At 44.1% G+C, this 130,624-nt stretch overlaps 2 pseudogenes; both read right to left on the bottom strand.

The window, feature by feature from the left end:
- Positions 1-27,085: 27,085 nt before the first annotated feature.
- On the bottom strand, positions 27,086-85,723 carry LOC144373122 (E3 ubiquitin-protein ligase TRIM35-like; annotated as a pseudogene).
- On the bottom strand, positions 28,570-33,583 carry LOC144373123 (stathmin-4-like; annotated as a pseudogene).
- Positions 85,724-130,624: the final 44,901 nt, after the last annotated feature.

Below are 130,624 nucleotides of genomic sequence, written 5' to 3'. Positions count from 1 at the left end.
CTAATTGCCCTGATTTTATTATTACATATCATATGCATGGGTCAACTATGCATACAATATATGTATGTACAAATATTGTGACAATTTAAAAACCTGAGATCATGCCACTGTTCCTGTGCTGAGGGCCATTACCAAGTAGGAATGACGCATCGAAATTTCCTTGCCAAGCGTACCCCATGCTGCTTAGAGGACATTTGATGGGACATTGCATGCATGCTTTAATGAGGTGACCTTGCTCAAGGACCAAGGCAGATCCGGGTTTAGAACTGATCAGGTTTGAGGAAGTAACCGGCTCCTTGAGTTTAAGGCGTTGCCAGTTTAAGATAATGGGTTTTAAGGAAGTTGGAAGTTGAAGATTATTGCTGGGATTAGGGTGTTCCTGCTGCTTGTTCCCGTTGAGTTCTCGTGAGATTAAAATGGGTTTTGGAGATAGCCTCGTGGAGTAGGTGAATGATGCGGGAGACTGCAGAACGCGTTTGCCCCTGGACCTGTGTGGAGGTGGTGTGAGAGCTGGAATAAAGAATTGCTGTTTGAACCTACAAAGCTGTGAGTGCCTCGTGATTCTGGTGCCAAGCCGAGACATTGGCCTTGGCATTTTGGTGGCCCGTACGCGGAACGTCTGAAATTTGGAGGTGAGTAAAATCGCTCCCCTCTGAGGGAAGGCGAGAGAATGGGTGACCATTTCAAAAAACAATGTGTTCTTGTTTTGATTTATTTCATTTTTGTTTCAAGCTGCCTATCCCTAGAAATTTCTCAGGCAAACTGGGAAAAATGGTTGGCTCAAGGTTTGAAGTTTGTTAGCCCCGAGAAAGAGAAAATTGATACAGTGAATTTTTATTCAGTTTTTGTTTCATTCAGTTGTGGTTTTGTTTTGTGTTATCTTATTGGATTGCGTTATCTTTATAGAAGATTAGAAATTATTAAAAAAGAAGCCGAAAAAGTGTTAAGTAAATTGTTAGAGATTCAGACCATGGAGGAAGACATTTTAGGTCAAGCAAAAGAGAAGGTCTCTCGAGCTAGTCAGAGAAAAGGAGAAAATTTAAAGGAAAAGGGGTTATTAGAAAAAAGGCCACAACAAGAGGCTGTCACTAACTCCGTTTTACCAGAGGGTGTAATTCAACCAACAGCCCCACCGATGGAGACAGCTGAGTGGCCCTCAAACCCCGTAGTTGATAGATGGGATCCTGAGACAGGACCTCAAAGATTAGCATGCCCTGTATTTGAACAGGCAGGAGGGCGGCGAATTCACCGTATTTTAGAATTTAACACAGTGAAGCAGTTAAAGGAGGCTGTAACAACCTATGGTCCTCAAGCCCCCTTCACGGTAAGCATGGTGGAGTCCATTACTAACTTGGACATGACGCCAGCAGATTGGGCTAGCATGTGTAAATCTGTGCTAAATGGAGGACAATATTTGTTATGGAAGGTTGCCAATGAGGAATTTTGCATGGAGACAGCTAGGCGAAATGCAGCAGCCGGTTACCCTCAAAGAAGTCTTGAAATGTTATTAGGAAAGGGACCTTATGAGGGACAGCGGCAACAAATGGAATATGATCCTGCTGTATATGTACAGATTGCTGCAGACGCAGTTAGGGCATGGAAGACTTTACAAGGACATGGAGATTTACAAGGTCAGCTATCTAAGGTAATACAGAGACCTAATGAACCTTACGCTGACTTTGTAGATAGGCTTATTCAAACGGCTGCCAAAATTTTTGGTGACACAGAACAAGCAATGCCATTAATAAAACAACTGGCTTATGACCAAGCAAATCGTTGCTGCAGAGAGGTTATTAGACCATGGAGACATGAAGATTTAAACACATATATTAAATTATGTAGAGATGTTAATGAACAAGGGCAAGTCTTGGCAGCTGCAGTACAACAGGCTTTAGATGCCAGGCTAGAAACATGCTATAATTGTGAACAAACAGGACATTTTAAAAGGAGTTGCCCCATAAGAGGAGGGTTTAACAAAACTAGAAATCAAAGGAATAGAATACCGGGTATTTGCCCACGATGCCGTAGAGGGAGACATTGGGCTAATGAATGCCGTTCTCAAACCACCATAGAAGGTACTCCCTTATCAAAAAACGGACAAGGATCAGGTATTTACCCACGATATCGTGGAGAAAGGCACCAGGCTTCATTGCCAAAAAACGGACGGGGGGGCCCAATGCTCCGGGGCCCACAACCACAAATATACGGGGCAGTGGAGGAACCCAGAAACCCCATCAGGGTGGTGCCCAGGACACATTGTCCATTAAATCCCTCATCAGACAAACCCGAGGGAGCGCAGGGTTGGACATCTGCGCCTCTGCCAGAGCAGTATTAACTCCAGAGATGGGAGTTCAAATCATTCCCACAGGAGTAAAAGGACCTCTTCCCCAAGGAACAGTAGGCTTATTGTTGGGACGTAGTTCATCTACATTAAAAGGACTTATGATAAGTCCTGGGGTAATTGATCCCGATTATGTAGGTGAAATAAAAATTATAGCTAGTTCTCCAGGAGGTATATCAGTAATTTCACCTGGAGATAGAATAGCACAGTTGTTAATACTACCCAGCCTACATAATAAGTTCTCTAGTCTTAATGTAGAAAGAGGTTCCAAGGGATTAGGCTCCACAGGTGTAGATTGGGCTATGTTGTCTTTAAATTTAGATTCTCGCCCAATGTTAAAACTAAATATTCAGGGTCGTGACTTTAATGGACTGCTGGACACAGGTGCTGACCTTAGCATCATATCTCTTCAAGAATGGCCAAAACATTGGCCATTACAACAAGCCACTCAAACGCTTCGAGGCCTAGGAGTGGCGACTAATCCCCATAGAAGTGCTATGGTATTAGATTGGAAGGATCCTGAAGGATGTGAAGGAACTATACAGCCATATGTTTTGGATCACCTTCCTATTAATTTATGGGGACGAGATGTCCTAGATCAACTAGGTTTGATGTTAACAAATAACATCAATCCTAATGTGCCCACTACTAGGGCTAGACAAGGTATCAGGAAAGAAAAAAGATTAGGAAAACAAGAACAAGGTATAGCAGCGCCAATTCAAATAGATCAAGGAACAGACAGACATGGGTTGGATTTTCAGAAAGGGCCACTGAGACAATCAAAATTACTTGGAAATCAGAAAGACCAGTGTGGGTTCCTCAGTGGCCCCTGACTAAAGAAAAGATACAAGTAGCCCATGATCTGGTCAAACAACAATTAGCGGAAGGACATTTACAACCTTCCGTATCTCCCCATAATACTCCCATTTTTGTTATCAAAAAGAAATCGGGTAAATGGAGATTATTACAAGATTTAAGAGCAATTAATAATGAAATGGTCATTATGGGACCTGCTCAATCAGGGATTCCTCAGTTGTCTGCTTTACCAAAAACGTGGCATGTTTTAGCTATAGACATTAAAGATTGCTTTTTTTCGATTCCAATTCATTCCGAGGATAGTCCACGTTTTGCATTTACTATCCCTGCATTAAATCATGAAGGTCCTGATGAAAGATATGAATGGAAAGTACTCCCTCAAGGAATGGCTAACAGTCCAACTATGTGTCAAATATATGTTAATAAAGCAATCCAGCCACTTAGAAATCAAAATCCTGAACTAAAAATATTTCACTATATGGATGATGTATTATTGGCACATAAAGATAAAAACACATTGCTGGAATGTTATGCCACACTTACAAACTTATTAAAAAATTATAATCTAGAGATAGGAATAGACAAAGTACAATTAAATTTTCCAATTAATTATTTAGGAGTTCTATTATCCTCAACCATGGTCCGTCCACCTAAAATTCAAATACGAGTAGATCAACTCAAATCACTTAATGACTTTCAAAAGTTGTTGGGAGATATAAATTGGATAAGGCCTTATCTAGGCATACCAACAGGAGAGTTGGGACCTTTATTTGATATTCTAAAAGGTCCATCAGATCCAAATTCACCCCGAATGTTAACTCCTAAAGCTAGAAAGGCATTAAAAATTATTGAGACATATATGGAAAATATGCATTTAGATAGAATTGATATAAGTTTGCCTTTATTATTTATTGTACTACCAACAAAAAATATTCCTACAGGAGTATTTTGGCAGGAAGGTCCATTATTGTGGATACATTTATCTTATTCTCCTAACACTATTCTTACTAGGTATCCTGAGGCTGTAGGACAATTAATACTCAAAGGTATAAGAGCAGCAAAGACAGTGTTTGGAATTTCTCCCAATAAAATTATTACTCCATATACTATGGAGCAAATTGATGAGTTAGCTAATGAATTAAATACTTGGGCAATAATCATGTGTAAATCGAATGTTTCATTTGATAATCATTTACCATCTAATCCTTTGTTGTCTTTTTGGTCTAAGCATCCTGTAGTTTTTCCTAAAATGACAAGAAAAACACCTATCATGAATGCTCCAAATATATTCACTGATGGGTCTAATAATGGTACAGCTGCAGTAGTTACCCCTGATCAAACTTTTACATTTTTAGTTCCCAAACAGTCAGCTCAAAAGGTAGAGCTTAATGCAGTTCTACAAGCTTTTATGATGTTCAAAGATTCTGTATTTAATTTATTCTCTGATAGCCAGTATGTAGTTAATGCTATAACATCCCTTGAAGATGCTGGTAGGATTTCCCCTTCCTCTACTGTTTTCTCTTTGTTTTCCACTATACAAAGTCTAATCTGGGATAGAAAAGATCCATTCTTTATAGGACATATCAGGGCACATACAGGATTGCCTGGAGCCCTTAGTTTGGGCAATGATTTAGCAGATAAAACTACACATGATATACATATTTTTTCTACTGTAGAAGAAGCTACAAATTTTCATAAAAGGTTTCATGTTAATGCTAATACTTTACAAAAGCGTTTTAAAATAACTAAGGAACAAGCCAGGCATATAATAAAACAATGTCAAAATTGTGTGACCTTTTTACCCCAAGTTAATCTTGGAGTCAATCCTAGAGGACTGATACCTAACCATATTTGGCAGATGGACGTCACACACTTGCCAGAATTTGGAAAATTAAAATATTTACATGTTACAGTTGATACTTCTTCCGGATTTTTGATGGGCTCCCTTCATGCCGGAGAAAAAACTAAAGATGTTATAGCTCATTGCTTACAAAATTTTGCCACTGTGGGTGTTCCTAAACAGTTAAAAACTGATAACGGTCCTGGTTATACATCTAAGTCTTTTAAACAATTTTGCTCATCATTTGGTATTACTCATATAACAGGAATCCCATACAATCCACAGGGACAAGGCATAGTTGAAAGAGCTCATCAAACTATTAAAACGTACCTATTAAAGCAAAAAGAGGGAATTGGAAAGGGGTATATATCCCCCAAAGATAAACTTAAAATAACCCTTTTTACTCTAAACTTTCTAAATTTGGATTCATCAGGACTTAGTGCTGCGGAAAGACATATGTATCCGAAAAATGTACATAAGCCTAAGGTACTTTGGAAAGATATTCTAACAGGACAATGGAAAGGTCCCAACCCAGTTATTGTCTGGAGTCGGGGTTCCGTTTGTGTGTTCCCACAGGGAGAACAGCAGCCGATTTGGATTCCAGAGAGGTTAACCAAAACAATTTCTACAGAAAAAGAAGATGATTTGACTGAAATCCATAACAGCTGAAATCCAGAGCTCCAGCTTGGCTATTCTTACATCTGCGACAGTGATTAACCACGGTGCCTTTTTTTTCAATATCTATTTTATTATTGCTTTTTCCCCACATCATAAAGTTCTATTTTATTTTTTGAGCTCATACAAACCTAGGTTAATGTTTTTCTGATCAGTTTTGTTTTTTGACTGTGTTTTATTTTTTGACTGTGGAGTTTTTAAACATTGCAATGGAGAAACATTGCAATGGAGATTTTACCTAGGTAAAGCTACAAGGCCGTTATTATTTTACCTAGGTAAAGCTACAAGGCCGTTATTATTGTCTTATGTGTTGTATGTTATGTCTGCACTGTTTTGTGTTGCATGTCAGTATGTGTGTATGTCCATATTTTTATATGAGGAGCGCTCATGAAAAAATGGATCCGAATTTTTTTTTTATTCACGTGATTTAAGTGGTGTAATCTAATTAGGTAAACAGCTGTTAATGATTGTTTTCAAGGGTGGTTAATAGATCTGTTTGCTTACTATTGTTTTTAAAGGTGATTAACAGATCTGTTTGTTTACTTTCACTTTTCCTTTTCATTATATTTAATAATTCTGTTCAGGATAATGTCTCTTTAACATCATTACCAGAATTCCCATCTCCATCCCAGTGCCGGTGAAGACAAAGAAAACCAAACTACAGCTTCTATGATAGCTACCACAGTAAACTGTATAAACTGATGCATCAATGAATATAACTCAACAAGTAATGCTCAATCAAGGACTTGATTTACTTTGGGAGGAAATGGACATATTGATAGACTCCTCCGATTTGAACTGCCTGCAGAACTTGCCTGGACTATATATCAGATGCATGCATTGTGAACTATCGTCTGGTGCAGCGAATGGTGGTACTGCTGGCATATTTTTGCTGATGGTGTCACCAGTGATGCAATTTCCTTGCCAGCGCACCCCATGTTAATTGTGGTAATGCTGGCATCTTTGCTGATGGTGTCACCAGTGATGCAATTTTTCCAAAGGAGCCGTCAATTGGCTTGGTGTCGTGGCATTTCTGTATCTTCCTCCCTTCTACTAGTGATGGTCTAAAATTTGGGGGCCAACAGAGGTGAGGCAAGAACCTCACCCCCCCCACTGGCATCAAGGTTAAATTTGGGGGCCAACAGAGGTGAGGCAAGAACCTCACCCCCCCACTGGTGCTTAGGCCTATCCACAAGCATGGCTGAATGCTGGACCGGTAGTCAGCGACGGGTTGATCTGATTGCAGTGGATTCAACCTAAGACAGGGGACTGACGCCTAGAGGTCAGTTCATCCGATGACGGGTAAGAACCATATGTTGAATTGGACAACCTACCAGGCACGGTCCTAAGCCACATTGCTTGTTGTTTAATTAATCAGAAGGGGGGAGATGCTGAGGGCCATTACCAAGTAGGAATGACGCATCGAAATTTCCTTGCCAAGCGTACCCCATGCTGCTTAGAGGACATTTGATGGGACATTGCATGCATGCTTTAATGAGGTGACCTTGCTCAAGGACCAAGGCAGATCCGGGTTTAGAACTGATCAGGTTTGAGGAAGTAACCGGCTCCTTGAGTTTAAGGCGTTGCCAGTTTAAGATAATGGGTTTTAAGGAAGTTGGAAGTTGAAGATTATTGCTGGGATTAGGGTGTTCCTGCTGCTTGTTCCCGTTGAGTTCTCGTGAGATTAAAATGGGTTTTGGAGATAGCCTCGTGGAGTAGGTGAATGATGCGGGAGACTGCAGAACGCGTTTGCCCCTGGACCTGTGTGGAGGTGGTGTGAGAGCTGGAATAAAGAATTGCTGTTTGAACCTACAAAGCTGTGAGTGCCTCGTGATTCTGGTGCCAAGCCGAGACATTGGCCTTGGCATTCCTGCTCATAGCATTCTAAGGCCTTGTCTTCCTCAGAGCCAGATTTACAGGCTCTGATTCACCTGTTCTCCCACCTTTGCTCTAAATCATCTTTTATTACAACTTCTTTTCTAGGCTACTCAGTGAGACATCTGGTTTCCCTGATGCTTCTTGGACACACCAGATCTGCTATTAGCTCATGCATTTTGTTCTTCTAGGAAGGCCTCAAGTTATCATCAGATTTTCCCCCTCACTTTACTAAAGATTTCTGTTCAAATATATTTTCAAAGTGGCTTTGACGAACCACTCAATTTAAAGAGCAAGCTCTCTCCCTATATTGTTCTTTAATCAATAGTTAGGGTTCTTTTATTTTCTTTTAATTTTGGAACACTTATCACTACATATTTATTTGTTTATGCACTGTCAATCACATGCAATGCAATGTAAGCATAGTTTGATAATATAATATGTTTATATTATCAAATTCAGGAATAAAACTTAGCTATAAATAATGTAAGAGCATTGTGACAATCCTAAACACACAGGTAATGAATTGTTGGAGTCTGTAAACAAGTCAGGATGGTGCCTGGCATTTTGCCAGGGGGAGTGGTTTATGAGGTGGCGCCAGCGAGCCATTAAGTGTGGAGATTTCTTATTGGTTGACTGCTGTATCTAGTTTATGTTAATTAAGATAAGCTGTGTGGAATGTATAAATACCTCTGTTGTCCTACAATAAAGGGCTCCCACTCCTGCTGTATCAATCGACACAAGTTATTCGTCACCACCCAGTTATTTTGCTGCAGCCGGACTGCAGCAATGAATAATTGCTTGACTAAGCAAGTAGACATAGGAAAGAGGGACAAGAAGAAAAAGGTGAATATTAGTTGGTTAATTGATGTAATGGGAGGGATCATGGGTCTAATTTATTTTGGTAATGTGAGAGTCTAGACCACGGTATATGCTGATGCAAAACATTTATTAGTTGAATGAACAAATGATAAGTGTGGGATATATCTTCTTGGGCAGATTAGTGATATTATAAGCTAACAGCATTTTAAATAAAAAAAATACTAACTAAAACCTATGATTACTCAATGGAAGACACTTCTATTGGCCACCCTTTCCTTGAGTCTTCATTCTCAGAATTAAACATCTATGGAATTGATACAAAAATGCATTGGAATAGCAACTTTACATTCCCATGCTGGGTAGATTTGCAATACTTCATTTTTTTTATATCCCAATGCTGGCATACTACACCCATACAATTTTCAAAACAGGCAAGAGAGAAAAGGCTCTCAGAGTTATATAGATTAGAATACAATTCTGAGCAGAGATTCTTTTCTAGTTGGGTGCCCTTGCCCAAGTCAGTTAACTTATTTGAGCCTCAATTTGATAATAATCATCCTAAGAATGATAAGGTGGTAAATAAAAAATATATTCATTATTTTTGGTCACTTTATGTGAAGCACTGTGCTAAGCACTTCATAAAATACATTGCATGAAATTTGCTAAACGTCTGTAAAATGGATATACTAGTAATATTTTAATGTTGACCTCATATTCTGTAATAATTGCAGTCAACTGAATGAAGAGATCTTAGGGAAATCTACAATTGGACTGAAGTTCCCTTTAATTTCTTCTCTGCATAACTCATCCTTCAGCTGAGTTTCCCATCATATACATCACTTATCGAGCCAACGGATCTCGGGTGGATACTCTCCAGTTATGACTCAGTCCTGAATCTCTAACCAATTACTTTCTACCTTCATTCTGTCTTTCTTTTTAAACTCACCTGGAATACATTCTTCTGTTTTATTTCCACTTTCCAACTTGGTTTGCCTGTGATTTCTGTGTCCTCTTGCCCTCCTTGCCACAGCATTCTATTTATTTTAAACCTAAAATCAAAAACTTATTTCTTTTTACAGAAAAGCATGACACAGTCAAGAGAAAAGGTTTCTGTTAGAATTTGTGCATTTCAAAAATATTATTGTGTTTCCTATCACTATTTTTTTCTTCATAATGATATTTTTAAAAACTAGATTTTAGTTTTTGAAACGGATTTAAATTCACAGAAAAAAATGAGCAGAGATTACAAAGACGGCACACCTTCCCCCTGTATTTCTCATGCTTAGCCTCCCCTATTAGAAATATGCCCCATTAGAATGGTGTAGTTGTTATAATCACTGAATCCATATTAACACACAGTGATCACCTAAAGTTCAAGGTTTACCTTAGCGTTTTCTATTGCTCTGTATGTGCCTTGGGTCCGGGCAAATGTGCATGACCTACACCACCACTGCAGTATCATGTAGAGAAGAATCCCTGCCCTAAAAATCCCTCTGTGCTGGTCTTTTCATATAAAAATCCTTCTGTGCTGGGCTATTCATTTAATGTCATTTAAAAATGATTGCATACTATTCCACTAATGGGACAATTATAATTTACTTCATCTGTCTCATGTTAGAATCTATTTAGAAACTGTTTACAATGTTTGTTCTTACTATTAGTCCTGCTCCACTGTGGCTAAAACTTTGTGTCTATTGAGAGTTAAAAGCCTTAGGATAAATCACTGAGATGATCGAAACTTGGATACATTACTAAAAGTATTGAGATAATTAGATTTTATGTTTACACTTTCTCATATCCTAAGATTATACTAAATGTTTTAAAGAAATCTTTGCCAACTTCTTAGATGAAAAAAGCTTTAAATTATGTAATTTGCGTTTTTTGATTAAGACTGAACATTTTAATATATCTTTATCCATTTATGGTTGTTTTTTTTGTGTGTGTGTGATTTCTATTGGTATCACTCAATCCTTTATTCATTAGAGCATTATTTTTATAAGGACTTGAAGGAGATCTTCAAAAATTAAGGATATTGATCTTTCATGAGTCATAACTTAAAAATAACTTTCCACCTTGTTATCTTTCTTTTTTTCCAGTTTTATTTGAAGATTACTTTGGATTTATAGAAGATAGAAAAACAATCTAGAAAACTCCTGTCTACTGTATATCCAGCTTCTCATTGTGTTAACATCTTATATAACCCACAAAATAATGATGAAAACTAAAATATTAAATTTGTTGGAATTCTATTAAATAAATAGCAGTGCTTGAATTTTATTCATTTTCCATAAATGTCTTTTTTTTGTTTTAATACCAAATCCAGTTTAGGATAACACATGGCACTTAGACCTCATGTCTCCTTGGTCTATTAAAATCTGTGTGGTTCTCAGTCACTCCCTCTCACAAAGGTGACTTCTGACACCTTTGAAGATCATGCCTTTAACTTTTAAATGTTAGTTTTAGAGATATTTACATCGTATGCATTTTTATGCTAAACACATTAGTAATCTCCTTTATGGTTTCTGCCTTTGGTACCAGATATGCAACTCTTAAAAAGTATTGTCTTGCCACAGATCACACAAATATTTAATATTATATTATGGTAGGTTTGCTGTTTCATTTATTTATAATGAATTTTAATTTCTCTGGAATTTATTTTGGAATAAGCCATGAAATAGAAATATAAGTTACTCTTTTGTCCCCAGGTGATCAAACATTTGTTCCATTTTTTTGAATAACCTGACTTATAAAAGAACTTTCACATCCTTTGTGATTCTTATTATTCTTTTTAATCACCAATCCTATTCTGTTTTATTTATAAAACATGTTTTATTTGTAAATGTCTTATATTTATAATATGTTTTATTTATAAAATGTATTTATAGTAACATGTTTTAATATTGCTATTTTATTATTATTTTTTTTTTGGTAATTCCAAAGTTTTCTTCCCTTGAGGCACACAACACAGGTGAGGGGAGGACTCACACATTCACCCTAAAAAGACACAGACCTGAGCACCACCTCTTGGATGGCAGCATCCATTCACAGCACACACAGCCATAGCCGTGGGCACCAGGAGGGGCCAGCAAGCAGGGCATGGCCCCAGTCTGTGGCGGCTCTGGGTGCCCGTCAGCATAAAGCAATAAATACTAACACAGGACATGCAGAAGGGAAGCCTAGGCTATGAGGGAGACAGGGGTGGGGGTTTTCTCATACGTCTAAGCACAGTGGCGACATTTCAAATATTGCAAGGAAAACCACTCGTTTCGGTGCATGTGTGAAGTTTGTTTTATACTGCTCTACCATGAAAGTTACTAGCCAACAAACAGAGCTTTCAGTCACTGTTTTATGAACTCATTTTGAAATATGAATCTGTGGCCAAAAGTCAACACATCTGATGAGAATCTCTAACAGAGAAGTAAGGGAGCACAGCAAATCAAAAGAAAAAAAAAAGACACAATGAATGGGGAAAAAGATAACTTCAGAAAACCATAAATAATCTCCTGAAAGAGTTGGCAGGGTCAACATCAAAATATTATAAAAATAAAATGTAACATTTAGAAATAAGAAAGTATGAAAAAAGTGTTTTCCTTAACTTTTAAAGATATAATTACTGAAACAAAAATGTTACTTCAAAATGCAAACAATAAATTAAGGATATTATCCAGAAAGTAGGAGAAAAAGACAAAAAAAGTTGAAAGAGAATAAATGATAAAAAATAGATCAATTTAAGAAGCTCAACATCTGATTCATATGATTTCAAATTACAGAAGAAAAAATTGAAAGTAGGAACATACCACAGAAATAATATAAGAAAAAGAAAAATCAGGATTTGTCCCCAGATTAAAAGGTTTACATTAAACAGTGCCCTGCAAAATGAATTTTTTCCAAGTTCCACCCAAGACAAATGAAACTTCAGAACATCAGTAATAAAGAGATGACCCTAGAAACTTTCAGAGAGAAAACAAACAAAAATATATCTCAAAAGGGAATTCTTTAAAAACAACAGTATGTAAATAAATAACAATAAAGAAACGCCTTCAAAAGAGTGAAAATGACTAAAACTATATTCAATAAGACTACTACTGAGCTGTTAGCTTTATATCAAAGCATTTTCAGGCTGGTGAAGACTCAGAAATATTTCTCATGATTCCCTAGCAAAGTACACCATCAAGAGAGAAAGAAATCATAATACCAAGGAAGCAGGGTATTCAATACATTTTTTCCAGAAAAAAGCAAAGAATTTCAAGGTGAGAACAGCAGGGTGTGGTAATCCTGAAGAGAAACCCCTCCAGACAATTTCAAGAGCAATGCCAAGAGAGGGGAGGCACCCCAGACTCCCCGCAGAGCTGCCACCTGGAAAGCTATATTAAGAATGTTTAGCCAGTTTCTTGGGAGGGTTGTAAAGATTTGATCAAAGGATTGAAGAAAATGCAGCAAATAAAACAGGGCAAATATTAACCACATGAAAAAAATAAATCAATGTTTTTGTAGCCAAAGGGACATTAATAATATTTAGTTTGGAAAACCTACTCATTCTTTCATTCAATAAACATATTAAAATCCTAGCATACCCCGGGCTCTGTGACAAGGATGAGTGAGATGCAACCCTCATTCTCAGCAGTAGGGTTTTTGACCTTCAACCCTGCCACATATATACCAAGGAATTACAATCCATAACACCAGCCTACAACCTCACCTTTCATGATATGCACATGCTCCTATCCAAAACCCTCCTCACAGAGGAACAAAGATGAGTCTGGAAACAAGCCCTCAACTATGCTGATTAAGTCCACCAAACTACACCTGCCCATGAGCACTGAGTAGATCCCTAACCAAAATACCAATTGGGATTATAATTCTCCAGAGGGTCAGACAAGAAGGGACCAATTAATCACCTGCCTACTGACAGGGAACTCATAAAGCAATCAGTTATGATCATCTCTAAGAGGTAATTCAAGATAAAAATGAAAACACTTCCTCCTATTTAAACCACCTGACTGAAGCCTTACTCCAATATACCAACTTAGATCCCAAGTTACCTGATGGTCCAAACTTACTCATGACGTACTTCTCCTATAGCTTCCCTGACATTAAAACCAAACTTAAAAGCTGGAGCAAGATCCCCTCACCCCACAGGCTCAAGTACTTGAGGAAGCCTTCAATGGCAGAGATGGAAAGTCCCACAAAGTTGAATATCAAATGCTAACCAAAGCATTTCTGCAATCTCCTGCTGCTGATACTGCCCCTTCAACCCACAGAAAACACTCCAGAACATTCTATAGGTATGGTCAGCTGGGCAACTGGGCAAAATTTTGCTCTAATTCTCGCTAACTTCCCACTCCCTGTCCTAAATATCCCAGGTGGACCATTGTTGATTGCCCTCTTGCCCAGAGAGATAGGAGGTCACACAGCCCCACCTCACCACAGGCAGACCTTCTGAGACTGGCTACAGACAACTAACAGGGTCCAGGATCCCAGCACCCAAAGACTACCATCACAGGCACCCAGGGTAACCATTGTGGTAGCAGGTAGGCTCATCTCTTTCCTCTTGGACACCTGGGCTATATTCTCAGTACTTGTCCAATTTGGGGGACCCACTTCTACCTCCATAAACTCCACTGTTGGGGTAGAAGGAAAACCATATCAACTATTATTAACCCCACCTCTCACATGCTCCATTCACGAGATCCCTTTCTCCCACTCTTTCCTCATTATTCCCCAAGCCCCATTCCCTTTCTAGGTTGACATCTCCTAAGTAAATTTGGATCTTCCACTTTTCCCAGGAGGGGCTCTCTCCCAGACTCTCCTCCACTCCCACTCCTCCTCCTTCTAGCACCTACCACCACCCCCTCATCAATATCCTGGCCCCCATCCTTGATCAATCCCAGTTATGAGACATACACAACCCCTCTGTAGCCACACACCAAGATCCCATCCTCATCACACCCCAAAACCCTTCTCTTTTCTCATCCCAATCCCAATACCCCCTACCTCTAAAGAGGCTCAGGAGACTCAGATCCATCATTTATGACCTCCTAGCCAAAGGCCTATTGCTTTCACTTTGTACAGATGCCCCTTATAACACATCCATTCTCCATGTCAAGTAACCTCAGGCACCTTCTGTTCGGGCCAAGACCTCTGCCTCACCAACTCAGCAGTGGTCAGTTAAACCCCATTGCTCCAAGTCCATGTACTCTCTTGTCCTCCATCACCACCTGCACAGCACACTATTTAATTCTAGACCTTAAGGATGCCTCCTTCTCCATTCTCTTGCACAAAGATTCTCAAGACCCCTTTGTTCTTACCTGGCCTGACCCAGACATCCAGGTGTCCACTAAACTTGCATGGACAGTCCTTCCTCAGGGATTTAGAGATAATCCCACCTGCCTATACTTGTTACCATCATTCCTCCTCCAATATGTGGATGACCTTCTTCTCTGCAGTCCCTCCCTATATCAAAGTAAAACCCACACAGCCAAATTACTGAACTTCTTGGCCTTGCAAGGATATTGTGTCTCCGTCTCTAAGGTTCAGCTCTCTCTTACTGCAGTCATTTATTTGGGCTTCCAACTAATCCTGTCCCACAAGGCCATTACGATGGATTAAAAAAAACTCATTTCTCACCTTCCTGTTCCCACTACCAAGGCTGAAGATCTCTCATTCCTGGAATTAACAGAAGACTTTCAGGCATGGATACCCAATAACTCTTTGATGGCTCAACCCCTTTATGTCAGCACAAAGGGCCCCCTCGTGGAGCCTCTCATCACACCCATCAACACTCTCCTCGGCCTCCAGCAAGCCTTCCTGCAGGCCTCAGGCCTTCACTTGCCTGATCCGTCTCACCCCTTTTTCTGTATGTAACAGAAAACAAGGATTCGCCCAGGAGCTCGAGGCCACCAGGTGGGACCATCCTGTGCAGCAGTGACATTTCTCTCGGAGCGTCTTGACCCAGCAATATGGGGACGGGCACCTTACCTCTGGGTACTGGCCTCCTCAGACATCCTGATCCAGGAGTCAAAGAAACTAACATTTGGGTCACCTCTAACTGTCCTCTTCCCCACCCCTTAACTAGATTACTCTCCCGTAAGGGTCTTGAGACCCTGCCCCCTTCCCACATTCTTTCCCTTCAGATCTCAATGATTGAAGACCCCGCTCCAACCTTCAAAACTTGCCCATCCCTCAACTCTGATTCCTCCTCCTAGTGACTCCAATCCACATCAACCTCTCCATTCCTGTACAGAGACCTTAGAACAATTGCTCCCCATCCCTCCCATACTCAGGAAGGACTCTTGCCAACTCCCTCATATACCTGGTTCATGAATGGGAGTCCCTTTTTATATAAAGGCCTTAGAATAACAGGCCTTTATGTAAAAAAAAAATAGAAGTTATAGAGGCTAACCCCCTACCCTCTAACACCACCAATCAACAAGCAGATCTAATAGCTCCAACCTAAGCCTTTATCCTAGCAAAGAGTATGTCTCTAACATTTATACAGATGCTAAATATGCCTTTCATATATTATTAGCTCACACAGCAATATGGAAAGAACGGGGACCCATGACTACCAAAGACTCCTCTATCTCCAATGTTTCATACATCATTATCATCCTAAAGGCTCCCTTCTTCCTCTCCTATTGGCAGAGTACACTGCAAAGCATGTCAGACAGATAATTCTATTATGACAGCCGGCAACAGCCTGCCAGACCAAATGGTCCAGCAGGCAGCTCTATTCTACCTCCCCAACAAAGAATCCAACACCATTTTTCTTTCTACACCCCCAGACACTGTCCAAATGACATCTACATCCCCAAAACTACCCAAGGTACCCATTACATCCTCACTATCTACACCACTTATTTCCCCCTAACCTGTCTTCTCTAAGGGACTTTCCCATACAATCTCTAACCCTCACCCACTAACCATACCAAATTCCTCCAGGACCTCTCCCCTTCTTGTTACTATCAATTTCTTTTCATCCTATGGACAGATCTGGCCTCTGACCCAGGACTTCAAGTCCTCTCACTTCCAGCTCCTTCAGGACTTATATTTTCAGGGATCCTTCATTGACTTTATCCCAACTGAAACTAACCTCTTTCCTCACTCTCTCCTCTATGTCCTTTCCTTCTTCCATATGCCATGATCATCCTATTACACCTCCTTCTCTGCTTCCTTCTCATGGCTCCCAGAATCCTCCTGGCACTCGTTATGCTTGGCAGTTTAAGATATATGCAATGGGCAGAAAACCTCCACTTTCAATCATCACCACTTTCTGTCCCATTAAGGTCTGTCACATTCAACTTGCACAGATCTGCATCACCAAATGTTTTACTGGGCCAAATACACCCAAACAAGCTTTTCCTATCACCATTTCTATCTCTGGTTAACTTCTGATAACTCCAATACATGCAACTACATGGATTGGAAGGGATGTTCCAAATGGTCCTGCAATGACCATTATATGGATAGTAGATATGGCTCTTTCCAACAGACCTTTGCTTTTCAACAGACAAACCCCCTACTTCTCCAAACCCCTATGATAGGGTCCTGCCTTTACTTACTTTCAGGATTGATGATCCTTGAGACACAAAATGGGAAAAAGGAGTAACTGGCTCCATAGACCTTTATGTAAGAAACTCAAACCCTCATGGATCCATCCAGATAATCTGAACCTATGACCAAATACCACACACCCCATTAGATATAGGTCATTGATATTGTAAAGGACAGCTCCCATGAAATCTCCCAAAACTTACAAAAGAGACGCCCTCAAACTTCCTAGCTCTAAATCATGTATTATTCTCTCTCCGTCTTACACCATATAGTAAATCAGTCCCTTTATAAACAAGACTGCTTCATATGTGGCCCAATGGATGATCAACCTATATCAGCCATTCTCCTATCCAATGTGGCCCTACCCATCAACTCTTGTATCCCCATTTTACAAAAATTCACTGACAGCTGTCATTTCATACAGCAGGGCTAAACAGGTCTTGCTGGAACACCCCAACTAACACCCACACCAGCTCCCTTGCTCTCTACACCATATCATCATGGGGTCAGACTCTTCCATGAGCCCCCCAGGAACTCACTTCTTATGCCAAAATAGTTCCCTCACAATATGCATCAATACTTCCACCCCAGGCCTTTGCATCTTGATTGTCCTTTCTCCCAGCTCACTCTCTATACTTCAGCAGAGATGGCTGTATTCATTTTCCCCTCCATCGTGACAACACAATCTAAGTGGGCAGTCGTCCTTCCAGTCCTCATAGTCATCAGTCTAACATCCTCACTGGTAACCCTGGGGACAGAAGAGAGAGCTCTTGGACATAGCCTTAACTTGGCCTCCCAACTTGACCAACTTGGCGAGGAAGTAGTCTAATCCACAGACACTTCAACTGAGGCCATCTGCCTCCTACAGGCTCAGCTCCTCTCCCTGGCAGAAGTCACCCTACAAAACAGGAGGGCAATAGACCTAATAATAGCCGAAAATGGAGGCACTGGCCTTTTCCTTGGAGAACAATGTTGTTACTATGTCAACCAATCAGGAAAAGTGGAACAAAACATAGAAACCTTACAGAATCTAACAGCTATGCTCAAACTCACGTTCTCTGGCCACTCCCTGCTTCCTCTCTTCCCAGTCTAGGGAACCCATCCTTACTTGGGGCTTACACCTTCTGGGATCTCTCTCTGCCATTTCTCTGCCTGATGTTTTTGTTATCATGTGTTTTTAAGTGTTTACAGGAAGCCATCATGAAAAGAACTAAGACCTTGACCAACCAAGTGGTCAATGAGACACTTCTGAGGGAATATACTCTCTTGACAGAAGAAACCCCTCTAGGACCTGCCTCTGCCCCTGTCACCCACCCCCATGCCAGCAGGAAGTAGCCAAAGAAGAAGAAACCTCCATCCATAAGCCACCCTAAACCCCAATATTAAAACCAAAAGGAAGCTGTTGGCATGACTAAAGCCATCCTCCTTTCCCCACCCCCACTTTATGAATACTGTTCTTATCCTCAAGAAATAGAAATTTGCCCATACTTGAGGTAGAAACTTGCCAGTCTTTGGTCTTGTTCTCTCATTGAGAGATAAAGACTTGCCCATCTCTGTTCCCAAGAAACAGAAACTTGCCTTCCGCAAGAAGGCATTTAAAGATATCCGTTCCTCTCTAAGCATTTTTGGCTACATCCCGTAAATTTAGATACACTGCATTTTTATTCCAATTCATTTCAAAAGATTTATAACCATTAATGTGATCTATGCTTCATCTATGTATTATTTAGAGTGTATTATTTAATTCTCAAATATTTGGGATTTTTTCAGTTATCTTTCTGCTACTAATTTCTTAATTCCATCATGATCAAAGAACTTAATTTATATGATTTTCATCCTCTTAAACTTTTGACAGTGGTTTTATGGTCTACATTATGGTCTTTTCTAATGGCTATTCTATATTAATTTGAAAAATTATACAAACATTCTACTTTGTTAACTACTTCTCCTTTTAGTTCTATCAGGTTTGCTTCATGTATTTTAAATCTCTATAATTAATTGTTAATATATTAGAATTATGTTGTCTTGATGAATTCATTTTCATGATTAGATATAATCCTTCATTATCCTTGATAATAATTCTTGCTCTGAAATCTTTTGTCTAATATTAACGTGGCCACTAAGCTTTCTTTTCATTAGTGGTTACATGATACATCTTTGTTCATCCTGTTACTTTAAACAATCATCCTATTTATATGTAAAGTGTGTAACTTGAAATCTAGCAAATAGCTCAGTCTTGCTTCCTGACCCATTGAGATGGTCTATGTCTTTTAACTGGAGTATTTAGACTACTTAAATTTAATGAAATCATCATTAAATGTCAGCTTGCTTCCTGTTTCCTGCTTTTTACACTGTTCTTTATTCCTTTTCTCTTCTTCACTTGCCTTGTTTGGGGTTTGCCATATTTCTAGTATTCCATTTTATCTCAAGTTAAAATGGCTTGTTATCTGTACCTCTTTGTTTCTGTTGAAATCCTTCTCATTGTTGTTTTAGCTGTTGCTCTAAGTTTTGTAACATACATATTCAATTTATTTCAGTCAACCTACAAAAAATAAAATACCACTTCACCTATAGTGTGAAACTTTACAAGAGTATATCTAAAAAAGTTATATGCATGTGTGTACAGTAGACGGAAGTTCTACATCACTGGTTGCCCATCCCATCCTTTGTGCCTTACTGTAGTTCATTTTAGTTTTACATTGTAAATCCCACAGTGAACTTTTATTAATGTTGCTTTTAACACTTAAAAATGGAAAAAAATAATTCTTATGCATTTGTATTTGTATATTTATAATTTATGATTCTCTTTAGCTTTTTGTACAAATCTAATAGCATTTTTTCTTCTGCTTAAAAAACTTTTGTCATCATTTATTTTAGTTCAGGTCTGCTGGCAGTAAATTCTCTTAGATATTGATGCCTAAAAATATTTTTTAGAGTACTGTGGATTGAATTCTGGCTACTCTACAACTGAACTCCTTCCCCACTCCACTTTTTTTTTTTTTGAGAAAGAGTCAAACTAAGTTGCCCAGGTTGGCCTTGAACTTAGTACCACAACTCCAGCCTTGAAATGTCTTCACCTGCATTCTTGAAAGATATTTTTGTTGGAGATGGAGTTCAATATTGTCAGGATTTTTTTTCAGCCCTTTAAAGATTTTGCTCTATTATTACACAGAATTTTTCAGGTTGCCATACAAAGCTCCACAGAAATTTATCTTCTCACAGTTTTGGAGACGACAAGTTTCAGATCAAGGTGTTACTAGAGTGAGTTTCTTCTGAGATCTCTCCTTGGCTTGTGAAAGGCCATCGTCTCCCAGTCTCCATGTGGTATTCCCTCTGTGTTACTGGGTTCTATTCTCTTCCTATGAGGAGACTAGTCATATGGAGTAGGATCCAACCTAATGGCTTTATTTTAACTTAATTCCCTCTAAGGTCTCTATGCTTTCTTAAGTATTTTGTGTTTAGAACTTCAACACACGAATTTGGGAGGTATATATTCAGACATGAGAATCGTTTTGCAACAAGAAATGTACTATGATTAGCTTTGAGCCTATGTGTGTAATGTTTTGTTTGTTTGCTTTGTTTTGTTTTCCTGTATTGGGAATTGAACCCAGAGCTTTGTGCATGCTGGGCAGGTACTCTACCACCAAGCTACACCACCATAGTTTCTTTGAATATTTTGTTTGCCACTGTTTTTCAAGAATTTGCTCAAGATGTTTCTTCCAGAATTTTTATTCTGTATTTTTTCTTCTTAGAGCTTGTTGAAATTTTAAATCTGATACTTTTGCACTCTAGGAAATTATAAATATATAAGCCCTTACTTCTTCAAATATTTTTCTGTCTCCTTCCATTTTTCTTTCCTCTACTTTCTTCAACACAGGATGTATGTTTCTGGTGACTAGTTTAATGTGTGTCTACCAATTCCATTGGTTGTTTCTATGTTTACTTCCATGGATATTATATCCTAATAAGTACATGTAATTCTATCCTGCCTCCTTGTAAATTTGATAGATTTGTATTGGATGTCAGATATTTTGAATTTCACATTGGGGCCTGGGTTTTGTTATTTTGTTTTGACTTGTTTTGTTTTGTACTGGTGAGGAGCAGGTTGTGCCCCACTCTGTGTGATTCTGTGATACATAAAACAGTAATTTTCAGGCTGTGTTTAACCCTGAGTTATTCCATGTTAGAAGCACTTTGCTATAAGTTACTCTATTTTGAGTACAGGTGCCAAGATAGAAGAAATCCACACCTTGTTTATATAAGTAAACCACTGTAGTGGAGTAGGTCGCTCAGAAAACACCAAGTCCCTATTTTGTCCAAATTGAAGAGTTTTAATCCTGACCAGCTGGGACTGCTCCCTACCTGACCAAGTTGTTTCTGTGGGAAACAGCCTGGAACCTCAGTGTTTTAGGTTATTCAAAGGCAAAATCTGCAAAAACCACATCCAGGTTGAGGAAGCTGCAAGTACAGAACCTGAATTGAGACATTAGCAAAACAATGAAACGTCCTTAATCATATTTTCAGTCACATTCAGTTTTCTCATGGGATTTTCCATTATCATGATCAAAAGATAAGTTGATCAAAGTGACCCTAGCCAAATACAAGTTAAAGAATGGATACTGAAATTTAATCAATTATTCCCAATAAGGTATATTGCTGAAGAAAAATGGAGACTAAAGAGAACAGATGAGATAAAGAGATAAGACAAGGCACTAACATCACATGAATTATATATATAATGTATAAGACATATAATATGAAGTGTTTAAGATATTAAAAATTAAGATTGGGGTAATCCAAGATGGCAGGCCAGAGGAAGGCAGCATTCTGTGTCACTATGTGACCTGGGATTCAAGTAGTGAGAATACTGCTTTCTGCAAGCAATATTACTATTTCCTGTGCAGGAATCATGGCCACCCTGCCCATGCAGGGCCCCAGGCCTCAGTGTCTGAGTAGGTCTCCCAACTACTTGCTCATGCAGGACTAATGGGTGCCTGAGTGGGACCATTGGCATCAGCACCTGCCAGAACTTTTGGCCACCCACCCAAGCACAAATCCCAGATTCAGCCCCCCCTGCAGGACACCTGGCTGCTACCCATATGCAGGAACTCTGGCCTCCACTCCCATGTGGGCCCCCATATACCAACGTGGAGCCCCCCTGTCTCCTCCATCTGGGACTCTGCAGCAGCGAAGATAGTCCCCTATGTGTGGTAGCCTGCCTGTACCTGGGAACTTTATCCAGGCTCTGAAGACAGCTGATAGCCACACACTGGTATCTCTGCCCTCAGGATGGTGGAGCTAGTCTCTGAACTCATCGTTCAATGCCATCACCTGGCTCTCCCCATCCAACTGACACCCCATCACTGAAAGCAATCGCCTCCATCTTGGGTCACCTTCATCACCACCTTTAGTGGGGGCAACTCCCACATTGGAACTCAGGCTTGTCAGGTACCAGTTACTAACTCCCCCATCTCCCCAGCAGTCTCTAACCTGGCACAGTGACCGCCCAATGCAAAACAGCTCTTAGCATGGCAGGTACGCAGCATATAAGAGCCCCATAGACAAAGGACTCTTATTATAAAGCAGTAAGGGAGATGGTGAGTGTGATACAGTTTACAGGCGAACACAGAGACCAGGAACTAGAAGGTCTTCAGATGAGATAAAGATAAGACCAGGCACTCACATCACACGAGCATGCCCAAAATGAGATCCTTGAGGTGCAATCTCCCTTTGGGGACAGAGAGGTCCCATACCCCACTTCCAGGTACCCTCTACCCAGGACCAATCCTTCCTCCCTGGTTACCTTTGCCATCCTGAGGGCAGAGATACCAGCTAACAACGAGCGACCTCACCCATCGGATGAGAAGGGAAGCAGGAAAAATACTGATCTCCAACAGAAACAATCCTTGTTTCTTCCTTTGAGATTTTTTTAAAAATCAAGAATCAATAAATGGGATTGATTCAAAATAAAGAGCTTCTTTTCAGCAAATGAAACAATCTGTGAGGTGAATAGAGTGCTTATAGAATGGGAGAAAATTTTTACCACTTGCACATCAAATGGAGCTGTAGTCTCTAGGGTATATAAAGAACTCAAAAAGCCAAATGCCCCCCCCAAAAAAGAAGCCCCACCAATAAATGGGCCAAGGAATTGAACAGACATCTCTCAGAAGGAGATATACAATCAATCAACAAATATATGAAAAAATGCTCATCATCTCTAGCAATCAGAGAAATGTAAATCAAAACTACTCAAGATTTCATCTCACTCCTGTCAGAATGGCAGTTATTATGAAGACAAACAACAGTAAGTGTTGGTGAGAATGTGGGGAAAAAGGCACACTCATACATTGCTGGTGGGATTGCAAATTGGTGCAGCTAATATGGAAGCAGTATGGAGATGCCTTGGAAAACTGGTAATGGAACCCATTTGACCCAGCTATCCCACTCCTTGGTTTATACCCAAAGGACTTAAAAACAGCATACTACAGGGACACAGCCACATTAATCATAATTAATGATTATAGCAGCACAATTCACAATAGCTAAACTGTGGAACCAACCTAGATGCCTATCAGTAGATGAATGGATAAAGAAAATGTGGCATATATACACAATGGAATATTACTCAGCATTAAAAGAGAATAACATCATGACATTTGCAGGTAAATGGATGGAGTTGGAGAATGTAATGCTAAGTGAAGTTAGCCAATCCCCTCCTAAAATAAAAAAAAAAATGCTGAATGTTTTCTCTGATATAATGAGGCTGATTCATGGTGGGTTTGGGAGGGGAGCATGGGAGAATTAGAGGAAGTCTAGATAGGCAAAGAGGTGGTAGGCAAAGAGAGAAGGTATTGGGGTAAAAAAGATGGTGGAATGTTATGGTCATCATTACCCTAAATACATGTATGAAAACATGAATGGTGTGAATATACTTTGTATACAACAAAAGATATGAAACATTGTGTTATATATGTATAATATAAGTTGTAATGCATTCTGCTGTGATATTGCAGCACAACTTTTCATTTCTCTGGTTGTACAAGACATAGCATTGCACATTATGTGCATTCACACATGTGTATCTAGGGTAATGATATCCATCTCATTTCACCATCTTTTCTTTCCTTCCCTCACTTTCCTACCCTTTGCCCAATCAAAGCTCCTCCATTTTTCCCAAGCCTTCCTCCATTATGGACCGGCATTCACTTATCAGAGAGAACATTCAGGTTTGGGGGGATTGGCTTACTTCACTTAGCATGATATTCTTTAACACCATCCATTTCATCTCAGTCAGAATGGCAGTTATCAAGAATACAAACAACATAGCTAATCCCAAAGAAACAATGCTGAATGTTTTCTCTGATATAAGGTGACTGACTCATAGTGTAATAGGGAGGGAGAGCATAGGAGGAATAGAAGAACTCTAGATAGGGGAAAGGGGTGGGAGAGGAAGGGAGAGGGCAGAGGGTTAGCAATGATGGTGGAATATGATGGACATCATTATCCAAAGTACATGTAAGAAGACACAAATTGGTGTGAATACACTTCATATACAACCAGAGATATAAAAATTGTGCTCTATATGTGTAATATGAATTATAATGCATTCCACTGTCATTTATTTTTTAAAAATCAATAAAATAAAATAATGTTTTAAAGCAAAGTTTTCATGTTCAGAAAATTTTCAAAAAAGGATATAAAATGGGTTAGTTTGAGATGTTAGTGTTTCTTCAACTGCCTAGTTTAAAATTCCTTCTCCTTTATGAAGCAACAGCTGGGAGCAGTTGAAAAAAAAGAATACAAACAAAATAAGTGTTGGTGAGGAAGTAGGGAAAAGGCACACTCATACATTGCTGGTGGGACTGCAGATTGGAGCAACCAATTTGGAAAGCAGTATGGAGATTCCTTGGAAAACTTGGAATGGAACCACAATTTAACCCAGCTATCCCACTCCTCAATCTACACTCAAGGCCATTACCCCATCAGGGGAAAAACCCAGGATTAGCAGAGCTAGAAAGGCTAGGGTTTGGCACTGTTCTTATGCAGAACTAAGCTAGGTCCTGTAAGTCCTGGGCTTGGATCATCCTGAACAGGTCTCTCATTTACAATTTGAGGTCAAGGGAGACTGGAGACACTGTCTGGTGCTCACATGGAATCCCAGGCCTCCACCTGCACCTTCTCCTGTCCTAACCAAAATTGCTGCCACATTTCCAACCTTCCCCTGTCAGGAGTGCTATAGCTCCATCAAAGGTCATTGATTTAGGGCAGCAGGATTTAAAACACACCTCTGCTTCAGTCCTCCCTTTCTCAGCCCCAGTTCCTCCTTCTGCTGCATCATAATGGGGACCCCAGGCGCCCTTCTTGCACACACTCTTGCTGACTGATGATGGATGGGTTCCCTTCTAGGGGGTCAGCTCCTGCCCCAGTGCCCAGCACAGCACCCACTCTGCCCCAGCCGGCCTCTTCCGCTCTGCCTATTGGAAGTGTCCTTGTGCTCCCAGGCTCCCTCTTCTCTAGGAAGGCTTCTCCCACTCCAGTTGACAGAGACCCGTCATCCTCTTACCCTTGGATGCATTACCTATGGCTTAGTTTTCTGTTGTTCAGAATGGTTCAAACTGTGACCATCACATTGTTCATGAAGAATCATATAATTTTATCTGTTAATTAAAAATAAGTAAATACTGTACTTAGCAACCAATAAGAATAGATGGCAGCTGTCAGGCTTAAGTGACAGTCTTCAGAGGCCCCCTGCAGTGCCAAAACTCTTCAGCTCCTGGACTGTGGGGAGTCCCAGAGAATCCCAGGAAAGGGGCTGTGCAGCTGGAAGGGCCCCATATGCAGCCAAACAGAGGGACACTGGCAGATGAGGACAGGTAAAAGCTGTCAACAACGAGTTTGCCCATCTTGGTGAATACCAACTTAGTATAAATCCTGCCAATTACCAGAAAAAAAAAACTTAAAATAAGATTTAATCTTACTAAACCATTTTTTAAAAGGAAAAAAATGGAAATTGATTGCTAAATTGTAGGTTCCAGGGCAGATGGAATCCTCAAAAGACCCTATTTCAATAAACCTAGTCAATTATTTTCATTTACAAACTTAGCAAAGAAATCCGCATTTTATCAAGCTCTCAGAGAGATTTTGATGTAAATTGGAAATTTAAAAACCATGGCCTTGCCACTTAGCTTCCTGCCCCATTTGTAAACACTTTTAAGGCAGGATTTGTTTCCTAATGCTTTGAAGGTGCGCCATTCAGAGCACATAATTTGAAATTTCAGGGTCAGATGCTGGGGCTTAGTGGACATCCTGTCTCCATGCTCATTCAAAAGGGTCTGATTGCCACCCCCAATTTAAAAACATATATTTATATATGCATATATATGTGCATATATATGTATATGTTTTATGCAGCATGCTAGAAATACATACACAAAAACTAAAATTGAGATACAATTTCTGTGGAAAAAGTACTTATTACCTGGAATTCATTTTAATGTTTAGTTTTCTGTTCTATTCTGAAGGAAGGAAGATTGGGTAGGGCCAATAAAGCTGAGCTCACAATCCAATGAGTCATATCTCACAGCTTCAGAAACACTGATCTAGGACTCACAGCCTAGTTTGGAAGTGTCAAGAAGCAGCACAGAAAATAGAAGGAGGCCAGTAGAGTAGAGGAAGGGGGGAGATAGGGAGGGAAAGGGTAAGGATGTTGGCCAAATTACAGTGTTATATTGTGTGCATGTATGTATATGAGAATGGATTCCAACGTTCTGTATTATTATAATGAACAAATAAAAAAGTTTTTTAAAAAGAAGCAGCACAGTGAAGTGGCTAAAAATACAGACCCTGGGAGCAAGCTGCCAAATTCAAGTCGCTGTTCTCCCACTTAACTATCTTTGTGAATTTGGGCAAGAGTTATGCTTTCTATACCTCAATTTCTTTTCCTATATAATAGGATAATAAGAATAAGTTTCTCCTCCAGCTGGTGTGAGAATTAGGTGAGGTAATATATAAGTTCAGAAAATTTCCAGGCATCTAGTAAGAATGTTCAAAGCATTAGCTGCCGCCGCCTCCTTCTTCTTCATCACCACCATCAATGTTGATCCTCCAGTTATCCTTTCCTAAAACAAGGCTAAATTGCAATACCACTGGTGGAAAAAACAAAAGGCAATATCAAAGAGTTTATTTGCAAAGCTGTACAAAACTCCACAGTGTGCAGGGCAGGGTGTAGCAATTCTCTGGGCCCCTGGACAGGCAGACTGCCCTCCTGCTCCTGTTTGCAAGGGAGGAGTGGGAGGGGCTTCTGTTTCCAGCCATGGTACTGGTCCTGGAGAACATGAGTTCTGTTACTGAATGGCTCTTTCTGCCTTCCACTAGCAAACATTTTATTTTCTTGATCACAGTTTGATGCACTGAGAATCCCAAAGCTCCCAGGGTGAAAAGGGCTTCTGCCAGGGTCTGACTATTGAGGTTCCCCCCAAATTCCTATGTTGAAACCTACCCCCCATGCAATAGTGTTAAGAGGTAGGACCTTCAGGAGGTGATGAGCTCATGAGGGCTTTACCCTCATTTTACCGTTTTGCCATATGAGGACTGAGTGGAGAGCAGCTTTGACCAGATGATCTTGGACCTCCCAGACTCTAGAAGTGTGAGCAATAAATCTCTTTCCTTTATAAATGACCCAGAATAAGGTATTTTGTTATAGCAACCTAACACATTAAGGCAACTTCTTTCTTACAATGAATCCTGGGGACCATATTAGAATGTTAGTCCATAGTAAGGAAGATTTGGTTTCTTTTCTTATCAATTCATTACACTCAATCCACTTGATTGTCCTGGGAAGAAAGGGAGGGACAGGGCAGGAACAACCCACAGGGAAGGTTTAAAAGAAGGGAAAAGCAAACCTTTCAATTATTCCAAGGGCCAGCATAATTTAACCAACCTCTTCCAGAAGCACCTCAGATACATGGATGGCAAAATTAAGAGGCACCTGCTATCAGATGGGAGGCGGATACATTTCTAGAACTTTCTACCAGTCACTCAAAAAACAAATTCAGGAAGAAAAGCACTGGAGATTTGTAGTAAACGTTTCATTGGTCATGATGATCAAAAGATGATGGTTAACACACACACACACACACACACACACACACACACCTCATTCCTCCTGCTGCTAGGCAGAGTGACATGTCTGCCTTGCACTGCTCTGGCTGGGCTTCTTATCCTGTGGGCCCTGCAGCCATGGCTCCTCAGGACTCTGCCCATCATTCACCCTGAACTTCCACTGCCCCTTGTTCACATCTTCCCTCAACAGGGTGCCTGGAGGCTGCTCTTCCAGGCAGAGCCATGAAAATTGGAGGCCTTGGTGGCCTGATTCTGCAGTGGGTAGTGTCGCAATGTCCGTGACTTCTTCTCCTTTCCAAACTCTCCTTCTTTCCCCTCTCCCACCCCATCATTGTTCCCCAGAAACAAACAGGATGGCTTCACTGGTCAATTCTTTACATGTACAAACACCAAAAGCGGAGGAAACGCCCCTAGGCCCCCCCCTCTCCAAACCCAGCGCTGGGAGAGCAGTCGACGGGGGGAGGCTGCTGGAACCGGAGCTGTGGGACTGTACAGCTTTCCTGGAAACTTCTTTGGCCTCTGGGCTTTACCTGGAGGCCTCTTCCTTCAGCTCCTTGTTTTTCCACACCTCTTCCGCATGCTTGTCCTGGGAAGAAAGGGAGGGACAGGGCAGGTCACACAGGCTTCCCCGGGCCTAAAGGAAGGTAGAGGGGTGAGAGAAGGGCAGCACAGGATGGCTATCAGGAACAGCGGAGCAGTGTCGGCCAAGGCGTCCTGGGAGTGGCAGAATGCGGCAGGTGAGTGAGCCCAGGGACAGGTGGGTCCCAGCCTCCCGCAGAGCCCCCAGCCTCTTTCCCCCTTATCTGGCTACTGTGACAGCTGGACTGGCAGCTTGGCTTGACTTATTATAGGGAGCTGCTGGGGTAGCTTGTGTGAGAGGAGCCCCTAGGAGAGCAGGACCACTGCAAGCCCCGCCTACAAGTCACCAGTCTGCGCCATCTGCCTGAGTTCCTGGTCCATTCCCCTTATTGCTTATTGCCCACCCCCCTCCGCCTCCTTCACCTGCTTTCTTATGGTAAGAGATCCTTCATTTGTAGTTCAGCCCAAAGGCAGGCCCCGCCCTCTGCGGCCCGCCAGCTGCATGGCCAGCTACATGGCCAGCTGCATGGCCTCAGCTGACTCCTCAAGGTGGGCCACGTTCTCTGATCACGGCAGGGCCTGGAGGGCGGCTCTGGCACCTCCTGAGCTCTGTGAAGGCAGTGTCCACCTGCAGTGCTGCATCCTGCCTGCCTCATGCTACTGCTCACTGTGAAAACTTCCAGATCCTCTTGTCTTCTAGTTTGTATTTCCCACAATGGCACCTTGCATTTGGCAGGTGCTGGGTAAATGACCCGCCTTCCAGTCCCTGGTATAATCACGTTCAAATGGCAGAATTGACTTGAAGTAGACCCATTGAGGCAACCCAGGCTCCCAAGCTAGACCTTAATCTAGAGCTCTGTCCCTAGAGAGGACCTAGAACTTCCCATGGGTTGGAGGCAGAGAACAGTGTAGATCAAGCAGTAGTTCTCAAACTCCACCATGTGTCAGCATCACCTGGGAACCTCTATGGTCCCCAGAGACCAACCCTAGAAAGCCATGGTAGTAGGTGTGTGGCAGGGTCCAAGTATGTGTAGTTTTAAACTTTGCACCAAATAATTCTGGTGTAGACCACTGGTGACCCAAAGACTGGCCCAGAAGGTTTTCCCACCCCACCTGCTGTCTCCTCCAGTGAATAAAGGTGAGTAGGATCAAGGTCCCAGAGAAAGATGCCCTCTCAAATGTCTATGCTGGCACCTTGCTGCCTGGAGTCTATCCTACCTCCACAGCTCATGTTCCCCAGTGTGAACCTTTCCAATTGCTTCTCAGGTGAGCTCCTGGGCCCTGGGTTTCCAGCTTCCATTTCCTTGTCTCCAAATGCCCTCTCAGTGATGAAAGCCTAGTGACACAATGGTGGGCTTTTCTTTCTAACAAAGGCAAGCAAAGAGCCACCTGGACGCAGAGCTGAAGCACTGGTTTCTAGTCCCAACTCTGCCCATGTTAGCTATGTCATCCAGCACAAGTCATCTGACTCTCTGACTGGTTTGCTCATCTACATCAAGGATAATGCCTGTTCTGCTTACCACCATGGACTTGTGAGGCAGTAGTATAATGAGACAGAAGTGTTTGCAAATAGTCTTTCAAACTCTCTATCACCAGACCAGCCTCAATTATTTGTTTTGGACATGGCCTCTGAGCCCATGCCCCCTCCTATTGTGACTGTAGATTTTTTTTTCAAGAGTTTGTCTCGAGTCATCCCTTATTAATTGGGGAAGCCTGAAATCAGACCCAGATTGCTTCCCGCCCACAGGGTACTTGGTAGAGGCCTTGGTGCCCCTCAAAGGATAGCATCAGGGTGAGGGGCTGGCACGTGCTGACCAGAGCCAGGGCCTGCACAACGTACAGATCCCTGGAGAAGAAACCATCTTCTCCAGCTCCCTCCTGCCCATGCTAAGAGGGAGCGAAACAAAAAAGAGAAGCACTTACCTTCCTTCGTTCCTCGGCCACTTCTAGTTTCTTCTGGATCTCTTCCAGTGATGGGTCTTGCCGCCAGTGAAAATAGGCATTGAACTCGGGCATCCCATCAAAGGAAGGTGGCTTCAGGATGACTTTGAAGGACTAGCCCGAGGTGCATTTGTTCAGTTCAATGACTTCCAGTTCAATGACTTCCATGTCCAAGATGATGCACCAGTTCAGGTCCCTTGTGTCTGCTGCATGATGAAAGCGAGGACTGCTTACCTGCTGAAGAATAGCTGGGACCCCTAAAACATGCACATGGACCAGGAGAGCTGGGTCCCTGTGACAAACCAGTGGCCATGGGCCTGGTTCTGTCCTGAGCACTGCTACCTAAGGTCAGAGGGCTGATAGGGCCCAAGGTCCATAGCCACAGTAAGGCCCCAGGCTCCTCAATTAGGGCCCTGGGGACATGTGATGTCTGACACCAGCCACAGCAACAGCAGCTGCCTTGGCTTCTGCCTCTACCACCAGCCTCCTCTGAGGATTAGCTCTTTCACCCATTGTCCTTGCTGGTGTCAGACAGTGGTGCATTTTACCCACTGCCCACCCAGGCCCCTCCTCGTCCTGCTACCCACTGACTGTGTGGCCTGTGGACACTGACTGCTCCTACCCTGTTCTCTTCTTTCTGTCCATTCAGCACTGTCTTTCATCTGGCTTTGATCTTTCCTCCTACACGGTTTCCCACACCAGCCTAAACAGAAAAGACAATCCCAGGTCATCCAAACCCACCGTCACCTACTGCCAGGCCAACCACACCCCTTCCTCTCAACAGGAAATAGGAGGTGACCTGTCCCCCACACCCAGCAGGAGAACCTGGACATCCAGTGTCTAGGAACCATCTCTGAAACTGGCCCCGAGCAGTACAGCCACCACAGCCCAGGCAGGAAGCCCTCTTCCCACCTCCAGACTCTTGGAGAATCTCCTCCTTTCCTAGGAGACCGCTCAACCACCCCGTGTCCCCTCTTCCCTTCTGGTTTGTTCCTGAGGGTGGACTCTCTGCCTGGTTCCCCTTGGTGTTGTTTGTTCAAGAAATGAACAAAGGTGAAGCTAAGAGGGAGTGCTCTAGAGAGGGCCTGATTCAGATCCCAGCTGCCATCTAGTGCCCCAGGCTAGACCCCTGCAGCTTGGACCCTGGCACTCTGGGTAGGAGCATGTGCACGGGAAGGAGAGTTTCATAAAATGGGGGCTGGGGACTGCACCCTCATGCACAGGAGGGAGCCTCTACTCCTTTCTTCCTCAACTGAGTCCTCACTGACCTTCATATATGTAAGATGACTTATTCAGAAGGTCAGCCAGGAAGCAGGAGAAGAACAGGGACACCAGTGGGAGCTCCTCCATCTTCTCCTTGTAGGCTGTGGAAACATCAGGCAGGTAAAGTTGGGGACCCTGGCTGGCCTCAGAGACCCACATCTACATGAGTTGGTCTGGAGTTTTTAGCTCCAGAAATGCACCCAAGCCACCTGCACCTCTCACATCTGGAACCACCTCCTTAGGATTGTGGCGTCTGATTCAGCCCCTCATCTGTCCCCTTCCAGAGCACCCAGTGGCCCTATCTAGTATTTCTCCCCTCCTAGCACCAAATGCCAGGCATCCTCAGGTATAGATTTCAAGCACCACCACCAGCCCCCAGCTTGACTCTGGGACCCAGCTTTCTGTCTCCCCATGCTCACCCTGGATGAGTCACTTCTTTGGCATTGGGATGTAGAAAATCCATGCTCCATTCTACCAGAAACATTGGGTAGTGCCACACAAAGGGTGGAGAAGAAGACAGGACAGGGAGTCATCACTGTCCCTCTGCTCCACACTGGGTGCTAAGTGGGGCTGCTCTTCCTGACCTTCCTAGCACAGTGGCCAAAGCCAGCATGACTGGTGTCCATGAGGCAAGAGTGTATCTCCACCACCACCAATTCCCTCTGTGTTTGGAGGTCACAGTTCAGAGCCGCCCAGGCCACAGTGGTGACCCCTGTCCATCTCTCCCCACTTCCCTGGAGATAGTGGACATGCTTTTGTGCTTAGCATTCTCAGGCCTTCTCAGCAGCAACCTGCCCAGCACAGAGCCAATTGTGCTCTTTTACAATTGAAAACATAAGTGACTGCAGAAATACTGAATGGGCATTTAAAAAACTTTAAAAGAAAAAATACACCAATGAGCAAAAGGAAGAAAAACTTCAGTTATACTCCCACCCACCACCTGGGGACTGAGATGGTCAGGAGCCACCATGGTGGGACAAAGGCTGGGACAAGAATAAAAGCCCTTCCTCCTCATGGGAGATATCTCCATGCTCTACCCCTGTGCTCTCTTCCCAGGCCTGAGGTTAGACCTGCTAAAAGCACAGAGGCAAAATGTTTGCACAAGAAGAAATTGTTACTGGGGGGAGAGAGGGTGGTCAAAAAATTCTAATTGCACTTATTTTTATTCACTTTCAAAATCATTACTTTGGGGCCAGGTGTACTGGTGCATGTTCAGTAATTCCAGCGACTTCAGAAGCTAGGGCCAGAAAATCACAATTTCAAGGCCACCCTTGGCAAATTTGTGAGACCTTGCCTCAAAATAGAATATTAAAAAGGGGCTAGATATGTAGCAGTGACACAGCACCCTGAGTTCAATCTTCAATACTACACACACACAAAAAAAATTTAAAAATCACTAATTTGGGAGATGGCACAGCTGGGCAATACATTATTAGTTTCCCAATAGTGTGGTTTTGGGTTATCTGACAGCCAAGTTTAGATGATGATGTTGGCCTGCATTACTTTTCAGAAATTGAAGGCCTGTTTTCATATTATGTGTGTCTCCTTTTCTGCTTAACTTTGGGGTCAGGTTCTACTTGGCCCTGCAAGTAGACATGTCTCTGTGCGTCCATAAATCATTATGTGCAGAAAAATAGCCCATTCTTCCATGCCATGTGGGGACCTACCTGCGAGGGTCATGTTTGCTGGGATCTGGTGGCTAATCTGACTGAAAGTCACAGAAGGCGTCTCTCACCAGCTCAGGACATGGTCAAACTCTGAAACAAAAAAAGAAATAGTTTACCACTGATAGATTATCAGCCTAAGGAGGGTCTCTATACAACTGCAGAGGAACCTTGGGGTACTGCACTTGCCCTCACCCCTAGGTCCTCTTTCCACCAGCTCTCACTATCCCAAATACTCACACCCTTCCACTTAACCGGGTCAAGTTCAGGCACTAATGCCAATGTTGCTGTTGGCTTCCTTGTCTCGAGGCCTGAATGTGAACTTGAGTTTCCCAAACCCCTATGAACAAGGGGTGTTCCTCTGTCTCCCTGGGCAGCTCAGTGGCCTTCCCAAGGCAAGGATGCTAGTGAGAGGCCAGTCTCCAGTAGGAATTGCCTAGAGGTATTTTTAAAAATAACCACCCCTCTTAACTTCCGTCTCTACACCCCACCTGTCTCCAGCCAGTTCTGACATGGGGTGAGAGAGAGTTGGACAGAGATGTTAAAACTTTTTCAAGATGGCCTCCCTCTTGCCCGCCCTCCAAGAACCACTGGCCCAGGCCCACTAAAAACAACCCTGGATCACAAAAAGAGAAGAATCAAGGCCCAGTGTCATCACACCTGGTTGATTCATAGACACAAATGGACACATCAGGGCTTTGTGGGAGCCAGAGATGGGCTCCCTACTCAGCATGAGGCCAGGGGAGCCAGGGAGGGACCCCTGTCAGAGCATAAGAGACAGGTCAGAATCTGGTGAAAAGGTCATTCTGCCAGGGAACTGCTCAGGCCAGGGTCAGGGTGAAAAAGCTCAGTGTCCTCAGGGCTCCCTTGAGATAGTTAGAAGGTAGGAGAGCAGCGAAGGCACTGCCTGGAGCTCACTGAAGACAGGAAGGGCTGGCTCTGGAGAGTGCTTGTCACCCAGGCCACTCCATCTTTGACCACTGGTCACTCTGCCAGTGGAAGGTGGTACGAGCCAGCAGGCTGCCTTCTCACGTGGCTAAGTGACACTGAGGCCAAACTGGAGCCCCTTTCCTCCAAGAGCCATGGTGCCTTCCCACTAGGAGCCAGGGTCCGAGCTCTTGTGAGTAGCGGGGCCAGCTCTGGGGTAAGAGCTAGACCAGTGAAGTGTGATTGCAGATGTCAACTCTTGGCTAGTCATGTCACATGTCCGAACCTTGCTTTTCTGACCTTCTGCACAGAGATGTACCAATTAGATGAGAAAAGCTTCTGCCCTGCACCAGCACACAGAATGCGTCATGAATGTCAGGGTCCTTTCCTCTGTGTCAGTGTGGTCCTCCCCTCAGCCCTGCTAGGAGTGTCGTCTCCATTCACAAGTGAGGAGAATGAGGCTCAGAGGGTCTGTGTGACTAGAGAGCGCACAGACTTGACCTAGCTCTAGCTGCCCACACAGTCTTGGTCTCCTTTCTCCTCAATGTGCTGGGTCCAGAGGCCCCTGCCAGGCCTCTCCTGAGTCACACAATGGACCTTCTTTCTCTGGTATCAGGCTGTTCCTGATGGTGCCAGCGGGACCCGAGCAGGGAGGCAGGCCTAGTGCCTGGATGTGAAATCCCCAGTCATGTGTCTGCAGCCTGCATAATCTGCTCAGGGCCGGGCTATCTGAAGGCAATGGGCTGAGTGAGGAAGCTCTTGCCAGGAGAGGCAGCGGCCTTGGACCTTAACCTGGGTGATGGATCAGAAATGGAAGAGGAGGCAGAGAAGCCCACCTGAAAAAAGAAGGGGAGCTGAGCAGGGGCAAGTACTTGGAGTCAAAGGATGTAGCCCTTGGCCAAAGCCAGAATGAGGATGAGGCTGTGCTTAGGGAGCACTTCGCACCCACAGCATCCCAGCTGAGCTTCACTGAGCCAGAGCTAGGCCCACAAGAGAGACATCATCAGCTTCATTTTCAGATGAGGGACCTGGGGCTCAAAAAAGTTAAGATGCTAGACTAAGGTCACAAAGTTCTGAGGTGGCAGAGCCAAGTCAAGCATCCCCATCTTGTGACTTTTAAGTTCCTCCCTAGTGGCCAGGGGAGAAACTAGATTCTCACTACTGCTTCCTCCATGGTCCTAAGAACTCAAGCCATGGCCTAGGGCTATGGATTAATTTTAAAATGTGCCATGTATTTAAGAACATTCTACATGGAAGCTACTGTGCTAGGAGTTTGGGGAACATAGAGAATGTCAGGAGCCAGAGGAGGAAGACCAAGGAGGGAACAGGAGATGTCACAGAGCTGATCAGCAGTGTGCATGGTCAAGGAATTGGTGATGACCATTGGATCAGAATCTGCATGATAAAATTGGTACTCATAGAATATTTGCAATGTAAACACTCTTTTACTTTAGTTTTCATAACTGTGTTGTGAAGTAGCAATACTATCTGCATTTTATGAATGAAGAAACTGAGGGTCAGAGAGGCCAAGTGACATTTTCATTCAGTAGAGTGAGTTGAGTAAGATTCATCCACATCTTAATCCTAATGACTGTGAATGTGGTCTTATTAGGGAAAAAAAAAAGATTTCCTCGGATGTCATTAAAGATTCCAAAATGAGATCATCTCTGATTACCCAAGTGGGCCTTAAGTTCAATGGCAAGTCCCTATGAGTGACACACAGAGGAAGCCATACAAAAATGGAAGCAGAGATTGGAGTGAAGAAACCTCAAGCCAAGGAATGCCCAGGGTGACCAAAAGCTGGAAGAGGCAGGGAAGGATCTTTTCTGCAACTCTGGAGCAAGCATACCCTGCTGGCACCTTGAGTTTGAAATCCTCACCACTGTTTTATGGTGAGGTACTCCAGCCCTAGGAAACCAGTACCCTCAGTAAATAACAAAACCATGAGCCAAAGTCATGATTCTTCCACCTTATCTCAGCAACCAGCATTTGCACATGGTCTGATTTGTTCCTCAAGAGCATCTGTGTACAAGAATCTCAGGGTACATGGGACCCTTAAAAACCCTCATGCTAAGTGCTACACCATTTCTGTTGCAGCCAAGATCTGAAAGATCTGCTCTGTATGGGATGCTCTGAGGAAGGACCAGAAGATACGGGGGCAGAGGGTAGGCAAGACCTCTGGAGAGACCTCTGGGTGCCAAGGAGCACCCAGCCTGAGAGGAGCCTGGTGGCACCCTGGTTAGCCTCTGGCATCAGTGGTCAGTGGAGCCAGGACAGCAGCCTCCTCAGCACTCGGCCTGCTGGTGTGACCTAAGTGTCATCTTGCACAGGTGGTTCAACATTCATGCCATGTCATACCACAGCAAAACACAGCCTAGCGCATGCTCCAATGCACTTTGTAGGAACACCACTGGTCAGTCAAGTGACCCCTGTGGGCCTGGGCATGCATCAGCACAGCAGGTAGGAGAGGACTTCAGCTTCAGCTGGCCCAGATGCCAGTGCGGCCTTACCCCAGGTGATGAAGGGCCATCATGCCATTTAGGTGAAATGCCTAGAATGGTGAAATGACTTTGCATCTTGACAGTGGAATGAGTGGTGGACTGGGTTTATTCAGAACAGAGGGGACCCACTGGGTTGATGCAGGGTACATTGGGACTGAACACTAGAATGGGACAGGGAAATCACAGAGGCCTCCACACCAGCGAAGGAGTCTGTACCTTATATTCAGTTAGAAAGGCTTTGGTGTTCTTTGAATGAGAGGAGAGGGCAGTGGTGAGGCTTACAGGGACAGCAATAACAACGGCTGCCATTTCTTCAGCATCTACTTTGTACAAGGAAAAGCAAAGGCATATCTCAATTTATTTTTGATAATGAGGAAATGGCAGCTCTGCACAGTTGGGTAAAGGACACCAAGTCACACAGACAGTAAGAAGCAGAGTTGGGATTTGAGCCTGTGTGTGTTCCATCAGGAAACCTTCTCTGTGCGCAGGTTCAAGTACAAGCACAAGGAGATTCAGCAGCAGTGTCAGCTTGGGGAAAAGATTAGGAGGGGAAGGCTGGCAATGTTTTGTACAGGCAGGCTGGAGACCAACCTGGGCTGTCATTTGTGTCCCACCCAGCACTGATTTCCCAACTACAGACTCATCCATACACTTCCCCCAGCTCAAGCTTCAGTACATAAATTGGTGAGGGATCATCCCACCAAGCAGAGAGTCAGCCACGAGGCCTCAGACACAGAGGGGTAAGTTTTGAATGGGGGAGGGCTTGGCTGCTGGGGAAGCCCTAGAATCAGGGAAGATGTTGATGAGAGGGATCTCATGGTGGGATGGTGGGGAGGAGAAGATGCCTAAAGTGAAAATATCAGTACCCGCAATTTCCCTTGAACACCACAATGTCAGAGGTGAGGAAATCACTAAACAGATGCATGATCACAGAACAGGGAACTCTCCCGGAGGAGCTGTCTCAATTCTGGGGAACAGGAGAGACTTTCTGATGAGCACATGATGAGAGACATCAGGCCCAGGTAGGCTAAATGTCCTGCATTGCACACAACAATTCCACGCAGGAAAAATATCCCATCAGAAATGCTAGTGACTTCCTCCTGGGGACAGAGGTCCTGAGGTCACACAGCAAGTTGCTGGCAGAGAAAGGTCAGGAGCCCAAGCATCTGGACTCCAGCGTTGGCACCTTTCTCCTTCACACTGGCCCCTTCACCCCTTCAAACACAGGCTGGATGAGAGGAACAGCCCACTCTGAGGCCAGCAGAGCAGCATCCAAAGGTGAGCATGCAGACAGGACGCCACAGGGAGCATCAGCAGGACCATGCTCCCCGGCTTTCTACAAGTCGGTTAGTAACAGGAACAGGCAGGGGAGAGTGCTGAGTGCTCAGGCACCACCTGGTGCTGCCACCTCCCAGCATGCACACTGCCTCCCAGATGCTCTGACTGCCCACGTGGCACAGTGAGTCGCACTGTTCTTGTCACTCTAAGAAATGCCCAAATAGGACTCTCAGGATGTGCCCAGGCCCACGCGGACTATTTTTGAGGGATAAGCAGCTAATGGATGACCAAATGGTTTGAATAGAGCTCTCCTTGGCAAGGATATTGGAGGCCAAATATAGGAACTCTGTCACAGAATTGGTATGACAGCTTCACGGTGGGGGAACCATGAAGGCTGAGCCAGGTCCTCCAGCCACAGGCAGAGTGGGAAGGGCTTCTTCCAGCTGTGCACTGGACTGGCCTCTTAGGAGTCCAGGTCAAGTTCTATATTCACCTGGTATTAGCTGCATTAAGTGACCTCAGTGTCACATGTCTTTACATTTGACTGGAATTGTACCATCTTAGAACAGTAACCTAGCTTATTTCATGCTGACCAGGGGCTCTGATGGGCAGCATGTGTCTTATTTGAGTTTAAAATCAAAAGGAGTTAAATTATTTTTTCATGAATGTGGTTTTCAGTCTTTCCACACTATTTATAAATATTGAATTCCATGCCAAGTCCTCTGTTAAGTCCTAGAATAACCCCAGGAGGGGAATCTTAGGGAGTTCTACAGATGCTCTGCAGGTCTTCAGCAGGGTCTCCTGCAATACTGTGGACCATGTCATCAAGGAAGAAAGGGGGATTAGAGTAAAGACCATTTAGGGATGAGTGAGTCATAGAGGGGGCTGGCAGACAGAATGGTGTGTGATTCACTGGCTTTGGGGACTGGTAGTATCAAAGCTCCTCTTAGGTTTGCTTTTCAGGGCTTCAAGAGGAGACGGCAAATGGTCGAGAGCTTCAGAATGCAGCATAATTATGCTTCTAGGAATGACCTGCTGCTGACAGCAGAACTTTGGAGGCCTAGGTCTGAGGAGGCCCTCCAGGTTCTAATGGCTATGCCAAGAGGAAGCCATTAGACAACCCCAGATAATCCACAGTGATGGGACTTCCCAGGCTATTTTTAATCTCCTATTCAATATATACAAGAGATTCAGCATGGCAGAAGTCAAGTTCAGGGTGTGAATTATTATTCAGGACAGGCAGAGAACTGGGTTTGTGAGTCAGGCTCTGGGTGGGGTCCCAGAGTCAGGAGCAGTCTCAGGCACAAGCACCTGAAGCAAGCTCTGTAATTTCACTCCTGACAATGACATGGATGTTTGACAGTGCACCATGGCTAACCAGGAGCTTCCCGGTACATGTGTGCTTATGCACCTTACACAAACTGCTTCAATTGCAAACATACTAGCCCTGAATGTCAGAAAAATCTATTGACAGAGAAAAGAAAATAAGTATTTGCACTCTAGTGAGTTTACACTTTCAGCATTTTCTTGTTTTTTCCTGTGTCTATTATGTTTGCATTATTGTAATCCATGTGTATACATTTTACCATTCACTCTCCCTGAAACCTATGAAATGAATATGATTGGACCCATTTTCCACATGGTCAGTTTAGCAATTTTGTTTCCCTGAAGTGGGACAAGCAGGAAGGGATAGGCATAATTTGAACCATAATCTTTTTACATCAAATTTCATGCTGTTCCTGACAAAGCTCCATGCTGTTCTCAAACCCAGCCCTGCCCCTACATGGGAGCAAGAAGAGATGCCCATGGCACATGGTTGAAGTTGACTATCTCCAAATTGCCTCCCTATCCTGGGTGACCTCATGCTTTAAATTCTTACCATTAAGCTGTCCTTGGGTTTAGCTATGGCCTCAGACAATCCCCATTTGATAGCCTACACCTAACCTATCAAGCATAATAAATTGAGTCCTTTTCATATCTGGACAGAAAAAGCAAGAGAACTTGTCAACATCCCCAGAGGGTCAAGTTCTTTGCCCATTCTGCAGTCCCACAGATGAAAGGAGTCAAGGGAATCTCTAGATTTTTATTTCCCATCTCTTCTCAGATGAAGAGACAAAGGGTCTAGGAAATCTAGTGCCTGTCTGAGGCCCAAAGATCAGAGTTCTAATTCCAGCCCAAATTTAACTATACTGAAAGAGACCCCTTATCTTTTGCAACATCATTTTTATTTCTTTTTTCTTTCATTCTTCTCCAGAGCTTATTTTTTTGCATTACTTTAATTTTAACTTTAAATAGATATCACTTACAACTATAAGTACACAAGTTAAGTATAAGTTAAGTATAAAATAGTGTCCACTGATTTTCTTTGCATGAGATAAGAGATTTAACAAAATTTATTTCCTCTCTCTACAAACCTGGTTCTATCAAAATGATCTGGATTTTTCAGTTTTGTATTATCATTACCAATTTCTTTTTTTAATGTTATTCACTCAACAAATATTTTTTTAAAACCTACTGTATGCACTATGCAGAGTAGTAAGAAAGACTACATGATCACCTTACTCAACATATCCCTAGCCTAAGATACTTGACATTTGCATTCAGCTTTGTTAATACATTTACTATAATTAGATGGCTCTAAACGCTATTGTTCTGGTTGTTCATGACCATTATATGTCCTTTTCGTATTCAAGTTTTTTTTTTAATTTGATCAGTTTTTACTATCTACAGTACTTCTTGGAATAATTTTCTCCAGAAAGCCCTCATGGTATGCTTCTTGAGACAGCTGTGTCTGAGATGCTGAATGTAAGTGGCAGGCAGCCCTGACCCTGGGTCAACAGTCCCTTGCATGTGGAGGGAGCAGTTAGCTTTGGATGCTGTCTATCCACTTGTTCTCACATACACACTCTGCACTTTGCACTTTGCTCCCCTTTCTGTCTGGATTTCAGGCACAGATGCCCGTCCAGGGACCCAGCGACTCCCAGCACACTTCCTGTCCTCCTTCCCCCAGATTCACATTCTCCAGCTTGTTCTATAAACTCTAGATTTGCCAGTGCCTGTCATAAACCAGGCCAGCCACTGCGGGCTCCCTCCCCTTTTGATCTGTCTTGTTCTTCTGCCTCTCATCTCTGACAGCAGGACCCAAAGCAGGCAGGGCACATAGCTCTAAAAGAAAGGAGCAAAAAGCTTTGGGCTTTGGTGGGGGAGAAACATAGGTATGTACATGTGAGTGGGGGCAGGTGGGAGAGGAATATGTGTGGGGTGCATGTATCTGTGATCCTCCTACCTTCCTATTGGGACTATAAATGGTAAGGGTGAGTTTTTGGATGGGGGGGAGGTCCTTGCTCATTCTCAAACAAAAACAGAAAAATCAACCTTTCCCACACTTTTACATTTCTAAATATAGCAAAAGCTAATTTAACAAGCAAACCAGGTAATGCATGATTCATGTTCATTTCTCAAGCTAACAAAGAGTTTGGTCCTCTAATAAGCAATATAAAAAATTGAATTTTTCCTCATTACAAATTCCACCCAAATTTCTATGCCTCTTCCAAAAAAAGTAAATAAAAACTCATTTCTTTCCATCTATGACTTCAAACTTTCTAGGAATTCTGTCTCCAAATGAAAGTCCTTGGGTAAGCAGGAAACAATATAAAACTGTAAAAAGGGACATAGAATGCAGGATCTTAAGTGTTCTGGAAAAATTAGTCTTTTCTTTGATTATGATCTTGATAATTTGAAATCCTATATGTAAAATCAAGAAAAACAGATCTGAACATTCCTGTTCTTTTTGCGTATCAATTGAAGGTGGACTCTGACCTCTCTCCTCCTCACCTATCCTGCTTTCTTTGCCCTGTGTCCTTTCCTGTTCCACTATCTTATTATATCCCCATTTGTCAATCTGTGTTGCTATGTTTTAAATACTGTCAATCAACCCTCTTTCCTTCTAGAGAAGGCACGTGGTTTAAACTGCCTGGTCAAAGGAGGGAAAGTGGCCAGTCTCACCTGGCCCTCAGATCCCTTTCATGGAGCCAAGATGGAATCTAGATATGAACCACTCATCCAAGCAAAAATGTGAGGAACACCCCACCAACAGTATAACCTGGAGTCCTACTCACCCATGGAGACACGTTCCAAAATATCCCACAGGTGCCTGAAATCTAGGATATACTGCTTTCTCCTCCACATACATACCTATGATAAGACTTCATTTATAAATAAGTCACAGCAAGAGATAAACAACAATAGCTAGTAATAAAATAGAGTATTTATCATTATATACTGATAAAAGTAATTTGAAACTTGCAAATGGCTTATTTCTGGAATTTCCCACTTAATATTTTTGGACTTAGTTGCCTGCAAGTAACTGAAAAAGAGAAAAACAGAACCATGGATAAGAGGGGACTACTGTATGTCTACTAAACACTGGACTCTGGAGGAACATGCTAGACCAAACCTTTAGAACACAGTATCTCACGAAAGAAACAGTCTCCCAATTAAAATAACACTTGGAATGAACTGTAACTTTCAGGCATTCATTTTGTATCTGCCAATGAGCACATATAGTGTACAATATATAGTGTACTTCCTGATATAGACACATACTCACAAATACACACATAACTGAAAATACATTAATAAGTAAAAAGGCAGAGAAAACCTAATTTACCCATTATATTGGCTGTGTTCTAATTTTTTCATTTCTACCTTATCTCATATAATTAAAAGAAATACTGGTTATAATCCACAAAATTCATTTCATAATCTACTAAACAGGTCTTAGTGAGGAACACTAAACCTATCTCCAATGCAACACAGAAGTCTCCTCTAATGCCTCTCTGCTGGTGGTCATCCCCCTTCTTCTTGAATGGCTTCAGTGAGGGAAACTGCCCCTTCTGCCTTCCTTCCACTCCAGCACTATGATCATTTCCACATCTGATGTATGATCTCATTCCCCCTGGCACCCACCCGTGGGAGAGCTCTCCAACCCCTAGAGGGGGCCTCAGCTTCCATGGAGACAGATTCTCCCACATTCCCTTCGATCTTCTCACTCCCCAAGGCTCCAGCAGGCCACTTCCAGCAACCCCTATTAGTGTTCTCTTGTCCCTGGGACACAGGGGCATCCCTGCCTGGGGTATTCAGACAAGGGCACCCTGAACATGTCTGACCTACCCGCCTATGATATCCTGCAGACCTGCCCAGCTTCAGGACAATGAGGCTCTTCCACACCTGATCACATCTTCCTGGGAGAAATAAAACAAAGTCAGCACCACCACATGAGACAGAGCCGGCCACTGGACATCAAAGCTCCGGGTCCCGGGTCCCAGGCATGAGAAAAGGAAAATGCCTAAACTCCTGGAATGGTGGGGGTCTGAGTGAAGAGGGAGGACCAGGGCGTGGCAGGCCTGCGCTCCTGCAGCCTCAGAGTTTTTTTGTTTTTTGCTGCCTTTCCTATCCTCTACTATCCCCCTCCCCTCTTTTCTCTTTACCCCCTATACTGTAATTCATTTCTCCCCCTTGTATTATTTATCCCTTTCCCCTCACTTCCTCTTGTATGTGATTTTGTATAACCCTGAGGGTCTCCTTCCATTTCCATGCAATTTCCCTTCTCTCTCCCTTTCCTTCCCACCTCTCATCCCTGTTTAATCTTCTTCTCATGCTCTTCGTCCCTACTCTTTTCTTAGTTACTCTCCTTATATCAAAGAAGACATTTGGCATTTGTTTTTTAGGGATTGGCTAGCTTCACTTAGCATAATCTGCTCTAATGCCATCCATTTCCCTCCAAATTCTATGATTTTGTCATTTTTTAATGTAGAGTAATACTCCATTGTGTATAAATGCCACATTTTTTTTTTTATCCATTCCCCCGCCAGGTAGGATCAGGTTGACCTCATGGTGGGGTGGGGCGAGGCAGAGGGGATGATCTCATTGAATCCTTAGTACCAAGAGGAGAAAGTAAGGTGATGGAGAGACAAAGGAGAAGGATGAAAATGGGAAAGAAAACCATCTCCCAGTAGCACCTCAGGCTGAGACCTATACCTTCAACACATGGAATATTCAAGATCCAAGCAATAGCAATAAGGATTGATGGAAATATGAAGAAACCTGTTCACTGTTGGTAGGAATTTCCATTATGGAAAACAGTGTGGAATTCTCTCAAAAAAATTAAAAATAGAAGGACCATATGAACAAGCAATTCTACTTCTGGGTAAATATCCAAAAAAATGAAATCATTATATCAAACATACATATCTACAATTCCATGTTAACTGCAACATTTTCACAATACCCCAAATATGGAGCCAATGTAACTACCCATCAAAGAATGAATGGAAGAAGACCCCCCCCCAACACATGCACATACACAAAGAGAATGGAATTCTACTCTGAGTAGGAAAAAAAAGGAAATCCTGTCATTTGCAACCATACAGATATATCTACAGAACACATCCTTATGTCAGGTGAAATAAGCCAGGCACAGAAAGAAAAATGCTTCAGGATTTCACTGACATGTGGAATCTGAAAAATCTAACTTGTAGAAGCACAGGAGTAGAATGGTGGTTGCCAGAGATATGTTTGTCAAAGGGTGAAAATTCAGTTGGACAGGATAAATAAGTTAAAGAGATCTATTGTTAAGCCTGTAGTTAATAACATATAGTATACTTGAATACTGCTAACAGAGTACTTCATGTTCTCACAACAAAAAATTCTAAGTATACAAGGTAAAGGATACGTTAATGAGCTTGAATTAATCATACCATAACGTATACAGATATTAAAAAAATATATACTTTTTTTTGCCAATTATACTTTAATAAAAAAAGTTGCCTCCAGAGGAAAAAAAAAGAAAATGGGAAAGAAAGACCAGGAAAGCTGAAACTGTCAAACACAGGGCAGCTTCAGGCTTGAAATGGGTCTTCAGGTCAGAAGCAGTTCCAGGGGAAACCAGGTTCCAAGCCAACCCTTTCTCCCTCAGCAACAAAATATTTTAATGCAAAAATAACTCACCAAGGACCTCCTTACACACTTCCTCTCTCCTGAGCTCTGGAACAAAAGTGAGGGTCCCACCCTGGCCCCTCGCCCCTCGCCAAGCACCATCTCCTGCCTGGTCCTGCTTTCCCCAAGGCTTGACAAAGTTTAAATGACTGAGTGAAACCAAAGGCAACACAAAGGGCCCAGACCCTCCACCTCTCCTCATGGTGGCTGCTATTTTGTTTCTTTCTTTTGTTTGAAAACCTCGGACCCTTTGCATCTCATGTCTTCTTACCTGCAGCCCAGTTTGAAGCAAGCGACCTGCTCTCTCCTCACTCCCTCAATTAGTGGTACCCTCGGCTTCTCTCAACATCAGCACCACTGCTCCTCTCTCACCATGACATCACCTCCGAGCTCTCTGATTGGCCAGCAGTAGGTTTCATGGCAATTGGACAGTCTCCTCTGGTGGAATGGGGATTGACTGAGCAAGTAACTCTTAGCAGGCCAGGGAGTGGGAGATGATGTCAGACAAAGGGCTGCTTTCCCCACTGCCCATGGAGCCGGGGAGGCAGAGAGTGATGGTGGCGAGAGGGAAGGGAGAGAGTGGTAGGGGGAAGGTGGGGGTGAGGCACAGCCTGCACATTGGGGGAACCATGAATGATTTTTGAGAATCTTTAGCTCCTTCAAATCTGGGGGTGAGAGAATATGGAATCTAGAGAAGCAAGAAGATAGAACAGATGAACCCTAAAAATAGCTTCCCAAAATGCTTGATGCCTGTTTCCAGCTCTGTCAGAAGGCTGGTGGGTTAGGACAGTGACTCACAAGGTGGGAAGGGGCTGCAGGAAGCCCAGGCCTGGAGCTGGCAAGGGCTTCATGCAGGGGTCCCAGGAGAGCAGGGCATCCCCCTGGCAGCCCTCAGGAGGTGTCAGCCACATCTGTGTTGTGGCATTTCCTCAGGACCAGTGAGTCCTCACAGCCCACATGACCAGCCTGGGTCTACCAGAGGGAGCCACAGGTAGAAACCCAGACTAATTTTTACCCTGGAGGTTCCTAAGTGTGGTGGGATCCTAGAGGGAGAGGATAGGTCATCTATAGTGCCTTCTGTGCCCTCAGGGAACACAGGAGGGAGCCCCTGATGCAGGAGGCTTAGCTGCTCACTATCAGCCTGTAGACAGGAGAGGGCAGGTGCAGCAGGAGGATTGAAGTGCCCTGCAGAGCAGGACTCCTCCTGGGGGCACCTCCATGTGACCATCCTCACTATCTACTACCCAACCTTCCTCACTCAGTTTTCTTGGGAAGGACTCACTTTTAATGGTGGTAAAACATTCAAAATGTAAGTTTTCCCCTTTTTCCAGTGTGGGGAATCAAACCCAGGGCCTTGCACATGCTAGGCAAGCCCTGTACCACTGAGCCACATCCCAGCCCACTGACATTGTTAAGTATCTCATTCAGTGGCACTCTATACAATCAGTGTTGTGTGACTGTCACCAACCATCTCCTGAAGTTTTTCATCTCGCCAACATTCATCTGTAACAATTAAAGCCATTCTTTTCTCCCTAACCTCTGATCAACTTTCCAACTCTATTAATTTGTCTGATTCTAAGTATATCATATAAGCGACATCATGTAGTATTTGTCCTTTTGTTTTGGGATTCTTGCACATGACTTGATGACTTTGAGGATCATCCCTGTGCAGTATGTTTCAGAATGACATCACCTCCCATCAATGTCATCATCCTCACCCTCGACCACCACACCTCTGGTCACTGAGACTGCACATAATGATTAAAGGTTACCTTGAACTCAGCCCATGCTTTGAAATCCTTTTATTAACTACAACAGCATTGTCAAGGATCTGAAGGTGGCCTGCTGAATGTAGAGGATGAGTGGAATGTTTGCTCTGCGGAGACCCCGGCCTGCTTCCCGCAGCTGGGGCCCAGGCCCTGCGAGCTTCTGCAGGGGGGTCACATGGACATATATCTCCCAAGATGACTCCTCATCAGGACTCAAGGATGCTTGTCAGGGTGCCTGGGGGTGTCAGAATGACCAACAGCCCTACCTGACTTTGGGGTTTGCAGCTTATGCAGCTGTCCTCTCCTGAACTCCCCCCACAGGGCTGCAGGGACAGCAGGAGAGACATCATTCTGCTCCACGTCCAGTAAGTGCCTTTGTACAACACACTCTCCATGAGTGTCCCAGGCCACCACCCAGGAGTCTCAGGCCAAGATGGCCCATGTCAGAGGGAACTGAACTGCCTGCGGATAGCAAAAGCATTTCCTTCAGTGCGTGGAGGCAATGGAGGCTGCACTGCATGCCAAGCTAGGATCTGGAATCCAAGCAAACCTCAAATGTACGAATGCCCTGGCTGTCAGGATCCCTCCCTCCTTCTCCACCCGCCTTCCCTCCCGGCCCTAAGGAGCTGAACTCCACAGATCTGCTGGCTCTGAAAAGTGAGGGAGGGGGAGTGGAGACAGGGGGTTGCCATGGTGATGGCACCCAATAAGGGATCCTCTGCTGCCAGGGGAGGGAAGCACCTGGTGGAGTCCTCCATGTTCACTGGGAAGGAGGGTGGGGTGGGGACAGTGGGGGTGAGGGGGAGCAGGACATCACTACCTGAGAGCAGAGACCAAAGAAGAAAGAGGAGAAGTGGGGAGGGCTGCTCCATTTCTATCTAGCTTCTGTTTGAGTGCTAGGTTGTTGTGGGCAACACACACACACACACACACACACACACACATACAAAATCTGTACAGGGAGCATCTACCCCATTTATAACAAATAGACACTCTGCAAACAACCTCACCTGTTCAGTGGTGAGGCCTCAATTTGAATGTTGGGGCAGAGAAGGGAAAATAATATTGGAAAGAGAGGGAGTGAGGGTTGGGCAGAGCTACTGCCTGGACATCTTCCCAGTGGGAGAGTCCTGGGGCTTCCTGGGGTGAGGCAAAGTCACCTGCAGCAGTGATGAAAAGAAAAGCGTACAGTTAGTAGGAAACGGGACAGGCATCGAGTCCAAAGGAGAAGGGGTTGGGAGAGACCAAAGGAATCAGCGAGGTCAAAGCTAGGAAGCTTGGAAGGGTGGCACTGAGACCAGGGAGAAGACGGAAGAGAGGCTGGGCAGGGGCTGAGCTCGTCACAGCTTGGTGCTCAAAGTTCCCAGGAAACTTTGCTAAAGAAGACAAGACCAGAGACTGTCTCTGCACCTGCCGAGTAAGTGTTGGGTGGGGCGGGTATGTGTTTAATGGTCAGTGTTGGGTAGGGTGGGTGGGTGGGGTTTGGTTCCCTAGGTGCTGCCTCTGGACCTCAGTCAAGGTGTGTGGCCCCCCATGCCATGCAGATACATACCCCTGCCTCTGTGCAGACTCTCACAGCTCCTCACAGCTCAGGCTGCACTGTGGAAACAGCATTCAGACCCTGAATCTCCACACACTGCCAGGCTGCACCGTGGGGACCCGATTCATTTATCTCTAAGAATCCAAGGGCAGCTGCTGCCCAATGACCTGATCACCCTGTAATCACACACTTGCAGCCACTGGGGCACAAGGAGCACCTCTGTCCCCAAAGGGACCCCTGCCTTTGACCCAGGTAGTTCTACTGAAGTCCAATTGGATAGTCTCCCTGGGGACGTTCACAGAGCCTCTGACCTCTTTCTAAACCTCAGAAAATGGGGTGTTTGCCTCACTTCAGAAGCCGTGATCAACACATGTGTGTCCATATTACTTGCACCAATGTGATTTTGTAAAAACATATAATATAAATGGGTGTTTATTTTCTGCCTTTACTTTAGGAGGAGACAAAGGTTTGGGAGATTTATGTGGAATTAGTTGAACTGACAATTGTCAGGAATTTACCTAACACTAATGAAAAACATGCATGCATGACATCACTTTTTAAAATGTGAACGCTTATTTCACTGACTCAGAGCAGTGGCTTGCATTTCTCTCAGTAAATTGAGACACAAATAAATGCAGTCAATTAGAATTTAAGCAATGTGTATTGTCTGTGCTGTTTGTTTATGCCAACGATTAGATTTGTAAACTAAATTGTATTGGCAGTTAATGTTTATAACAAAATATACTCTGCTTAGAAAAACAAAACATTTATCAAGTAAGCTAAGACCTGGATGTCACTAGAGAACAGTGTCTGGCACATGTACAGGCTTAATAAATGTCAGCCATTATCGTGATTGTCATTAAGTGCAACACAGACAATCCATAAGTCTCAGTTGTGCAAGTAGCAGAGGCCCATTTCAAACTTGTTTTCTTAAGAAAAGTTTATATTAAAATTTAACAGTAAAACATTTAAAAATACGCAATCCTATTAGAAAATGGACAGTGGATATGAAGAGATGTTTTATCAATGAGAATATACAGATAGCATATACACACATGAGAAGGTATTCAACAATACTAGCCATAAGGGAAATACAAGTGTAAGTCTCTGTGAGCAATCACGACACACTTATTAAAAAAGTAAAATACAAGTAGTTGCAACTCCAAATGCTACTGAGCATGCAGAGAAACTAGATTAGTGAGATGTTGCTGGAAGGAATGGAAAATGGTACTCCAGAAAACAGTTTGGCAGTTTCTTAAAAGATTTAACACACACTTACCAGATGTGTTTGTCAGCTTTTCATTGCAGTGACAAAATACCTGAGATAACTTAAAAGAATGAAAGGTTTACTTTGGCTCATAGTTTCAAAAGGTTCCATCCATGGTTGGCTGGCCTCATTGTCTCTGGGCATATGGTGAAGTGGATCATCATGGTGCAGGGCCAGGGTGGAGCAGAGCTGCTTACCTCCCCACAGCAGCTGGGAAGCAGACAGAGTGGGGGTGAGCAGTAAGGTCCAGGGACAAAATACACACTTCAAGAGCAGCCCCCGGTGACCTGCCTCTTCCAGTTAGGCCCCACCTCCCAACATTTCCACTACCTTCCAATAATGCCACCAGCTGGGGACCAAGCCTTCCACACAGGAAGCTTTAGAGGACATCCCAGATCCAAACTACAACACCAGGGGCCAGGCAATTGCTCTCCTCAGCATTGTTCCCGGGGAAATGAAAACTCATATTCACACATAAATCTGTGTACAAATGTTAGAGCAGTTTTATTCATAATAGTCCGAAGAAGGCCCTCAAGAGGTGAACAGCTACACAAACCGGTATATCTACACCACGGATACTTACTGTTGGATGTGAAAAAGGAATAGACTCCTGATGCAGTGACTTGAATGATCTCTAGGAAATTATGCTCAGAGTGGGGGAAGGATGGCCAGTCTCAAAGGGTTACAACTACATGATTCCATGGATAGAACAGTCACAAAAAGACCAGATGACAGAGTTTAGAAACAGATTGGTAATTATCAGGGCTTAGGAATGGGGGTGGAGGGTGACTAAAGAGGTATCAGAGAAAGGAATCCTCCTGGGATGGAGCAGTTTTGCATCTTGAGGGTGGCGGTGTCTACACAAATCTATGAGGGCCGTAAAATGGCCCAAGACACACTCCACCACTGTGGGCTCCTGGTCCTGACATGGTACTATAGTTACCTAAATTGCAACCGTGGGGGAAACTGAGAGTAGGGACCATGGGGCCTCTCTGTACTATCTTTGCAAGTCCTTCTGAATCTATGATTATTTAAATATAGACAGTTACCATAAAAGTAAAAAAAGGAGTCAAGACTATTTCATGGAACCCAAAGATGGTTCCATCCCAGAAATGAGTCAGGCAAGCAATCACGAAGCAGCTCTGCATCTCTCTTGTCCCCCAGCCCACCCCGGCCTGCTTTGCAGAGACATTTGCTTCTTCTCTGCAGACCACCTTTCTGCTGTTTGTGCCCATGGCTGCCACTGCTAAGTAGAGGCACTGGCATCTTTGTAGTTAGGCCACACAGAGAAATCCATTTGCTGTCTCCTAGATCCGATTCAAAATTCCCAGAAAAATAAAATCTTCCAGCCCTGTGTGGGCCAGGTTTCCATACCAAGATCCACGGCAGAGGGAGCCCATGTGCATTTCTACCTGCCAACACCTGCTCCTTCTCGGCTCCTGTTGCACACAGAGGTGAGGCTTGGGTCACAGGCAAGGCCTCTTTCTCCTCCAGGAGAAACTCATTCAGCCTGTAGAGAAAATGATAAGCATCCACCCTCGAGTCCCACCTGAAGGGAACCCTGGGAGGAAGGCTAGACACAGCCATATCATTTTCCCACTTAAAAACAAAAGAGGCAACTTCAGGCCCACAGCCACACATTGGTCACCAGCTTGAGGTGCAAATTAGCTCCGGCTGGACACCTGACAAAGCTCATGGTCATCTGCATGTTGACCCCTGCTGGCACCTGGAGCTAATCCCTTGGCGAGTCAGTGGTGCCAGTCCATCTTCTGTCCATGAAGATATTGCCCTTCTCCAGGGTCCTTCACAGCCGCCCTGGGGCAACTTTGGAGCAGAATTAACTGGCTGTGGTTTCCTGAAGCCTTCTGCGGGGAGCTGGCAGCCTCCAGGATTGGGCCTGTGCTCTCCTGAAGGCCCAAGATGCCTGGCAGTGCAGTTGTGTCCATCTAAAGACCCTGTTGTCCAGGCTACGGTTTTCTTGGCAACAAAAATCCTGTAAAATCTTAACTGGCAGCCTGTTGATTTAATTTAGGGAGTCTGCGTTTACTCAAAGCCATCTCCAGACAGCTTGCTAAGCAGGATAGCCAGAGCCGGGCTGTGCCTGTGGGCTTCAGTTCTTAGAAGGAAGCTGGAGAGCTGTGCCCGAGTTCTCTGCCTAATGAATTATGCCTTTGGGTGTGGAGGACACCAGCAAAGAAATTCTGCCTCTGCCTGGTTGGCTCTGTGAGCTTCCCAATTGCCAGAACTTCCCTGTTTCATAATTGATGTGCCAAATTTAGTTCTGGATGTAGGTTGCTGCAGAGTGTAACAGAAGCATCTCAGTTTACCTTCTAGGATGGACTCTCTGTAGTCTCCGATCCTATACCATGAGCAGAGAGGCCTTCAGGAGCAGGGTTGCATAACTGACCTGATTGTTGATATACACTTGCAGCAACAGTCTCAGATTTGACACTTGCCCTGGCACCTTGCTGAAGCCCAAGGGTGTTTGCAGCACAACCTGACATCCTTCAACCTGACCTTCTGAGCCCCTAATGCCTCAGTCTCATTAGAAAAATGTTCCAAGTTCCAAAACCCACCCAACAATCATTTCACTAGTGATTTCAGTCTTCAGATCACTGATGGCCAGCTTTCTGTTCCAGCATCATGGAATCCAAGTGTCCTCACCCATGAAATGGATCAGCTATGTGGTCATGTGCAGCTTCATTTCCTGGTTGCACCTTATTCCAAGTTCATTTGGCTATAAATGAACAGGAAACTACTCCAAATTACCATGAGCAAAGTTAGAAAATTTATTCAAGTTTAAAGGAATATCACATAGAAACCAACACACAAAGGACAGCTGGGTTAGAGCCAGGAATTGAAAACTAACAGAACCTGGAAGTCTCGGGCTCTGTCTCCCGTACTTGTGCTCCCTGCACACTTTCTTTCTGTATCTAAAAATGGGAGTTCATAACCCACTTGAATCAAATGTATAAAATAGATATGTCAAGAGCTTTGTAATGTTTTGAACAACCAATAAAAATAAATAAATAAATAATAAATAAAAGACTATTTTTCCTCCTACCTCATGACAGACTGACTCCCCAGCCCTGACCATTCTGTGTTTCCTATCTTGGAAAGACAGACCAGTCTTCTCTTTATCTGAGCTCCAGACTCTCTCTGGCTCAGCTCAGGACAGATGTGTGTGTGGAACCTGGGATTTGGGCCAGTGGGTTGGTATCCTAGTGCAAATCTTCATGGAATGGGAGTCCTGCTCCGGGTGAGGCCAAGTGGGTAGTGGAGGGCCAGTAGGTGCGCTGCCTCAGGATTAGCAACCACAATGAGATAGGAATGTTGTGCATATCATCTAAATGTCTTTGAACACAAGGTCACTGCAGAACACTTGAATTAGGTGGGACTGAGAAAACTGGTGATGGGAAGAATGTTTGCAGTACCGGTGCCCTCATCTGTAGTTCTAGAGTTGTCTCTGTCCCCACACAAAAATTCCAAGGGATGAACAGTCCAAGGATGCAGAGCAGACAGCCCACAAGTGACTCTTCAGCAGAGGGTCAGGCCCTGGGACATGAGGTGGCCACCTCCCAAGCCAGCCAGTTCTGCCTGTTTACACGTTTCTCTATGCACAGGGTGCTAAAATCAGGGTGCTGGAATCAGCACTAGGGTCATCCTGACTCATTCCCTTCCTACCCTACTCAGAAGCACATAGAAAACATGGGGACAGGGCAGACTTGGAATCCCCCCTTATAAAGGTTTAAGGACCTCAGAGAATTGGAAGATCATGAAAGCAGGCTTCAAAAAGGGAAGGATAGAAACACACACACACACACACACACACACACACAAAGTTAACAAAAAGTCACTGTGACTTTCACTCACTTTCTGGTGTAGTTTAGGATCTTACCCTTCCTGTTCAATGGATCCAAAATCAGTTTAGGTAAATGATAGGTGAATATAAGCACAGTAATCTTGAAAATACATTTGCCCATGAAAAATCAGTACATAATCAAAAATTCAAGAAAATTATGATCATAAGCAGAACACAAGTGGCATTCTTGTACTCCAGCCAAATAAGTAGGGCATTAGAGGAAAAATAGATACAGGTAAATTAAAGGAAGTGTGATGAGGGAGGAGGCTTGGTAGATTTAGAGGTCACTGGAATATGGTCAAAAAGTCTGTGCTTCATATTGTGCTTTCTAGAGAGAATGGTTATCAGTTTTCTCATTAGGAGGAAAAAAAAACATGTTTTCAGTTGATTTTCTAGAAAAATATCAGCATTTTATTATCTGGACAGATTGTTCTTGATTAACGTGGAATTTGCACGTATGATCCACTTCCGTGAGGTTCATCTGAAAGTGATGAATCCCATCGGAAGGGATGGAAAAGCCATCAGGGGCTGCTTGGGGCTGGGTCAGGGTTGAGCTTTGGTGAGTGTGGAACAGGAAGGAATTTTGGGGAAATGGAAATATGCCACATCTTGACTGTGGTAGTGACTAAATAGGTTTCTGTATTTGTCAAAACTCTCCAATTTAAAATAAATATTTTTGTTGTTGGTGGTGGTGGAATATATCTCAATAAAACTAATTTGTAAACAAGAAAATGTTGTGCAGTAATGCAATGTCTGTGTCTATATCTAGACCTAGATCTATGATGAGAAAAGGAATGCTGCCCCAGGAGCACTGCGGGCACCATCATCCTGAAACAGAAGAGCTGTGCCTTCCCTCTATCCATTGAGGAAAGCAGCAGGGCCAGGGCACAAAACTCCACATGGTGGCCTGGGGCTACATGTGGAGATGGGAGGTTTGGTCAGTTATAAGATGCATGAGCTCTCAGGGTCTGTGATACAGCACAGTCATTATAGTTAACACTTAGCATGAGAAAGTAAATGTTAAGTGTTGGGGGGTGCAGGTACGCACATCAGGTGATGGACATGATAATTAACTTGATTTTGGAACTCACTGGGCAATGGACATGTACAGCAATTCACATCTTATGCTTTAATTATGTATGATTTTATTTGCGAATACTATCTCAATGAAGAAAAAAAAATGAAAGACTCTCCAAAGCAGACCATGTGGACAAGGCTTGCAGGTAGACTAAGGGGCAGGGTCGTTCCTCAGTGGTGGGGAAAGGAGGTGATTCAAGCCCCAAGACCAGCCTGGGCCTGGCCTGGAGGTCGACAGGGCAGACTATAATGGGGGCTCACCTTTGTGCCTGGGGGTTGTGCTCAAATAAAAGGGCAGCAAACAACTGGGGCTCAACAACCCACACACCCCACCAGGTTTGCAGCTTTGAAGTTACCGGTCCCACCCACTCTGACCCGGGAGCATTTGGGGTTGGGGCCACTTCCCTCTCTGCCCTCTGCCTTGGCATTTGCTGCTCCTACCCTCTGTACCAGGATGGGTGCAGTGTAGGGGGTGAGGGGGAAAGTATTGGTCATCTAAGGATTCACTCGTGGGAATGAATTTGTCACTCTTTGTCACGCTCTGGGCCTTACAGGTGCCTAAAGGTACTATTTTTCTTGGAGCAAAGAGTCCTCCCCCATGTCCTGACCTTTCTTCCCTTGCAGGTCCCTTGCCAGGTGGAGGGAGGTATTACAGTTTAGATCTGTGGTGTCCCCCCAAAGCTCCTGTGTGAGACAACACTAGAAAGTTCAGAGATGAAACAATGGGGTCCTAAGGCATTGACCTAACCAGTGCATGAGTCCCCTGACAGGGATGAGTGAGTGGTTACTGTAGGCAGGTGGGGAGGGACAGAGGAAGCAGGCCAATGAGGACGTGCCTTTGGGGTTTATAGTTTATCCTGGAGAGCAGATCTCCACCCTCCCACCTCTTTCTCTCTCTCATCTGAGGTGCTTCCCCCCACAGCACCCTTTTGCCATGATGTTCTGCCCCACTTGGTCCCAGAGCAATGGAGTCAGCAACCATGGAAGGGACTTCTGAAACCTTGAGCCCAAGTAAACTTTTCCTCCTCATCTATGTTGTTCTTGCCAAGCCATCTGTAGTAGTCCCTGTGAGCTGGGGTGGGGGTACACCTCAGCTTCTTTATATGAGATTTCTCTCCTCTTGGGGCAGCCCCCCGGGACAGAATCTAAGTATCATGACTTACAGGCCACTTCTGATTCCCATGGGGATCCTAGCATCCATGTTGCTCTAACAGAGCTTACAGGTGCAACGCAGCAAGGTACAACCCATTTGGGGCAGCCTTCCTAGACTCTGACATGGGCACTGCCAGTCAAACACCAGCCCTCCGGTGTGATTCCTCAAGCCTTGGTCACACCAGTCCACTGTAACCTCCCAGCTCCTGAAGTCGTGCAGCAGGTGTTCCACGTAGTTCATTAGTCATGGAGCTGGAGAGAAACACGGCCTTCATTCTCTAAGGCTGTTCATGCTCAGGGTGGGAAGAAGTTGGGGTTGGTGGCTTGGAAGGAACTTGAATTCACAACACACCAACAAGGCTCCTTCAAGAAACACTCCCTCTGACCTCGGCTCTCCCCTTTGGTTTCTCCACTTGTTTCTTCCCTTCCACACTATCCTTCAGGGTCCTGCTCCTTTCTTTAAAATAGGAAAGTTGTTGGACTTATTTTCTTAGAATCTCATCCTGAAATGACACCACTAAGAATTCGGACATAATGACTCCTACACAAATCAGGTCCTCTGCTAAGTTCTTGACATAGATCACCATATTTAATTTTTATGACAAATCAACCTGGTGAGAATGACTATCACCATCCTAAAGATGAAGACACTGAGTCTCAGGAACATTAACCAACTTGGCCAAGGTCATACTGCTATGTGGCAGAAGTGGTCAGTATACCCAGGAGTGTTATTCTATGTAGGTGGATGCTGCAAAAGGAAACTGGGTTGTGCACCAGCCTTCAAGGAGTGTGCAACTCAGAGAGGACATATGTTATCACCTTCTCCTTCTCTTCTACATTTCTTTATCATCTCCTTATAGCACCCCACCGCACCCCACTCCTCCTCTCAGGGCTTAAACCCAATGTTAACACTGCACTTTCACCATGTATTTTATTTATTTGTCTCTCTCATTTGTGTATGAGGTCTTTGAGGGTGAGGACTGTGGCTTTGTAACCCAATATCCTCTCTGCATGAATCTCAGTGTCTGGTAGGGGCTCAAAAACTGGAATTAAGGACAGAATGAAAAAAAAAGGGAGTAAACTGGCCATTGTTACCTCGACCTGGTCTCAATATGGTTATAGTAGAAGTTACAAAGACAAACCTACATAAATACAGTTATATCACACTAGACAAAGGCACCATAGACATATATTGGAGAAAAGATAGCCTCTTCACAAAATGGTGCTAGGAAAACTGGAAATCCATATGTAGCAAAATGGAATTAAACCCCTACCTCTCAACCTACATAAAACTCAACTCAAAGTGGATAAAGGACCTAGGAATTAGATTAGAGACCCTGCACCTACTAGAAGAAAATATAGGTCCCACTCTCCATCATGTTGGCTTAGGAACTCAATTCCTCACCAAGATTCCTAAAGCACAAGAAGTAGAATAAAAAATCAATAAATGGGATGGTATCAAACTAAAAAGCTTATACACAGCAAAGGAAAAAATCAAGAATGTGAAGAGAGAACCTAGAAAATGGGAGAAATCTTTGCCACCTTCAACTCAGAGCATTAATCTACAGGATATATAAAGACTTTCAAATAACTTCACACATACACAAAAAACATAACCCAATCAACAAATGGGCAAAGGAATTGAACAGACACTTCACAGAAGAAATATGATAGGTGAACAAATATATGAAAAAATGTTCAACATCTCTAGCAATTAGAGAAATGCAAATTAAAACTACACTGAGATTTCATCTCACTCCAGTCAAAATGGCAATTATCAAGAATTCAAGCAACAATAAATGTTGGTGAGAATATGGGGGGAAATGTACACATATAAATTGATACAACCACTCTGGAAAGCAGTATGGAAATTCCTCAGAAAACTTGGAATGGAACCACCATTTGACCCAGTTATCGTACTCCTCAATATATACCCTAAGGACTTAAAATCAGCATATAGTGACATGTTTACATCAATATTTATAGCAGCTCAATTCACAACAGTTAAGCTATAGAACAAACCAAAGTGCCCTTCAACAGATGAATAGATAGAGAAATTTGGCATATATACACAATGGAATATTACACCACCATAAAGAAAAATGAAATTATGGCATTTGTTGATAAATGGATGGAACTGGAGATTATCATACTAGGTGAAATAAACCAATACCAAAACACCAAAGGCCAAATGTTCTCTCTGATATGAGGATGCTAACACACGGTGGGGTGGGTATGGAGAGGGAACAATAGAAATACTTTGGATTAGAAAAACAGGAATGAAGGAAAGGGAGGGGGGATGGAAATAGGAAAGATAGTAGAATGAATTTGACATCACTTTCCTATGTGCATACATGAATACACAATCAGTGTGACTTCTCATCATGTACAACCACAAGAATGGGAAGTTATACTCCATGAATATATGATATGTCAAAATACATTCCACTGCCATGCATAACTAACTAAAAATAACAAATGAAAAATATTTTAAATAAAGAATATGGTTATAGAACTTGATATGTGTAGGGCATGATGTAACATGGGGCATGTTGCAACAGAAGAGAGGAAACTTAACTTGCTGCCTGCTACCCACTTCCCAGTCCTGGGGCCACATGTGGCTAAGAGAGCACCTAGCGATTAGCCAGAAGGCATTGCCATGGGTTGTGATGAAGAATCGGACCACCTCTAGGATAGGCTCAGAACCCTTCTGTCCTCATGGACAGTTCGTGTCTTCCATTACTGCCTATAGGATAGGTATAGATGTAAATTCTCCCAACCCTGCTGACCTTTACCCTGATTGGCTCCTGTACATTATATTAGCTGTGTGTGTTTTCTCAATAAATGAGATCCTGCTTTGACTGTTCTCCCTGGCATGTCTGATTGTCCTCCTGAAAGGGAGGGCTGGGTGTGAGCAGCCAGTTGATATTTACCTTTCTTGTTTCTCCTGGTTGGGGCATGCTCTCCCAATCTCTCCCGCAGATCAGGAGGGAACAGGGGGCTAAAAACCCCAACAGATATGCAGGATGTCTTAGGTGTTCTCTGGAATGGAGAAAGTGGGTTGACAGGGCGTTGAGCTGGGTCATCTCTAAGGCCCCTTTCCAAGATGTTATAGCAGCTCTCAAGGAGCCCAGGAAGTAGAAGGCAGAAGGAAGAGGGTACTCACCTCTGACCCTTCTCTCCTTGGACTCTGGTACATTTCAGTAGAAACCCAAGGGCAGCCATTGGGAATCGGCCCAGCAGGCTCTGAGCCCAGCATAAAGGAAGCATCCCAAGAAGAGGGAAACAAAGAAGATGAGGACTCCGGAGGACAGAGCCAAGGAAGAATTCACTCCAAGGCAACAGAAGCACACCTACTGCTTCATGGTGATGGGTTTCTAATTTTGCACAACCACTCCCCAAATGAGCTGTTGGTCCCAATCCATTATAATTTAAGGTCCATAGACTCTGAGGGAGGGTAAAAGGAAATCTGTGGAAGATGAGCCTCTGCTTCTGGTTTATATTGTGAAAACTGACTTCAGAGTGCACCAGAACTAGGAAAAGAGATTGTCAATCATCTTTCCCATCATGGTGCTATTTCCAGCTATCCCTCAGCATCCATAGAGGATTGGCTCCAGGACCTGTACAGATACCAAAATCCACAATCCTCAAGCTCCTGATACAGATGGTGTATAATTTGCTATAACCTACTCTCATTTTCCATATATTTTAAATCATTTTTATATTACTTGTAATACCTAATCAATGCCTACATATACTTTCATTTGTATGAATTCATTGTAGTATCCAGCCCATGGAAAAATTCAAGCTTTGTTTTTTGGAACTTTCTAGAATTACTTTTTTAAATATTTTTGATTCACAGTTGGTTAAGTCCAGAGATGTGGAATCCACGGATATAGAAGGCCAGCTGTGTGTGTGTGTGTGTGTGTGTGTGTGTGTGTGAGTGAGAGAGAGAGAAGAGAGAGAGAGAGAGAGAGAGAGAGAGAGAGAGAGAGAGAGAGACAGAGACAGAGAGAGAAAGAGAGAGAGAGAGTGAGTTTATTACTTGGTTGTCATTTTTTATAGTGTCTTCACTGAACTGGGCCCAGTTCACCCTCTTGGACCAGAAAGGCCTGATATCATAGTGATAACTCACCACCTCAGACCAGAGCTGGTCTGGAAAGTGAAATGCACCAAAGCCACCAACCACCTGGCCTTCCCAGCCTGAGGGCACACCCTCCCTGCCTAGAGAGAGTTCACCAGACACAGGCACAAAGAGTGCTGTCCTTGAGGCAGAAGGATGCAGGTCACATTGGGCATGACATCACCCTGGCTGGCTGAGCCTCTGAGGACTCTAACGATGTCTCAGACTCCAAGGGATGCTGCTGGACACATACTCCAGGGACTCAAGGCAGCTACAGGTCTTTAGGTAATGAGTTCATGGCTGCAGAAGTAAGGTGATTACCACAGCCTGTACAAAGAATGACTTCACTGGGCTGGGAGCCAGGAGAACAGAAAAAAGAAACCTGTTCCTGATCAAACCTTGAACCTCCTTAACCACATTCAATGGATCCCTTCCTTTCACGGAGGAGCATCAAAGAATTTATGAATCCCCCCACCAAAACAAACAAACAAAAACTCAAAAACCCACTACATGGGGTATAGGACACTTTTTGAAAATTGGTTATATACAAAACCACAAAGCATCAACAACTACAAATACGAGACATTATAGACTGTATTCTTTGACTTCAATAAAAAAAATTATTTGACTAGAGTTAACTAAAGATACCACTAGACCAAAAAGTAAAATATTCTGAATCCTCAGAAGAGACAACTACATGCTCAGGAACAAAGCAAACAGACATACAATAAAATCTAAGAAATTTAGAAGTAATAAAAACAGAACTCATAATATGAAGTTGGCACAAAATTAAGTCACCAAGCTTATCTGTCATGCTATTTCTTATAAATAGGCTAAACTTGCTTAAAAAAAGAAACTACTAACATGTTTGATTGATACATGTAAATTTAGTTATCATAGCATTATTTGTAATAGTAAATATTAGAAGTAATCCTAATTTCCTTTGAAAAGTCAAGTGACCAAGTAATAAGTTCCATACAGTGGTACATCACACAGCTCTTCAAAAGAATGAATTAACTCTATATGTGCTAAATAAAACATGCTCTCCAGTATGTATCATGTTTTTAAAAAGCAAAATAAAAGTATTTGTAACCTGTGATTATCTTGTGGATTTTTTTTAAAGGAGGATATCTCTGGAAAGGTCCACAATAAACCAGCATTGGGGGTTGCTCATGGGAAGAGGAAATAAGTGGTTGGAAACAGAGGAGAAATGCTTTTCACTATCCTCCTTTTGAATTTTGCATCTGTACCCAAGTGACTATTACTAACTTTTTAAAAATTTAATGAAGGAATTTTTAATAAACTTTTAATTAAAACTTTAATTATTTTAACTGAAATAATTAAAATTAAACATTTTAATAAAGAATTGACTAATTGAATTGGATTGACTAGAAATTATGCATAATGTTTTAAAAGTGATCAAAGAATTACCATTAGTGACGGCTCAGGTTCTTTAAATGTCCCAAGAACATGCCACATAAACTGTGCCACAGCAAAGAGGAAACAGGAGCAAAAGTAACAGAACAATCTTTGCTCAAGATTCTATGCCTTCTTCCCCATTTATTTATCTTTTGGTAAACCAAACTCATTTTTATTCTTTTGCAAATAACTAAATTTTTGTTTTTTTTGTCTGTGCCATCCTGAATGTTAGAATTTACTTTGTTTCCTGTAATTTGGAATGTGTCCCATGAATTTGAATCTAATTGTACCCATTATTTTAGTTCTACACTGTTCTGATTTTTATTTTCTGCCTTTCGTCTTTTTTATTTCTTAAAAAGAAAAGAAAAGCCCCTCTCCCAACTTCTGGCAATGCTGCCTGAGTTTGCCTCCATGTGTCTTTCCCAGTTTCTGGCTTGTTACAGTTCTTTAGATGCTCCTTCCACCGGCCTTCAGGGATAGCACAAAGTTCTTTTTTACTTTGTAAAAAGTAAAGTAAGTGAATTTCTTTCTTGCCTTCTATGGTTTTGGTCTGGAATGTTCAGCAGCTCACTCCCTTCTATCTTCAAAAAAAAATTTACAGAGTAAACTCTGCTAACCAGGATGGTACAAACAACACAACAAAAATTTAGTTATTTGCAAAAGAATAAAAATGAGTTTGGTTTACCAAAAGATAAACCCACTGGCCATGAGTAGGACCCATTGGATGAGGATATGCATAGGGCTGAGGGCAGGTGGATGCCCCAGTACCTTCCCAGCTTCACTCAGCATCAAGTAGGGTGATATGTCTGGAGGTGGGATCTTCTGTGTCTACAGCTCTCACAACTATGAAAAAGTAGACTGATTAGAATAAAACATAAGGATCTGGGTTGTGGCTCAGTGGTAGAGTGCTCGCCTATCACATGTGAGGCACTGGGTTCGATTCTCAGCATCACATGAAAATAAAATAAAGATGTTGTACCCACCTAAAACTAAAAAATAAATAAATAAAACTTACATAGCCAGCTGTAAGCTACAGACATGCATGCATACTGGTAAGGGTTCTTCCTATCTTTGTTCTACTGTTTTGAAGGGATTATACCTCCCAGGATGCAAGATGTGATCCTTGGTTCTCTCTCCTCTGATCACCGTTTTTTTGGGCTTGCAGTAACTGAATGGGTACAGCAAGACAAACAGAAGGAAACAGTAACCCTGACCACTTAAAAAAGCAGTTCAGACAAAAAGTTGATCTCATACAAGTGAAGAGTATAAAGATGGTTACCAGAGGCTGTGGAGAGTGGGGGCAGGGGATGGGGAGAGGTTGGCCAAGGGGGACTAAGTCACAGATAGACAGGAGCAAGAAGCTCTGCTGTGCCATGCATAGTAGGGTGGCCATAGAGAACAATGATGTATAATGTCCATTTCAAAAAGCTAGAAGAAAGGAGTTTGAATGTTTTCCCCACAAAAAAATGATAAATGTTTGAAGAGACAGAGATTCTTATCTTGATTTGAAATAATACAATGTATGCATCTATTGAACATCACCTGGCACCCCAGAAATAGGTACAACTTTTGTGTATCAGATAAAGTGAAAAAATTATTTTAAAAAAGATAGCATGGAATCAGTAGAGTTAGGACAGGTACAGAAACTCCCTCAATTAAAATGATGCCGTGACCCTAACCTCAACCACCAGCAGGTCACTTTCTAGTGAGCAGAATGGCCGTCTTCCACAACCTAAATTTTTGTTTCCCAAATTCACTTTCAACCTGAGGAGTTGCTTCATTTGTTTACACTCAACAGACATAAATCTCAGCCAGCTTCTCTGTCACCTAGTGTCGATGTCCTTTCCTGTTCATTCCCACTGCTGGGACCAGGCCCTCAGAGAACCAGAGGGAAGACTCCAAGGACTAACCTATAGATTCAATTCTACAGCACAAAAACCACCACCTTGCTGGAACCCCAAAATCTAATGTCAGAACCTCAGTAGCACCCACTCCTCAGGATGCAGAAGTGGGCATGGGTCTGTTTCCAGGTGGGCACTAAAACTCCATCTCCCATGGCTTTATAGTTAGGGGATTCCTCCCTATTTCTGTCAATATGTTGGACATCTGCCACATTTGTGGGGGACAAGGGTTTTCATCTGTCTTCATTGGAATTGGGAACAGCTGCTCCAGGGCCGTCCACCACACACACCACCTTACAGTGGAGTCAGTGAAGTATCTCACAGCTCTGTCTCATGTGGCTCTCCAGCAGCTCACTCCCTTCTACCTTCAACATGGTTTTTGTCATTACTTTCATTTTGTTTTCCTTATCACATCACTTTCTTTGGGTTCCAGTACTGCCTTCAATTTATTTCTCTAACCAAACCCTTGGCATACTTCTTAAAGGGTCATCACTCCCCAAGTTTTTGTCCATCTCCTTATTTAACTTCCCACGTGAGAGCCCAGACTCCTGTGACCTCAACAAGACCATGTACCAATGGCTCCTGATCCTGTTCTCTCACATCCAGACCCTGAGTTACAGTGCTCTTGTGACCAATGGCCTTCTCCAGGCTTCCACCAGAAAGTTCCACAAGCACAGCACAAACTTACATGCTTTCCTCTAGTCCCTATCTCAGTAGCCACCACTAGTCACTCAAGCCAGAAGCCTGACAGCCACCAGACTCTCAACTTTCATCACCTAGAGCACTCTATCCATGACACAGCCTGGCAATCCAACCCTCCTTCAGTATTTCCAATAGCATCTCTCCTCTTTATCCCACACTCCCTACCTAGGGTCAGATCCTCAAACTGAATTATCCCAGTTAGGTCACATTTACTGGCGTACAGCCTAGAAGGTGCGCTGGGATCTGGGGATATTAACTCCAGGAGATGTATTTAAGGTCTGGCTTTATGAGAGATCACTCATGGGGCTTTGATAAGCTTCCTGCACCTGTGTCACATGGTTGGATGGAAGCAAGGATTAAAATAGAACATACTTGGAATGCCTTCTGAGTAAACTGGAGGTCCACACAGCAGGTGGTCATGGAAGAGCAGCCTTTGCCAGTAGTGGAGTTCAGGGGAGGAAGCAGAGAATCCCTGGATTGGTTGAGCCCAGTGTGTGCCATGCCTCCCTCCATCCTCAGGCTCCACGCTGCTGCTGTTCAGGGAGCAGGGAGGGACAGACTCCCTTCCCTAGAAGAGGGCTGAATGGAGCCTGGCTACCCTGGCCCTCTAACTCATTTCCACGTGCCTCTGTGTTCCTCCCTGGTCTACAGTGTTCCCAGACTGTCTGTTCTCTACACTACATTATGCAAATCCCAGCCAGCCAGTATCCATAGAAACCAAATCTCCCATCTTCCCCAGCCTGCTCCCTGGCAAAGGAAACTCACTGGAGCAACAACCACAAACAAGGACAAACACCCCAGAGCAGGAAGGCTTCCCTTGCCATCAGACTCAGTCCTTACTCACCTGTCTTCCCACACTCTGATTACTGTTGAAAGGAGCAGGTGGGACAGGCCAGGGCACAAAGTTCTCTTCTTTCTTAAAACCTGAAGGGAGATATTAATAAGCGCAGGTTCTCCCATCACTAACGATTGTCTTGTCCAATCCAAATCACTATCATTAAGATCACCTTCCCTGGGCATGAGTCAGCATTTGACATCATCTTTAATCTCATGCATACAGCTACATGAACCATTTTGGAACTTGACAACACAATTTCATTGTGTATGATATGATGAGTAATAAAGATCTGTTCCTCTCTAAAATTTTCTGCTATGCCTAAAACATTATGACTCTTTTTCTCCAGGCTGAAAACATGAGGCAAAGCCTCTGGTACCACACCCAGATTTTTTAATACTGGTAGGCAGCTGTCTTCTCTTCTGTGGGACACACAGCTCTTGCCAATGACATGGGTCGACCTGGGGAAAACCATGCAAGTGTCCAGGTTGCCCTGTTTACAAAAGTTTGATGCTCTACCAAAGCTTCGCAGCTATGTAAGGAGCAGGGCCAGGAGTAACGATAGAGAACTTGGCTACTAGTGTTTGCCCAACTTCCAGAGTTTTACATACTTGCTCCCTTAAAGTCTATAACCACCTTAAAAGACAGGAACTAGGTCTTTTCCACATCATGACACCAAGAGGTAGAGGGGTTGTCTCTCCCCAGGGTCACAGTGGTGGTCAGTTTAAACTCTGGGCATCCAATCCCATATCCAGCCTCTTAACCAATGGACACCTTTGGGAGGATAGAGATTTAAAAAAATCTATGTTGAAGTATAAGGTTTAAGGTTTCCATTTAGCTTTTCTCCTCTTGGTTTTAAACACCAATTATAATGCAATATTTAAACAAAAACATAAAGTAAAATCCACCAATTGAACTGAGTGCATGAAAACATCCCAGACAAACCTCCCCCTTGAGAAGGGAAAACTATTTTAATAACATGCTTGGAGTTTTCTCCTCATGGCTGGGTTGCTTACAGATACAGTATAGGACAATCTGCATTTTAATTATAGTGTGCTGGGCAGGGTGGGGCAGAATACTCTTATAGGCTACGTGCCATACACAAAATCTCTCTGTAAAGAGAAAAAACACTGATAGGAGGGACTGCCTACTAGAAGAGCTGAATGTGCAGAGGTGTGAGATTGTTCTAATACATTTTGTACCTTTGGGTTTATTGCTATGTAAACAGATTATCAAACATACACAAGCACACATGTACGTGAGCATGCACCACACACACACACACACACACACACACCCACACCCACACACACACACACACACACAAATTAAAGGCAAATTACTGCTTGCCTTTTTTTCTAAGAGCATTCCAGGTCTGTATGTTTAACTCTGAAACCTATTTTTCTTGGTTACTTATAACCACTTTTCCATGTTATTGAAACTTTTTCACAAATGTTAAGTTGTATAGACATACTCTTGTCAAAAATCTGAAGGAAAGTAAGAGTTCCCAACATAACTTCCACATCTCAGCTTCTCACTTTTCTTTGGGATTCATCGTGACTGTAAATCAGAATTTCAACATGCAGAACATCCCATTTGCTGAAGAATTAGCCAACAGTAATAAGCCTATACTAGGTTTAGGGTGGAATATTCAGCATTTTTCCAAAGTCTGCATCACTGGATCCCTGAGAAGCCTGAGGCAGGTACTAACACCCTCTTTCTACTTGCAACAGATGTCCAAAAGCCTCAGATAGCTTCTCCATCTCAGGGTTGAAATCTGTGTTCAGGATCCTGTCCCTTGTGCCTTACCAAATGCTGCTGGTAGTTTTGTGGAGTAGTTGAGGACAGCTTGCCTGACCTGCAGGTCATACCTCCAAAAGGGTGCATGTTGATTAGTGAAATAGATATGTTCTGTGACGTGCACTCTTCAGCAAATTTGTCACTGTGAACACTTGAGTATGCTTACCAAACCTCGGTGGCAGAGCCAACTGCAAACCTGGGCTGTGTGGTACAGCCCCCTGCTCCAAGGCTGCAAAACTGTGTGAACGCTACTGCAGTGGCACTGTCGGGCAACGTGACACAGTATATATCTAAACACAGAGACGGCACAGAAAGATGCTAATCAGAATTTTTCAGCCCTATTATTATCTTGCCCCTACTTTGTAATTATGACCCATCATTGACATGATGCATCTACAAAAAAACCACCCACTGTGGCCCAGGACATCCCTGGGCCTAGGACAGCAAAGGTGAGAATGATGTAATCCCTACATTCAAGCAGAGAAGACAGTCAGGTGCCTTTCAGCAAGAGGGGCAACACGCAATAGCAGCCCCAGGAACCCTGAGCAGGATCTACAACAATGGAGGCAAAGCAGGCAGAAGCCTACTGGGCAGAGTTTTGTTAATATCTCTCTAAGGTGTTGGGAACACTCCTGCCCGGCACCATCAATAACCACGGAGCTCACCAGACTGCCATTTTGATAGTTAACCAACAATAATCTCATTCTGCCAAAACTTCACCCTTCAGAAGCAAGAAGAAAGGAAGAAAATGGCTATTACTTGAGTTATGATCAAGTGATCACTGGTGCCAACGTGCAAGTTCAAGGAGCCAGGGGGGACTCTCCTACTATTTGCCTTGGAACTCACAAGTCTGCTCCCCAGGCTCCCATCTAAAGGGCACACAGTTAGGGGTTAGGGAAGATCTGCAGATGAGGACATAAGCCCAGGCAGGTAAGGAGTGTGCACACAGGTGGTGCAGCAAATATAACCAGAACAGTCCGAGTAACCAACAGCAGGTCACTGTGATACAAATGGCCCTGTGAGTACCAGGCAGCGTGTGTAACAGCCAGGTGTGCCTGGAGCCATATGAGATGGAGGCAGGACACCCAGTAGAACAGAGTCCAGCCACAGTGAGCTCTGAAAGCTGAATTGCAGAAATGCACATGAGCAGGTCAGGAGTGGGGGCCACTCTGGGTGGCCACTGGAGACCAAAGATGGTGCATCTGGTGGCAGCACATAGATGGATTCAAAAGGAGAATAAGACAGGCAGTGTACAGTGGGCTGCTGCCTCCAGGGTAGACGCTGGAATGGGAAGAAAGAGGCACAGGTGGGAGAGTATTCAAGGAAGACCCTTGGAGAGGGGCTCGCTGCCAACAGGATAACCACCTTACCCTGAGCATATCCAGAATCCAGGCTAGATGGTCTTAAGGGCAGTGTCAAAAGGAGGATTCCTAAGATCTGTAAGCAACTGAAAAAGAAAAAAAAAACAGACCAGATATTATCCAAATTAAAAAACTGGGGGTTTCAAAGGATGTCACCAAGAAAGTGAATGGACACACCTAGAATAAAGAGGAAAGTTTATAAGTTCTATATCTGACAAAGGGACTAGTCTCTAGAATACATAGAGAACCCTTAAACTTAACAATAAAGAAAACCCAGCTAAAATGGGGAAAGGCTCAAGACAGTCCCCCCCAAACAGATATATAAATGGCCAATAAGCACATGAAAAAGCTACTCAGTATCAGCATCAAGGAAATGCATATCAAAGCCAAAGCCATACCACTTCACCATCACAGGAGGGCTAAGTCAGAACACAGATCACAGTGCTGACAAGGTTGCTGTGTACCCGGAATCCACACACACTGCTGGTGGGAGTCAAAGGGGTATGGCTGCATTGAAAAGCAACTTGGTGGTTCCTCAAAAGGTTAAGAAGAGTCACCATAAGACAGAGCATGTCTGTGCCTGGGTGGACCCAAAGAGAAAGAGAGACAGGTCCATACAAAAATCTGTACACAGATGTTCCCAGCAGCACTGCTCAAAACCAACAAAATGTGGAAACAGGCCAAATACCCATCAACTGGCGAACAATAAAACACAGTACATCATTTCATACAACGGAATATTACAATAAGAATACACACTACAACATGGAAAAACTCTGGCTTACAAGAACACCGAAAGAAATAATGTCAAAAGAAAAAGCACATCATTTTTATTTCTTTGAAAATGAGGTCTAGGCTATCCAAATTATCCTATATCTTAAAACAAACAAAACAAAACAAACAAACAAAAACCTTTTAACAGCTTGGGTGAAAACAGTTTTAAACATTTATTCTAACCAACAAGTCAGGCTGATCATACAAAATGTGTACTTGACAGGTTAAACCCCAGCAGAGCACACACACTCACAACTGCTTGGTTCCCAAAGTGCCCAGAGCTCTTTTTTGGGGGGTGGGGGTGGTGGGGGCTGAGAATCTGACACATGTGAGCTCATTTGCCAATTGCCAAGCTGGCCCCAGTGGCATGTCACATTTGGTCCCTCCCCACTAGTTACATAACCAATGTGCACAACACACTTATAACCAGGACTCCTAATTGCTGTTTAGAACATCAGCTGTTATAAAGTGGGGAATCCAGGCTGGAACGTGCCCCTAACTATAACACAGTACCCACGGGACAGTATCTCCTTTCATGTTGCCAGTTCCCAGGACACACACAGTGAGCTGGAAATTAGAAAGCATTTGCAGGCATGAGAAAGGAAAGGTGGAGGTTTACAGTGGAGAGGAGAAACAGGATGGAACCCAACAGGTAGCAAGCTGGCTGAGGTCAGTGACACATAGCAGTGAGGACGAGGGACACTGCCTTCCTTCCCACTGCATAGCACCTGTCTTCCAAATGGCCTCCCTCAGATCACACCCTTCCTTTCCTTCTAACTGGAGGGGGCACCTCTTCCCTTCCCTTCTCATACTTTCACCAGAGGAACTCACCCCACAGAATTATAGAAGGACATGGTCTTCTAGTCCCACTGTCTATTGTACAGATGAGGAAAGTGAGTCCCAGCGAGGGAACAGGTGCACAGCATGATTTTAAGTTTGTTAAGTGCTCTGGAGCTCTTGGTTCAGGAGATTAGCTCTTGATGTACAACCAGATAAACTGGAGTTGATGGATACAGATGGGCAGCTTTTCATCCTACCTTACAGGACTCCCAGGAAGATCTGTGAATGTTTTAAATTAATAACATAAAGCAGTAGCTGAGCTGAGCCCTGCACTAACTGTTTGCTTCTTTGCTGAATTCCTGATGTTCTGGCACTGGAGTGACTGCAGCTCTTAAGCTAGCCAAACCCTAAGCAGCCAATAGGCCTGAAGGCTGCCTGTCTCATGAGTCCAGCCAACCTAGACCATGGAATCACACCAATTCCTGTAGCAGGCTCTCTGCCAAGTCAACATCTCCTGTCCTAATCATCCTAAGGCAGGTGCAAGAAACGAGGAGCAGTCCTCCCATGCCAGAACCTACTAAAACTACTCAAGACTGGCGAGCATCCACCTGGTCTATGCTGCCCCACCCATTCCTTCCCAGGAAAACCACAACAAAGGCTTTGCCAGCACCTTCCCCTCTTTCCCTTTGTATCTTGACTGACCCTAGTGCTTTCCTGTGTGGCTCCATGTGGCATGGCTGGGAAATGAGTGACAGACTCTTTCCAATAGCAGTCATCTCCTGATTAATTGGTTTTAACCATACCTGGAAAATAATAAAACCTACATTTTAAAACAGGCCTGTTCTAGAAGTAAACATTTTCTCCAGAAATTCTCAAATGAGGACTTAAAAATTCACACCCTGGGTAGAGCCTGGACCCAATGAGATACTTCCTGGATGGCTTTTAACTGAACAGAGAAGAGACCAAAAATAAAGAAGAGGCATAGCCCTAGAGTCACAAAAAAAGGCAAGACAGAATGGCAGAGGATGCTGGCACCTCACAAGGTAGTGGGCAGAGGTGTCAAGGCCGGGGATGGGCTTCAGGAAGAGGTAGGAATAAAGCAGGCCCACGGCACAGCATCCAGCAGGCCTGGGCCAGTTCAGATGTCCAGCTCTTCCTTTATAGCGATGTGCAAGGTGCAGATGCTCAAGGGCTCAGGAGGCCCATCACCCCACACACCCCCAAGGAAAAAGTAGGGCCGCACCTCCCAGAAGCATGCATGGAAGGTGTATAGGTGGCAGTTATGTTCAGCATCATAGAAGGACAGCTCACCCTCTTCGCACTCCAGCTCCACACATAGGTGGCACAGGATGGTCAGGACCAGGGGCGAGGTGGCCGGGTCCGAGGTCACACAGTGGTCCCCCTCCACACCCTGCATGTGGCACAGGTACCAGAAGCCAGAGCGTGTGTCATGGTAGCAGCTGTGTGAGTGGCCTTCTGTACCTGTATCTGGCTGCACCCCCACCACACCCATCCGCCAGCTCTGCAGGTCACCCAGGGCCACCTCCCAAGCATGGGATCCTTGAGAGAAGGTGCAGGATCCCAGCAGGCAGGGTGCTGAGGAGAAGCACTCTGGTTTTCCACCTGTAGGCAGTAGCCATGGTTAGTGACGCTGGTGAGGTCATCAGACACCGAAAGCCAGCCTGCTGCAGTGTTGGGATAGAAGCTGAAGGGCACTGAGGGCAGAAGGGGGACAGTTAGCAAACCTGATACTCTCCCACCAGCCACACCAGGTGGTGTCCCCAGGGCCCCAAAATGACCACCTCAGTTCTAGTTTCCCTGGGTTGATGGAAATCATGGGTTCAAATGTAAAGGCCAAAATATATGTGAAAATCCTAACCCCCACCCAGTGGCCCAGAATGTGCCTTTATTTGGAAATGGGCATTACTATAAATACAGTTATAGTAATAAATACTTAACTGTATTTATTACTATAAATACAGTTAAGACAAAGTCAGACTGGAGCAGTGTGGAACTTGAACCCACCTTGACTGTGCCCTTATAAAAAGGGGAATGGAGACAACACATGAGGTGAAAAGCCATGTGGCAGAGGGCAGAGGGTGAGGTGCTGCAGCTGCAGGCCAAGGGCAGCCAGGCCTGCCAGCCAACACCAGAAGCTAGAAGAGACACGGAGGGCCCCTGCCACAGGTTTCAGAGGACCACAGCCCTGCTGTCACCTGAGCATGAGCTTCTAGCCTTCACAACCAAGAGAGAATGGGTTTCTGTCATTTAAAGCACCCCATGTGTGGTCCTTTGGTGACCTTGGATGGAGAAAGCCTTTCATTAAACACGTTACAGTTCTGAATAGAGGAAGTATTTCTCTTTCTGAAGAGGACAGAGGGTCAGGGCATCTATAGGAAGGTGGTCTGTCAGGAGGGGCTGCAGCCATCAGGCAGGAGGGAGATGACCAGGGTCAAGGGCCTGCTGGGAGGTCAGTGGAGAGAATGGGTAGCGCCTGACAGAGTGGAGCTTGGCAGCTCTATGCTAGCATGAAGCACCTTCCCTGGGCGCGAACACTTCCCAGAACCCCTTACCAGATTTGATGGAACTGATCATCTTCTTCCACACATGGTACTGCAGGGAATCCAGGTACCGGCAGGGGTTGATGAGCATGCTGGGCTAGATGGGCTCTAGCTCCACCATGAAGAAAAGCCTGTGGAAGGAGGACTGGGCATGGTGGGTGCAGTTGGGGCAAAGCACCTGGGCTGATCTGGGTTCACTGGAAATGGGCAACAGGCCTTGCTCCCTTGCCTCAGGCCTAGGTTTCCTCACTGCCTTCCCCAAGACAAACCTGATTGGTACAGGAACCGACTGAGCTGCCACACCCTTCAGGATTCAGTAGACAGCTCATCCCACCCCAGCTGGGAAAAATAGAAATAGGAGGTTCTCCAACATGGATGCCATCCTTATGGACAGAAATCACACTTACACATCTGCTTGTGGCATGTGTAACAAATTGGTAGGGACCTTAACAGTGCTCTACTCCAACAAAACCAAGAGGTCACAGTCCTTTGCTTGAGCACCTCTGGTGACAAGGAACTCACTACTTCCCCTAATTCCCAAAGCCCACTCTTTTATCTTTGGATGGCTCAGACAGGGACATAATTCTTAATTATTCATCCCAGAGAACCCAAAGCCATCAAGGCACAGAACTGTGCAGGACAAGGGCCTGTCCTGAAGCTCTCAGAGGGAGGAGGCTGGTCAAGAAAGATGTCTAAATGTTAGATGGCCACTGAGAAGCATGAGCAGATGCATGCTGCTCTCCCTCCCCTCACAGTGGCTGGAGACGCTCCATGCCAGTCAGAATTGGAGAGCCTCAAAGAAAGGTCTCTCCATCTGGCAGTCCCCACCACTCCCTGTGGATCCCACCAGCTGGCTGCATTACCTGCCTGGCCCTGGAGCCACTGGATTTTGTACCTTTGGTGTTTCTGCCTGCTCTTCCCCTCCCCTCCACCAGACTTGTCAACTTACTGGCGCTTTCAGTGCTTGTGTTTCTTAAAGGAAAGACACAGACACAGACACAGAGAAAGCATGGTAAGTTTCTGACCTTAAGAGGAGCCATGCACCCCATGTTCATGGATCAGAAGACTTAATATTGTTAAGATGTCCATTCTCCCCAAGCTGATCTAGGTATTCAGCAGAATTCCTTTCAAAATCCCAGGTACTTTGTAGAAACTGATTCTAAATTTCATATGGAAATTCAAGGAACCCCAAAGAGCCAAATAATCTTTAAAAAGAAGAGTAAAGTTGGAGTCACACTCCCCAATTTCACAGCTTATTATAGAGCAACAATAGTCAAGAGAGTGCAGGACTAACATGTGGGCAGACGGGGAGATCAATGGAAGGAACAGAACTAAAAGTCCAGAAGTAAACCCTCACATTCACTGTCAGCCAATTATCTATGAGGACAGCAAAATCATTTAAGACAGGAATGGTCTTTCCAACAAATTGTAAAAATTATTAAAGTACACACTAAATTGTTAAAGGTGGACCCTAACTTGATGCCATATTTTAAAACATGACATAAAATACATCAAAGGCCTAAATATAGAGTTAAAACTGAGAAAGAATTTGTGCCTAGAACACAAAGAATTTTTACAACTGACAAACAACCTAATTAAAAATGGATAAAACAGTATAATTAATACTTTTCCAAAGAAGATCTACAAATGACCAATAACCACATGAAAAGATGCTAAATATTGTTAGCCATCATGAAATGCAAATCAAAATAATGAGATACCACTTCAAACTCAATGGGATGGCTACTTAAATATATATATATATATATATATAGAGAGAGAGAGAGAGAGAGAATATAAATATATATATGAGAGAGAGAGAGAGAGAGAGAGAGGGAAAGGATGTAGAGAAAGTAGAATCATTATTCACCGTTGATGGCAATATAAAACAGTGCATTTGCCTTGCAAAAGAATCTGACAGCTTTCAAAGGGTCAGAGTTACCAAAGAAGCTAGCAACATCCAAGAGAAATGAAAACATGTACATATAACTGGTACATTAGTTGGGTGCGGTGGTGTGTGCCTGTCATCCCAGTGACTTGGGAGGCTGAGACAGGATCACAAGTTCAAGGCCAGCCTCAGCAACTTAGACCTCAAGCAAGTCAGCCAGACTCTGTCTCAAGATTGAAAAAATAAAAAACTAGCACTAGGGATGTAGCTCAGTGGTAAAAGCACCCTGGGTTCCACTCCCAATACAAAACAAACCAAAACACTGGTATATGAATGTTTACAGCCCTATTACTACAAGAGCAAAAAGTAAAAACAACCCAAATAATCACAAATTGATGAACAGATAAAATATAATATACAATAGAGCAGTATCATTCCTCCATAACAAGGAAAGAACTATTAGTTGCTAAGACATGGATGAAGTTGCAAAATATGCTGAGTGAAAGAAACCAGTCACAAAAGGTACATATTATATGACTCCATTTATGTGAAATGTGTAAAATAGGCAAATTTGGTAGACAAGAGAGATTGGTGGCTGAAAGGCACCAGGACAAGAGGAATAGGGGAGTGACAGCTGAAGGATTTGGAGCTTCTTTTTGGATGGATGAAATGATCTGAAATACAGATTGTCAAGATGGTTGCACAACTGTACAGTGCTGAAATCACTGAACTGTATGTTTTAAATAAGTGACAAACTGGGTGTAGTGGTGTGGGGCTGTAGTTCCAATTACTTGGGAAGCAAGAAGGTCACTCAAGCCCAGCAATTTGAAGCCAGAAAAAGCAAGAATGAGATCCTATCTTTTAAAAAACTAAATAACAACAACAACAAAAATGGGTGATTTACACAGTGCAATATATAAATTATATCTCAATAAAGCTGATATTTAGAAAAACAAAATCACAAACCAAAATCATTGGCAGAAGGACAATTTCCTTAGCAGAATCATCAAAGAAAGAAACAATTTAAATCCTTTGAGTGATTCTGTAATCAGTGCCCTCTGGAGACAAGGCATATCATGGTTTGACATGAAGTGGTCAACCCACAAAGGTCCTCCCCAGAATGGGACACACTGCTGGAACACAGTATTTGCCCCCTGTTCCAGAAGGTGAGCTGTCGGTGGTGAAGAGGATAGTGTGTCATCTTGATCATCTTGATTTACAAACCAGCCTTCAAGTTACAGAAACTTCTCTGCGGGGCCCAATAATGAAATCAACCAAAGCGAGAAAAAATAAACTCAATGGCATCTGTTTTTTTTAAGTGAGAATGGAATCATTCTTAAGAGAGAACAAGCCATATTTAAGTATTAAAAAAATCTGGTTTTGAAAGACCACGTTTACTAGGGGGTAGAGAGATAAGAAACCAAGGATGGCACAAAAGCAAAGCGAACAGGGGGAGCAAGAGAGAGAGACACGGGGAGAGCAGGGGAGAGAAGAGGCTGGAGACGCCACCCCTGTCACGCCCCTGGCCTCTGACAAGCAGCACACCAATGCCATCCCTCAGGACCAAAGCCAAGAGGTCAAAGGAAGACTGGCATGGCGGGGCTGGTGACCATGGTTCTCTAGTCCCTGAACATCCGGCCCCATCACAGAACGTGGCAGCCACGCTCGTCACCATAAGAAAAGAGAACACTAAGGCAGGAGGGTTTCAAGTTTAATATCAGCCTCAGCAACTCAGAAGGCCCTAAGCAGCTTAGTGAGACCCTCTTTAAAAAAAAAGAAAAAGAAATCATTGCTTATTGATGATAACCCTAGTCCTGTAACCTCCTCACACACAACAGTCTGTATCTCATTTGGGTTCTCAATAGCATGGAAAACCCTGTGTGACAGAAGTGAATTATTTCAAATAGCAACAATTTTTAAAACTTGTTTGCCTTCAAATCTTTTGCCCTTAAATATGTCTGATCAAAAGTTTTTCTAAAACAGTGGGAAGTATTTAACACTCAATCATAAAAAGTGCACATTCCAAATCATAACCACAAAAATATTAAGAAAATGAGACCCAAACCATAAAAATACTCAGAGAAAAAGCAAAGAAATATTTCTTGCCTGAGAAAAAGAAATTGCTAGCATAATATGAAACAAAAAAGACTCAATCAACGAGATAAATGAATATATATTAAAGATAAGCTTTAAATGACAAGACCTTATAAGCAGGGTTAAATACATGCATGTAATTCCAAAATGACTACTGTATAAATGACCCCCCCCCCAAAAAAAAAACCCTAAAAATAATTCATTGAAAAAGAAATGACAAACTGGGAAAAATGTTTGCAATATATTCAACAAACTAGTATTAGTCTTAATATACAAAAGCACTCCAAAAATCCAATGGGAGAAAACACAAATATTCCAAGAACAAAAAAAGGATATTAATTGGTATTCACATCATTCACAAAAGAAATCTATACTGTGAAAAGATGGGCAAAGGAGAAGGGACCACGTAGGAAGAGTGGAATCTACTGATTCTTCTCACACAGGACAAGAAAGGATGGAGCAAAGAGGAAAATTCGGCAAGAGCCAAGGCAACTCCAGCCACTGTCACACCAGCAGGGACAGCCTCATGGTAAAGGGGTAAACAACAGAATGTATACTCAGCGACTTGGATTCAGAGAATTTAACGGGAAAAGCACCCATCCAGTTAGAACTCTGGAGGCCTCAACCTGACCACCTTAAGAACCCTGGCCTCCACAAGAAGCCTAAGAGCTCTCTGCTGCCTGGCAGAGAGAGGTGGATGCACCCCCCTTCACCCTAATCCAGCCCTATATAATACAAATGTAGGTATTCTGATCATGGAAATGTACAGGGAAGCATTCCCCTGGTGTGCAAACTCTTGGAGGGTCACAGGCACATTATTACCCACCTTTAGAATGCCCTGCAATCTCTCTTAGGATCTAGTAATATAGCTAATATATGTGCAATGTCTAGCTGGTATGGTAACGCCCTGGAGAAGCCTCTGTGTTAGAGGCTCATCAGAGGCTCATCAAACCTCGACCTTGATTGCAGGCACATAGTTCCTAGGAATAAAGGAACTTATTTGCTAGATAACTACAATGTTTCACCAAGCTCTGCTGCTCCTGGAGCTGCCTGCCTAACAGTAACTTTAGGCAATGGACTTTCTTGAGAACTGCACAAAGCTCCTACATTGCATACTATAACTGTAAAATTTACTTGCAGAATAAGCAACCTTACTGATACTCTAAACCATAATGTAGTTATGGTACTAATAACCAAACGTAACCTATTGGTATAAATAAACGTGGCCACTTGGACACCTTCCCTGCCTCTGCACCTCATCTCTGTGTCTCCCTTTATTATTTTTTTACACACAATGCCAGCCAAACAGCTTTGGCCATGACGACATTGGTTACAGGGCAGAAATGAAGCCTGATGACTCCATGACAGCACCAGAAGAACTCCACAAACGGTGTCCTCTAGCAACAGCAGGCTGCAATCTCATTTGTGGACTGGAATCTTGGTCTGTACTCATGGCTCTGACCTAAGATGATCAAATGGTGTCACTCTGTCAACTCAGCTTCTTGGTCTCCAAAACATCATAAACATTGAATGGCCTCTCTCTGTGGGCACTCAGATGCATTACCTTATATCAAAGTTTCACAAAAATCCTAGGAAGATGGAATTTCTTTCTACAGGTGAGTGTATGAGTTTGGTGGGGGCCAAGGGATCTGCCTGTAAACACAGGGTTGGATTTCCAAGGTCAGCCTGCAGCTTACTGCCCTGGACTCTGCATTTCACAGCCTCGACTCCTGCTCTACTCCTCCAGCTTAGGACAGGCTGGTTTCTGACTGTCTCATTTACCCTGGCTCTGATCTGTCACCTTCTGAGAGATGACTGCTTCTAGTAATTACCACTCAGCTGCACTCATCTCAGCCACAGCTGACACACCTGGTTTGGGCTGCTGGGAACTCCCCTGAAGTCCCTACAGTGTCTGAGTGGCCAAGGACTGGGCTCAGGGAAGCCTCCTAATATCTAGCCATGAAACCAGCCACAAGCTCATTACTGGTCCCCTGCAGGTGCCCAGAACTTCCAGACATTGGGAATGTGCTCACTTTCCTTGTATTTTGATGACAGGGGACAAACTAGAAAACAACAAGGTAATGAAGTGTCTTGAAGAAAATGAGGGAGACCTGAAGCTGGGTAAAAGGGAAGGGCTAGTCTGGGTAGCAGCAGGGAAAATTCCCAAGGAACGTGTAAGCTGAAATTTTAATGGCATCTTTGACTATAGGGCAAGGGGAACAGCTTTAGCTCATTTAAGGGACAGAGAAGGCCACAGAAATGACAGAAGCACAGAGCACCAAGCCACAGAACAGCAGATGAACTTGGGGAAGGCAAGGGGCAGACAACAGCCTTGGCCATGGGAAGGAGTCTGGACTGCAGTCTGGGGCATGGAACTACACTAGGCGATTTTAAGCAGAGGAATGACACAGCAATGTGCTTTTCCAAAAGACCACTGGAGTGCTTGGAGAGTGGAAAGAACAGAACAAAGAACAGAAAACCAAGAACAGAAGCAGGGAGCAGCCAGGAAGGAGGAGCAGCAATGCAGGTGGATTTGGATGGACATGTATGGTTCAGAGACAGGGAACAGGGCTGTGGTGGAGTGGACATGAGCACTGAAAGGAAACCTGGAATCACAGGAATCGCAGGGGCTTGCACGGAGTGAATGGCGAAATGCAGCACACACTGAGGTTATTATTAAATGACAGTGCAATGGCACGGGTGGCTTCTTAAGCCATGCCTGTGCTGCTGGTGTGCCATGCCCAGGTCTTCAGTGATGCAGTGTAGCCCAGTCAGCAGCTGAGAACAAGGCTGTATGAGACTTCCAAGTCCACAGCTAGCCCACGGGCAGCATCAACAGAGCCAAGGCCAACCCTCCCCTGCTTCTCCCTGGCTGCACGCTGGTTCCAAGCACTCACCTGATTGTGCTTGGCCTCCTAGGAGCGTCAAATGGCCCAGAAGGCCTTGGCTTTCTCCTGCAGCGTGTACTCTATGTTTCTACACTTGACCTGATGTGGGGAATGAGAAGGAGGCAGGGAGGCAAGTTAGGACTGGAGGCCAGACAGGGAGGACAAACACCACATTTATAACTGGAATCCACTTTGACAAGAGCATGAAAACAGCATTTACTAAACCTAGTCCATGCCAATCCCCTGGGGCACAGCTGAATGTTAGTCCTGATCTCAAATCATTCCTTTATAATGCTAAGAGCCCTCAGATGTCCTGTAGCCCAACTCCCTTGTCCTATGCCTGGTACAGGGAACAGGGCTGAGGAGGTAGAGGGGCCTGTTGGCTTTCAAGCTGGCCATAATACAGCACAGAAGGGTATCCTGCTCAGCCTGGGACTGGTCCAGGCTGAGCTCTGAGTCCCTGAGATGTGGGGATAAGACAGGGGGAGGGACCACATGCTCCCTTTGAAATGTTCCAGACTGTACTGGTCTGAAGTCACTAATCTTAGGGGGTCTGACTCCCTCATTTCCCATCAAATGAAGTTATTTCCCATGAGGCCTTCTCTACACATTTCCCTCCAGACCCCTCCTCCTGACATTCTCATATTGCTTAGATCATGTGACAGACTTTAATTGTCAAATTCAAATATTTATCTCTTCAGTAGTTTTTGTTTTCTAAATTTTAATTATTGCTTCTGAACTTTCTGGACTCCCTGAAGAACACTGTAAATTTTAGGTTAGATTCCTACCTTTTCATCTACATTGTGAGAAACCCTTTCATATATTTTCTTTTGGAAAAACAGTAAATATTCTAATAATAATAATCTAATATTACTAATATTAGATTAATTCTAATAAAAATAATAATGATTCTAATAATAGTACTGGTAAATTACCATCACCATTTATGGAGCACCTACATGTAGCAGGGACAGTGCTAATTACTTAATACCAGTTTCCTACCCGATAAGAGGGATATCACTATGGAGCTCATGGGTTGACAAATCAGTGCATGTCAAGGGCTGAGAAGTGGGCAGGCACACAGTACATGCTGCAAGGTCTAGCTCTTAGTACCAATAAGTGCCACTTGTGAGCCAAGAAATTTAATTCTCCTACCAGATGTTCCAGGTTTCTTAATGTACAGAATAAATGCTAAGATAACCTCATCTAGATCTCATCCTTATCCAACTCCAATTTGTTTTCCAGATCTTTCTTCCCCCCTGATATGCAGACTCATCACACAATAGGTGTTTACCATGCTGCCTACTGCTGGGACCTCTTCACTCAGGAGCCACAGTGGGCAATTGAGACTCCCTCTCTGCCGGGGGCACAGGCTTAACAAGGCGGCAATGAACATCCTCTATTGAAACTAGGGATCTGCCAGGCTTGAATTGAAAGCTGAGGACCCAGAAAGTAGTGAGTAGTTAGGAAAGGGTAGAAAGAACTAGAAGGGGAATGTCTTAGTCCATTTTCTGTTTGCAGTAACACAACAGCATAGGATAAGCTATTAGGAAACAGGCTGATTCTGGCTCAGAGTTCTGAGCTGAGACTTAGGGCCATGTCTGGTGATAGTCTTCCAGGATAGCTGAGTTCCAGTATGGGTGAGGGCATCACGCAGTGGGAAATAGGAAGTGCATGTGAATCCTGTTTCTTCCCTTCTCATAAAGCCACCAGGATGGTGGGGGCTCTGACACTCCTATCTAATCCTACTCAAAGGTTTCACCTCTAAACACCAGTCACATTAAGTTTCTACCCTCTTAATACCTTGCAATGGAGATTAAATGTCAACCTTTGTTTTTGGAGAGTATGAACCACATGCAAACTATGGTGGGGAGACCTCTGAATATGGCTAAGAGTAACTGGAATCCCTGAGTTGACACTTCTCAGGCTGATTCTGAGAAGGTAACCCCAGGCAGGGGACCAAGGCTTCAGACCTACATCAAAGTCCAGAGGCATGTATAAGAAACGGGTCCAGACAAGGCAGTTAGAGGCCTGGGCCTCTGAGGGAGTTTGGAGTGTGTCTGGTATTGAAAACACTAAACTTGAGTTCTGACCCAAGAATTTTATCATGTTTACCCCAAAGCTTCAAGAAGTGCATGAATTTTCCCAAGTTTCCATTTTCTCATTAGTAAATGTAACTATCTTCACAGTCCCCTGGAAGGGTCTGTGTCTGAGTATTTTGTGGATTTGCAAGTAGTGTTAGAGTATTCTAAGACAGTGTTATCGTTGAATGATGAACCAAAAAAACCCACCAAGATAAGCACATCCTGAGTCACCTCATACACAGTGTGACACATGCTCTTGGTCCCTACAACATCAGCACTAGCATGTGTAAATGTGTTAATGATTATCAGGCACTAGTCTGTATGAGTGTCATGGTATTGGCCTAACGAGGGAAGAGCAATACACTCAGCATGTAGAGGGTGTATGGGTGCTGTAAGCTGGCCAACCATGTGCATCAACTGAGTTTGAGTTTCTGAGTTCTTCAAACAGGGAAGCTTTGACTCCTGAATCAAGCCAGCACTTGGAACACAGTAAAGAGAATCAATCAAAAGGATCTCTGCCAAGAGTAGAGATTTAGTTTCAGCAAAATAAAATCTTGTAATTAATATTTTAACTGGAATTGTATAGATCCTAATTTTGCTTGGACTTAATCTGGCAACTTCCTTTGGTTTATTGCATATCTGTGATATAGGCAAGAGCAATTTATATGTTTTGTGTTTGTGTGCACCTACGTGGTAACATATTTAAGCCACATTATTGGAACACTTTTTCCTTTAAGAAGAGCAAGCACGTTGTTCAGGTTTGAGAAACACTGCGCTCCAGGGCTTCCTAAGGTCCCCCAAGCACTTGTTTTCTTTCTAGAGCTCTGTTTAAACATTTCCGTTATATCCCAAATCTCCTAAGTCTTTTTGGTCATATCTCCCTGTGCTGAGGACACCAGGCAAGCTCTTTAACATGCCCTTGGATGCCCTGTGGGATCTGTCCCAAACTTCTTCATTCCTCATGTAGAATGTCCTTCGGTCACTGCAGGCCCCACCCTATGCCTCCACTACTGCTACTGACCTTCCTTTACTCCTCTGGGCCTTCAGGTCTGGTGAAATCAGTTGTTCAGAGGCTCCTTACTCAACAGATGGAAAAAGTAGGCCCTCCTCTTAGAATGTCCCATCCTTCACTGAAACTTCAATTATTAGTGAGAGTATTCAACTGTGCCTGTCAACTTCACCCAGGCAGGGTCTCTAGGACTAAACTGTATTCTGCTGGACACACTGTGCCCATCACATTGCAAGTGTTCAACCTACCTGCTCTCTGCACACTGAAAATGATCAACAGCCACCCAGATGCCTGATTATCCAAACACAGTTGGCTGCCCACAGCTCTGGGATCAGAGCACAAGCAGCACTGAGAGAAGGCTCTCTAAAAGCCAATGACCAGAGCACAGACCAAACTAGGTCCAGGGGAAGTCTAGCTACTAGTTCTGTGACTTTGGCAGTTACTTAAACTGAGACTGTCTTTATACTGTACCTCATTACACTGTAAGATAGGGATAACACTACTAACTACAGTAAGCTGAAATGCCCCGCAACCCTGCAAAGCCCAAATTCTAATCAATACAACCGTAAATGTTATGGCAAAAGGGATTTTGCAAATGATGGAATTAAGGATCTTGATATGGGGAGATTCCTCTGGATACTCTGAGTGGGTCCACTGTAATCACGAGGGCCTTATGAGAGAGGTGGTAGTCAGCCAAGGAAGGCAATAAGATAACTGAAGCAGAAGTCAGAGTCATGCTCCCTAAAGATTGAGAAGACAAGGAAACATGTTCTCCCCTGAAAACTCCAAAAGGAATGCAGCTGTGCAGACAGCTTGAATTTGGGCCTTCTGACCTCTAGGACTACAGTTAACTTATGCTGTTTTAAACCACTGTGTTTGTGCCAGTTTACTGTGACAATGATAGAAAGTTAACACACCCAGCCTTGTTGAACATTTGTGAGCATTACATTTGCTAACATGCACATGCTTAAGAGAATCTAACATTTAGTAAGTTCTCTACAAGTATCCACCCACATGATTTTTAGTTTTGCTTCATCCTTAGATGGTGGCCAAAGTGATCTTTTTTCTAAAACATACTATCTCATCACAATCCCCCGTCTGAGAATCCCACAGGGCTCCCCACAGCCAGCACGAATTTTGACCTAGCTCCTTCTCACATGGCAGTGGGATGGGAGGGGGGATCCCACACTGCTCCCCCCAGGACCACCACACATGTCCAACCATGCAGAACCATGTCTTGTCTACTAACTCCTGACTTCCCCCTCTAAAACATGAACTTCATAAAATAAGGGGCTATCTCTGGGACCTGGGCACCCAGAACAGGTTTTGGCACACAGGTGCCCTCAGCTCATGTTTGTCTGGTAAATGAATGAGTCCCACCCTGCTTCAGGTGGCCCTGGACTAGACTATTCCCTGCCTCTCAGGCATCACCGTAAGGGCCCACTGGCTTGACACAAGGCTCCATCTGCATCTCCATCCTGCTGTAACCACTGAAATTCTCTGGGTGCCTGGAAAGTCAGGTTTCCTCACTTCCAGACACTACTGTCTCTGCCATATACCCTCCCTCATTCCTTCCCCTGGCTAATACCTCCTAGCACTCAGGTCTCTCCTGGAAGCTCCTTGAGGGTGAGAATTCTCTATCTCATCTCCTGCAGCTCTTCTAGGACCTATCAGGGCAAGGCATCTGCTACTTAAGAAAGCTGTCACGGACCCTCATGCTTCCTGGCCCCAGGCTCACTGCTCTTGAATCCTGGCTTGGGGCTTGGCTCCAAACTGGGGAGGGTCTGTGAGTGTTCCTGGCCTTGACTCCTGCCCATCTCCTGATCTGCAGCTCTGCCAGCCCCATGAGAATTAGTCACACCTTGACTCATGGTCCCACTATCTAGACCCCAGTTCCCAGTGAGCCCAGCACTTTCTCCAGCTGTCTCAAATCAGTATCCATCACTTCTGCTAGTGGGAGTGCATAGGAGTCACAGGGTCACTCAATCAAACAAGCATAATGATGGCATTCCTGAGTTCTCTTTCACTTGAATATGCCAAAATGTGTGTGGAACTATAACAAAATTATTTCTTAATAAAGGCACTGCAAAGAAAGGAGAGGGTGTGTGTGGAGTACCTCCTTCTGGACAGACAGATTCCTGCAAGCTAACCAGTGTTCTCCAAAATGTTAGTCTGATACATGCATTAGTGATAAAACAAATTTACTGCTTCTTTCCCTTTTGAGTGCTGGGGATGGGACCCAGGACCTCATACACACCAGGCAAAAGCTCTACAACTGAGACACATCCCCAGCTCCAAATTTTAGTGTTTTCACATTGTGTAACTTCTTCCAGAGTACAATGGGCATTTCCAGAATTTTAGTTTTATTTTTTTACATATATATGGGTGATGTAGGGTGTGACTCATTCATTCACAGACAAATGAGCCGAAAATGAATATGTTTCTAAGGGCTAAAGTCTAAATATTTCTGAAAAATTCTTAGCTAGGTTAACCCTTATTTTCTAATCACTTTTTTCTTTCTATAACAAAGACTCCTCCACATTACTTTTACCCTGTAAGTTGTTCCCTGGTTTATGCCTATTGGAACTCTACGCATTAAGATGCTAAAAGAATGATAGAGAACCAACCAGTGGGCCTGAGCCAAGGGCCTCTCCTGGTAGTTACACAAACTTCGGGATCAGCTGAGGACGGTGACTGAGCTGCTGAAACCTTAAAGCTCTACATCCCTTGCCAGGTCCTGGGCTCCTCCCCACTTCTAAACTGAGGGTTCGTGGGCTACCCACACTGGTGCAGCTCAGAGGGACCTGGCCACCTCTGCTGGCTGGGCCAGGCCACTCAGAAAGGGGCAGGGCTGTCTGGAGAAGGTCGCTGACCCTGTATCCCACTTCCTGTTTGCACTCTCTGACCCATCCTGGGCCGGCCTTGAAGAAGGCAGACCCAATAGATAACCACATTCGCGGTGGTTATTCGGATCTGGAGCGAGGATCCCTGGAGGCCTGAGCACGCGCAGCGCTAGCAGGCTGGAGGTCAGAGCCCGGGTGCGGGGATGTGGTCCAGCCCCGGCCACCACGTGTGCGCTGGATCACTGGGCGCTCACCGCCACGCTTACCTGAAAGTCGTGGTCAGTGTCCTTCACTGGCTGCACGTGATGTCCCCGGTGCGGGGGTCGGTCTGGCATGAGTAGCAAGCAGCTCCTTGTCTTCCAGGCAGAAGAGACTCAACTGGCCGCGGCGCAAGCGGCAGAGGCACAGGGAAGAGGGGCCTGTCCAGCGCGCGTCCTCGGCCTCCTCGCGCAGCAGCTTCTCCACCAGGTTGTTCAGGGTGTGGTTGGTGCGCAAGTTGGCGGGCGACGCCCGGTCCCCGCTCACCGGGCATGTGAGCGCCATTTGCACTTCCCTTAGCGGCTCATGCACCCACTGCAGAAGTTGTGGCCACAGTGCAGTGTCACCGCATTGCAGAAGGGGTCGCAGCAGACGGCGCAGAGCAGCTCCTCTTTGAAGGAGCCGGAAGGCGCGGGGGAAGCGGCGGGTCCGGGCTCCATGACCCATGAGCTGCGAGCTCCAGCATCCGTAACTTTGGCTTGCGTCCCTCCCAAACCGCTAAGAGGCCGACTGCGGGTGAACACCTCTCACAGCGGTGAACGGCAGCGGCGCTGGCCAATCGCGAGTGATCGGCTGGTTCCGCCCCACTTCCTGTTTGCGCGAGCTGGCTGTAGCCGCCTTCTGCCTAAGGGCACCTCCACCAGCCGCTCAGTGGCGCCCTGGTGTCACTGGACGCCTGCGTCCTTATTGAAGTGGGAAATGAAGTCTAGGAAGCCCTTCCTTAACTGAGTCCCGGAAACCTCTGGCCCGGGACATGGGAGACATCCAGGATCCTGACTTGGTTCCCAAGTCGTGGCTGGGTCTTAAAGCAGCTTCGTTGGGCTAGCGCTTAGAGTGTCGGTGCCTTCGTAAAGGCTTGTCACTCAAGCCATTGTCCATCACTTCTTTTGGCCAGTCTTCTGGCCTGGAGGAAACAGGAGAGGAGAGCGGGTGGTGGGAAGGCCTCTGAGAAGACAGAAGACGCGGTTCTTGTCCCGGGGTTGAATGAGTCTAGTGTTTCAGGATGTGTTTGCTTGTGAGGAAAATGACTGTAACCTATCTGGTCCCTATGAAATGTGAGGCTGAAAGTGAGATAAGGGTGGAGCGTGCTCCTGACATCAAGCAGGTCTCCATTAAAGCAAAGGAATAAAAGACTTCTTTGAACTAGAATTCAAGCTGAATTCCTGCGAGGTTTGCAGGGCTGAGCCCCTCTGATTCCCCTTTCCTGCATCAGTATGATTATTTTGCAGCTTTCACATGTAGGATACTGTTCACATGCGGTGCTTCCATTCCTGGTTTCTGCTGAGAAACGACTCTTGGTGTTGTACACCTGTATGTCTTGAGAGCAGAGGCACTGTCTCAATTTTCCAAGGATATTTCTATGGTGAACAACTTTGGAAGGCAGAAATAATTTCTCCTCCAGATAAAGTTCTGGCAGAACTAGTCCCCATTATAGATTCTAGTTTCCTAAATTTGGGAATTTCTCTTCTATAATGCAACCTACTGGGGCCCTCATCACAAAGACTTGTGGGAATTGAGGCTCAGGAAATTGGCCCAGAAACAAAGCTGACTACACTTACTGCTGTTATGAATTGTCCTTTGTCTCTGACCCAGTGGACTCATATTTCCTACCTGCATTCATGAAACTGTATCAAGTTAACTGCTTGAAAGTAGGATAAAATTTCAAACCCTTTACAGTACTAGATAATTTTCTTCCACACTTCTTCAGAATAGCCCTTTTCTCATAGGGAATGCACATCACTAATTTTCATTGCCTTCAGTATTTCTTTTCTTGATCTATATTCACCTGGGGAGCTTTGTAAATGGAGATTCCCAGACCCCATTTCATCCTTCTCACCTCTCTTGGCCAGGAATCTGCATTTTCATTTGATCACCATGTAATTCTCAGGCACACTAAAGTTTGAGAGTCATTGTTCTAGATCTTCTCACCCAACAAATTGTTAGATGTCCAGTGATGGTTACTGGTTCAAAAATGAATATTTAGGGCCTGGGGTTGTGGCTTCATGGTAGAGTGCTCGCCTAGCACATGTGAGGCCCTGGGTTCGATCCTCAGCACCACATAGAAATAAATAAATAAAGATATTGTGTCCAACTAAAAAAAAGGTATTTTTTTAAAAATGAATTTAGAAGCAATATCTAAAGAAAGCCACAAGATGGGGCTGATAATCCTGCACTACATTTACCACAGACTGGAAAATGCTGTCATGTCATTTTCTTTCATTGTGTCCTCTTACCATGTGTCCCACTTGTTCTGTGAAACTATCTATATTGCTATCTGTGGGTTTCATTCTGTTCTTAAATGATTTTTTTTTTGTTTGATTTCTATTTTTCTCAGATTCTGAGTGGGACCACAAATCAAAACAAAGATGTAGAGTAGAAATTAACATGTATCTTTTTAACAACAATCAAAAGTTAACACTAGAGCAATGAGGTTCGCCAGTCCTTTTGGAAATAGGGAAGGGTTATATTCCAGACTCTAGCACTAGCCAGGGAGGGGCATGACCTAGGGAATATATTTTATTTTTCTGATTTTCTTTTCCTTAACTGTATAAAGAAAGGTAGCATTAATTGCTCCAAGTGTATACCATATCAGACACTGAAACTGTCTAATTCTTTACATAATTTCAGGTAGGAGTGACAAAGATTTTATCTAAAGATCAGAGAAAAGATCTCTAGATAAATTGCAGTGACTATAGCAGTCTGTCACCAACTTTTCTTTCAGTAGAAACACTTCATTCAGAGGTATTTATTAAATTTCATGTCCTCACTATAGTAACTAAACTACTACAGCAATCTACAAAGTTTTCATTGTCTCTACCTTCCCCTACCACATGTCATATCCCAAGCCAGGTACAGCTATATTTCCAAACTCCTTACCATCAGCTTGAAAATCTGTGTAGAGAGCAATATTTTTTAAAGTGTTCTTAGGCTATAGAGAGAAGAGAGACTAATGTTTTCTGTTGCTATAATTGAGTACCACAAACTGGGAAATTTATTAAGAATATAGATTCTTTAGCTCACAGTTCTGGGGGCTGAGAAATCCAAATTCTAGAAGCGTGGTGCCAGCCTGATAAGCAGCCCCTTGCTGCATTTTAACATGGCAGAGGGAAGCAGGGCACACATGCCAGTAATCCCAGTGACTCAGGAAGCTGAGACAGGATTGTGGGTTCAAAGCTAGCCTCAGCAACTCTGCAAGGCCCTAAGCAGCTTAATGAGAACTTGTCTCACACACACACACACACACAAAAATTAGGTATGTGGCTCAGTGGTTAAGCATCCTGGGTTCAAAAAAATGTGGCAGAGGACATCACATGGCCTGATAGCTCAGATCTCTTCATCTTATAAAATCCTCATCTAATCTGAATTATCTACCAAAGATGCATCCTCAAATAACATTGGCATATGAATTTAGGAATTAAGTTTCCAACACAGGAAATTTTAGAGGACACATTCAAACAGAGCAGAGAAGAATGTCCTCTTTTATTTTTAAAGCAGTGAACTAGAAAGTGACTACTGCAAATAAAAGGGAGAGATTGATTACATAAACAAAGCAAGCCCTAACTATGCTGCCTACAGGGAGCCCACTTTACACATAACATACAAATAAAAGTACAAGTATGGAAAAAGATATACCATGTTAGTGCCAATCAAAAGAAAGCTAGCATAGCTGTGTGTATTTATAGGACACAGCAGCTTTCAGATTAAAAATTTATTACAAGGATATGGAACCCAGATGCTGAACAGGAAAGATAGTGGCAGGGCTAACAATAGCACCTTCAGGGACAGCCAGCCAGAGCTGCAGACCTAATGGAGCTCTTTCATCTGTTCTCAAGGACATCTTGTTGGCACATTTTAGTCTGAAACTTGGGGAGTAATAGTGATGACTTAGACCTTGGACCTTCTCTGAGGACTACACCATGGAAACATGGACGATATGGGGCTCCTAGTTGGTCTGAATCAATGCAGGGAGACCTTCCATAATAAATATGAGTGTTTGGGGCTAGGATTGTGGCTCCGTGGTAGAGCGCTCACCTAGCATGTGTGAGTCCCTGGGTTCGATCCTCAGCACCACATAAAAAATTAAAATAAAGATACTGTGTCCAACTACAACTAAAAAAGAAATTTAAAATAAAGCAATATGAGTGTTTAATGTGAATGACAAGGGAAATATCAGCATAATGAACTGCCTGCCTCCAGATCTGGAGATATAGATATCTTTTATTTTACCCATATGTTTTTCATTTCTTGATCATTTATCATCTTTTAAGATATGTACTTATAATATGTGACATGAAATAATTTAATAAGGGGATGGATTATCTCATAACAGAAAATCTGGAGGCAAAAAGGCCCCAGAGTTGGTTATGTCAGTTCCCTGGATTCTTCTCATCTTTCTAGTCTGCCTGTGGCTCTTCATGTTAGAAAAATAATAAAATGATAGCAAGAGCTCCAGGCATCTTATCCTAATATGAACCAATGTTAATAAATTGAATTCACCTATTTCTTCCCAGGTATGTCTCATTTCTAGAGCTAAGAAACCTTTCCTAAAATAATCTAGAAGACTTCCTCTCACACCTTATTGTCCCGATCTAGGTCACATGCCTGCCTCTAAATTCATCAGTGGCAAGGGAAGTCAGACCTGTATGATTAACTTCAAGCTGTCTGGATTGACCCAAGTCACACTGCAGTAAGAAAAGGAATAAAGATATTTAGAAAGGAGATAAAAGACAAGGAAAAAACTATAATTGTATATCTGAAAGTTCTATGGTCAGATTTACTCCCCAAACCTGTATTTTTTCCTCCAGAAAAGAAATTTCTGATAAATATACAAATCTTAAGGTTACTATAAATTCACTCATCTGTGAAAACTGCCCCATTCTGATTAAAGCTGAAGGTCACTACACAATGTATTTTCAGATTAGATAAAGCAAAAGTGGGTATATTTTAAGGCACATCCCACATGTTATCTAAATAAGAGACAATATCAAACTGAAGATCCTGGAAGAAGCCAAGACTACCATGAACATCTTGCAATCCATGATCAAAGTACTGAATTCACCAGACTGAAGTCATTTCCATATACCTTCCCATACCTACTTCTACAAAGTTTCCTGTAGAAGAAGAACCCGGGATCCCCAAAGCACTTCTTACTCTTGAGATAGTCTGCACTCTGCTCTAAGAATGTGTGTCTTTCCCTTTCCCTTTCAAAAAAAGCTCTTCCTCTTTACTAAAACCTGATGTGTCCTTCAATACTTTTAGGTGATGTGTCAAGAACCTAGAAGGTCAGAATAGGCATCTCTGCCCCTAGATAGACCTCTTTGAACCCCCTTATGGTGACAACATGATGAGGGGGTGGTCATTGAAAAGTGTTTACCTACTATGAAAGAGAGTAAAATCACTTTTATGCAGGTTTTAATATTTACTTATGAGGCATTTCCCCTAAAAGCTCATGTGAAAAACAATTCAAAAATTTTCAGATGTGAAATGATTAGATTACGATTGTGACCTAATCAGTGAATTAATCAACTAATATGGATTAACTGAATATTAACTATAGGCAGGTAGGGTGTGACTAGAGGAGGTAGGTCACTGGGAAATGCCTCTGGGGAGTTACATTTATCCTTGGAGTCCTTTCTTTCTGCTCCCTAGTTTATATGTCCTGAGCAGCTTTCCTCCACCATGCCCTTATGCCATGATGTCCTGCTTTATGTTGGGCCCAAAGCTATGGATTCAGCTGACCATGAAGTGAACCTCTGAAACCATGAGCCAAAATAAACTTTCTCCTCTATGTTCTTGTCAGGTCTTTGGTCTCAATAATGAAAAGCTAACTAAAATAGAAATTGGTACCAAGAAGTGCAGTCATTGCTATGACTAACCTGACCATGTGCTTGAGAAGCCTTTGGAACTGGTTTGCAGGTGGGAGAACTTAGAAACATTTTGAGATGCAAGCTAGAGATGCTTTAGAATGTTGTAAATGAAGCTTAATGGGTGATTCTAGTAGAAGCTTAGAATGTTGATAGGACTATATATTCTGGGCTCATGATGTTTCAGAGAAGAGAACACTATTGGAAATTGGGCTGGAAACCATTCATGTTACATTCTGGCAAAAAAAACTTGTCTACATTTTTCCCATGTCTTGAGACTTTCTGTAAAGCTGAATTTAAAGGTGATCAACTCATTAATCTGGCAGAGAAAATTCCAAGTGTATCCCAGATCAGACACTGAAACTGTCTAATTCTTTACATAATTTCATGAAGGACTGACAAAGATTTATCTAGAGATCAGGGAAAAGAAATTTTGGTGACTATAACAGTCTGTTACCAACTTTTCTTTCAGTAGAAACACTTCATTCAGAGGTACTTATTAAATTTCGAGTCCTCAGTAGTAGCAAGTCCTTCAGGGGTAGCATAAATATGGCTGTTGGCTTTTAGCCAAGTTACTATGATAATCAGGAACAGAAAGATTAGAAAATATTGCAGTTTGTCCGTGTGAGAAAAATAGGGGCTAATGAAAGTGTGTTTGTTAAAGAGAATATAACCATAAAGAAATACCAAGTACTTTATCCAGAAACAATTGGAAAGGTGGCTTGAGGACATCTCAGGAATTGATAAGACCACTGCCATCTCAGGCTCAAGAGTATAAAAATATAAAATCATTTTGATAAAGACAATGGGTCACCCTGCTTGTACGAGGGCAGGAAATATTTTCACCATAGTAAGCCACCCAGGCCCTCAGAGGATGCTGCAGCCATGACTCCTACTTGAAATGATGGTAGGCCTTGGCATCATCCATGTGGTGCTGGTTCTGCAGGAATGCAGGATGCTGGGGTTTAGGGGCTTCTGCTGGGATTTCAAAGGAAGGCCCAGGAAGCCAGTGCCATATCCCTGTAGGCTGCCCCTGAGGGGGTGATGCATTAAGATGTGAGAAGGAAGTCAAAGCTCCATAGAGACCCTCGGGATTCAGAGATACCAGCACACAGGACACCTACTGAGGGAAGCTGCAGGACTGAAGCAGAAACAAGCCAAGAGAAAGGCCATGTGGGCCACTACCAGCAAGGCCGTAAGGTGAAGTTACACAAGCCCTTCAGAGAAACAGTGAAGCACCATGGCCCCAGATGCTTGATGTGGAGTGATAGGACTTGTTTATTCAGCTTTTGTTTAGATTTTGATCTTGCTTAGGTCCCGTTCCTTCCTTCTATACCTCTATTTCTCTCTTGTGGAATGGAGATTATTATGGTTTGGATGTGAGGTGTCCCCCAAAAGCTCATGAGACAATGTGAGAAGGTTCAGAGGACAAATAATTGGGTTATGAGAGCTTTAACCCAGTAAATTGATCCCCTAATGGGATTAGCTGAGTGGTAACTGAAGGCAGGAAAGGTGTGGCTGCAGGTGGTAGGCACCAGGGGTGTAACTTTGGGGTATATATTTTGTATCTGGTGAGTGGAGTCAGAGTCAGTCTCTCTCTCTCTCTCTCTCTCTCTCTCTCTCTCTCTCTCTCTCTCTCTCTCTCTCTCTCTCTCTCTCTCTCTCTCTCTCTCTGATCATCATATGAGCTGCTTATCTCTGTCACTCTTCCACCATGATGTCCTGTCTCACCTCGAGCCCCTAGGAATGGAGTTGGCCATCTATAGTCCAAGACCTCTGAATCTGTGAGCCCCCAAATAAACTTTTCCTCCTCTAAAATTATTCTTGTCAGGTTTTATAGTCGCAGAAGCAAAAAACCTAACTAAAACAGAAATGTTTACTCTGTACAACTATATTGGATATATATAATATCCAATTTGCTCTTTTTAGGGGGAAACATCCATGAGTTTGCCTTGAGTCTCAGATAAGATTTTGGATTCGGACTTTGGGTTATTGCTGGAACTCTTAAGACTATGGAGACTCTTGGAAATGGTCTAAATGTGTTTTGCATTGTGAGATGGGCATGAGTTTTGGGGGCTGGGGGTGTAATATTATAATTTTGACATAAGGTATTCCCCAAAAGTTCATGTGTGAGACAAGACAAGAATTTTAAGAGGTGAAATGATTAGATTATGAAAGGTATAACCTAATCAGTGTATTAATCTACTAACACGGATTAACTAGGTGAATACTGCAGGCAGGTAGGTATATCTGGAGGCAGTAGGTCATTGAGTGTATGCCTCTGGGGTTTAAATTTTGTTCCTGGTGAGCACAGCTCTTTGCTTCCTTGGTGTCATATCATATCCTAAGCTGCTCCCCTCGGCCATGCTCTTCTGTCATAATTTTCTGCCTCACCTGGGGCCTACAGCAATGTAAAAACCTAACCATTGACTGAACCTCTGAAACTCTGAGACAAAATAAACATTTCATCCTCTAAGGTGGTCTTGATAGGTTTCTTGGTCACAGTGATGAAAAGGTTGATTAACACATCAGGCAACTACAGGCTCAGGTCAGTTGCCAACGTTTACAAATTGGAAGATTTCACATAAAACATTTATAGTTCTATCTATGCTGTTTTTCATTTTTTAAATTTTTAATTGAGATATAACACAGTAAAAATTTATAATCTTAATCATTTTTAAGTATGTAGTTGGTGGTATTATTTTCTCATTCCATGCAACTGGTCTCCAGAACTTTTCACCTTGCAAAATGTTTCACCAATACCCATTAAGCAAAATGTTTCACCAATACCCATTAACCAAGTCCCCAATTTTCCTTCCCCACAGCACCCAGAAACAACCATTCTACTTTTTGTCTCTAAGAATTTGACTATGTAACTCACATAAGTAGAATCATGTCATTTGTTTTTTTGTGGCTGGTTTATTTCACTTAGTACAATGTCCTCAAAGTTCATCATGCTGTAGCCCCTATTGTTTTATCATAGACTGAATAATATTCCTTTGTATGATATATGACATCAGACTTCCACATGCAGTTTATCCACTCATCTGTTGATGGACACTTGGGTTGCTACACCTTTTGGCTATTGTGATTAATGCTGCTATGTGTTTGGGTGTATAGATGTCTCTTTAGGACCCAGGTTTCAATTCTTTTGGGTATATGCCCAGAAGTAGAATTACTAGATCATACAGTAATTCTATTTTTATTTTTTTGAGTAACCACCATCCTGTTTTCCATAGTGAATGAATGCCTTATTTTTCATTCCAATTACTTCACATCCTTGCCAACACATATTACTTTACAGTTTTTTCAATAGTAGCCATCTTTTAATGAGAATAAGGTGATATTTCATTGTGGTTTTGAGTTGCATTTCCCTGGTAATTCTGAACATCTTTTTATATACTTCTTGGCATTTATATATCATATTTAGAGAAATGTCTATTTGAGTGTTTTGCCCATTTTTAAATTGGATTATTTGATTCTTTTACCAGATTTTCAGTATCTTTATTCACAAATCAGTATTATAATGGTCAGTTTGGATGTAACACCTATGATAAAATAATTATGAAAAGTATCATATTTACAATTAAACAATTGTTTTATATAAGTGGATCATGTAACTTTTTTCAGTAACAACTTAGTGGACCTAATTCTACTCTCTAAATGGACCAATTTTATGATTCTCCTGAAAGTATTGAGTTGGGCATAGTTCCTTGGTGTTCCTTTCAAGTGATCAAAGCTTCAGAAAATTCCTAGAAACCAATAATTGGAACTAGACCTCCTTAGGATGGAGTAGAGGTAAGAGTGGGGGAAAAAGACACTAGATATGATGCCAACAGGATGATGCCATCTGCTTGGCTTCAGAGCATTCTGCACTGAGGGTCAATCCAGAGCCTATACATATCCTGTCACCTCTCAAATGCCCAAAACTGTTGTATTTATCAGGAAAAATGAGAGAGGGGGCCCAAGGAAAAATCAGTCCCAACAATCATATGAACACTTCTAAATTTTCAATACCAAGGATTAATTTCTGAAGTATAAGCTTATAACCAGAAGCTGTCCAGTTAGCCATTAACTGGAATGCAAGTACATGATTGCCAAGGAACCTCTGGGCTTACAAAACCATATACATCTTATTTGTCTCTGATTTTAAAATAATCCATTCCCTTGTCAGGTATGCAGGTAAACAGTGGAGAAAGTAGTGCATCTGCAATACCAGCTGGTGCTAAGGATTTCAATGATTCCAAAGATGTGGCCTAGAGAAATTTATTAGGCACCAGATGGGTTCTTTCCTCTAAGCCAACATACCCCCATTTAAGTCACTTTTGAACATCGTTTCAAGCTTATATTATACAAATTCTAGTTGTGGTTGAGGTCAGTCTGCAAAGGTTTCTTGCACACAGGATGTCATCCCATTTTTTTTAGAATTTCAGCAATGTTTTATTGTACTCAGAGCACAAGTCTCTCACTTCCTTGGATAAGTTTATTTTTTAAGTATTTTGTTCTTTTTGATGCTATTGTAAATGAAATTGTTTCCATAATTTGCTTTCCAGATAGTTCATTGTCCACTTTTGCTTTTATTTTAAAAGAAGAAGAAAATCTGGCTCTATCAGCTGACTTTCCAAGATGGCAGCATGTTTTGAGCTCAACAGCAGCTGCTCCTTGTAGGAGGACATTTGTTCTCCAGTTTGCTACAGCTCCTGTCTGGCTAGCTTTTCCTCACATTCCCTGCCTGCCCCCTACAGACCTTTGTGTCTTCTACCCCTTATTTGGATCTTTCACAGCAGTGGGTACACACTGATGCTATCCAGAAGGAAGGAGCTAGAGTGGTGGAACACTCTGGAACAGGGAGGCACCTTGACAACAACATTGTTTTCTTCTTTCTACTCTCAGACCCCCACTCAGCAGTCACTTTGGACAGCAGGTGTTAAGTCTCCCAATCAACAACCATTTCTCTGATGTAGGACACCAGCTGGATGTCCTCTAGTTGAACCCAATATTGCTGCTCACTTCCTGGAGATAAAACCAGATCCTGAAGTTGGGCTCTGGGTCACGCAAGACTGCCCCCACTTCAGATGCCCAGCTGCAAGTCCCAGGTTGTGGTCCATGCCTCTGACTGTAGACCAGGGCTCCTATGATCCTCCTCCATTTGTTCCATTAATTTGCTAGAGGAGCTCACAGGGCCCAGAGAAACACTTGACTTCCACTTTCCCATTTATTGTAAAAGATAATACCAAGAATACAGATAAACAGCCAGATGACAGAGATGTGAAGAGGCACAAAAAAGGGGTGTGGACATTCTAGGCCCTCTTTGGAATGCCACCCTCCAGCACCTCTGTGTGTACAAGTACCTGGAGGCTCTCCGTCTTTTTGAGTATTTAGGGAGCTTCCTAGGCATGATCAATTCCATCAACCAATTACAACGGCCCCAGGTGATCACTTCAACTTTTCTCTCCTATCCAGAGGCTGGGGGAGGGCACCCAATGTCCATCCCTCTATCCTGCCTCAGTCTTTCTGGATATAGCCCCCATCTTGCATTTATTTAGGGGCCTCCTACCACTAGTTGTCTTGTTAGTACACAAAAGACACTTATTACTTTGGAGATTCCAATGTTTTTAGGAGCTATGAGCCAGAACCCCCTGGGGATGCCAAATATGTATTTCTTACTTCACAGTATCACAGATGCAGTTCTGGCTATACAACAGAAAGGTCCCAAATGTAGTACCCTGAGCACGTTAAATGTTTCTCTCCTGTAAAAATTCGCCTAGGTCCAGGTTGTGCACAGGGTGACCATGTGGCTGGGTAGGGACCCAGATCTCATCTCACATCACTCAGCCATTCTCAACATCATAGACCAAGATGGCTGCTCCAGGTTTTCTAGTAAGCTAGAGGTGGAGAAGGTAATATTGGATGGTGTGCCATTCCCTTGAAGGGCAGGATCCTTAGGTTGCATGCATAGTTTATACTCACCAACCACTGTAATGGTACATTTCATCACATGATCACACCTGTGAGGGAGACTGGGAAATGTAGTCCAGATTTGGGGTAGGCTGTGACCTAAAAAAAATTTAAAATTCAATTATAAAAGAGAAGGGAAAGAAAATGGATACTGGGGATTAGCAAGCAGTACTTTCATGGTTGGGATAAAAGGGTTATTTTCAAGTTCAGGATGTGGTTTTGAGTTCTTTATATTGGACTCAATTGTGGCCCATTTTAATAAACTCAGTGGTTTCTGGTTAAACTGGAGATAGACATTCCTTGATTAGGGACTTGAATCATTTTGCCCTTGTCTCCATGAATATGTGCTCTGTGCTTTTCTGTTCAGAACACTTATAACCATAATTTCCTTTTAGAATAAAATTTATTCTAATAGTAAATTTACATTATGTAAATTAAATTGTCTCACCCTCACTGAAGAGGCTCCAGTTACATAGTAACAGCCCCTCCATTGATGGTTTTAGACTCAGCTCTGCTCTTTCCTATTTTCATGGCCGTGGATACATTTCCCTTCTCAAAGCCTCCTTTTCCTTTCTGCAAGTAATTCTATTTACCTCAACTATGGTTGTAGAGGTCAACAGAGGATAAATGAAGGTTCTTGGAACACAGTGAACACTCAGTAAGTTTTATCTGTGTTCAGATGTGTGTATAATCTCTCCCACTAACTCTATGCTGTTTAATTCCTATCATTTCTATAAACAATAACTATAGCATTTTTTAGCATTTTCACAGCTATCATTTAATTTGTGCTCTACAATACCTGTGAAATAGGTAGATGTGTTAGTAAGCTTCCCATCAAATGTGACAGAATGCCTGAGAAAACAACTTAGAGGAGGAAAGATTTATTTGGGCTCATGGTTTCAGAGGCTTCAGTCTATGGTCAGCTGGCTCCGTTACTTGGACCTGAAGTGAGGCAGAACATCATGGAAGGAGGGTCTGTTGGGGGAAAGCTGCTCACCTCATGGCAGCTGGGAAGCACAGAAAGGGAGAAGGAGGGGACTGGGGACAAACGTCCTCCTCCAAGGACCCACTCCCTCCATTTAGGTTCCACTTTTTACAGTTTCCACCACCTCCCAGCAGTCTTTTCAGCTAGGAATCCCTTCATGGATTAGAGCATTAATGAGATTCAGGCCCTCACGATCCAATCACTTCCCCAAATTTTCACCCCTGAAGATTGCTGCACTAGAAACTAAGCCTTCAATACAGGAGCCTTTGGGGGACACTTCATATCCAAACCATAATAGTAGAGCAGATAATACTATTCTTCTCATCTTCTATATTAGTAAGTACAGTAGGGCCCCCTTATCCAGGGGGTCATGTTCCAAGATCCCCAGAGGATGCCTGAAACCACAAGTAGTGCTAGACCCTATATAACTTTTCTTCCTATCCATACATATATGATACATATGTGAGAAACTTTAAAATATACATTAGTTAGGTGAGAGATTAACAGTAATAATATAATAGAATAATTATAACAACACTATAAGAAAAGCTTTGAAGGAAAGACTTATGGTCTCTCAGAATATCCAAACATATCCTACTCATGCTTCTTTTATTGATAGTGGGTAACTCACACTGGAAAGTGCAGATAAGGGGGACACTGTGCACAAGCTCAGAGAGATAGATTCAATTGCTCAAGGTTGAAGCCTCTTCCCTCTTGCTGGGTCCTTCCCATGTGCACTATACCTGCTCGACTGGCTGTTACCTTAAACCAATCACAAAGTGGCCCTCTCTCAAACCTCTCCTCAATTTCCCCATGACAGCCAAGCTCTTCACAAGAGTTGCCAGCATGCGCTACCTCCATGTCCTCTTTCTAATTCTCATCAGCCTGCCCCATTTGATTTGTGCCTATGCCTAATTGCTCCTGGATAAAGCCTGACTGGCCTCAAGCTCTCTGTTCCCTCTGACTCTTGCCCTCAACAATCTTATCCATTCCTGTGTTTCCAAATGCCATCCCCAAATTTTGTCACCTATGTAGGCTCCTCTGGTCTTGATGACTTCCAGGTCAGGGGTGGGAGCAGGTTAGGAGAACCCTTTCATTGAAGTCCAGACAACAATGAGGACCTGAGCCAGGGTGGGGATGATGGAATTAGAAAAAAAATTTAAAAAAATGAATATAAAAGATGCTTGGAAATATTCCCATGATGTGGAGACTACATGGCTTTGGGATTCCGAGGCAGTCACGGATTCTAACGGTGGGTGCTTGCGAGATACTCAGGGATAGTACTGCAGGGGAAGCTATTGGGGCACGTCTGATGCAGGTTGTAGAACTGAGCCTGCAGCAAGGGAGGGACATCTAAACAGAAAGCCCAGTGGCTAGGGAATGTTTGCTCAGAATCCTTTTCCTTACACTTTCTCTGCTTAGTGATGCAGGCACCCTCCTCTCCCCACCAGGGCCTCCCACTTTGACAGCAGAGTGGATAGAAGGAGAAATGAAGCTTCTCCATGATGTAGGTCATTATCACATCTACAAGGAGCCATGGTAGTGTATTTTAGAGCATCAATATAAAATCATAGAGTTCCTGACAGGTCATCTAAAGGATAGGGGACAGGTGGAAATGTGTGACCTGTCACTTTCAAACCTTGTGGCTACACTGGACAGACCTAAGGAGACCAGAAGGCAGAACTGGTCATCTTAGGAATTTCTCAAGGTCTCTATATTTTAAAAAAAACACCCTATACTCCTGTGCTTCTTGGAGCTAGGTTTGGAGCTACAAAGAAGTTCTGAAGAATTGAACAACTTCTGAAAGCAATCTGAAATCTCCCTGAATTAGGTCCAGTAGAGATGAAGTTGTAGTTAACCCACATGGCCACATAGGGGCAGCACACACAAACGCACCTCTTCATGAAGTGGTCCCATTGGCTTTGGTCTTAGTCCCACTGCACCTCTACCCTCCTGCAAACTCTCAGAGCCTCATTCAGGGATCTAACTTTCTCAGGACCTGGCCTTCAACCCTCATCCTTGTATCCTAGGGTGGGAGGGCCATCTACCTCCTGATGCCCTCTGGAGTCTTTGAGCCGTGTTGTCACTTACCACCTCAATGTCCCAGCACCTTCCTTTCTACTTTCAGCTTGTCCTATCCACCTGCCTTGTCTCTCCAAGTCCTAGTCACAGTCTCCAACCTGGCCAGCTTCTCACCATTGGCAGCCATAGCTTTATCTCTAAGACTGCAAGTGATTTCACAGAGTGTGACAAATCTGTGAGCAGAATGACCAAGGAGAGGAATCCAGCAGGCTCATACGATGGGTTTTGTGTGCCACCATGGGGCACATTGTTCAGGCACCTGATATCTATTTGATACAGAGTAGCATCCAGGGAAAAGCCACTGATATGCTTTGGAAAAATGTTGACTTTCTGGTTTTGTTAACAATCAAGTCTGCCTTTTATTCTCAGAAAATGGAGAGAATTCAAGGCAATCATGTGGCATGAGTCCTTCTTTAGCACAGTGGTCTCATCCTGGACATGTTTTCCAGAAGCCAGTTTTCCTTTTGCTCTTCTGAGATGTCTGATCTACTTAGTTCAGGGAGGAAATGTCATTGAAGTAGCCATATATGCCTGGCTGTCACAGGTGGCTGAGCAGCATGACACAACTTCTGGAGTCGTGGAGAAGGGACTCTGAAGAAGAACTCTGAGAATGTGGGTGACAATGAGTGCATGCCAGCATTTTGACCTTCTACAGAGTCCAGTTCACCTCCTCCCACTCTGGAGAAAGTCTGGGATCTTTCCAGAGGAATAGAAGAAGTATTGAACGTTGCCCTTGAGTCCTGCTTCAAATCCCACTGTCCTGAGTAACCAGGTGACCATACCCTTTCTTTAGTTATCCAAGTGAACTGACATCAGGCCCCAGCAGAAAGCTGTCTGGCTTCTATGACACTTCAACCTCTGGCCTCTGAGCCTGCTTGTCTCAGCTCAGGTCCTTAGCATTTAGGTAGGAACTGAATCAGTTTTGACAGCACCCTGTGTAGTATTCACCTGATGTCCTTCCTGCAAGGGGGCTGAGCCTAGTGTGGATGCAGAGACTGGGACACAGGTGCAGAGAGCGTGACAGGTAACCCTCTTCCACTGCAAAGCCAGCCAAAGAAATGTGGCCTCCAAAAGGCCACCAGAGGAGTGGGAGGAGGAGGGAGAGGGGGTAGGAAACAGGGACTCCTGAGGAGCCCATTTGGGTCAGGGCAACGGCAGAGATGGCCCCAGGTTAGCCCAGCAGCCCAGGGAATTGGCGGCAGCGTGTATTTGAGAGTTTATGGTAAGAGGCTGGAGCAGGCAAAGACTGCACATCCCACCCTTTAAAGAAGTGGGGAGGAGAGCAGCATGGGTGTGGTTAAAGACTGGGAGGAGGAGGGGGGAAACACCAACCTGTCAGCCCTCTTACTCAGCCACAGCCTCCAGAGCCACTGCATCGTACCTGTCGCAGACCCTGACTCACCTGAACCTGCGCAGCCCCTGACTCACCTGGCAGCGCCCGAGAAGCAGTCGCCAGAGTCTGCGCCTCGCTCTCAGTGAGCTTCTTCTCGCGATTCGCAAACCCCTGGTCAAGGGTTCCTGATTTGACTGGGTGGAAGAGGCTAGAGCGGGGGGGGGGCAGTTCCAGCATCAGGGTACCTGGTACCAGGAACTAGGGATTCCAGGAAAATGCGCAACTGACCCAGAAAGTGGGAGTCGTGGTGCTGTGCACGCCCTGAGCTCTCGGGCCTTCAGCTGGGGGCCAGAGGTTCTAATTTGGGAGTTAATTTGAGTCTCAAAGGAGTTTTCCCTTTTTGTTCTCTTGATATAGACAGGGGAGGCTGGGGCCACCGGCACGAAGGAACGGAAAGCTTTTGCCTCTAAAAGTCAGAGTCAGAGCTGTGAGCCAGTTGGTGGCTTGGGAATCCAACTTAAGCTCCTGCCTGGGACCTCAGCCCTTGCCCTGCCCTGTTCCATTCTCTAGGCCCTTCAGCACCCCCTGGGGTCACATTCTTCACCCACCCCATCTCACTCCACTCCTCCAGGTATTTCTTGTCTCCCTCCCAGTTTTCTGAACCCAGAGCTCTGACTGGAAGCAGGCTGGGCACTGCAAGGGGGACTCAAGCCTAACTCCGGATGTGTGTGCTTGGATCTTTCTGAAGCTGTCTTCCAAATACCCCTCAAAAATTAAGCTCTGGGCTGCTTGCTCCTGCTGTCAGGCTGTGCATGGGCAAAGCTTTGGGTGGGTGAATATAGAGCATATGGGCGATGTTCTGAAACCCACCAAATGCTGCCACTTGCCCTAACCCTGGGCCATATGACACCAGAATGTCCCCACTCCCAAGGGACAAGCTCCAACTGAGATCATTTAAGGAACCAAGTTGGGACCAAGGGGTGCCCTTAGCCAGCAGGACTTGGAAAACAGAGGCAGAAGAGGTTTAGGCAGACCTGCAACTAGGCTGGCCTAATGAGGGCATGAACAGGGTAAGGGGTGCCAGGAGTTTCCTCCATGTCCTAGCTGTTCTCTGCTCACCTGAAGGGCTGTTGCTGACCAAAGCACTGCTGAGGGTAGGAGGGCAGGGGAGATCAGGATGCAGCAATGAAAAAGTGACTCAGGACAGAAGACAGAAAGGAAGCAGTCACTCAGAAGACCCAACTTTGGCAGGACAGTCTGCATTCATTCATTCTCTTACTGGCTTCTCACCTGCAACCAGGTGCTGAAACTAGGTGTAGGAAGGCAAGGTGAGTCTGACATGTCCCTTGCTTGCCAGGACAGAGTGGGGAAGAGCAGGGCATGCCATGGGAAGGGACAGAGTGCAATCAATCCAGTGCTTGTATGGGAGAGCAGAGCCAGTCAGGGATGGCCAGGAAGGGTTCCTGGCACAAGTGTCTCTAAGTCAGGACTGAAGGATCTATAGGAATTTGCCAGGAAAGAGGAAGAGGGGGAAGAAGACAGCACAGAGGAGGGAAGTGCAAATACCAGAGGCCAAAAGCAGCAAGTTAGAAGCAGCTTGACAAATAGGGAAGCTGAAAGTAGCTTGATTAGTTGGAGAGCGCAGGGGCGAGGGGAAGCTGTGAGGTAAATTGAGACAGCTCCCCAGAGCCTCTGAAGGCATGCTCAGGCTGCCATGGCAATTCTTGTTGGAGCAAAGATTGGGACCTGGAGCCCAGCATGAGACTTCCCAGCATGCCTTCAACTCTGGGATGAAGGTGCCACATTTAGCAAATAAAAACATGGGACACTCAGAACTTAATTTCAAATAAGCAAATTTGAATATTTATTTTCAGTATGTCAATTCAAAAACTTGGGACATACTTATACCCATATTTATGCTTATTCACCATTTATTTGCAATTCAAATCTAACTGGGTGTCCCATATCTGTCTGGCAACCTTTCTCTAAGTTGGAGTTCTTCTGGGAAGTTAAAACTGGGAACTGCCTTGCTGCCTTGAGACCGTCTCAGGATACATTTATCTTGTAACCAAATTCTCCCGGATTCCATTTTGGAGCTCCATCACTGAGTCACCTATGATAATAATGATGATGATGGTAGTGAAGAAAATCAGTTCCTTGGTCAGCTCATTTGTCTATAGAGCTGGAGGAGGGTGGTGCTTCAGAAAGAAATTGGGCTTCAGAGCCCTCTAGGGCTGGATTCAAATTTGTGGAAAACAGTTAACTTCTCTGAACCTCAGCTCCTGCATATGGGGAGGATGGGTGATAGTGCACTATGAAAAAAGTGGTCCATATTAATGTTTTATGACACATTCATAGACAGTGACCAAAACAGCACCCACAGAGTGCTTGGAGCTCCCTGATTTTCATTCCCATCCATGAAGCCCTCAGAAGTGTTGGGGAAATATGTGTAGGATTGTTCCTGATTGGGAGGATAGTCCCTGGGCAGGGAGGGAGCTGGTGTTATTTTCTCAGGGCTACCATACCCATATACATGGCCTGTTTCAAGAAGAGGAGATACCCAGGCTTGTCCTTGGAGGGTGGCAGATAGGCCAAGTGGGAATGACTCAAAGCCCAGTTAGCTGAAGGGAACTGTGAGTGAATTAAAGGAGAATCCACATCAGACGCCTAACAATGCCTGATGCTGAAAAATTCTTCATAAAATGAGGCTTTGATTATTCATAGTTTTATAGTGAGCTCCTTATTAGAAAAGTGGAGCTCTGGGATGGAAGGAGGAAGGGTGCCTTGTAAACCAGGCTTTGACTTTAATAACACCATTTGTAAGGACAAATTAGGGGCTTCCTGAAATGGATCCTGGAGGGTCTTAGAGTATGTTAAGAGAAAGAGGAAATGGAAAGTGTGTCTACCTTGTGGGAACTGCTGGGTTATAAAGTGTCCCTCTTTCCAGTGGAAAATATCCCTATCCCCCTGCCCAGCAATAAGTATTTTTGTCCCTAGTCCTTTAGGGCAGCATTTGCCAGGAGTGTTCAGAAAGACTCTGTGCCATGAGATAGTTAGAGGTGCCCCATTGGCAAAACATTCAAATGAGGTGTGTCATTCATACTGGCATGGTCAAGGTTATGGTAAGTGATGCTGAGTAGAGTACATATCACTGGTTTTATGCAAGCACTCATTGAATGCAGCCCAGAAACCTTGAAAATTTCTAAAGAATGTGGCATTAGGCATGTAGTGAGTGTGGATTGGGGCACAGGGCAGGTGTCACACAGGACTTCTGAAGGTATTGTTCCTCCTCTACCCAGGACCAGCCTTTCTCATCCTGGACTTAGCTGTGTCCACCTCAGAGATCTTTGGGGAACAAGCTCTTGTGTGCAATGCTCCTGGCATCATCATCCTTCCTTGAGACTCTCCCTGTGTTGTCCTAACCCTTCCCTTGCAGCTTATGCCCCTGTCCCTGATAACAGTATTTCCATATCCCTAAACATGCTGATAAGGCTAGGGAAGGGGATATGGTGGTCCCCCCATGGACCCGCACGTGGGATCTCTCAGATCTAGTTTTCCCCATGTGGGCCTGGCCTCCTGGGTGAATGGTGGTTAAATAGGGGAGATGGGAGCAGAGAAGCACCCGGAGCAGAAGTCAGTTTTTTGAGGGTATGGTACTGAGCAGTCTGGCTTCATAACTATTCCTCGTAGAATGGACCAGCTGCAGGGCACAGGAGAAAGAGCAGGGGCACAGTCTCTACAAGCCTCATGTGTGCTTCCCTCCTAAGCAGGCCAGTGGTCAACAACCCAGGCTAGGAATCAGCATGCCTAGGTTCCAGGCCCAGCCCTGGAACTCTCTGTATGACGCTGGGCAGGTCGTTTAGCTATAGTTTCCTCATCTGTAAGATATCCCTATCTTATGGGGCTTTGGTAAGGCTGGGGTGAGATAGTATACACTGGGGGCACACACCAGAGATGACACTAGCATGACCCTAAGCAGATGGGACAGGCACTCCACTGTTTCAGGATCACCCCAATAGTGCCAGATCAGGGGGACTATGTGGGTGGAATAGGCAGGTCTTCAGGGGTCTGTGACATGTACCAATAAGTACGGACTATTATTTAAACATTTTGACACCCAGAGTGCCTATTCACAATTTAATATCCTCAGCTGCACATGAAATATTCAGTCCAGTAACAGGCACACACGATGGGTGGTAAGTGAATGTTAGCTATTCTGTTTTGGCTTGTAGCTGTATCTGAGCTTGTGGGAAGCACTTTATTTATTTATTTAGTTAGTTAGTTAGTTAGTTAGTTAGTTAGTTAGTTCCTAAGGCTGTGGGCCACTTTCTTGGAGGCAAAGACATCTTCCCTGGGAGCTGCCTCATGGGCACATATCAGACACTTAACAGTATTTACTCCTGCCTGTCTCCCTCCATGTCCACTGCACCTTAGGAATAGCCAGGCCTAATTGACCCATTAGCCAGCAAAGACACTGTCCACCGATGCCCATCAGGAACTGGAGCCCCAGTGATCATTGAAAGTACTCAGAGAGCTGACAGGAGAAAATAGTGCCTGTCTTTTCTGGGCCTCTTCATACTGTGTGCAAAGCTCTGAGCTGTGTGAGGGGGTGGGTTGGGGGAGGGAATGTTTTTTTGAGTCACTCTGCTGTTTCCCAAGGTATAATTATTACTCATGATGACAGTTTGATTAAGAGAGCAGACTCCAGGCTGCATATTCTGATGCACTTTTTACCTAGATGCAATGGGCAGATGAAGAAAATGGTGTGGTTTTATTTTTAAGAGACTCTCCAGGTGGGCTGCAGGGATGGGCACTGCTCTAGGTTTTGGGGTCTTCTCCAGCTCTTCCTTTTTCCCCATGTTAAGGGCGGGATTGGAGCCAAACTCCACAGCCACTAACATCCATGGAAGGAAGAGGGTTCCCTTTTTGCATCTTGGCTAGGGTTGCTAACATTTCCCCCGCTCCAGTTGTCTCTTTCTTTAATGTTCTGAGCCCCCACCCATAGAATCTGGCAACAAGAAGATCACTCAGTAACCACAGGACATATCTCCCTCCACAGTGTGCCAGCTCTCCCACCCAGGCTTAGGGCTCCCCATTTTTCCATGCTCTTTCTCTTGCAGAGGCTCTTCCACCTGACTCTCTGAGACTTCCCCAGCTAGGGCAGTCCCTCTGGTGCCCACAGGGTCCAGGAGGCTCCTCTCAGCCCCTCTGGGAATTGCACCCAGGGTGGTTTTGATCTTCAGGGGTTCCTGTCCCAGCTGTGTGGGAAAGGCCAGGCTAGAGTCCTGGCCCCTTGAGGAGGTAGCACACTTGGTTCTGGTTTCTAGTTAGTGTGCTTTGTTCTCCTGACCACTTCCTCAGGCACCCAAAGGTCCTCTTTGTTCTGCAGGAGTGTGTAGCTCTAGAATCTTTCCATGGGGGCCTCACCACCCACCAGCCCAAGTACCTGCTTCTTACAGGTTCCAAGAGAGCTGATTCTGCTGCACCTGTGCAGACACCCTTGGCAGCATCCGGTCTGTCCCCTTGCTGTGGCACAGATGGTTGGTGCTGATGTACAGAGCTGTCAGTTGAGGCCTTTGCAAGGGACTCACCACAATTCCCATTCCTGAGCCTCAGACTCCACTGCAGCCACAGGCAGGGCTTACTTGGGAAGTAGAAGAAGGGTCCTGCTCACAGCCTGGGCACTGGCTTCTTTTGCCTGCTAGCTGTGTGGCCTTGAGTGTCTCTACTATTCTAAGCCTCCCTTTCATGTTTGAAAATGAAGACTTTGTCCCACCTCTTTTATGGGGTTCTTGAGAGAAATGCACTACTTGTGTGAGGATACTCCCCCAAACTCATGGGAGTTGGCTCAGGGAATTGAAAGAGTTTGGGGTCAGAATGATGTGGGCCTGAGTCTTCACTGATTTTTCCAGGTAATGGAACTGCTCTGAACTGTCCTTTCCTCCTGGAAACTCATTCTAGGCCTTCATTGAGTGTCCCTACCCTGCACTCTCAGAGTTCCATCTTTTCATTCAAATTTGAAGGAGTCTGACTTTCCTCGCAGGTTTACAGTCTGGCATGGGAAGCAATGTGTGGAAGTAAATAACTGGCAATATGTGAATTTGTGATCTATTACAGGGGCACAGGGTGCTGTGAGATTAGATGACAGGAAGACTGGTTAAGAAATGTGACACAGCCTCATGAGGGGTGGCATTTGGAAAAGCTCTGAAAGGACAGGTAGGATTCAGCTGTGGGAACTTGGGAGGGTTATGTAGTCAAAGAAGAGTGTAAATAAAAGCAGAGAGGTGGAAAGGCCTGGTCTCAGTGAGTCATTTGAGGTGGAGCCCAGGGTGGCAAATGACAACAGAAAATAAGGGTGGAAGTGAAGTGGCCTGGGTCTGGAGACGGAGGAGTGTGGGACACCATGGGATTTTATTGGGAAAGTGGTGGAGAGCTGTTGGAGCTGTTGCCTTGGGAGGAGGGGCCTCCGTCAGATTCAGGAAGTGGTGCAAAGTGGATTGGAGAGTGGATTGGAGCTTGCGCTTGCTGGATAAGGGACTTTGCAGTGGCTCAGGTCCTGAAAGTGAATACATTGTGTGGTTTGAGTTGAACAGTGGGGTCTGGATGGTTTCTGTGCATCAACTGGAAGCTTCTACTTTCTCAGAGCTGAAATTGGTTCTTTGATGACTTGTGGGAACATCAAGCAGTGTAGACTCTATAGGTAATCTCCCAGTTCTGAATTTTCTTTCTTCCATGTTCTTGATTCACACCTAAGTCCCTTTTCAGGGGCCTCACCTTGGAAGTGCTGGGTGCTGATAACTCCCAGGTTCCGCCTCGCCCAGGCCCTCCACGGCCTCACTTGAGAAGCTCAACTTAAATGCTGCAGCTTGGAAATGAGCCATGTCTTTCTCCTCAAAGCATATCCTCCTCCTGCAATCTGCCTTTTCCTCTGCAGTGCTTGTTTTCCTGCAGGCTGGGTCGGAAACTATGGCTATCTCTCCCCTACCTCTCTGCCATTGCTCTTCTCTGCTCACATCTTGCCCATCACTAAGTCCCACAGATTCTTTCTTCATGCCTCTCATTCCTTCCTTCCTTACTCAAGCCCAGGCCTTATTACCTCATGTTACTAAATAACAAATTCCTAAGGGCTTATCTTTGGATCCCTCGGAAGTTCCCCAGTGGCTCTAGTCAGATCTAGATTCCCTTAAATTTACCCTGACTTTAATATCCCCTTCTAACCCAATGTTCCTGTACTTTCCAAAGGAAGCCCTTCACCCCAGCCAGCCTGCTGTGCTCACTGGTGACCATCAAACCTCTGCAGATTCCTGGGTCCTGCCTGGAGCACCAGCCCTGTCTGTGTGCCCCAGTCCCCAGTCCTGCATACTCATCCCTCAGGACTCGGTTGCAGGCCCACCTATTCAAACCCGAGCTCCACTGCAGCCTCCAGGCTTCTCTGTGTCCCCTGAACTCCCAACATATATCAACTCAGCCTGCTGCTAAATTCCCCCAAGACAGGGAAACACTTTTCATGTTGTTCTCCTTCCTTCTATCCTCAAATTGCCAGGCTAGGCGATTCCATTTTCCTGGGCCAAGAAGTAGGACCCCACCCCCGCTGCACACTCACGCCTGCTCACCTGCACAGACACCCTCAGCCTCTTCCGAATTCCCTGCACTGGGCATCACAACAGCTAGTTGCGACATCCATGCGGCAAGGATCGTATCCCAAGCCTCTTGCATTCTCATTCTCGCCCCAGGGACAGGATAACCTCCTAACCCCTCCTGAAGGTGGAGATTTCCAGTAGCCCAGAGAGGAGTCATGGATCTGCCCCCAAGTCTCCCCATCTGTGAGGTCCTGCTCTCCTCTTTTGTCCTCTGGCTTTGAGCCCTTCTGGGCCCTGGTGAATGACAGGAGACAGGAATCAGGTGGGAGTGAAATTCACCCCAACTGAGGGTGAAATTACAGTGGGAAAACAGGAGAGAGATTCGTGGGGATAGGGAAACAAGGTTTTAGTGACCTGGACTTTGACCTAGCAGTGTGCACAGACTTGCCATGGTCACTGGACTCTGAGCCCTCAGCTCCTCCATTCCCAAGAGGTGAAAACACTCCATGTACATTAACTTCCTTATCTATAGAGGAGGCTTCCATTGTCCCCAGTGTGACCGCTGAGCCCTCTGCCTCCATCTTTACCTGACTCTCCTTCGCCCATGTGCTGAACACTCAATCCCCACCCCCCACTGGGTTCTCACCCAGGACCCCTGGGGACATGGGTCAGAGATCTCTGGGTAAATGGCTGCTTCCTGGCCATCCTACCACAAGCTCCTGGATGGGTCACCTGAGAAAGCCTGAGTGAGCCTTAGGATTCTCATTTGTGTACATGATAAGGGGGTTGGGGACTTTTTAAAAAGAGGAAAGCTTTCTTCAAAGTAGATGGTAGGTGGAATCCCAGTATATAAACCAGGTGAGAATAGATCCATCAAGAGCTGAAGTGGGGAGGGGAGATGCCCCAGTTCCTCTCCATAGTGGCTCCTGGGGTCACCTTATGAGGTCTATATTGAGGGGGGGTGTATATATTGTTAGGGGTTCCATTCATTATGGGGGGACTATAAATGTTGAAGTGGGGTTATATACATTGTTAGGAGTAGTGTACATCATTGGAAGGTTGTATGTAATGTTTGGGGTGCTGTATGCATTGTTAAGAGATTGTATATTTTATTGGGGGTATACCATTATTGTGGGTTTGTATATATTGTTGGGAGATTGTATACATGAACCCTCTGAAAGTAAATACTTTTTACCTCTGGGCAAATGCAAAAGTTCATAGCTTTCATCTGACTCTCCAAGGAGCATGTGACCCATAAAGATTAGGAAGGCCTCTTATAAGATGTTATCAGCATTACAGGTCATTCATACACATGGCCATAAACTTGGGCTCCTTTTTAATTCTAGGCTGAAAGCCCAGTGGACAACAGAACCACACTGTTCTGATGCCCATGATCGCCACCCCAGGATGCAGCCTGGTGCCAGACACATGGGCATCATTCAATGTATACAGCATGCACCTGAGTGTTCTCCTAATAAGGAGGGCTTTTAAAAAATAAAAACATTAATTTGAATATGTAAACTTTTTAGGGTAATATTTTATATATTATTTTAGTGATGACCTTTTAAATGACATACTATATAAAACAATACATTATCTTAAAAATACTGCATTCCCCAATGCTCCCTGCTATGGATGGCTTTGAGCAGTTTGCCCGTCTGTGATGCCAGCATCCATCTCAAACTCTTCCTATATCAGCTCTTGGTTCTGCACGTACCTCCATCCCCATAGTCTAGGGAGAATTGGCTGTTTCTTATTAATCCAGAAGGTGTTTATTTTTTAATAACAGCCTTTTTGAGAAATAATTCACATTCCATAAAATTTACCCTTTAAAAATGCACAATTCATTGATTTTTTCAGATTATGCAATCATCACCATTACTAATTGCAAAATGTTTCATCACTCCAAAAGAAACTCTGAACCATTAGCAGTCAGTCTCTCCAGCCACTAGCAACACTAATCTACTTTCTGTTTTTATGGAAAAATCTTTTCTGGTCATTCCATGTATATGGCCTTTTGTGAATGGCTTCTTTTATGTAGCATGTCATAGTATCTATCAGCACCTCACTCTTTTTCATTGATGAATAATATTCCATTGTATGGATCTGCCACAATTTATTTATCTTTTCATTTACTGATGAATCTTTGTGTTGTTTCCTCTTTTTAACCATTATAAATAATACCTCTATGAACAATCAAGTGCAAGGTTTTTTGTTTTTATTTCTCTTAGTTATATACATAGGGGTGGAGTTGCTTGGTCACATAGTAACTCTGTGCTTATCATTTTGAATAATGACCTAACTATTTTCCACAGCATTTGCATTATCTTCTATCTCCACCAGCAGTGCATCATGAGTCCAATTTCTCCACGTTTCTGCTGACGCTTTTTGTTGTCTGTGATTTTGATTTTAGTCAAAAAGGGATCTTAGTGGGGATGAAGTGTATCCTATTATGATTTTTCACTTGTGTTTCCCTGATCACTAATGATATTGAGCCTCTTTTCATGTGTTTATATGTCTTTTTGGAGAGATGTCTATTAAAATTTTTTAGAAAGTTTTTATTTTTATCCCAAGTGCCCCCCAAAAAAGTTGTTATTTATTTTTGATGCTCACAATCTAACAACTTAATTCATTGCTTTTACAAAATGCCCTTCTATAGGTTTGTTTATGACATTTAGCATTGGTTATGATAAAAGTCACTGAATCTATATCATAGTAGTAACCCACCTGCTTAAAAAAGGTCAAACCATTCTATCAAATGACCTTTGTAAGCACCCCAAACTAGCAAAACTACTAAGTGATTCCAGGCTAATATTTTTCCCCAGTCTATTTTTGTTTAAAATAAGGCAGTTGAGAAAGCAACCCATAATATGAAAGATCTGTAAGGTTTTGACTGTAGAATTCCTCATTTCTGACAGATATTTAGGGAAGGAGAGGTTTACCTTATATTTTACCATATGTGACATTGTAACACAAATGGATGTTGGATAGTAGAATGTAGATGTGGATGGATAAAGGGATAGTGGATGGATGGATGGATGGATGGATGGTGGATGGATGGATGACAGACAGATGGATGATGGACAACCAGACCAATGAATGAATGAACAAGAAAAGGGGTGATTGGAACAGCCATGGCAGACTTTCCCTCTGGGGGCTGGGGCTGTAGCTCAGTGGTAGAGTGCTTGCCTAGCACAGGTGAGGCACTAGGTTCAATCCTTAGCACCACATAAAAATAAATAAATAAAGTTATAAAAATGCAAAAAAAGATTTTCTAATATCTACTTAGAAAACTGGTATTAGCCTTTAACTTACATTTGATAGAACTGTATATAAAAGAGTTTTTAAAACAGATTTGTGGGGGCTGGGGATGTGGCTCAAGTGGTAGCGTGCTTGCCTGGCATGTGTGCGGCCCGGGTTCGATCCTCAGCACCACATACAAAGTTGTGTCCGCCGAAAACTAAAAAATAAATATTAAAAAAATTCTCTCTCTCTCTAAAAAAAAAAAAACAACAAATATGTTGGTCTTTAAAAAAAAACAGATTTGTGGTTACAGTTTAGAAGTAAGATGCATTTTCTGTTGCCTCATATATCTTTACTATGTTCCTTTAAAATGGGGGAACCTGAGGCTGCCCAGTTTCTGGATGTGGTCAAAACTCAGTGACCAAGTGATGTAGCTTCTGATTCTTTGTCACTGGAAAGGACCTTTGTGTCTGTGATTCACACAAGGATGTTGGGTTTGCCTTATTCAGGTCCTGTCTACACTGAGTCCTCACCCAGGCACCTGTCCTTCTCTCGCCTCGGCATGGGACCATCTGGTCATCTCAGGGACCAAACTCACCATGATTCACCACCAGTTTCCACAGAGAGACTCCCTTCCCATTCTTCCCATTTGGTCCTCCCCGAGAAGACATACGGGAGCTGGCAAAGGGAACTTGAAGTCTAGGGTGAGAGTGAGAGAAGCAAAGAGGAAGAATATCAGTTAAGAAGATAAGAAGGGAGCTGTGGCCAGACATGAAGAAGTGGCAGACATAGTCCCACTCTCCAGAGATGATTTTAAAGGCTCAGACCCTGAGAGAGAAGAAGGGACGACAATATTGCTCTCTGGAGAAAGCTTCACAGAAGAAGCTTGAAGGGCAGGTTCCTGTGAAGTTGATGCTGGGAGCTGTGGTGGAGGAGCAACTGCAAAGGACAGCATAGACAGGGCTGGGACCCCTTCCTGTTCCAGTGGGGTGCAGGGGGTTGGAACTAGGGCTTCAGATCTGCATGGATCAGATGAGCATCCAGATCCCTTCCATAGGACTTTAGGCCACTTCTAGATAGAACTGAGTGTGTTCCAGTGGAGTGACAGCTAGTCCTTCCATGCTATGTCAGGAGTGTCCGCCTGTCCTCCAGGTGGATGTTTCCATGAGTTTTGAAAATCTGCAAGGAAAAAGCCCTTATTCTTCTTCAAAGTCATGCTTCCCTTTTCAGGGGTGTGGAGCTAGTGGCTTTGAAGCAGGGAGTCTGGAGACCACAGCATTCCAGTCAGCCCTCTGTTTAGGTGGGTTATGCATCTGCCAGTTCATCCAACAGTGGATATAACGGGGCCTATGATGTTCACATCTGTACAGAAGGTGTGCAGATATGTTTTCTTGTCATTACTATTTTAACAATGCAGTGTAAGGACTATTTACCTAGCACAAACACTGTATTAGGTATTATAAGTAATATGCAGATGAGTTGAATGTACAGAAGGATGTATACAGGTATGCAAATATGGAAATACTGTGCCATTTTATATAAGGCAAGGGACTTGTGCATCCATGGGGTTGTTATCTACGGTGGAGAGGGGGGTCTCAGCACCAGTGTCCTGTGGATATCAATCATGACTGTATTTACTACAGATCAGGAGCTATGCTGAACACTGGGGATGCAGAGGGGAGCACGAAACTACCCTCAAGATGAAATAGCCATGCACACAGTAATGTGAAAACCAATTGTGCTGCCAGATAGCGGTGAAAATGCCATGGAGCCACCAGGCCAGAGCTACCAGTGTCCCCAAGGCAAAGCTCAAAAGGCATCACAGATGAGGAAAGGTTGTGAAGAGTGGATAGAAGTGACCCAGACAGAAGAAGGTAGTGACGTGATTTCTAGAATGAAAGCACACGTCCCACTGGGGATGCTGTGAACAGCCCAAGGGGCTGGGCCTAGCAGGAACATGGTGGGAATAATCCTGGTGGGATGCAGACAGGCCTTCTATCACAGTGGCTTTCCATTAACATTATTCTCCGGCATCAGGGAGCTGTGGGATATGTAGGATAGGATATATAACTGTATGAGTTTTCATGCAGAGGAGAGTCAAAGTTTTGTTTTGGAGAGGAGGACTCTGGCTCCAGACAAGTGCTTGTGCCAAGCACAGAGAAGCTCTGAGTGGGAGATCTGCAAACAGGCATTCTGGGGTGTGGCCAAGGGCAGCAGGCAGGGCTGGGCCTGTGCACAGCCACAGGAAGTGCAAGCCCTCCAGGGGCATGATAAGGTCCACAGTGCCTGCTGCCTGCTGCCAGAGAGGCTGGTGATCAGGGCCAGTCCCTAGGAAGAGCCCACTTTCTGCTTTCTTCCCCTGTACTTGTGTTTGCAATAGGGGCATGGAGAGAACAGCGGGCTTGGCCAAGTGAGCAAGATGAGACCTGCCTCCAGCAGGAGGCACGGAGGGTGAGACGTGCTTACTCCACAGGGTGGGGAACCCACAAAAAGGACACCTACCTGAAAATCAAGAGGGTGGCCAGGCATGTGTTTTTGCCTGAGAGTTGGAAGGGCAATTGCATAGGAATGATGGAGCAAGGAGGATGTCCAGGAAAAGGCTCTAGGTGAGGCTGACAGCTTGGGCAAGGACAGAGGCTGGCATTCTGCCTCCCCCTACTCCCTCCCAGAGCACTTGGATGCTGCATCCAGTTGTGCCTGGCACATGTTTTCTTGAGATAAAAATGATTTTTCCCAAGTACACGCTTTGCTAAATGGAGTGGTGGGAAGGCAGGGGCCTTGCTTTGTGCCCTTTGCCTCCTAATCCAGCAAATGTAGACATTCACAGCTTGCACTCAGGGAACATTCATCCAGATCTGAGGAAGTTTTAGGGAAAATACCTAAGAAAAAAATACAAATGTGGAGATGGTTTCTAGTCCCTGTGGGAACAAAGGGTATCAGAAGGATTCAGATTCAAACAAGATGCACAAAGTCTCATAAGCTGGTGAGGGGAATTCAGACACAAGGGAGCCCTGGCCCTGGAATGAGGCCACTCAGGTGGAGAATGTCCCAAGGGAAAGCACATGTGATGACCCAGGGTAGTAGGTGGCAGCGATGGCCACTTACTGACCACACAGTGCCAAAATTTCCTACAGTGTAGAATGGGGGTCATGCTTCTTCAAGGTATCAGAATCATCTGGAGGATCTTTAAAACCCAAGTCCACAATTCCAGCTCCAGGGCTTCTGACAGCATGTGGAGGCTGGGGCATGAGAACTGCACTTCTGACAGGGTGGCAGGTGGCCTGGAGGTGACACGTTGAAAACCACCTGGGCACAGGCCCTGTAGGACAGTACCTCAAGTACCTTTCCACTTTCCTTCCTCAGGGGTGTGCATGTGCACTCACCCTGGGGTGCCCTTCTCACATTCCTGTGCCTGTCCATGGAAGGACTTAGATGGCCATTTCTCCCTCTTTCACACAGGTTTGCTCTTAAAGTTCCAAAGATTGTTCTGATGTCCATCCTGGTTGAAACACTCTGCCAACTGTCTGCCCACGGTGCCCTGACCACCAGGGTGGCTGCCCTGGATTGCCTTTGTCCACAGTGTCGTCTCAGTCAGGACCCCTCCCCTGGATTCCCACCTTTCCCCTGAATAGGTTCCTGTCCCTGAATCTGCTAGGAATTTCCTTCTGTCTTACTGTACCCTGTATTATACATATGACTTTCCCAGTTAGATGTGGAATCAGGGGGACAGAGTCAAAGGTCCATGCCCCTCATGGGTCACAGTGGAGACCATGTTCCACAAGAGTCAGCTGAACCGCAGAGAGGAGCTGAAAGCAAACCAAAACCACCCAAGAGCAGTTTGCATTGGCTCTTGCTGGCCACCTTCTGGAGAGTGATCTACAGAGGCCTAGGTGATGGGGAAGAGGTGGCTATTGCAGAGCCCACCATGAGATGAGGTGACCCAGAGCCAGAATCGGTGGGCTCCTAAGTCTTGAAAATAATGCAATTACTAATATTCTTACTCAGTGAACTGCCACCCCCAGAGCTGTATTAGGAATGTTTTCCTCAGGCAAAGAAATGTGCTGTCTTTGGTATTCAAGCCTGCCTCAGGAATTTCATTTTATGATTGATCCCTCTTTTTTTTAATTGTTGTTTTTTTTCCCTACATTCCTGTACTTCTTCCAGATCCTTTCCTTCTGGATCTCTCCATCAACACAGCCAAGCCTTCCCCTGCATCCCTTCAACACTCACATGACTTCCAAACACAGTGGCTCTGCACCAGGCCTGTCTTCATTTCTTGTCCCTCATTCCTCTCCAACAAAGCCACCATGTCCCCCAGGTTCAATGGTTTCCCCTGACCTGTAGACCCCACATGAGTCCCAGAAACCTGAAAACTTCCAGATGCATCTCTGGGACACCTATCTAATAAAATGGCAGCATCATCTTGGAGAGAATTCAATTCACATGATGTCCTTGAACTGGTTTCAGTTCAGCTTCTCCACAGAGGTGCTCTTGGAAACTGCCCTTCAACTTGTACCTAATTCATTAACCATTACCATTGTCCCCTGAATTCCGGCCTTTCTCTTAAAAAAATAATTCCTCTGAGTACATGTCTCAGATTGAAGAAAGGACCCTTAGTCTTGGTTACTGATCCTGTCTTTCACTTTTCAGGAAAATGGCATGTGTGTCCCCTTAATTTTTTGTGTGCCTGCTCTGCTATGTCCCCCCAGGTCTCCCTGCCTCAGCACAAAGTTGGAAATTATGTTTTTGCTTTTTAAAATATGGATCAATAAGTCTCCCAGTTTTGAGTGGGGGACATTGGTTTGCACTTAAGCAATTCTCCAGTCTATCAGGGAGGCAGGCCATAAGGCTGAGACAGGACTCAAGCTCAAGGTGTGGCCCCTCTACTTCCCAACCATGTGACCCTAAGCACTTCTCAGCCTCTCTCAGCTCAGCTTTCCTACCTGCTAAATGTTCATGGTAATCGTGTTTTTCCTACATCAATATTACAAAAATTAAAAGGAGATATTGGCATTCATAATGCATTATACAGAATAGGTACTCAATCCATTAACTATTCTGTGTATTGGTGGCCACCACATCACTAGAGGACAGATGAAAGGTCAGTGGGGCATGCCCCTTGCCTAGCTGACTACACTTGGTGAAAACCCGAGCTCCTCAGCCGGTGTCAGCCCCAGGGCCTCATCGGATCTCTGCTGGTTCTAGGGCACTCCCTGCTCACCATCTCTGTACTGACATCTTGTTTAGCCACATGACTCCAAGGTGCACAACTCAGCTCTTTCACCAGTGACCTAGGAAGTCACAGACCAGACAGAACACTGATAAATTTGTGGGCTACAAAGGAGAAAAAGAGAGAGGAAAATGTGTAATGTGAGAGCGTGTAGCAGTCACCACTCCTCTGGCCTCCTCTCCTCCTGCCTTTCCCTTCTTTCACAGAGCAAGGCACTAATTACCCCCCATCCTGGATCCTGGAGCCTCACCTTCTGTACTGCCTGGCAGAGGAAAGTTGGCATCAGGAGAGATGTTCTCAGCTGATGTGGCCAAACTCCTCTCCCTAGGGGCTTGGGGGACAGATGCTATAGCCTTGGTTTGAACCCCTGATTGTTTTTTTGTTCTTTGTTGAATTCACTTCAACTCATTAATTATTTATGACATCTGAGTCTTTGCAAAGGACTTAAAAGCCCCCTCAAATACTCTCCAATGGAATTGGAATTAGAGGCATATGCAAGTGATTACATTTTCAAAAAAAGCTATCTAAGATTTCTGCTGGACATTTAGAGGATGGAGCTGGTGGGGCATTTAGAGAATGGTAATGAGATACAGATGCCCTGGGCTAGATGGGCATCACCAGGCTCTTGTGCCAGAGCAACAGCTCAATGGGTTTATTCCTACTTAGGGTCCTAAAATCTGTTAATAGATCCAAGTACCCACCTCATCAAGGTGTCTAGACACCAGGAATTCAGTTCAACTTAACTAAGTCTATATGAAATTGTCATTAGAAGCAGAGTTCCAATATACTGGCTGATTTCACCACCTACATGTATTGAACAATGGCTACATGGGAGCGGTTAGGTGTGTCTTTCTATACTCACAATCTCATTAAATTCTCTAATGGCCCCAAGAGGTGGATTCAGTGAGGAGGCATCTTTCCTCTGCCAAGAACATTCCTTCTTGATAATGGAAGGGAAAGTCAAATGGGTTCTCAGAAGGCTGCTTGGAGGATTTGTGATTTGAACAAGGAAGCAGGGAACTCGGAGGAAAGGCATCCAGCTCTGGGGCAGCTGCCTGAGCTCTTCTCCGTAGCATTGCCAACCCTTCCTGTGTCCTGAAAACCTGTGCCTCTCAACTCTGTGAGTGGCTCCTTTGGTTGGTGCTGTGGCAGCTTGGCCATGTCACCATCCTGCCTGCTGTCTGATACGGCATGCACCTACCTCCGCACACCAGAGCAGAATGTAATAGATTAGCCCACTGTGTTGGCCAGTTACCACTGCCAATTCTGGCTTGGTTCACTCCTTCTGTTTCCTGTAACTGATTTGATTAGGGCCTTGATTACTCATCATATGGTTTCTGATATGGGATCATAAATGTGCCTGAGTATAAACCCTGGCCCCCTTCTTCCAGGGGACACTTTTCTATCTTCTTAACTGTCCACTTCATGAGTCTTCCTTCAGGTATGTCATTTTTGTACATATCTGATGCCATCCACTGTGAGCCTCACTAGCTTAATTTTCAGAAGTTATCCTGATCTTCAAGTTTGAGGAGCACCTCATTGACCTTTTGTGCTGACAAGCAGAGAACATCTGGTTGGTTCAGCTTGGGACAGGTTTTATGGAGTTAGCAGTGAAAAGGGCCCTGAAATATAGGTGGGATTTAAAGCAGAGTCTCTGGGGTAAGAAGGAATCAACATAGATAGAGGCTGGGATCTGGCACCATTCATTGAAATAGGAGCAGAGAAAGGAAGGGCCTTGAGATTCCAGCTCTCCTTGTGGTGTGTTTGAAGTGTGTTAGAAGCACCTCCACAGATAAATGTGGGCCTGGAGCTTAGGAGGGAGAAAGGACTTGCAGGTAAGGATTTGGCATTGTCATGCGATGGATGCCAGGCAAGAGATCAGAATAATTCATGGAGGTTGAGTTGAGCAAGAGCAAGAGTTCCAGTTGGGAAACCTGGGGAAGTCAATTTCCAGAGGACTGATGAAGAAAGAGAAGCAAATGAAAGAAAAGAAGAGTCCAAAAAAATGAAGAGAACTGAGAGAACCAGTCAGGGGGGCCAAAGGCCAAGGGGCTTTAAGGAAGGAGTGTTTAGCAATGTTAGGTGCTCAGAGAAATCAAGTCAGGGGAGGGCAGAAATAAGGTCATTGCCTTTAGCCTCAGGTGCCATGGGTGACTCTTTGCTGGGCAGTTCCAGTGGAGAGATGGGGGCAGGAATCATTGTACAATGGTAGTTGAGTAGAGATGGTGAGAATAACTAGCATTTTACAATTTTGACTATGAAGTGAAGGAAAGAGGAGAAAGAAAGAGAAACGAAGTCACCAGCCCAGGCAATACCACATGTGGTAGTCCTCGAGTGGAAAGGTACATGGCAGGTTGGAGGCTGAGAGTTCCTTAAGATTGGCTTCTTAAAACATGTTAAGTTTTGCTCCTTACTCCATCCCTTGTGGGAAGATGCTGATGTAATTTAATTGATATCCAGAGACTGTAGGAGATGGAAGTGACAGGCTTTGGTGATGGATGGGAGGTGCAGGAATGAGGGATAGGGAGGTGTGAAGAGTGGCAGCCCTGGTTCAGATGTACAGGGCCCCCTCCCTAAAATGAGGAACACTGGAGGTGAGACTGGGTGGGGAGTGACATGTTCCCCAGCTCAATTACAGATCTTTCAGTGCGATTGAGGTGCTTTAATACTTTCACATGGAAATGTTGAGTAACCGTTGGTGCATGTTCTGGAGGGGAGAACTAGTGTGGGCACAGACAGTCGAGTGTGGTCAGCCTCAAGGTGGTGGTTGAAACCATGGCTGTGGATGAGGTCACTGTGGGAAGAGTCTTGAATAATTCCATCTTCCAGTCCATGAACAGAGTTGGGTGCCCATGCCTGGCACCGTGCTGGCCGTGGCCTGGGGCAGCAAAGTACCCCTAAACACAGGTACACTCTCTGCTTTCACAGGGCTTCCTGGCCAAGGGTGAGACCAAAATTGACTCAAACCAAAGCACAAACGTTTACAAACTGAGGCAAAAGCTGTGACAGGAAGAAACAGGGCTGAGGAGAACAAATAACACTGAAGAGTTGGGTCTGAACATCAAGAACTAGCTTTGCTATTCAGAGCCCACTAGAGGTATCCAGTAGGGAATGTCCAATAGGGAACCCAGCCCTGGCATCCTTGACTGAGATTCTCCTGGATCAGTGCCTCCCTCCGTCTACTTCCTGACAGCCTCCTTTCCCTAGCTTGGCTTTGACTTCAACCAATTTTTCATATCCAGAGAGCAGCAGGGAGCACAAAAGGCAGGACAACTATGGGAGCCAAGACAGGAAGGGTGGCCCCAAGTCCCGAGCTTGGCCTTCTCTGACTCCTCCCTGAAACTCGACCACTTTCTTCTACCTACAAAATATAAGTTCCTCCACAGCTGAGGGTTCCGCATGCCAATGCTGGAGCCCCTAACTTGCTCTGCGCGGTGTGAATGGGGTCGATTGTTGCTGATGGTTTGAATGAAGACCCTTTCTGCAGCTCAATAGAGAACAACCAGGAGAAGATTGTCCTATCTTGCTAAAAGTGTGTCAGAATTGGATTCACACCATGGTTTGAGAAACTCCAAAGTTACTGTTCTTTTTGTGTCACTTTTGGTCATCAATCTTCTTTTTTCTCCCTGCTGTGCCTAATGGATCAGCCCATTTTGTAATGCAAATTCTGCAGTCCATATAGTCTTCACAGGTTGGGGGCATAGTTCACAGGACACCCCTCCCCTCAGACCTGAGAAGCAGGCTCCAGCATTCCCAGACCACCAACACTTTTGATCAACTGACTATGGATGTGGGAGTTCCCTCTATCTGCTTAAGTTTCACCAATCCAACTCGTAGAACTCAGGAAAGTGCCATACACATGAATGATTTTAGTTTTGACCAGTCAAAGGGAGAAATGCATAACACAAAGTCCAAGAGAATCCAAATATGAAGTTTCCATGTCCTTTGGATGCATCACCAACCAGGAAGCTCACCTGAGCACAGGTGTCCAGGGTTTTCTCAGGGTTTATTATGGGGGCCTGTTTGGATGGTTGATTGAACCATTGGCCACACTGAACTTAATATCCAGCTTCTTTCCCTCCTTCAAGGTCAGGCCAATATGTGGCTCAAAGCTCCACCCTCTAATCACAGAGTTGGTCTTTCCAACTTGAAAGCCTGAAACATGGTTGACCAGGACCCATCCTGAAATCATCTAGGGTCCCTCTCTGCTCATTAGCATAGATTCAAGTGTGGTCCAGGTACCCACCATGAATTTCAAAGGCAATCCTATCACTTGGGAATTCCAAAGGTCTAGAGGCTCCTTCCCCAGAACCAAGGTCAGAGAATAGCCAGATTCTTTACCATACAACCTTAGTGACCAGTGGTAGTCATGTTGGTAGTTTCCCTGGAGCATCAGGTTTGTCCCTGATAAGAATCTTCCCAGCACTTGACAGCCTCTCAAAGAGCATGTTTGGGCTTAGAGAACTCCCAAGTTCTTCCTTTCCTTGGGCTGAAATCTATTTTTCTACAAGCATCTGTTAAGCAGGGAGTTATGAATTTCCACTCCAAGGAGCTAGAGTTACCCCACTATCTTCTCTACAGAATCTTTCACTTCCAAGAAAGAAACCTGGAAATTCCTTGCCCAGAGTAGGTCCTGTAAAGTTTCACCAACCATGAAACAGAGCTGGACTCTGTCCAGCCCCTCTCAGATACCTCGGAAAGCAGCAAGGCTCTTTCTGGCCTGATAGAAGTTTTATTTATCCCCTTGATATAGTATATTTCTTTCACATGTACTAGGTCCTATTGGAGTCTCTCCTCTCTTTTTATTTTGTAATTATTTCAAATTTAACAAAAAATTGGAAAAAGCAGTGCTAAGAATTAAAGTCACCTTCACTCTGGTTCCACAGTTTTTCAATGTCTTCTGCTTTATTTACTCGCTCTTTTTCTTCTTAAGCACATTCATTCAAGCATGCCCTTCAACTTTTTTAAAAAACTATTTGAGGGCAAGTTGTAGCAATGTTGCCCATTATTAAAATGCTCCAATGTTTATTTTCCCCAAACAAGGGCACTCTCCTGCTAAGTTCCACTACAGCCATGTAAATTGGGAAGTCAGTGTTATTCTGATACCACCACACAACCCACACTCCTGACACCATCATTCAGCTCATATCCCAGACGTCACTGTGCAACCCACAAACTCCATCTGACTGACCGAGCCATGTCCATGTCCCCCAGTCCAGGAGCATACATTGCTGTCATATTTCTTCTGTTTTCTCCAATGTGGAAGAGTTCCTCAATCCTTTGTTCCACAGGGACTCTGGGGAGACCCCTCACCCTGGGTCTCATCACCAGACTTGTGCCTCAAACTCTTGGCAGGAACATCTCAGAAGTGAAGCTGTGCTTTTCTTGGCGCATGGAGGCAGGATGCGTGCTAGAGCTGCCTGTCCTAAACTGGGAGCTGTTAACCTGGACAACTGGGCCATTCATGTCTGCCAGGTTTTCTTTTGTGTTTGGTTGGTGTCTGAGAGGCAATGCCCTGAGACTGTCAATCCTCTGCCCACCATCAGATCTCCACTCTCCAACTTCCTCATCCTTTGATGAACCCTGCACTGATTAACCAACACTGAGCTTGTTGCCAAATGGTGATTTCTATGTTCATCCTTTTCTTTACATTTACTAATTGGCCTTCTACTAAGAAGAAAAGCATTCTCTTCTCCCCCATTTATTTATCTATTCAGAGTCTATTTTTTCCATGGGATGTAATTTCTATCATTATATGTTAATACTTAGGTTGTCACAGATTTGGCCATTGTGGGTCCCTTCAAGCTCATTCTGTCTCATTGTCATATGTTCCCAACATCCTCTAAACATTTTCTCTTTTCCTGGCACAAAAATGATGTTTCAGGCTCATCTTGTAGTTTTCTCTTTTCTTCTGCCCCAGCTCTGGAATCACTCATTTCTCCAAGGAACCTTAGATAACTTTCAGTGAAGAAGGATATTTATCTGTAAACTAAAACTTGGGTGGTTGGTTTGCAAATCACTATGGAATGTCCTTGCCACTAAGCCCTTTCGCTAAACAAAGCTTAGTCTCTTTCTCTCTCTTTGTCTTAAACTATGAGTCAAACACTATTTCTAATTCCAGTTCCTTATACAGGGTCCTCTCTAGCCTTCCCCTCTCCATAGTCTGTGTACTCCTTCCAGCAGTAAAAGTTTCCCAGCATCCTCATCATCTTTGTTCAGCCCTCTGTGTGGAGCCAATCTCCTAATCATGAGCTGACTCTGCACTGGGCCCTCAGCCTCACCACTTTTACCTTTGGCCATGCCACCACCTCCTAGGGAAGGAAAAAGAAAAGAAAAAGAGGAGTAGAACTGGAGGCTCCTAATTTTTTTTCCCAATCTAGTTTATGAAGCACCAGACTTTGCATGAGGTTGTTGTTAAACAATGTTTCATTTGTTTGTGTTTTTAGTATTTACCTTGAGTCAAGTGATAGTCTAAAGAGTTCTAACTAATTTAATTCTCACAAAACCATACCAAATACTGTCATTTTCCCCATATTCTAGATTTAAAAACAAAAAAAAATAAAAATAAATAAATAAACAAAAACGGACTCCAGAGAGCATCAGTGTTATCCAAGGACATCTAGCTGGGTACTGGTGAGTGGTTGGGCACTGCTAGACTGGCACCAGGGAATGTATTCCTGACAGTTGCTATGTTGCTGTCTGGTGTTAGTGATTTAAAAGGAGCTCTCAGCTTCCCAGGCCTCTTCAATTTGCAGAGGACACATATTTGTTCATAAAATAGCACAGAGATTTCAAAAACAGTGAAATAGCTTGGTTGGACTCATCTTCCTGCAGGTAACAATGATAAAACCAGGACAAAATTTTAAAGCCATCTCTAAGGACTGAAGAGTGCCTACAGCAAGCAGTGACTAAGAAGGACATCTGCTCTTGTGACATGGACTGTGATGAATAAGTGGGAGTGCCTGGCTTTTTTTTTGGAGGACACTGTCCAGTCTGGGAGGGGCACAGGCAGAAAGCAGCAGCCTTGCTAACACGAGGCATAAGAGGTTAGAACCTGGGGCCCAGCAGAGCAGCAAGAAGGGAGTCACAGAAAGGGTGAGCAAAATGAATAATCGACTTTTAAAAATCCCAATTTAAAAAGCATCAAAATACACCAGCCACTTAGGACTAAAGCCTATAACTGGAAACTATAAAGCATGACTTAAAGAAACTAAAGAAAATCTAAAGAAACAGAGAGATACCATGTTCAGAATTGGAAGACTCAGTACTGTTAAGAGATTCATCCCTGTGTCCCCACCCCATTAAACTAGAGATTTAACAAAGTCCCAATCATAATAATGCTACAAAGTTCTGGAAAAGAACAGGGAAAGCTGTTTTTAAAATCAATATGAACATGTGAAGATCTAAAAAACCAATAATCTTGGGAAAAAAACAGAAGATTTATCCCATTTGACTTTAAGATCCCTAAAACTACAGTGATGTGTACATTTATGGTATCAGCGAGGTGTGAAGAAAGATCAATAGAAAGGAGTCAGAATTCAGAAATAGACCAAAACTTAGATAGCCAACTGATCTTTTACAAAGACAGGAAAACCACACATTTGGAAAGGAAAGTTAACAACCAATGCAAATGACTGTAGAACTATATGAACAAGTGTTTTATCCCTGCCTCACACCACACCGAAACATTCATTTAAAATGCATCAAAGACCTAAAAGTAAATATTAAATCTATGAATCTTTTTTTAAAATATTTTTAGTTGTAGGTGGACACAATGCCTTTATTCTTATTTATTTATTTTTATGTGGTGCTGAGGATCAAACCCAGTGCCTCACCTATGCTAGGTGAGCGCTCTACACTGCTCCAAAACTATGACTCTTATAAAAGAAGACACAGTATATCTTCATGACCTGGAGGCAGGTGAAGATTTCTTAGGATGCAGAAAGCATTAACCATAAAAGGAATTTTTGATAAAGTATAGATACCGAGAAACTAATATGGAAATGATTACAGATCTGGAGAAGATATTAGTAAAACAGACCATACAAAGTACTTTTAGCTAAAATGTATAAATATCTCCTAAAACTCAATCACAAAAACACAACATAGAAAAAAGAGCAGAAGACTTGAACAGACACTTCACAAAGAAGGAGTGTGAATGGCCAATACACACATAAAAATGTGATCAATGTCGTTAGTCATCGGAAGATGCAGATAAAGGCACAATAATATACTACTAGCCCTGCCCCTCAAGTGGTTCCCACACTGATCTGCTAATACATGCATGCTGTGCCTCAGTTTCCCTACTGAGATGACACATATTAGAAAGATTGACAGCACCCAATGTTGGAGAAGGTGCAGGGTAACAGAAGCCTCATGTCATGATGGAAATACAAAATTGGAACAAGCATGGCAGTTTCTCGTAAGGCCACACATACACTGACCTAATAATTCTTCTCCTTCATGTCTATTCAAAGGCCATCACAACATCTACACACAAAAATACTTGTAAATTAGTTTTCACAGTAGCTTAATTCATAATGGTCAAAATTAGAAATAGCCCCTATTTCCAAGACTAGGGGGCTAAATAAACACATTGTGTTTTCTTTATAAGGTAGAACATCACCCATTAATAAAAAGAAACACATTAATGATATATACAACAATGTGGGGGAATTTCAGATATTGTCCTCGGTGAAAAAAACGGGGCCAGACACAAAAGAATGGCACCTATGAAATGATCCTGCTTATGTGAAGTTCTGGAGGGGGTGGTTCCTGGGAGGGAGAGGTGGGAGTGAGCCACGAGGAATGACTGAGGAGGGAGAAGAGAGAACTTTCCAGGGATCTGGACAACTGCCTTTCTTAATTGGTGTGTGGGTTTCACAGGTGCATTCATGTGTCAAAATCATACCGTTAAAATTTGTGCATTTTAATTTATATAAGTTTTACCTTAAAAGAAGAACCACAAAATAAATTAATAGTTGAGTCACAGTTGGATAGTATGGGGTGGCACAGATGAAGCAGGAGGGGCAGAATGTTGGTCATTGCTGAGGCTGGGTTGTGTGTACAAGGGAAGCTATTATGCTCTTCTGTTTACCTTACATATGTTAAAGATTTTCAATAATAAACAGCACAGGGGGCCCAGCCCTAATGAAATTAGACATTACCCTAATAGGTTTTAACTGGGGAGAGGAAATGCTTTCACTTTAAATACCTGAAGTGGGAACTCCGGGTGGGGCTCAGGAGGGAAAAGGGGTTGGGTATCATATCATGAGGACCTTGTGGACAGAGTGGTACAGATGAGTGGTATAAGTTGGTGGAGAGTGACGAAACTGTCTACTTCACATCCTCTTACCCACATCCCTCTCGCAGAGCCCTCTTCCACATTGAGCCTCAATTGATTCCCATACTGATTTGTTACAACTGATGACATGTGCATGCTGTGCCTCAGTTTCCCCAGCTCTCTCACAGAGCAGTAGTCAACTTCTCTGCAGTAGTCAACTTTCTCTGAGGGGAAAGGGAGGTTTTAGGCTGAGGGTCTTCTAGCATCCTGGTAGGAGGTAGCTGGATCCAGACACGTGTGTGCTCGGGCAAATGAACAACTGGGCATTCCTTCATAGTCATATTATTTTAATATTAGTTTAACATTCTCCTAGTGGAGATAGAAAGAAACAGATTTTCTTCTGAGAAAAAAGATGTCATATCTCCTTCTTTTTGTTCCAATTAAGAGATTAGCTGCATTTCATTTACTAAATTAGAGAACTTCTTGGGAGGCATGGTAAAAAATAACAAAAAATCATGAAATCTAAATAATAAAATGCCTCTGCTCTTCCTGGTCAGAACAGCAACTGCCTGGGCATCGATCCATCTCTCACACTGCCAAGCCATCCAACAGGATAGGTCAGTGCCTGTGGGCTTCCAAGTTTGCATCTGAGCCATCTCTCTGCTGTCAAGAGTGGGCTCCAATCACCCATTATGTGTGGAACCACATGAGAGGCTTGAGCAAAAATGTTGCAAAAGTGATGTCAGAACAAGGCAAGGCCTCAGAGGTTCACATCCAGGCAGCCAGCTGCCCAAGTGGCCCTCCTGTCAATCCAGCTCTGGTTCTGGCCAGGAAGCTAGGACATCAGGCTGTGGGTAAGTGGCCCAGTTAACTAGAGGCCACCTTTCTTGTCATATCTTCATTTCCTATGACCACCCATCTTAGGGACTGTACCACTTGCTCCCTTGAGGTGAGTCTTGTCCTTCTGTATTGCCCTCTCCATCATCCCAGTGAATCAGCTTGGCCTGGTAGAAATCTAGAGTCCAGCAGGCCAGGGTTAAAAAATCCGAGCCTAATGCCATGGCTTGTGTAACCTACATCAGTTTCCTCTTTGTCACACAAGGACAGTGACACCTGATTGTTTCCCCATGTTGTACAGATTTAGTGAAATCATGTGTGTGTAAAGTATTTAGCAGTGCCTGGTCCAGTACTCAGTAAGGATGGTGAACTTGGGAACAATTAAGAAGGTGCTTTTGACATGGCAGGTGCTCAGTGAGTATTAACTGGTTCAACTGGAATGCAGTGCAGAAGCACAGCACCTGTGCTGTCTCCTCAGTTCTGTCTCATTTTGACTAAATGAACAGCATTTGTTCATTCACAACATACAGCTCACTGTGTACCACATCTTGCACTAAGTGCCAGGAAATCAGAAACAAGTACATCATTAAGGTAGAATCCCACCCTAGAGAATCACACCCTGGGGAGCCCAGCAAGGAACACCCCTGAGTTGTGTCCCTCTCTGCAGGAGATCATCACCTCCATCCTGCTAAGTGGGTGGATTTGGCCCAACATCCAGCTGGCTGAGTGCTATGGACTGAGGCTAAAGCACATGAAGTCAGATGAGATCCACTTGCTGCATCCCCAGATGAAGGTGGGTGCGGTGCAGGACAAGTATGAATGTCTACACATGGAGGCTGAGTGGAGGTAGGAATGTTGGGTGGGGAGGACCTCTCTGGCCTCATCCTTTCAGCATCTGGAGGTCACCAACTTCTCTTTGAGGGTGCTGAATGGCCAAGAAGGAAGTCAGGGGGCTTTTTGGGGGGCTGATTAAAAACCTGGCTCATTGTGAATGCAGCTTTCTCCAGGGCTGAGGAGCTGTGGGTCCTGCTCAGTGTGATCACAGTTGTGAGAGTGCCCACCAACAAAACCCTATTCTTTGTTGCTCTTCAGAGAGAACTGAGTATTCCGTTTTTGAAAGTAGAAAACAAAGATAACTTCTTTGGATTGCCCCTAGGTGATTAGTTTTCTAGAAAAGAGGAAAAAATAGAAAAAAGTTACTCATTTTTGCTAAGTTGGTTCATAGAATGCCAACACAGAATGTTCCACCACTCCCCCAGTCACAAGAAACAGGGATGCTGAAGTACTACCTGATGGTGAGGTGAACTTTCCTTTCTGGTAAGATAATTGGCTAGGAATTTGTGTCTGGGGGGTCTGCCAGGGCCACCAAGGGATGTCCTATTTGTAGGGCGTGCGAGGACATTCTGATAACTTTGGCCACGATTTACCCCTTCCTCTCAGGGTTATTTTGACAGATGTTTAGATAAATAGTCTAAATGGAAGACAGCTTTTAATGAGTACTAACTAGTATTAAGCCCTTGTATGAACTGACTCTTTTAATCATTTGGGGAACTTTTTATGGGCAGTCTAGTTACCATTCCCATTTCTTCGATGAAAAACAAATGAAGACTCAGAGAGTAAGAGGATCTGGTACAAATTCAACTAATTCCTTTGTGAGCCCAAGGTCTTAATTTCTTTGCCATTCTGCCTGCTCATCTTCCTGTATCATGTGTCCTTAGCTATTTGACCACAGTGCTGAATGCCTGGCCAACTTCATGGATAAGCTCCAAATTAAAGACAAGAAGCTCCCATTGGGCTTTACCTTCTCATTCACCTGCCACCAGAGTAAACTAGATGAAGTAAGATGGGTTCTTCAGAAGACTTGCTGCATTGCTTCGCTTCTGGAGCTGGGAGGACTGGGAAGAACGCCGTGGTGGCCATCTGTTGCTGTGGTGTCGGCAGTAGCACTGAGGGATTTTATAGCTAAGGATTCAGTATTTAGAGTTCTGGGCTCCAGGTGACTGTGCGTGTGTGGAGGTGTTGAGGGGTGAAAAAGTATCGGGGAGGTGGGTGCTCTTTGTTACTCTGCATTTCACACCTATTGCACAGTGTCCCAATCCCACCCAGGGCGACAGGAATGAAAAGCTAGGAACTCTTTTGATCCTGAGTGTTTTGATGAAAGGTCTTGGAAGAAGGTTGCTTCATGAGTTAATGATTCAAGGATATACATATCTTATTTTGGCAAGTCTAAAGTTTGCTCCTTCTATTTCTTAGAGGTAGTAAATCCTGAAGGAATCACTCATTTGATCTTTCCTGAACCTGGGAGGATCCTGAGTTTCTTTTTCCTCCGCTAGTCAGGAGACAGTCTACAAATTCAATCATGACTTTAGCTGGGCATCAGAGAGCTCTACTAATGATGCCTGCCAAAATGTGGCCTGTGTTTAAATTGTAGAAAATCAATATTCATTCCTTAGTTTTTTTGTAGTAGAGTTTCCTGGTCTCATGGACCAAGGGCTTCAAGTCCAGTGGTGTGAAAGGCAAAACGTGGTGGCTCTGATCTGGAAGGCCATCCAGCAGAGAGGGGTGAGTGTGGATTGGTGGGACCTCAGGTGTGCAGGCCCTTTGGGATTCACCCTGAAGTCTGTGCTCAAACTCAGCCTGAGAAGCTTTTGTAGAGCTTAAGGGGAGGTATTCTTCTTCTCTGCTATTACACAGTAATTTTATATATGATCAGATGCCTTTGGGGTTTTGAGATTAACATGGTGGAAAGTAATCTTAGTCTTGGTGCAAGAAAAAACCTTCAGTCCTGAAGAAGACTTCATATCATTTCAAGTAAGGAAGTTGGCATAATGGTGACATGACAGTACAATGGGGCCGAGAGTGGACAAGATAAAGTTCTGTCATAGGAGTGGGAGGGAGAGAGAGAAAAAGAAAAAGGGAGAGAGAAGGAAGAAGAGGGGAGGTGAGAGGGAGAAGAAAGAGAAGTAGAAGAAGCCAACAAGATTGACTTTTCTTAGTGCAGTAATGGCTACAAACTAGACCACAGGGCTGGTGTCAGGAAAATGGTTCTC

This window comes from Ictidomys tridecemlineatus, unplaced genomic scaffold, assembly GCF_052094955.1.
Source record: "Ictidomys tridecemlineatus isolate mIctTri1 unplaced genomic scaffold, mIctTri1.hap1 Scaffold_240, whole genome shotgun sequence".
Classification (NCBI taxonomy): Eukaryota; Metazoa; Chordata; class Mammalia; order Rodentia; family Sciuridae; genus Ictidomys; species Ictidomys tridecemlineatus.
The sequence above is the reverse complement of the archived record's forward strand: the minus strand, read 5'-3'. Positions and strand labels throughout refer to the sequence as shown.